The following is a 144,179-nucleotide window of genomic DNA, read 5'->3' as shown; positions in this document are numbered from 1 at the left end:
ATCCTCCAAGTGAGGTTCCCCCACCTTTAACACTGTTCAGTTTGCTTTGCCTAAGTCTGATCCTATTTCTGTCATGTGATACATCATTTTGATGGTATCAATGTTGTGTTCTCGGAAGACAGTTTTTCCCGTATCTTGTGTTGGTATTTAGTAAAGCTTGATCACACCCAGGCACCTTGTATTCTCTCTTTTTTTCTGTCTTTCAGGGATGGAGGGTGGCTTTTGCTGTTCTCTGTGGTTTCATCTCCTTCTTGCCCCTCTTCAGTTTTCCTGATGTAATTCTTGGTGTCTACTTCCTTTGTAGATAGAAAGTGATATCATAGAGAAGGGAACAGGGCCATCCAATTTTTCTCAGTTGCTGGGAGGAGCTGCCCTGGTGTGCTGAGGGGCCTCTACTCAGGAAGAGAAACAGGGGATCCTCCACAGTGAGTAAACCACACTTGCAAATGCACCCAGATTTCTGTTAAAACACCATGCAGGACAGGATAGCTCCATCTCAGTCTGCTTAGATTGGATGAGTTTGCCTTTAGATGACACCAGTTCAGCTCAGTTTTCCTCCTATCTACCTCACTGTTTTGTCCTTCTTTCTCACCATCCTGTCTTCCATAGTTCCTTCAAATAGTCTTGATTAATGTTGTGCCCATATCCGCTGAGAGGGCTCATTAGGATCCCAGCATCACCTGTCGTGTGGGGTGACCCTAAGCTCTGTAGAGTTCCCATGACCTCAGCCTGCCCTTCAGGAATTCCTAATCACCCACTGTCCTGCTTACACTTACCTTTTCCGTTCTTGTGCCTATTTTCTCTTCCCGTTCTCCATGAGATGGAGTCTACCTTTACATGTAGTTTCCTTATTGCCCTTTCCTCCAATATTTTTGTACTTTACTCTTCTCCCTGTATGGCTGTCCCTAAACTTTCCCCCATACCTTTCCCATTTTCAGTTTGACTCTCCAGTGCCATCCCCTGTGAGGACTATTCCTTTCCATGACATACCTGTTGCCTTTGCTTAGCTAACACCCTTTAAAAGGCCGCTAGCTGTTGTCATGGTGATGATCAAGAGTTGGGCAATGGGAAAATTGCCTGAGAACTATGAACAGCAGACCGAGGAGAGGACTGGATGTGAAGAGGGACTACCTGTTCTCCACTCATAAATAGGCCCTTGTGTGATCAGTCTTTGCTAGTGGAATAATGGAAATTTGATCATTGATGGTAGAAGACATCATGGACCTATTCTAAACAGATTAGGAGGACTATTAGTATGACCCTATTTTTCTTGAAATTGGGATCTTTCTATTAAATAATGAGAAATGAGAACTTTAGTACCACTGAGAAGTGCAGGGCCATAGCTTATGCATGAAGCTCTACTATAAAATCTTTATATGGTTGCCATCTACCTTTGGAGAGGAGGGTGCTGTAAACTTATACATTTCCAAATGTGGTCCCAGGGGTTGTTGAGGGTGAGCAGCATTTCTTCTGCTGCATCACAGCCTCCCCCACATGGACCCAAAACCCTGAATAAATAGATGAACTTGCTTCACACACTGATGCTGATGTCTGCAAAGTAATCAGTGGTCTCATGGTGCTCTGGCTCCTTGTTTAAGACGGACATCTCCCCAAAGATTGAGTATGGCAGAAGAGGAGGGAAAGAAAATGGGACTGAGTTCATAAGGCTATAAGGGTTTGATGAAAGAAGGGAGAGGCTCACTTGACATTAATTGGGAATGGCAAGGGCAAGGAAACCGAGCTGAACCAGCAAAGCACATGGCGAGGAGGGGCTTGGACACCTCTGTTTTTCTCAATGTTAGTTTTTATCTTTTCCTTCTAAACATCCCACCAAGGTTTGTCAAACTGAATCTCACATTGTTGTTTCTGACTTGTTTTTGTCTGTTGCTACTGTATTTGGGCTGTGTGTTCCATGGCTCTAGGAATAAACACGTTATCAGCCCGAAGATGTGTCTTTAATCATGCACAGCTGATATTAAGGGACAGTAGCAGTTTTGTTCAAATAAAAAACATTGCATGTATTGATTGACTTGTTTTTCATGGTTTGCACATCTTCTATGACATGTATGCCTTTGTGACTTGTTTTTTTGAAAGAATTCCCCAACCCCGAATCTTGCAGAAGTTGTTTTCATAGTGCTGATCAGGGGTGGGGGTATGTCATTCTCCCTTTGGTCTCCTGAGCAGTTGCAGTGAGAACTTATTTTGGCCTGAAATTCCCTTCCTCTTTAGAACTTAAGGAAGAGAACCTGTGGTTCCTGTAAAGCTTCCATTCTGCATGCTTCCACGCAATAATCTGGAGTCTCATGTCTTACGCTCATTTTTATTTTTTTAGGCACTAGAAAAACACCCCAACTCCCCAATGACAGCAAAGCAGATTCTGGAGGTCATTCAGAAAGAAGGCTTAAAAGAGACAAGGTCAGTATCCATCCTTAAGTCATTTTCTCTTTCGCTGACTAATGGTTGCCACTAGTGAAGCAAGAAGGACATCTCTAGTAAACACTGTAGTTGATGGTGAATTAAATAAGTGCCCACAAATTCTCTCGTGATTGCAATCAAACACTGTGGTGACCCAAGCTTTCCCCAGAGCTGCCCGTTAACTTAATACATCACCCTTGGTGGATTGATACAGAGCAGTCGTTGGTAACAAAGAAAGGCATTGTGGTTTAGCCCCACATCAGAGTTACTCCTCTTTCCCTCAAGAGGAGATAGTGTTTCTGAAATTAAGCAGTACAGCAGAAACACTTTTATAGGCTTAATAGAACCTGGGATATAAAGATGAGCAGACTGATAAAATTCAAGGGCCAATAAAATATGGCTGAAAATGTATTCCTCTTATGTAGAAGGCCTCAACTCCGAGTGACTTTTATCAGATGGTGAGACTTTCTATTTATTTTTTAATAGTGGCCTTTATTAAGATAGGATTCACCTATAATAAAGTTTGCCCTTTGGTGCCTTGTCTCTGCAGCCATCCTTACTTCTGTAGTCACCTTAAAATGAAATCCTATACTTACTCTTCTCCAGTTGGCACCCCTCAGTAGCCACTAATCTTTGTTGTCTTTATGGATTTTCTATTCTGACATGATCTGTAAATGGAATTCATGTAAATATAGCCTTCTGGCTCCCCCTCCAGTGTTATGATTTCAATAATGATTGTTGTTGTAAAATACACCAAAAGTTCATTACTTTTTGTTGTCAAATAATTTTCTGTTGTATAAATATACCACATTCTGTTTACTCATGACGGTCATTTACATTTATATATTAATCTTACAGCTTTAGCTTTGACCACACAGATGATACCACCTAAGGGAAAAAACACATTTTTTTACATAGCACAATAATCATGTTGATATATATCTTTGTTATTAGCTGTGTTATATCAATTAGAATTTGTGTGAATTTTCTATCTGAAAGCTGTAGAAATAGCAACATTAGAGTCACAATGGTTATAATTTGATAGACATTAAACTTACTGAGATACCTTTTATTACTTTGATATTGAGATAGACAGATAGTGAGGAATGAATATCCCTGAGCCCAGCTTTTCTTAGACTTGAATTTCACCTGTGATTTCTGTTGAATTTGAAGTGTAAGTACCATTAGTCTGCAACTGTCTAAATGACATCTTTTGCGAGTTAGATCCATAGACACCACAATCAGTGGGGTATAGGTGCTCATATTTTCATTTCCATTTGGGGAACTTTTTCCTGGTTCCCATGAAGAAACACAGTGAGATAATATAAGTGCACTATTTTATCATCTGCTGCCACGGTGGTGGCGACTGTAGGAGACCATTTGCTCATAGTGCCCAAAAGCCCCACAGTAGGAGATCCTGGTTTATGCTGGATGTCAGCATGAGAAATTAGGGAATATGATGGGGAAAATTGACAATTTTTCTCTTTGCTAACCTGTCAATAAGGCTAAAAATATTTATTTTATTGAGAAAACATTGAAAATGTTCATGCCACAACCCAAAAAGAAGAGGGAGTCACGATCTAAACATGTCAAAGGCTCAAGCCTTGTCCCAGGGCAAACTGCTAACACATTTCTGAATTATATGCCTAGAAGTAGGTGACTGAAACTCATTCATTAAGCTATCTGTCTCAGGACTGGGGCAATGGCTCGGTGGGGAAAGTGCTTATGGCACAAGCATAAATAACTGAGTTTGTTCCCCACAAAATGCACAAAAGCCTGGGGATGGTGGTATGTGCCTATAATCTTAGGGCTAGGGAAATTGAAACAGGAGGCTCCCCAAAGTTTACTGGCCAAATAGCCTAGCATAGTCCATGAGCTGTAAGTTCAAACAGAGACTCCGTCTCAAATCATAAAGTAGAGAGTGATAAAAGAAACCCAAATTTGGACTCTGGATCCCACATGCATATGCACTTACATACACACACACACACACACACACACACACACACACACACACACACATTTATAAGCATGTACATTTATGCACACCACATACACACATATATTCTTATGCAAAAGAGTGACTACCGCTGTTGTTTTAGCTTGCAATATATGGTTCTTGAAAAGTGGTTCTCAACAGTATTTGAATTGCCATTATGATCATAGCGCCACATCTTGCTTTCAAAATGTTCTCTTTTGCCGAGTTGTGCTTTAAAGTATCTTATAGTTATGCTGTTAGCAAAGCCAGTCAAAACTCCAAAACAAAATGTCTTCACAGAGTAATTAAGAACACTGGAAAGGAATATTCAACTCTGTATGCCCCTAAATTCATCCTCTCTCAGTTCCTCATTAACACATCCTTTTGTGTGGAAAATCATTGTGTTACAAGTGCCGATAGACTGGTACTGTTATTTAAAGGACCCCGGCAGGCATTTCCCATGTGCGTGAATGAAGGGAAAGGCAGAGAGAGAGAGAAAGACATTGCCGTTCCTTATTGCACGGTCATCTGTAAAGCCAGTTCTGTTTCTGAATGGCCTCAGACATGCATTTCACGTTTTCATTTATTTTCTCTGTATCTTTCACTTTCTGCTCTCCGGTCAGCTGTGATCTGTTATTTACTGCCTGTGTGTTTCTGTTCACTCCTCCCTTGGTTTCTAGTCTTAGCTTGCCTGTTAGAATTATCTCTAACGCAAACCTCCACAGACTCTGTGTGAGCTTGGAACCGTCTTATTCTTTCTGTGTGTTGTTTCAGAGAACAGGTGCTGACATTTCTTTTACCTGCCTAATATACTGTTTTGCTGCTTTTGAAGTTCTTAGATGTTTCCAAATATTTAAAGTAGCTGAATAAATGAAGTGTAACTGTATCTATTTTTCTTAGGTAACGTTTACAAATTCCATCATCAGAAGGTCAACCCTGGATGATTAATTGTTGTTATTTATTAATGTTGTGTTTTCCATGAAATACAAGCAGCTTAGATATGCTTGATCAAGTACAGGGTGGTGATCCTGGGGTGACTGATGTGTCTGTAGCACTCTGGGGGTGACAGTCCTCCATTGTCCCCAACATTTCTAAATGTCAGCAGAGTCTCTCAGTATTCCAGGTACTTAACTAAGAGCATTCCTATAAAGCTGTATGAGGTCTTTCCTTCCTTTCCTGTGACCATGGTCACCTCTGCAGCTCGTCTAGCTGCACTCCAGTGTTGCACAGTGTTCTGAGCAGGTGCCATGAGCTCGTTAAGGGCAGAGAGAGCATCTAACTCTCCTGGCACTCAGAAGATACTCAATAAATAGTTGTTGAGAAAATAGTCTTCTTTCTTACCATGTTAATTTTCTGGCTCCCATTTGATGACTTTGGCCTACAGTCATGTAGGCCAAACCAACATAATGTGGTTTATATCCTATTCAATAACTTGTTTTAAGATCAAAAAGGGACTAACTAGTTTGCAGCAGCCCTATTAAATACTTGTGCATACATCTACAGAAGATTACCCATGAACAAGGGAAACAGGGTTCTGTGGCTTAATTCTAGATTCTCTAAAACCGATGGTTTAAATTTATAATTCCAGAAGTTCACAATGTCCATCATTTGACACAGCTAATGTGGATATTAGAATAGATTTAACAGATGAAATAGTGTTACTTTGACACTCATGACATTTTATACTGACTTTTCTTCTTTGTAAGTAACACTTTAAGTTATATATTTTTATGTAGACATGATAAAAAGAACACAGATTTTATGTGTCATTTCCATGTTATTTATGAAATATCTAAACCATGATTAGAATTTATCTGAAAAAGCCAGAATGAGTTTTTAAAGATATCTGAATATAATAAATTGTCAGAATGTGGTTAGAAAGTTGATTAATGCAATCCTAGTACCGTTTCTGTAGACCAGGTTCTGTTTTTTATATCTATGGTAAACTTTCCTCCCTCTTCATATACTTGAATAAAGGAATTTATCAGTATAGTTTTGTGATATAAAATATCTGGTCCATCTGTGTTTATGCTTTACTGATTCTGATGATACTTAGACTCAGGTCTTTCAGGGCTATTAGTTGTCACAACTAATCAGTCACAATTGTTTGGAAGACTGTTCAGATGGTCAGAATCTTGCAATCAAATAGTCATGCTGATTGGATAGAGGGGACGGTGGGCACATTCCGCCATGCTATGTTATAGATGAATGTTTGATACACTGTGAGCTCCTCAGCTGGATATTTCCAGGTTGTCAGAATGCACTCTGGCCTGCATTCAGAAATGACAGCTGTACCCAATTCACTAGTTTTGGAAGGTTGCAGGCTGTCTCACTGTTGAATTTCTGTATTTGACTTCTTATTTAGGACTTGCCTCTCTAGGAGGAACACTGTGGTGGTTTTGGTACCACGGGGGTATTTCTTGCTGTCCTGTGTCATGTAATTTTTAAGGTGATGCTCTATAAGTAAATAAACGTTCTGTTAGCAGGGCATAGCTAGACACTTCAAAGTGATTTAGACTTGTATCATTCACCCAACAAGAGCAAAAAACAAGCAACCAGTCACAAATGAGTACCAACCACTTATGCACTATCAGAAAATGACAGTAATTAATGAAACATGAGTCTTCTTGTAGTTTTGATACTATTTGAGAATAGGTAAATAGTTTATAATAGAGCTAATAGGGTCATTAGGAAATACACACACACACACACACACACACACACACACACGCGCTTCCAAACAGAGAAAGTATCAACTCAATCTCTCTTTTTTTTTTTTTTTTTTTTTTTTTTTGGTTTTTTTCAAGACAAGGTTTCTCTGTGGTTTTTGGAGCCTGTCCTGGAACTAGCTCTTGTAGACCAGGCTGGTCTCAAACTCACAGAGATCCTCCTGCCTCTGCCTCCTGAGTGCTGGGATTAAAGGCGTGCGCCACCACCGCCCGGCTCAACTCAATCTCTTAAGGGTCAGAGACAGGGCAGTATTTCTGAATATGTTTTAACAATGCTATAGATGCCTTACTATTTAAAAATATGTTAACGTTTTCATCAAAATTTTACAGAGTAGCAGCCTGTAATTATACATCCTGGTAGGGACACTTGAACAGTTTTCTAAATAATCTCTATTTGTTTTAGTGTTACTCAGAAGGCAGGCACACTTTAAAAATTGCAATGTAAAATATTCCTCTGAGAAACCAAGGTTTTGTGATTATTCTAACATGTATGAAAATCTTTTTATCGTCACTGATTATTTTCTGAATAAATTTGCCTTTACCTTGTGCTTTAATGCATTTTATGTTTTTCTTTCTGTAAGTCTTAGTGATGATATGTGGAAATTGGGATCCCCACTTTAAATTGAGGTTTATTAAAGATTTTGCATTTTAAAGGATAAACTGTCAGAAATTCAATTACCACATATAGTGACAAACAATAAAGTCTTTTGACATTGCTCTTGGTGAGATTTACATTGCTAATTAGCACTATAGGAGGTGATTCTTCCTGGGTGCTGAGATGTTTTGTCTAGAGATAAGAGACACAAATGATTTCTATTACAAAATCAATCCTTATCGCCAGTGTCCATGTTAGCAGCCTTCCCTTCATGCTGAAATGGTGGAAGAGTTTGTTTGTGTTGGAGCGTTCTTAGAATTACAGTGTTAGTGCACGGTGTCAGCCCTGCTATTTGTTAACATCTAATTCTCTCATTGTAGAAATGTTGTGCACAGCCAGCTACTGAGAGAGGGATGTGTGAGACAATGGCATGATTAGACAGAGACCCAGGAAAATTTGCATATGGTTATGTGTGTGGCACGTGTGTATAGGGAAACACTTAGAATATAATCTGGTTCCTGGTTGGTATGTAATTTTACTTACTCATTGCTCAAACTGGAAATTTGCATAAGAGTCATTCTTAGCTCTTCTCCCATCCCCTTATGCAAGGTTTCAAGAGGCATATCAGCTTCATGTCTTGATTACATCTCTTTGTCTGTATTCTACTGCCCCCCATATTCAGATACTTACTTTTGATATAGGTTATTGTACCATTTTCTTATCTGATCCCAGAAAAAAACCTCTTTCAAATCCATTTTCCCTCTACTATCTTCTGTTGTAACATCTCTTAGCTGATACTACAAGATATTCCAGGGACAGTGTGATAGTCTGTGAATTAATGAATAAAAAAGTTCTAAGTTTATTCTGTGAAAATTACATGAAACTAGGGACAGTAGTTTATTATTAATAATATGGGTTTTTTTGGATAAATCCAAAGCATTCTGATAATACATAGCTTATAAATGAAAGAAGAAAGCATGTTTTATACTTTATAAGTAGGTAAAATTTTGGATTTTGGATGATTATCTATGTGTCTTACCCCCAAAAATAATCATTTAAAATGTTTTGTTGGCATTTTGTTTTCTGTTTGTAATTAGTTTTTATTAAATGATATAATATGGATTATGTACTCAGCTTAAATGAGTATCACTGTTTGAAAATGACTATAGTCTGTCAAATTAAACTTAAAAATTCGCATAGTTAGCAGAATTGAAATGATTCTTTAAATTTTTATCACATTTATTTGCATATTTATTAATTTAGAGCACGCAAGAGAGGATGTGTGCTTGCACATGAAACAGTGGAGTCCACCAGGAGGGACCCAGGAACCAAACTTAGGTCTTGGGATTGGCAGCAAGTGCTTTGCCCCACTGAGCATCTCACTTGCCCTTGAAATGACCCCTGGGAAAGATACCTTTACATCTTAATGGTAAAGCGGTTCTCAAGTTAACACATGATTATGTGCAATGTTTTCCTGGAAGCTCAGAGCTTCTTTGAACACTCCTAGCCAAGCTGGGCTTGGGCACTAGTAAGCCCTCAAAGCAGGCATCTGATGGTACTACCATAGTTGGTTGGCTAACTTTCATTATGCAATTTCCCCCAGTGTTCCTTAGAAGGTAGGGTTATGTGCCAGGACTAATCTAGACTACACAGTGGGAAACTTCCTCTAATTAATTAATTAACTAATGGTGAAAGATAGAGTCCAAAAAGCATTCATAAAGTTCTGTGTGACCATGTGCGTGTGTATGTTCATCTGTGTATGAGTATAACATAGCATTCAAGAATATCTATGTGTCATGTGTCTGAATGTGTGTGTGATACATGTGTGCATATGTATATATGTTTATATACATATGTATAAATATGTGTTCAGTGTTCATGAGTATATGTATGCACTATGTGTGTACGCTGTGTGCATGTGTGTATATATGTGTGTTTGAGAGAGAGCAAGCGAATTTATGTGTGTGTAATGCACTCTCACATGTTCTACTGGAGTTTTTCACGTCATTGCTGTGTAGTTGGACTGTAGTACTGGAAAAAGGCAGTTCCCCACACTGATGCAGTAAGTTTCCAAGGTAATACCTTCCTGTTCCAAAATTAGATTCAGATTTAGAGTAACTGTCTCTGCCATTGCTGCTGAGTCCCAAATTGAGGTCTGGCGGTGTCTTTTCTGGAGCCCTCTCCATCTTATATCTCTCCCCTTTTACTAGTCTTTACCCAGCCTTTCTTTGATAGCCACATGGGTAGCCATAGACTCTTCAGTCACTTCCTACAAGGGTATCAGCCAACCCTCAGATCAGAACACCACCCTTTGGCCTCAGTCATCTTATAGAGGTGCCATCACACTGATTTCAACAGGTTCATCCTGTGGATAACTGGGAGACAGCAACACTCAATCAGTGACAATGATTCAGAATTTGGAATATTCCCAAAGTCTCTGAGATAACAGCAAGACTGTTTGTTTTCTAGGACCAGACTGTCTAGCTTTTGTTAGAAGGTATCTATAACAATATGCCCACTCATTGCTGTCTCTCCATTAAGTGCACTGAGAATGTGTGTTTTCCTGTGTTATTCCTAACACAGCATAAGAAGGTTCATGTTCAAACATAATATGTATATTTAAATAATATGAATGGATTTGGATTTTATTTGAAGCCTTTGGTAAAAATAGCTGTGGCGAGTGCCTACCACCCTGAGGGCATCAATATCCACTAAGCTGTGCAATTACAGCTATGAAATGGCCATTGCTTAATACATCTTTTTATTCTGTCAAGCTTTTCTTTCTCCATTCTTCCAAGTAATTGAACAAAAAAGGTAATTTAAGTGATTTCAGCTTTACCAAGATCTAGGTATAATTTACCCCAGAAACACTGAATACCCTATAAATATTTCAGTGCAGAAATAGAGCCAGAAATGGCTGTGAAATTACTCTGTGCAAGAGCCTTTCCAAGTACTCTGTGCAGGTAGAAGTCTGTCCGGGGAACGGCGCTTACCTGGTGATCTTACTAATTCTCTCTCAGCGTGCTTTTGTCTTCCCCTCATTTCATTGCTCTGCATTCTTAACTGTCACATGCCAACAGGAACTGCAGTTCTGCTTCAGTGTTTTGAACTTGATGGCATAATTCAAATGCAAAACACTCGGTATGCTGACATAGGAACTTCTTTTTAGCATTGATTTGTTTTTACAGGCAATAAAAAGGAAGAGATTTTTGTGGAGCAACGATTTCTAAAAGCTATAGTAAATGATTCCTAATCAGTCTCAGTCCTTTAGTTAGAAATGATTATCATATACTTTCTCCTACATACTAAAGCAAAATCAAATTGATAATTGTTGTCTACAGTTCTGTCTCAAATTTAGGAGATCAACACGCATGTGTATAATATAGATATTTATACACACATGCCTGCTCTACATGTGATGGGGAACAAAGTTTCATATTTTGCTTTTCGAGCTCTTCAAGCTGCCAGTAACCAAATTCTCAAGTGGTTTCAGTCTGCATTGCGAGTGGAAACAGTGCTTAGCATTGCGATTCAAAGAATATTAGAGAAATGAGAAAAGAGAGGAATATCAGAGGGATCAGGGAAATGAATTCTCCAAGACAAAGATCATCACATAAGGAGACTCAATTGAGAGCCTTATCAGTGGTTACTTTAAATGCCTGGAGAATTCGGAGGGCATTTAAAGACAAAGGTTAGTTCTTCCCACATTTCCTAGGATATTGCTGTGTTCTTGAGACTTAACAGTTGGTTGTTGTGGTGAACAGTGAGCAAAAGTATGCTCTATTCTTTGGGAGTTAGTCATGTGAGTTTTCTTTGTAAAGAAAACCTCTTGTAAACACGCCCGAAACCCAGTGCATACTGTCTCTTCTAAGTTTTTGTGTTTGGGAACATTTTTGATTTTTCAAAGTCTTCGTAAATCTATGAATATGAATATGCTAGTTAGTATTTGTCTAAGTACTGCATTTATTAGTTTATTAAGGAAAGGGACTCCCATGCTTGTACCCACTTTTTTTCTTTATATTTTGACATAGGACTGAAATAACTCTATTTCATGTAGTTATGTCAATAAAACTAATGGGAGGGTTTTGATCATAAAATGAATATTAACATTTGTTGTTTTTTTCCCCTGTTATGCCTAATGCTAAGGGCAATTTACATCAGTTACTAATAGCTTTTAAAGTAAGCTTTGATTGGGATAGATATACTGCCCCTTTCCATTTTGGCAACCAAGACATGGAAGCAGATGAAGCAACTTGATAATGTACATTCAGTAGCAAGGGATAAACATGGATTTTGAGGTTCCAGGGTTAGATAGCACAGCCACATAACTTTAATCCTTTTTAGTCACTTGGAGCCTGAAAAAAAAAAAAACACAAAACACAACATTGACTTCGTGAGTTTAGTGCTGGTATGCAAGAGTGAAGACAGCGGCAAGCCTGGCAGGGACTGCAGCCCACCTGGAATCCCAGAACATGGGAGCTGGAGATGGGCTCCCATAGGCAAACTGGCTAGGTAGACTAGCCATATAAGTGAGCTCCAGGTTCATCAAGACCCTGCCTCAGGCAATAAAGTGAAGAATAATTGGGGAGGCCACCTGTATTCAACCTCTGGCCAACACCCATACACACGTTTGCAAGTACACCCACCACTACATGTGTTCACACATGTAAATAACACATACATATGTTCAAAAATTATCAATGATTTGATCCTATCACATATACACATGACTGCATGCACACACACACACACACGCACATCTTTGGTAGCTGTTTTGATGCAAGATTGGTGTCTTCGATGTATTAGATTATATATAATACTGATGTGTATTACTGATTTTCAAGACTGTCTTGAGATAAGCATGTTCAGATAGTTTTACAAGTTATGGCTGCATTGTAACTCCAATAGATGGGTGGGGAAGGATATGTCATAGGTCACATAGATTTCATGGATTCTCAAACCTTGAGCACATGTTAAATGCCATGCTTGATGCATGCAGAGGTCACAGTGACTTACAGTGGGGACCTGAGCTACTAACATCAGAATACACACTTCAGATACAACTTCTGTTTGTTTGAGAAAGTAGTGTGCTACAAAGGCATAGAATGTGCTTTGGGGAAAGAGATCTAGGACTTTGTAAAATTACCACTTTTTTACTGTTACCTTAGAATTGTTTCTAGGGAATGAACTAATTATGGTCAAAGCATGGTTGCTAACAAAATGTATGTATAATGGAAAAACTGATTTTAGATGCCTGTAGTCTGGATAGTTGTGGGGAAAATGAATGAAAATGGAAGGTGTTTATTTGAACCACATGTAAGTGGAAGTGTGAGGGCTGGGATCTTGGGTTTTTTTTTTCTTTGAAGAGATGTGGATAGGAAAACTAAAGGGGCCCCAGTGAATACCTGAATATAATCTTAGAAGTGGCACTACTGCCTTCTTAAGACATCTCCATATTCAGAGAATCATCATGTAATGTTCTCTTTATTTATAGTCTCTATTAGGACCACTTGGCAACGACCCTCCTGTGACCCGTTTACTTTTCTCCAAGGAGGTACAGAACTACAAGATTTTCTTCTTTCTGATACATGCAGAATCTTCAGGCCGTGGTTATCTAGGTTTCATACTTGAGTCATTTGTGTAATGGATTTTGTTTAGTTTTTTAGATCACGTGTGTTCAGTGAAGGGGACTTGTTGGTTACTAGAAACAGAATAGCAGCATTCACTAAGAGTCACTGGATCACCTTGGCATTAATGAGTAGTTAAGAGAATGGCTCAGATCTGATTTTGTTCTGTACTGGAGGTGGCATTGAAGCTTCCTTTGGAATCCTCAGCACCATCTTCTAAGAAGAAAAATGATGAGTCGGGAACAAAGAAGTTCTGTAAGGAGTTTCTAAATGCAGTTATTACTGCTCATTTTTTATTTTGGTTTTCTGCTTTTGCTTTTTGTTGTTGTTGTTTGTTTGTATTGAGACAGGATCTCGTGGGCCCAAGCTGGCATCAAAGTTGTTCATTAGACAAGACCAAGGTCACCTTGCACCCCTGTTCCTTCTGCATCTCCCTCCTAACAGGTGTGTGCCACCACTTACAGCTTACCGTTCCCAATTAAAAGTCTAGCTTTAGTATTAGAGACGATAACTTGATTGAAATCAATATATATTTATTGTCTTTATACATCCTTTTTTCCATATTACAAAAAAGCTGTAACTCCATTTTCAGTATTTTATAAATTTCTTTGTATGCTAGGTTAGTTGTGCTATTTCTGTATGGAAGGGATGAAGAATTTTTGAAGAAATCTCAGAGACATTTCTGAACAACTAGAAACAGATAAGTGCCCAAAATTTAAAAGCCGCTCTTTCCTTTCCCTTTGTCCACCTACCCAAGCAGTTTTGAGCCTTTATGTAGAGACCTTTTATTTGCTTGAAGAACATAGGGGAGGCTAATTCTAAATAACAGACAGCGTTCTGTCCTTTCTAAAATGACAGGGTCAAGACTGAGTTCTACAGAAGCCCTCCTACTGAGGTCAGTACTTTTCTGACTTGAAAAATGGCTTGGAAACTTAGTGTGGGGGCAAACTCCCCTTTAGTCAGATCTTTCAAAGCTCTTTCTGCTTCAGGATAAGCTAAGCTATGAGTGGATTTTACTTGGCATTATAGTGACTTATTTCTAGTCTTGGCAGATTGTGTAGCTGTAGGCTCTTGTGTCTAAAGACAAGTAAACTTGGGCTTGTAAAAAGGACCTGCTCTGTCTCCACCAGCAAATCTGGCAAATATCTGGCTTTTCTCTCAACCAGTTTTGTCCAGTGTTCATTGTGTTGGACTCCAGTAGTACTTGCATGTGAACTGGTTGGTACAAGTTAAAGTCAATGAAATGTCACATTGTAGATGTATACATGTAACTAAAATTCTGACTCTAAGTTTTGTGGACTCTTCTTTGCCTTCAAGATGTTGCCCAAGGGGGGCCAGAATAGATGATACTGATTCCTTCATGGACTGATTCAGAGAGTCAGTTGAACCCAGCCAGGCTTCGTGAGCCTATCATATTGAAAGAGCATTTTTCTGACCATCCTTAGCCCAGTTCCTTTTTCAAGGACATAGAGGTTTATATGCATGAGGCATGGGCCAATACTTTGACATGGAGACAGACTGAATTAGAAACACCCTACTGCACCCACATTTTCTTTTTTTTCTCAGATTTTCCCACTGAAGCTGTATGTCATTTTTATGTATTCATGTTTTTCATATTATGGTATTATTTTATTTGTACTTATATCTTTCTTGTTGCTATATAAATAAAATGAAGACCAATTATTTATTTAGATATAATAATATTAAAATAGTAAAAAAATATTTGCTTTTTTATGACATGAAGAGCTCAACAGGTAAATGGAAACGTGTTACCTAGTGAAAATTGAGGCAAAATCATTTTTCAGGTTTTCCTGGTAGTAACAATAATTTGAGTCTTTTTATGAGTGAATTTTTAGTTATCAGCATGGTATAGGACATATGTGTGTATGTGTGCGTGTGTGTGTATATGTGAGTATGTGTATATATGTGTTAGTATATATGTGTGTGCATACATATATATCTCATACCACACATAAGAAAGTTTTTCATGGGTTTTAAAAACTAAGATGAAATAAAAAGGTTTCTGATTGTTCTTCAAGCCACAACTTACAACGTTAAGCTAATGTGTTTGCTATGCTATTGTGGGCTACTAGAACAAATGGGTTAGTCACACTTCCATTCACTTCTCAGCTTAGCATCTGTAGAGGGAATCCAAGGGACAGTGAGGTAAATAGCTCTGTTCTTTCAGCATACTCCTACAGCCATGTCCTCACATCGTGTTCCTGCGTCATCTCTCTTCATCTGTTTTAATCCTAACAGACAAGAGAACCTATAGCTGAAAAGAGAAGTGCATGATATCCCTTTAAGGACTGTTCTGGAAGTATGTTTCAGTTGTACCTGTGCCCCATTAGCCAGATGCACCTTTGTAGTGACCTGAAAGGGAAGCTGGGGGCTATATTTTGTCACTCTCCTGAGGGAGATCCGTGTGTTCCGAGAGAGAAATGGGAGAGACAAGGAATCTTAAAGAGGGGCTCTAATGTGGAAATAGTGCCAGCCTCCATCACATCTTATTTTTCATTCAGTTTATTTCTTGTGCTTGATTTGTATTAGACATGTATCAGCAGTTTTACATTTAAAAAACGCTATGCATATTGCATGTACTTTTTACGTATTTCAGGTCTATCAGACTCTGCTCAGCTTGTGAGAACCCAAACCTTTCCATCTCTCCTTCAAGCCCCAAGCCAAACAGGATGTTTTCCTCCTCTAGCCTCCATTCATCATTTTATCCTTGCTAATGCATGGTAATTAGATGTGTGTGTTCCTTTGCTGTGGTGTCTAATAAGCTCTTAAATTTACCGTGTTGTAATAGGACTGCCATTCCATTGATGGTGGAATTTATGTCTCATTGATTTTTCTTTCTCCTGTGGTTCCCTTCATATAATAAGCTGATGAAATTTTCTGATTGACTGAATGGAAATGCAAGTTCTAGCTCTTCCTCTGCTTTAAACATAATGTCTTAGCCTAGATAACTCACTCAGTCTTTTTCTCTTGTCTTTCCAGTAAGACAGGGAAAATCCAACTTTATTTGCATCATAAGGTTATTACAAAGATAAAGTGATTTGGAAACCCTTGGAAAATATGCTGCCAAGTTTAAGATATTTGGTATAGAAAATTTTACTGTTGGCAGCTTTGTTTGTAACTTGGAAACAGTTAATCATGATGGAATGGCGTCCAACTTGTATTCTGAAATAATATACAGTAGCATTTTGGCACACTGGTTTCAAATGCTTGAAATTTCAAAAGGAAATATATGATAGCTTCTTCTTATTTTCTATAAAACTTTATCAGAATTTAAAAGGGGGATTATAGTTAGTCTGTATTCTTAATTAAGATTCAATAACAAGATTTAAAACAATTGTTTCTTCATGGAACAGAAGCCAAGTGTTTTGGATTCTAGGAGAAGGGGTTTTCCTGATATGTGTAGCACAGTGGCAAGTACATCCTCCTTCATTTAACCAGATTCTTGGAGCCATCCAAGTTTAGCTCAAAATTTGAACACTAAGCTTTACACACAGAAAATGAAATTTTGGGGAAAGGATTTCAAGAGAGAACAAGAACACCATCTTAGGAAGTCTATATATGTGTAGGGTACAATTACTTGGTAAATCTATGCAGTCATTTGTGTCCTGTCATTAAGTATCACATTTTAATATACTGAATGCTCATAATGTGTTGTGTTTTCCTTTATACCGAAATAGATTTACTGCCTATTTAAGAGCATTTAGCATAGAATATATTTTACCTAGGAGTAGTGATTTTTTCAAGTTCTGCTAAAGTGCATAGATCCTAATGCTTTGGCTGGTCGTTATGACCACTGTCACTATAATTCCCGTTTGTCATTTAAGATCCAGGTTGTCACCTTCCCTGGGGAAACTTTTCCATAGTACCTTGGCAGAAACTAATTTCCTTTCTTTCTGTCCCATGGGAAACTTTAAAGTGTTGTCGTTGTTACATTTACATGTCTTTCTAAAGCCAGCTAAACTCTTAGAAAGCTGTTGACACACATTTTTCATATTTGTGTTTTCTACGCAGTTCCTAGATCATGGTACACATCACAGCAGACATTTATTTGATCAAATATCTATTCTCTTAGCCACGTATAGCTTGTATATGCCTACAGAGTTGTTTTTAAAAGATTTATTCCTTGAGTGTTTCTGTGGTCAGACCTTGGATTGTGCGGCCAGGGATCAGTCATATGTCAGATATAACAACTTACAGCGTGCGTGGCGTAATGCAAAGTTCCAACTTGACTGTAAATTTAAATATGCCAATTATATTTTTGCTTTTATATTTTTATGAACTTCAACATATTATTTCCTGGATTTTTTTCCATCTAGAGAAGTCAGTATTTCTTCTCATGAGTCTTAGTGAAAGACATGTCACTTTCTATGAGAGATGAAGTTTGGGAAGAGCACGCTTACAAATGTAACGAGTACTATATTTGGTAGAAATCTCAGGTCCAGAACTGTCTAAAAGATCTCTGGATATTTGACATCTACAGAATAATTGTGTTGTGAGAGAAAGTATCTATGAGGTAGGCAGCAGAGGCAACAGCAGATGGTCATTTTAAAGCTCTTTCATTTTAATGTAAACTGAATGTTACTGACAGGAATGAGACGAGCCTGGCCAGTAGAGGAAGTAAAGAGATGGGGAGGCAGGATTCCATTAGCTTTAAAGGAAATTGAATATTACAGAGTTTGTGCATCACAGTTCACTTCATATAAAAAAAAAAAACAATAATTTAGGGTAAGTACATAGACAATGAAGCTATGGTGATCCAAGTCACTTAATTTTATTCTGAATATAACCTTGGAACAGAAAAATTATGTGAAATTTGTGGTGGGACTGAAAGTTATATTTAGTTGTCACCATTTAGTGATTTTAGAGTATGGGACATGCTGAAAAGGAGCCAGTCTCAGTCTTTTGACAAAGGGCCCAAGAAAATACAATATTGACCTCTCTGGCTAATTCTTGAGAACTCCTTGCAGCGTCTTTCATATTGTTTTTGAGAAACCTATCCAGTTAGGAGAAAAAAAATGATTTTGTTTTAGTTTTAATTCTTTTTCCTTTTTAAGACTCGTGGGGTGGCTCTCAATTATTTACACTTCTGAAGTTGTTGTGCAGTCTAAGATTATGAGCCCTGTGCCCATGATAAGTCTAGAACTCTTCATAGTGGGCAGTCTAGGAGTGTAGTGGAAGCTATGGTGGCTATGATTATGAAAGAGTTGTCCACACAGTGAGATTGGGGCAAGTCAAGAGATGCTTAGTAAAAGCAAATGGAGTTTCAAGAGTTAATGTGCCACTGCTATTTCCTGAGACAGCTAAGACTCCTTAGAAATATATAAGCATAGTTTGATCCTGTTTAACAAGTTTAGAAGATCAGGCTTGGAAACCTACATTGTGTTTTCTCTCTTCCCTTCAGGACAAAGTATGTTCCATTTGGGATCGCCTCAACCGCCTTATCGGGCAGCACCAGGTCTTCCTGGCTTTACTGCGTCCCTTCTACTGGAAAGGACCTTTCCCTGAGTGTTCTTATCTCCACCCTGAAAAGGCGATATATATAGAGATGGATTCAGTGGCTGTAAATAAATATGACATAGTAGAAGAGTGGTTTGTGGGAGTTTTACTATATATACACATATATAATATTTTCCAGTCTGGTTTCAGACCCCGGCATGGCTTGGAGACAGCGTTGGTGTGTATGAAGGCTCTTCCTCGAATGAAGGATTTGGGACACCTTTCCATGATGATTGTATTAGAGCCTCAGCTGCTTTCGTGGTGGTCATGAGGTGATGCTGAACCGAATGCTTGAACTAGCAGGAGTGGCTGGGATTGCAGTGGAGTGGTTCCGTTCATTCCTTCCGGGTAGGTACCAGCTAGTGTTGTGGGTGAAATGGACATTGGGGGTCTTCCTGTATGGAAGCCCGTAGCAGTCACTTATTTCTCTATTCATATTTAGTGGACATGAGAGAGTTACAGGATGCCTGAAGGCCAGGCAGTGTGAGCTGAATGACTGGGTCAAAGGTGATGAGAGAGATTCCCCAATTGAAGTCACTCACATCTGTCATTTCGGCTGCTCTTGCGTGACAATGCAGACTAGAATGGAAACTCAGAAAGTGGGATGTGTTGGGAAGTGAAAATATGAAAGGCTATAGAGTGCTTTTTAATTTTTCTGTTTGAATTATGGTCTTTGTCAACGGTGGCCATATGATATAAACAAATTATCTATAATCATAAAATTCCTCTGATAATATTGGATAGCAATATTTATTTTACCCCCTGGAATATCTCTGAGGCTTCTTCCCTGTGAATACTGACTACATCTCCATGGTCTTGGTGGAAGGTGTAGTCTTGTATTCCCATTTATCTAGGACTCTTGGACTAAAGTAGTAGCCAGACTACCTTTGAGGCTAAGGGTAAATGGGTTGTTTTGTCTTCCCTGTAAAGCACCTCATTATTCTGACTTTGTACTGAGAACTACATTGGGTTCTACCTCTCAGGAACACAGGAGCATGCGTACTCCCTCTAATTTTTCGTGTGCTGCTTAAGCACTGTAAGATATTACAAAGAATTTGCTAGAGTTTCTTCCATTTTGGATATGTTCCTTAGGAATTTGGTGCTTCTTGGTTTCTGATTAATCATAGGATATTATTTCAGTTATTTTCATTAGGGAATGAAGTGTGTTGAGTGCTGAACATACAGGAAGTTCAGGTAGAGACCTGAAAGGAAACACAGATGTGTGTGTCTGTAAATATCATTAGAGCCGCTGGTTGAATGTCATCCTGGCAAAAGGGCAGGAAGCTCACATTTGTGCAGTAAGTGATCAGTGTCAGGCATCGGGCCAAACACTTTCTAGTTTTTAGTTCATTAAATCCTCACAGAAGCATTGAGAAAGAGGGTGCTGTTTCTTCATTTTATAGATGAGGAAATTGAAGCTGAGCGAAGTAGGGTATGTTGCCTCACTTCCCACAATCCAATGGGAAAGATATGGTATGTGAGCCTTGGCTTGTTTTTCCATTACAATAGGCTACAAGAAAATGCTGGATTTGAAGTGGGGGTCCCCAGAGAGAAGGGGGGGGGGAAGAAGAAGAAAAACATGCCTATTAGGAGGCAAGAATAAACCAAGGAGGAAATGGGAGACACAGGAATGTACTAGCTTAATGTTTATTCTGAAAACTTGCAGGGTTTGCTTAAAACTCCCCTTTGACAAGCCCAGTGACAAAAGGAAGGATTTCAGGGTCAGCAAATGTTTACCCTTTTAGAATTTGGATTTTATGTCTTTGCTCTGACATTTGTTCACTGTGTGTGTATTGAAAATGAAGTAATGATAGCTTATGTTGTATCCAAGGGAACTGCTTTAAAAATCAATGTGTGAAGTCGATCAGGCAGTCATTATTCAAGCAAATGCAGTGCTAGAAGGCAAGCACCAAGTATTTACAGTTTATAATCGTGTGTGCTTTTGTTTCTTAAAAACATATCTGCACTTTTTTCCCCATGTGGAGCTGTGTGGAAGAACGTGTAGAGAATTTTAGCTGTTCTGCTCGCAGATGTCATAAAGGTTCTTTCCATTCTCTTGGAGTTTGGAGCTCTCTTTGTCGTTTCTCTTTGATGTGGTTGGGTAACTATCAGCATCAGATGAATTTCCCCCCCAACTAAACCAGAGCTGATATATGCTTATAAGCCATCTTTGTCAAAAGGGAGGTGCATGTAGGCTCTTTAAACTGTGATGATCAGCCTCTCCCAGTACGCTGATGTTGCTTGTGCAACTGGCACCTAAAGGCACACAGCCTTCACCCCAAAACACTTGAACTAGCACCTAAAGGCACACAGCCTTCACCCCAAAACACTTGAACTGGAGCTGTGTTCAGCATCCACACTATCTTCGCAGTTCATGAAGCAGTGTTAGTTAGAGAGGAACGAGCACCTAAAGATATCCTGCCTTAGCTGAAATATTGATTCCATGGAAGTGGGTGGCAGGCATCTCAAGGAGCTATTTCCTGAAAACTAAAGTAAGTGACTGTATGGAGCCTCCAGAATATTAATACACGTTTAATGAGTGGACTGGAGCTTTCCTTACCTAATTTCTAACAAATACCCAGAAGCTGTGATGTTCCCATTGTTAAGAATATTACACGATGGCTAGGTCTCTGCTTTTATATAAATGGAGAGTATTCACAGCAATTGAGTCAGGTGCCATTTGGTCAGTGATGTGGAAGCATAGGTTTATAATGGCTTTTCTTCTTAACTTGCCATTCTCCTGCTCTCTGTCTTGATCATAGTTTTATGTTCTAGTCTCCCCTTAATCCCGGCTGGAGTTAGTTGTTCTCTGGGTGGATTCTTTGTGGACCTGGTTGGAACGTTGGCATTGCTGTCAAATTCAGTGTTCAAAAGTCTGTTTTATCCAGAACTACATTTCTCTTCATGGGAGTGTCAAAATACATGTTTTCCTAAGGAATATTTTGATATAATAAAGAACTTTATATATACACAATACACACACACAATTTACTATATACACTCTTTTAACATTTGCACTGATTTTTCTCCATCCCCTCCTTTGTTGTACTAGGTACCTCACCCCTGAATTAAGAATGTCTATTGATGTTCATTTGTACCACGCCTAAGCACTTCTGAAAACCCTGCAGACTTCTGTCTTTTCTGCATCACTTTCCATGAGGATAAAACTAAAACAAGAATAATGTGAACTGCATCTATGTAGACCTGCTGCTGATACTTAATCGTTATTTCTATGTGTCACATACTAAGTTTGGGGACGAGAAAGAACACATGAATGCACAAGTCTTTGTATTAATGCTTCCTTTTCAAAATCTAATTTCCAGAAGAAGCCTTATCGAAATTAGGTCTTCCATAAAATGGTTTGGTTTTTAACTATACATTTCTAACCATATTTCACAGATGTATTTTATACCAGCATAATACTATATTTGAATTTCAACAAGCATTTTATTAGTGTTTATTAAATATGTTTATATGTCCAATCAAAGATGATATCAGTAGAAGTATCTTGAAAATATAAGTGGTGAAAAATAAAAAAAGCTAAATTAAATCATTGTTATGAACACCAATCTTAAACAGCAATGACTGTTCTAATTATTTTTAGATGTTTCCTTTATCAAACATTTAAAGGTAAAAATTTTCTCATAGCTAGCAAAATTCTGAGCTGAGTTTTCCTGACATTCTGCTGATGAAGGAATTTTAGATGAATACAGCCAGAGACAGAATGAGAGGGGAAACAGAAGTGAAGCAGTGACCAGGGGAGCGCCTTTCTTCCTTTCTGAACTATAGGGAGCTATGGCAAATTTTAAGTTTTTATTGAACTAGTGTGCCAGTGTGTTTGATGTGTAGAGTGATATAGATATGGCAGAAAATTCAGATACCAGCCTCATACCATTGGGGAAGATAGATAAGAATGATAAGATCCCTCCTAGATAAAGAATGGATGACTTTTAGCAGCTGGGAAGAACAAAGGGGAGGATAAACTTCCCGGGGCTTCTCATGCATTTGCCCATGAGGAATAACAGCAAATGACAGTGAACTCACAAGGAAAATATTTTAGTGAGTATGTTAAATGCCATAGAAGACATTATTCAAATACTAAGAAAAACCATAATGGCCTTGGAGCTTCATGATCGAGGCACATACACAGAGGTGTGCTAGTGGCTAAAACAAAGGAATAAACAGGCGTGTGAGTCAGCATTTGGTCAGACTAACAGAAATACAAATAAGATAAACCTGTCCTTGGTGACTTCTCTGTTTCCGTGTTTGTCTAATTAATTCATCAACCCGTGCATTTGATTTATCTCCACGTGATATTTCTACCCAGTCATTTGATACTCTTGAAAGTGTGAACCAAAGCAACTCTTTCCAAATCCCCTTGCTATTTTTTACAGAGGTCTTCATTAACCCATGTCCTATGAGTTAATTATTCTATCTCTACAAACATACACTAAGATCGTATGATTAGTTATAATCAAAAATAAAGATTGAGAGATTCCTATCATCACTTATTTCAATTGTGCATAAATTTAGATGTCCACAGGTGGCATCAGTGGGGCACTTGACTGCCAGCAAGGTCACTTAGAAAGGTAATAAAAAACGTCAATGCTTGGACCTCCATGACATTTTGTTCTTGTGATTGTTTAGTAGGTATAGAGCCCTGAAATTGGCATTTATAAAATTATCCTAAAATTCTAATGTACAGAAGGGTTAAGACCCCTGAATAAAGCAAGGAGCTAGGGTATTTAAACAATCAACATTTTAATATTTTATTTATGGTGATTTTATGACATCATCAGAAAGAGTGTGTTGTAAACATGAAATATTCTTGCATGGTGCTTAGGTGAATTTTAACTTTAAAAGAGGAGAAAGCAAAGTAGGCTAGAAGAAAGTTTATAAAATGCAAAGTTGGAAATATTGGAGAAGTTGTGATCCGGAGTGCTTTTTCTCTTTCATTCACTGGCAAATATTTACTTATGTTCTTATATTATTTTTCAAAGGGAAAATTATATTAAGATCTTTCTGGCAAGATCTTCTAGGTTACTTCCTATTCATAGGTTATTTGTACTGGCAAATTGAGAGTTATTCCGGCTTCTAAAGTGATCATGTGCTTAGATTAGGGTGTATCTAATAATATAATGGAATCTTTATAATATTTTCCTATTTCTTTGATGCCAGGAATATTTTTAAGATGTTGTTTTTGAAGTTGGGAATAAATAGAATTAACTCAAGCAAATAATTTTCTCTGTTTTTCCTCTGTCTGACATGGCTTAGGTGTCTTCACCCTAAAAATGTCTTCAGGATGTTGATGGTCCTCAGTGTTCTCCTATCCCAGCATCAACTCTGATGTGATATATGAGTTTTGTGTAGCTTCAAAGTTCAGAAGTGAATTTCCTATTGCATCCAACCCTTTCTTTTCTGTGTTGTCCAACTTAATTAATTAAGCTGCAGTTTTTCTGTTCTCCCTGAAGCAATCATAAATCCCACCCCCAACATTGATCTGACATCCCTAGTCAGTGCCGTTTTCACTTACTTTTTGTAGGAGATAAAACCCAGGGCCTCCCCCTTGCTAGGTAAGCACTATACCGTGGAGTTAAAGGCTCTCTCTGAGTCTTGAGTTGTCCTTTGTCCTTCACATCCCTGCCCTAACACAGCTCTACTCTGGCTGTGCTGGTGAAGTACTTACCATCTCTGCTGCATGCCTGTAGTATGGGATCCCCATTGGTCTATGTTCTTTTAGGTTTACCTGAATTGAAATCTCTCCTTATGCTAACAGATGTTGAAAATCCTTGCAGGCAAACTGTAATCACCTGCAGGAAGAATAGTCCATTTGCTGTGATTTTAAAAGAGCATACCATGTTAACTGGATGGCGTGGCACACACCTGTAATCCCAGCACTTGGGAGGCAGAGGCAAGTGAATCTCTGCGTTCAAGACCACCCTGATCTATAAAACAAGTCCAAAACAGCCAGGACTACACAGACAAACCATGTCTCGAAAAAAAACAAAAGTAAATGATTATGCCATGTCTTTGCTAGCCCTTGATAGTTGTCTAGGTTTTCTGTTCTGTTATGATTTTCTTCATGTTGAATGAGTCTTACGTTCAACTAGAGAGCTTATAGTTACCACCAAAGTATGTGTACCAGAGAAACTCTCAGAATGCAGAGATGCAGAGCTTAGGCCCCAAGTTACAACTACAAAATAACTACTGGACTGAGGCTTGGGGAATATTGCAGAAGAGGGGTGGAAACATTGTAAGAGCCAGAGAAACAGGGAGTTAACTGTGAGGTTGTGTCTCTTGGAAATGTAGAAGCTATACCACCCATAAAGTCTCAGCAATGCGACAGTCTAAACAGGAACTGAGAAAGGACAGCAACAGACATGCTTTTGTGGGTGGAGGGAAAGCCAAGGACCTCAACCTACAAGCTTAAGAGGGCGCTAAGAGTGGGAGAAATAGTTATCCCTAGGGAAGAACACACTGACGGATTGTCCAATACCAAACGGTTAGCCTTGAAAACATACACATAAGTAACATACAGATGGAGTAGTTTGTATTTGTGTGTGTGTGTGTGTGTGTGTATTGTGTGTATGTGTGTGTTTCTCCTTTATTGTTTTCCCTCGATTTGGAGCAACTCCCAGCCTTTATTAGGTTAGCACAGGATTAAAGATTCATACTATCCATCACTGAATAGGTACTTTTGTTAGCAAATACCTTTCAACATTTTTAAGGGACCCTTCAAAATAAAATCTCAACTTTTGAAATTTGTGTCTGAAAGATGATAATAATAAGAATAATCAGTATATACAAGTCTCTATGACTTCACTGTATGAGTGTCTAGAATGGTATACAAACTAAATGTTCTTTATTACTTCACTGTTTAAATGTTCTATAGTAAACAATTAAATTGTTACACAGTGTGTCTACATGAAAATAATTTCTTAAAACCATATAAGATTCTTTCACTTAATAAAACCAAAAAGAAAAGAAAAACATTTTCTTCTGAAAAATGTCTCAGTCACAGAAAAAAAAAAAGCCAATGTTATGTAGTAACTAAAACATTTGCCTAGTCCTTGGTGCTGAATGTATGGATTCAATATTCAGATAAGGCCATTGTTCCTCTTAATGAGGTCTGTGAGATTGGGGGAGGGGAGAAGTTTGGAGGACTTTTTAAACCATTTATAATAAAGTATCTTTACACTTCCCTTGGTAATAAATGCTTATTGACTTGTATAAATTATCATTAAAAATAAAATCCAGAGAGAAAATGTGACAGAATTGTAAATAACAGTAGTAACAGGAAGTCTTTTTTCAAGTTCGATAAAAATGAAAATAAGTAGAATTCTTATATACTAAAGAATAATCTGACTTGTAATTAACCCGGAGACATGCTGTCATATTTATCTCTGATTTATTTTAAAGAAATTCCAATAGAAAAATGTTGAGATCTCTTTGAACTCCTCTTTTTTTTCAGAAGCAACCAATATTAAAGGTCAATTTAATATTATTGTAGTTTAGATCCCATATTTTGCTGTGATTACCTACACAAATATTTATCTGTATTCATGGCTTAGTAAATATGTTGATCATTTATAATTTTTCCACAGCTAGTATCTCTCAGTAAAAATATGATTTTATACCAAAACCTAGATTTGTTGCTCTACAGAACATGCCGTTTCTTTTCACTAGCTATTCAAATGGTTTTCCTGATTGGATTATATTGGCTTAGATTCTCAGAAGAATATTTCATAATCCCTATGTCTGGATAAGCTCACCCAATTCTTGGGATTGCCAGGCTTCCAGTTATATTTTTCTCTGTAAATTATGAACTGTTAGCTTATTAACAATGCCTGAATGCTTCCTGAAACTCAAGGCAGCAGGGCCTGGGTGGGGGGGCATAGAGAATGGTTAAGAGAGTCAGAATGCCAGCGACACTGTGGTGTCAGACTAGCTAGAAGCTAACACTGTCAGTCAGGGTGAGCTGCAATGCTTGCATGCAGTGGGTGGGGCAGACCATGATGGACAGGTAAAGCCATTAGAGCTTATCACTAACAGTGAGCATTGATATGAGAGAAACATGCAGACAGGTGCCCAATTGGGATACACGTTGAAAAGCCAGTAGTGTAATGATTACAAATTAACTTAAAACCTTAGCTATAAATGTGTTAGGGGAGCTGTAAAACACACGCCTATGTTGGGCTATTGAGATGGCTCAGTGGGTAAAGGTACTTGCAACCAAACCTGATTACCTGAGTTCAGTTCCCATGACTCATGTGGTAGAGAAAACCCACTATTACCAGTTAACCTGTAAGTTCCACATGCTTAATGACACACATTCACACACATATACATACACAAAAATGAATAAGTAAGTAAATATAATAATTTTTAAAAAAAAAAATCCTAAGCTCACTATGTGACCAATGAGGAGGAGGTCATAGCTTGGATGAATTTAGTAATTCTGTCACAGGATTTGGGTCAGTCACCTAAGAAGGTCAGCAGGGAATTTTTGCTTTATTAAACTGAAACATCCCATGGTTTATCTTTAATACTTGACAAGGTGTTGCAGGGATTTTGCTTTCTTCCCTCTTCTCCATGATTGGCTCCACTTTACTCTGGTTAGCTTTATTCTCAGCCAGTTCTGTCCTTGTGGAGATGAGGTGTATATACGAGCTACTTATTTTTATGTTTTTACAGCTAATATTCCAACTGAAAATTACATGCATTGCCTCTGTATTTGTGTATGCATGTTCCAAAAAGTATGCAAAACTTGCGGGCACTATGACGACAGAGATATTTTCAGCTAGCTATCATTCCTGGTGGGCAACCAGAAATAATTCATTGATTGTTTTATTGGAGTAACATTAACAAGGAGACGGTTTCAGCAGTCCTTATATTGGAATCGCATCATTAATAAGGAGGAGAAAGCCCAAAAGGAAGGGCTGCAAGCATCTCATGTCCACCCTAGACTGCTTGGTGAGTAGAAAGCTGGCCAACTTAATGGTAGTTATTTAAAAAAGGAATGTTGGTGAAATCCATTCAGGGTTTCTGTGCCTTTCTGTGATTGCAACAACAATAGAGTAATAAACACCTTCAGAGCACGTTGAGGTTTCTGATCAGACAGTATAAAGATAAATTGGCATGTTTTTTTCCTATGGAGTTTTCAGACTAGCTGGAAGTGGTCAGGGTGGGAAGGTAAGCTGTGTCAACTGCTTTTGAAGCGAAGCCGTAGGAAGAGATGAAGGGTGGAGACATCCCAGCGGAGGGGTCTCCTGGAAGCCCCAGTTGTCTCCATGTGCGTAGTTGTCAAAATCTCTTTTAGAACTTGTATTTTGAATGCAAAAATGGAGCATTGTTGGTGAGAGTGGCAATTCCAGCCCTGTGGCTTCCCGTGGGCCAAGGCAGAGCACGGAGAGTGCTTCCTGAGCATAGTCTGAGAGTTGGAGCATGTGAAGCTGAGATAGGTGCCAAGTGGATTCTATGAGACTCGATTGCCCATGCACTGTGTTTGGTAGCGAAGGGAAAAGTCATTAGTTAACAAAAGCAGTCCCTGATTGTGTAGCTGGAGGAGACTCTGTACGTTCATTTTAAAGAAGCAAAATTTCTTGGCCAAGTATGGAGAGCAAATTGAAACAGGAGGTACTGATGTCAGGGAGGACAGTTAGAGACAATGGAATGTTCCTCTTGTGAGTAAGGGATAGAGTGAATTAGAATGCTTGAAGGTAGAAAATGTGAATCTAGGATGAGCTTTCGTGGGGTTTTTCCAGGAAAAGAAACGGAATAATCTAAGGTACTTTAGTTAGAAGTGGTGAGGAGGAGCCACCAGTGAACAGGGGAAAGGTATTTTCTTTGTCCAGTGTGTTCCCTGCTAATGCAGTTTTGAAAACATACAATTCTCAATTTTACATAGGAACTTCTTTGTCACTGCTACCTAAAGTTCTTGGCTTTGTATTTTGATTTTTAAAATCTGTATAAGGGAGAAACCATTACATTATATAATGTTTATGTGACAAAACAGATGTTTAAGGAATGGGGAGACTGCTCAGTGGTTAAGAACACTTGGTGCCCTTACAGAGGACCCAAGTTTGGTTCCCAGAACTCTCCTAAACACTAGTTCTAATAGAACTGGCATCCTTCTCTGGTCTCCATAGGCACCAGAAACATGTGCATATACATACTTGCAGGCAAAACACACATACACAAAAACTAAAAGAAAAGAAGAAGAAGAATAAAAAGATTTTTAAGGTAGATGTCTTATATATTTAAAAAAATAATTTTATGCCGGGCGGTGGTGGCGCACGCCTTTAATCCCAGCACTCGGGAGGCAGAGGCAGGCAGATCTCTGTGAGTTCGAGACCAGCCTGGTCTACAAGAGCTAGTTCCAGGACAGGCTCCAAAACCACAGAGAAACCCTGTCTCGAAAAACCAAAAAAAAAAAATAATAATAATAATAATTTTATCATTTGGGCAACAAATTAAATGTCTTTGGGCATGATTATGTCTTAGAGCTTTTCCTAGTGATTCCAACCATGTAAATATAGATGGGAGTGTTCAGTGGAAACTTCTGGCATAACACAATAGGACACAGCTCTCAGAGATGTGTTTTGAGATATTCTTTTAGAATATGTAAATGAAACAAAGTTAAAATGTATTTTTTAATGTTAATATGTATTGTTGTTATATTTGGTGAATGTGGAGGAAGGAACATGAAGAGTCTTGTGTTCTCTAAAGTCATTTTATGGTATCTTTGAAGAAACAGCATCTTTTTGTATAACATCACATAAGTAAACGTGGTACTGCTGCTGTTGTAACCATCTCTTACACGGAGGATGGGCCACCTCTGGGTGGAGGCAACATGTGCTTACAGTTTAGTACGGCACTAATCTACCATGCTGCTTTTAATGTCTGCTCATTGGTATATGAAATTCAATATTTTACTTTTGGAGGACCAATTTTTGGAAATATGTATTTGGAAATATGTCCTTTGACCTTTCCTGGGTGGGGAATGATAAAGTGTCGTGGCTTAGCTGTTGCTGCATGTAATTGATGGCATTCATCCCCTTGGACTATACTAAAGACAGTATTTAAATTCCAAATGATTTTCCTCTGCTTTGAAACATGCCTCAAGGCCGCCTTTCTCTTCAGTCCCTTGTCTTTCATACGCACTCAGGAAATTCATCTCAGCTCAGCATACATTTCTATTATGTGCAAAGGACTGGCAGAGTGCAAATTTATTTGAGGATTATCTTGACTTATATAGGGTTTGCGTAAATGTTTGTTCAATGAATAGAATTTTTTTCCTGTAATGATCTAGTTCTACAGAGGCATCTCAATTATGGGCCTGAATTCTCTGCTCTGTTTTCTGGGAGTTCTTTCTCTCTTAATTTTCATGATTAGCACTACCGGAAGAAAAGCAACCATTACCTTCTACAGTCCAGGTCTTTATTACATCTGAAATTCACCCTCAGGAAGTGGTTATCATCCGCAGTGTTAGGTGAATATGGGCTCAGCTACCTTCACGTCTACAGCATCTGGCTTTTGCTTGTGTCTTTCTTCCCTCTGTCTAGTATTCAGGGGAAGGGGCAGTTTTGTGTCTTGAGTGTCACATGGTGCAGAGAGCATGGGCTTGGGAATGAAGTTAGATTTTGGCCTAGTATTTGGTTGTTATGGTTTTTTTTTTTTTTATCTCTGGGCCTCATATACAGCTATAGACTTGAGAATGATGCTGATACTTTACGGTGGCTGTAAGGAATATGGAGACTGCAAAAGCCTAGACATGCTATAGATGCTCTGCATAAAAGATGGCCAGAATAATAGAGAGCCACTGCTTTCTTTCTCCTCACTTATTTTCTGAATCACATAAAATAGGCTATTCTCCACGTGTTCCCATGTGCATGTGTTCTCTTAATTTTTACTATGAGATGAAAATAAAATTAGAAGTTAAATAAAATTGCACCCTGCCAAGTTTTCCAATGAACTTTGAAATGCCAATTTCTTCCCAGCTGACAGTATTTGGACACCGAGCTCTTGCTTACTTTGAGTAGTAATGATAGGACTTGTATTCATAGCTTAGACAGTCCTTGAACCCCTGCAATGTGCCAAACATAGTCTTCAATTCTCTCTGTGCTTTAGCTCAATCTCAACATAGTCCTATATGACATAGTAATTTCTGCTCATCAAGTTTTGTATTTGAAGAATCAAGATCAGGATGGACCAATTAAATGTGATACATGTAATAAAAAAGTCCGGTCTCAGTTCTGCTTAGACTGTCTATCTCATAAGTCCAGAGCCTTCCATGCATCCTACTGCCTTCCTTACTAGTCCAAATGCCACCACAGTGCATGGCATGCATAGTTGTATGGAACAGTTGCCAGAATCAATTGGCACATGTGGCATAGAGCCTTCAGGGTATCTGTAACGGACAGGGACAATCTTCTGTTTGACAGTCTTTGAAAATTTATATAATATAGATTTTATCTTTTTTATACTTCGAATAGATTTAGAAGATTATGTGCTGTCCACATAGATACTAAGTTAAAACAATAAGTAAACTCTTGTCCTTCCATAAAACTTTTACTTTCCAAGATGAACTATCAATATAGTAAGTGTCTACATGGATTTCTGCAGTCCATCGGGCAGTGACTTGGTAGTCTTTATAAAATAATGTTCTAGTCTCAAATATCTAAGGATACCAAATATTCTAAGAATATCCATGTAAGTCTGGGCAGACAGAGCTATGTGTTAAAGTTTTTAAATCTGAAATCTTTTCTTGAAATTTACGCATGAAGTTGAAATAACAATCATGTTTCTTGCAAACTGTCCCTTGCCCTGGTGGCTCTACTTGGTAACAGAGCATTCAGATTACATTTCTAACTTTCCCTTAGAGATAGACTGAATCCTAAAAGGCATGGTAGGGCTGGGGATGTAACTCAGTGGTGGAATACTTGCCTAACATACAGATCTCTGGGCTTGATATCTAGCACTGAAAAGTACAATGTAGATATGTTCACATAAAAATTTATAAAATGTCTTTCTTTGAGCCATCTCTTATTGAGGCAGTTGGTTCCTATTTATTTTATATTTTTCTGAATTCCAATCTTGTTATTCCCCACCTCTCAGATTTTATTGAACTCTCTAGAGAGTTTCTTCCACAAATCATGATGATGTTCTCAAAAATAAAATGTCAGAGTTATTGCAGTTCTGTGAAATGTGCAGTCTGTGCTGGGATTATTTGTCTGTCATTTCCCAGCTATTTTACATGCATAGATTATTCACATAATGTATTCACAGGTATCCAGTTTTGAAAAGATTTCAGTTCCTACTGCCAGTAAACTTTCACAGCAGCAAGTTAGTGTGTTCTTGATTTTCTAGGATGTTTTCAATCATGTAAGTTATGGATTTACCAGTCAACATGGACTCTGTTACTCAGTATGCCTAGCAGGCACCACATTCACCAGTAATGTGGCTAATTCTTCTCCATTGGCAGGGCTATGCCTAGAAAATATACAAATAGCCAAGTAACCAAAGATACATTATTTGTTCTTTAATATTTCAAGAACATAATTTGTAAAATGCAACATAGAGTTAAGTGTACACTTTCTGAGTATAAAGAGTTCAGTTTTTATAAAGTTAGCAGAAGAATCCTCTGTCTGCATTTAAACTCTTACTTCTAGCAACAGATCTAGCATAAATTATTCTTTAAAATGTTCTTTATAAAATGAGTATATTTTTCAAAGCTTACAGTGGAAATATTTGCAAGAAGCTATTATTAATTCCTTTCCAAAAGGAGAGTGAGCATATAATTATTTATATTAATAACATTTAGCATACTTTCTAATAAGGGCTTCTCAGAATTGCTTATTGAATGTGTGGAGTTTTAGACTTAGGTCGCATAGCATTAATTTTTCATATTCATATATTTGAAAATGAGATTTTAAAAACATTTACCAGAAACAGGCTCTAACAGTTTATCAAAAACCACATTGATGAAATTAAAGTAGTTTAAGATCTATACAACTTGAATATTCTTCTGAAAGACTATTTTTAAATGTGAAGGAATGGACACCTGTGATTGAGATAGTCTTTGTCAGGTCGGCGAATGTTCTTTCAATCACATTTCCCAGCATCTTTCCTAGTTTTCACATTACTTAAGAAGACAAGCTGTCCATTCTTTGCACTCAGCCTTCCCTGTTAGTAAATTTTATGTGTTCCAACAGCAATTTGATGATAGAAAGAAATGATTTTTCTGTATTTCATGTAGCACCGGGGCTCTGCAAAGTGTCTCGAGGGGTCCTTTGATGTCTAGACAGTTTAAATTATGCCTGCTCCCTGACTCCAAATTCCACCCCTGTTCTTCCTCAGGAGTTGTGGGAAATGAAACAAACCAGAAGGGTTCCACAGTCCTAGCGTTCAGGGGAAGTAGCCACATAGAACAGGTCTACTCTGGCAGGTGTATAGCAAATGCCACAGAAACAGGCCTGTAAAGAAAAGGAACGGGGCAATACCCTGCACATTTATTTATTCTTGTATTTTCCATATGGAAATGCATACACATTGTCAACAAATGGCCACATCTAGAGTTAAAGGAGTCACAATCACCCTATAGCCTAATGTCCCCCTTTCCTTCCCAACCTCCCACAGGCAGTCAAGTCCAAGATTTTAGTCCCATTCTTAAACATTGCTTTGTTTGTTGACATGGTGAAATAATTTGTTCTTCACATGAGAAAACTAACTTTGTTTTCTTCTTTGTCCTTTGTTTCCCTTTTGTGAATGGATGTCACCGTTCCTTCAACCCATCCTGTTAGAAAGTAAGTAGCTCTTGAAATTACTGAGATGTTTTGTTAAGACATTGATGTTTTATGGTTCTACCCACAATGCATGCTCCCATTCAGAGCTTGGGCGTCCAGTTATGATGGACAGGACTAACCTTTGTATCAACTTTACATGTCTGAGGATGCAGATGTGGAAAGTGCATTTGCATCACCCTCCTTCATAGCCACAGATGTGTGCACAATGACTTGTATTTTATAAATATAACATAATAAAATTGCACAAAGAAGGCTTTCATTTATACTTTTTGTAGAGCAGTTAAGTGAGATCCCACATTTGATTTTCAAGAAAAGAAGGTTACATTATCTAGACTATGGAATCGAGATAATAGCTCCAAGTAAAGATGATGGTTAGACTATTTTTAAGGTATATTTTCATATTGTGTATATTACATTGGATTGATCGGCTCCTTTTAAGAAGTATTGGTATCTTTAGAGGAAAACATTTTATTGATTTTTAAATGAGATAGACCAAAATAATATTTTTTTGTATAGAAATGCAACTAATGCCTTAAATATTGATGGCTAATCAGAGTGATTTGAGCTGCAAGAATATTTTATATTTTCTTTCAAAAATATGAATATAATGTTATTTTTAATCAAAACAATTTTATATGCTTTTTGGGAAATATTTGGAGAAATTAAATTAGTTGTTTAGACTTTTAGAGCTATATTATCTTACAGTTGTAAATTATATATTTTAAGATTTTGTTCCATGGTAAATCTTGAGCTTATTAAGTTAGTAAACAGTATAACTTAATAATGTACTTGTGTTCATTAGAGCTTATCACTTGTAGGAGATGAAGTCCTTAATGTCTATGCTGACATTAGCCATAGCATCAAACTGCAACAGCCATCTAGTATCATGTGGACCTTAGAAAATGTAAACTAGAGTGGTGTTATATTTATTTATTCTGTATTCTTTGTTCCCTTTAAATCTACATTCTTCTTAAACCATTCTAAATCTACTACTTGGAAACATATACTTTAGGGATGTAGTATGAAGGACAGGAACAGTATTGTAAGATTTCATGTAAGGGGGACAGTTTAGTAAGTTATGGTTTTAAAGATCCACATTGTGTAATTTTTATGGGTTTGATTCTATGTGACTTGTCACATTAACATCTTGTCAGATCCCTGCAGAAATTCTGCATTTCTGACAGTTTTACTAATTTAAAACTCCCCAAATCTGGCACAGTCATTCCCAGCTTCAAATTTTCTGTGCTTTTGTCTGGAGAGTAGACTATAAAAATTACATATTTTTCCAGTGTTCAGTATAACATGTGTTGCATTATTTATCTGGAATTCATTTGTAGAGAGATAGTTCTGGGGAGATGAATCTATTTTTCTTTATAGCTATGGCTGGGCCCACTTACATATGAGCAAACATTTTTCACGAGGCAAAATAATGAAATGAGGCCAGTGAGCTGCTTGTAGGATCTCCATGAGGAAAGATGTTGCATCAGGCCATAGCATTGTTCCCACGTGAGTCACAATGTTACAGCTACATTGTTCTCTGACCAAATTTATATTAGGACTCTTGTTTCCTGTCAAACCCAATGGAATTGTACTTATATATTGGCACAGACACGCTGCTTCCTCAAATAATAAAGAATACTCACATTATTACGATGCTCCCAAACCTTCAGGACCACAATGCATATCCGTGCTCACTTGTGATGGTATATTTCTGCAGTTCAGCAATTTTGTCTTTTTCATTTCACAAGAAAGCTTTCATAGTAAATAAGAGATTTGATAGCCTTGGCTTTTAGAAAAATTAGTACCATAAACTTGTAGTTTTACCTAAAATTCAAAATTTGAAAGTTTCATATCTTAAAGGCTCTTTATTTAAAAATATTTGGGATTACACTCTTATAACTCTTCAGGGGTTGGTGGAGTAGGGCGGGGCTTCTAATAAACACTGATTTGACCAAATACTGATATTTTTTTTGGAATAGTAGAAAATAAAATGTACATGGAAACAAAATTAACGCAAGCAATATTTATATGTCTAAGTTCTAGCTTGCATAACTGTTAATCTGCTAGCAAACTGCAATATACATACAGTGTACATTTTATTATCAACTTTGTAAGTTGATATATAATCCACAAATGTTTGTACATGTGTGCTCTTATATTTCCCCTTTAATTAAATGCAGTTTGCTTTTTTAAAAACACTGCTTTAACACTTTACGTCATTACATCTTTACTACAGATCTTATTGTTATCTGGGAAGAATGCTCCAACACACATTTTCTTTTCCCATATCCAAGGAAAGGCTGACCATGTAGAAGCCATAGCAGAGATATGAACATAGATGGAAGTCCTTGATCTGCTGTGTGAGCAATTCAACACCAGCAGCAGCCTAAATACTTATAATTTCAAATCAGTTCTCCCTTGGTTTCTTATTATTCTTTTGTTGTTTTCAACCTATGAGATAGAGCAGGCCTTGAACTTTTTTTTTTTTTGATCATTCAAGTGCAACCACCAAGTTGTCTGTAATATTTTAAAACCGAGGCTTCATCGTGTTATCTTACAAAATAACACCACATAAAAGTTTGAGCTTTGGTTTTCTTAAAGTACAGTGTTGGTCGCTTTGTGAATAAAAGCATAATTTGAGTTTGGGAGACTTTTCGCCTGAAGCCTGTAAAACAGATGAATCTGATTAACTTCAGGGAGGCTGACCCGGCCCTTTATTGTAATGTAGATATTTTCAAGGGTGGCGGTTTATTTTAAAAGGCATGGAAGGAGGTGGGTTTTGTTTTTTGTTTTCTTCTCAGCCTCACAGAATGGTTTGGCTTAATCCGTTGTGTCTCAGCTGGGCTCATTTTTTGCACACTTTTCTCTTTCTAGTGGAACCTCTCCCTTAGCCTGTCTGAATGCCATGCTTCACAGTAACACTCGAATAGGGGATGGAACCTTCTTCAAAATCCCTGGAAAGTCAGGCCTCTATGCTCTCAAAGTAAGTTGGATGGTTTTGCATACTGTGTGTATTCATACTGTGGGTCACACATAGTTTTAAATACATAACGTTAAACACAGAGTTTTGTGAACGACTTCTGTGCACACGAAGGTTTTAATTTCCCACACAGATGGTTTTGTGTGGAGAATAAACAGTGATGGATTTCTTTAAGTAAAACCCATGGTTTTACTTCATAACACGGGGTAATGAAAACTAGCTGTGGCTTCCTTGGAACTTCTTGATTCTTTGAGATTTATAGGGAGGCGTGGCACAGAGCTTCAGCGAGGAGCTTTAGGTGAGCACAGTTGCCGTCCACTTTGGGACTCTACTATAGTTGGTTAGGTACACTTTGCACCTGTGTGGTTTCTATAAAAAGAAGAAAATCTTGCCTTCTGCATGAAATTACACTGGTTTAAATCAGATATTCAATGGGGTAGCAAAATGCTCAAGAAATTGTTATTTTTAAAGCAATAATAAATATGTTTTATAGCTATATAAGCAAAATATATCTATGGAAAATAAAAATTTGTTCAGCAGTGGTAGTGCACTCCTTTAATCCCAGTAGTCAGGAGACAGAAGTCGGTGGATCTCTGTGAGTTCAAGATGAACCTGACCTACAGAATGAGTTCTGGGACAGCCACGGCTATACAAAGAAACCCTGTCTTAAAAAAGAAAAAGAAGGTAAAAGAAAAATTAAAAATATGAGCTATATAGATAAAATATTAGAGGAAGTTTTGGATGAAAGAATCTTAATTACTGGGTGGATTCCTCATTGCTCTTGAGAATGGGAAGTGGCATCTAAAATGGAAAGTTCATCAGGACAAGAGCTTTTGCTAAAGCAACTGAGAATGTGCTCTACCAGAATAATTACAACTGACTAGAATCATTGAAGTCAGTATGTTTTAGTAGATTGCCCAAGATAAAAAGAAATTATTGTAAGTGATGGATTGTTTTTAAAGTTTATCAACTGCCTTTGATAAGTTTTTTTTTTTAATGCCAGGAGTCATACCTGACAAAGAAATTTTTTCATAAGTAGGAATTTCTTCTATTCTTATTATATTGTGTGTTGTAGAAAATAGCAAAAGTTCATTAAAATTACTTGTATTTTTTCATTTGTTTTTGATAGTCCTAGGTGTTTCATTTATTGGTCAAAAATCTGAGTTGTCATCTTTAGATTGGAAGGAACATAGAATTGAAAAAAATAATGCAATCTGTATATGTCAAAAGGAAATAATTATGTCTAGGTTATTTTATTTATTTATTTATTTATTTATTTCTGAGACAGGGTTTCTCTGTAGCTTTGGAACCCGTCCTGAAACTAGCTCTTGTAGAAAAGGCCTTGAACTTATAGAGATCTGCCTGTCTCTTCCTCTCAAGTGTTGGGATTAAAGGCATGCACCACGACCACCTGGTTTATGAATAGTTTTATTAAAAATTTATTTATGTATTTTAGATATGTGGGAGTTTTGTCTTCAGGTATGTCCACCAGAAGAGGTCGTTTGATCTCAGAGTCAGTTGTAGACGGTTGTGAGGCACCATGTGTTTGCTGGGAATTGAATTCATGACCTCTGGGAGAGGAGCCAGTGCTCTTAACCACTGGGGCATCCAGCCCTCCAGCCCTGTGTATAGACTTTAGAAACTGTCCACAGATATCAACCACAGTGGTGGTCTTTTCTCAATGCTTTAATTTCTTTTCCTTCTTCCATCCAAAAGAGTAACTTCTATATTAAAAGTCAGTCTGTATTACAATTCTGAATCATATAACTCTGATAATACATCAGGATTCTAAAAATATTATTCAGTTGCTAATACATCTCTGTAAATCTTTTGTTGTTGTTGTTTGTTTTCAAAATAATACAGAAAGAAGAGTCATCATGCCCAGTGGATGGAGCATTGGATCTAGTCTGTGACGCAGACCTGGATGGCACAGAGATGGCAGAAACCGGTGCCCATGGAGAGGAGAGCAGGGGTGAGTGACGTGAGCAAACACACCTTTGCTCTCTTCAAAGTTATTCCTTTCAAGTGTTCACTATTTGCTTTCCTCACCATTAGAGGTATGATTTTTTCTGCTACATTATTGTTGCTTAAGTTTTATTATCTATCATTTTTGATTTAAAAATCTTAGCACTGAAGAATACTTTTCTTTTTTTATTCAATGGGATATTTCCCTGAATAACTTTCTTGGATGTTATCAGGATCTTTATATTCCTCCCACAGAGTGAGAGAGCATTCCTGGTTGGTGTTTCTACTTTATTTCTATGGCTAGATTAAGATCGACAGTGTCTTATGACTGATGGGTCTAATTTTGGTTTCTAGTAAGTTAGGGCTAGTGTCTCTATTTCTTGCCGAATCAAGGTGTTAAAATATGTTAAATGATCAACAAAATTCAAGGGCAAGATTGGGTGGAGAATGGACACCTGGAGGTTTTCCATTGACTGGATTCATTTGTAGACATGGACTTGGTTGAGGTCACTAAAGGCAAATCACAAAGAAAAGATCAAAGACTGATCTTGTGGACACCTGAATTTCAAGAGATTAGAGAAACTTGAGAAAACAGGTGAATGAGATTGCAGATAAAGAGATATGGTTCATGCTTTCTGTATGGGAAGCTGGAACAATATGTTTCTTAGAAGGCAGAGATTCAAAAATGACCATGCTTCCTCCCATATAAGCACTAACCACTAACCCTGCTTAGCTTTGGACTGAGACAAGATCAGGTACACTGTCGTTCTTAGCTACACAAGATGCTTGATGCCACTCTGGGCTGGAAACCTTGTGTTGAGATGGGCAGAGATGGGGAGGAAGAACGTGAGAGAGGGGTGAGAACCATGGAGAAGAAGGGGAAGAATCCAATTCTCTTGGATTTATGTTTCATTGATGCACATGGCGAGGATGGAAGCAGATCTGGGGACTTTGATCATAGCCTGCGTGTGACTGGGCCATGAGACTGTTGATCACAGCCTGCATGTGTCAGCGTCACAAGAGTGTTGATCACAGCCTCCATGTGATGGGCCATGAGCGTGTTGATCAGAACATACATGTGATGGGGCCACGAGAGTGAGAAAGAAATCAGAAAGTAGTACAGACAATGCCAAGGTTTCAAGGATTTTTGAGGTGGAGAAAAAGAAAGTGGGAAAATACTTAAAAGAGGGATATAATGGATACTTTTTTTGGCTTAATGGAGAAAAATATAATAGAATCATTGTTTACTGGTAGGAAAATTCTAGTGAAGGAGAAATGGATCTAGTGGGAGAAATGTTACACTGCCATGTGCTTAATAACACTAGAGAATGTTGATGAAGATGAACATCTGTGCAGTTAAAAGGCTGATTTTAGCTAAGGGCACAGACAGAATGGAAAACAGTCAGTAGAGACCTGAAGCTGTCTGGATAGAAGCAAGGTGGGTGAGTACAGAGATATGGAAGGGGCCTGAAGAAGTTGGCCCTTCCTGCTGCCACTTTTTCTAAGTAAGGGACATCAGTTCAGCAGTCAACGTTTGGGTGGCGGAAGTACTCTCGGAGACCTAAGGAGAAGAATACCTAGGTCTGCCGAGTTCTGCCGATGCATCTGAAAGCGTTAAGGCCACATTTGTAAGCTTATCAATGCTGAGTGTACTAGACAGCAGTTCTGTTGCAATTTCTCACAGTTGTGTTCTGGACCACTGAACAAATGCACAGATAGATTTGTCTGCCGTTGAGGTCTTGACACATGTGGTACAACATAGGAATGAAGGAATGGAGAAGAGATGTACAGTTTCCATAGTGTTTAAGCCAGATGGATGGATAGGTCTACTTAGAGGAAAGATAACCTTTTTAAAATTAAAACAGAGATATAAAACTGATAAAGACCCCGGTTATAGGGTTTAAGAGTAACCTTGACTAATAATTAAGAGAAATAGTATGGATAAGGCATACTGAGTAAGAGCTAAAATTGCCCAGAAGTGGAGGGTAACTCAAGAGTTAATCAGAACATATAGATAAGAGTAGTAGGAGTTGGTGATCCTAGCATACCTATTTTACCTGAACTGTCCACGGGCAGGGCTACATTGAAGTAGAACAGCTGTGATAACCCACAGCAGTGTCCACGCTATCCTAACTCTAACCCTAACCCTGACTCTAATCCTATTAAGCCAGTAAGAACAGAGAGGAAGGCTGGTGGTATCCCTTTTCTCTTTAAGAGTCTGGCAGTCAGAGGGGAGAGAGGGAGGAATGGAAGAAAGGGGAACTATGGTTAGTACATAAAATGAATAGAAAAATAAAATATGTATTTTTAAAAAAACATATTAAGCTCTAAAAAAAGAACAAAAAGAGAGCTGAGTGGCTGGCAATGCAGGGCTTACCCTGTGCTCTAACTACCTTTGAGTCATCCACGTCCTTGTAGTTAGTTCCAGTAAACTTGGGGTTCATCAGGTTGGACTTGAACAGATCCATGAATAAATGAACCTTTACATGCACCCGGAGTGAGTCACACAAGATACACAAGATATCTGTGCTTTGATGACACAGAATACAGTGCTGGGGGCAAGAAAGGAACTGAAAGGAAGAATGGTCCAGCAGAACAGTGAGGGTTGCATGGGTCACTTACCCGATTTCCAGGCCCAACGGTACAAGACATGTGACAAAGACAAAAGTCTGCCATGTGGCAAAATCTTGGGGTGGGGTGTACATGGGAGAGAGCCAAGGTTTGTCAGTCAAGAAGCAGAGTAATGGTTTGGAGAAAATGTTGGTATTGCAAAAGTTTTGCTAATGACTGACCCTGAATTCTGGGGGAGACAAGGATTTTAGTGATTGGGCAGGGACAGAAATAGGGGAGGAGACCTCAACCAGCAATTAAGTCAAAGCAGGGATAAGCAGACTCCCCTAATTTGACATGTGATTAGGTACTTCACAGAATAACTCAGACCCACACATATCCAGCTAATGTGACCCAAATTAGATTTCCTGGCCTCTCCTTTGAAGTTGCATTAGGGAAATTGCTTTGGGGAAATCACTGAAAGAATAGTAAATAGCTTATTTCCTTGAGTACTCCTTGGCTCACCCACCTTTGTATCTTATTGCAAGCCATAATTGCTTCTTGCAGAACAAGCATATTTCCTATCCACAAAAGTGCCCCGCGTAGCATGGAAAACCTAGAGAGTGAAAATCTACTGAGGTCTGATGGTGCCAGCCTTTGCAAACAGCCTGCATTGCACATACTTTGATATTCACAGCATTCCTCGGATGCAGATGGGATTTATCAGTTTTGTTGCTTGATCTGATCACAAAGAATAGTCTTCAGGACCTCTCAGATAGTATCCAAACCCAGATGTGTATCTGACACCAAAATCCAGGTTCTAACTATTCTAATACACTGCCTGGAACAATAGGGAGCAGTTTTTGCCTAGCAGTAGAGGTAATTTGCCCTTCCAGTGTGAGCCGTCAGTGTTCTTATTATCCTCCCGAGAAAGTTTTCCACATGCGTGCATGTGGACCTGAGGGAGCCCCCACTATTGCTTCTTTGGTGTAGAGCCTGGGAAGGAACTAGTTGAATAATATCCAGTGAGATACCTTTGGCACAATTGAAAGAATCACTCTGGCATAACCAAGTTATTTAAAATTAATAAAGATTAATTGTTACACCATCAAAGAGGGGAACAAAGATATATAGAAAAAAGAAGTGCTTTACCTTGGCTGACAGCAAACTGGGGCTGGAGAGAGGGCTCACTGCTTAGGAGTGCCTACTGATCTTGTAGAGTTCACTTCTCAGCATTGGTGACTCCAGCTTCAGGGGCTGTGACACCCTCTTCTTGCCTATACTAACGTGAACAGGTGCATACACACATACCTTAAAAATAAATCTTAGGGATAAAATTCTACTAAGCATCAGTATATAGTATCTGAATGTCAGTCCCTGTGATAGAGTTCCTATCAATGAAGTCCTGCCTTAGCCCTTCTCTTGGACTCAGCTGACCACAAGAACAGAGTCTTAGAAAATGGCCGTTGCTCTGCCAAGATACTTTTATTAAAGTTCACTTGAAACAATCCACTGTGGGGAAAGTGGTATATTTTGGACAGTGACATTTATGAGACAGAGAACTATGACTGTGTCCATGCCTCTTTGACTTCAGAGCAGTCTCCCACGTGAACAAATATTGAACACACAGACTTGAGAAAGTAAACGGCTCAAATTTTATAAACTAAGCTCTGGAGATCAAAGAGTGATTTACGTGAATCGGTTGATACATCTGTGTTGACAAGCCATGACAAGTTATACCTATATAAGTATAGATCTGTGTCACACAAAGAAAATATTATGAATTTTATGGCCTATTTTAGGCAGAGATTTATGCCTGTGTTTGTATCTGAGTTGTTTTTTTGTGCATAATACAGAGGTATATTATGGCTTTCCTCACGTGTTAAGTTGGTTTACAATGTATTACTCTCTTACATAACCCACAATTTTTATATTAAATAATATCACTAGCAAACAATCTTTACCCTCTTCATCATCTACTTAATAGTTGTTATTAATAAGAATAAAGTGTCTCTTTTGTATCTGTAATATACTTAATGCTTAAGATAAACAGAAAACCACCTCCTCCCTTCTAATGAGGAAACTGGAGAATGTATAATTTTCATCTACAGAGATCAAAAAAAGTTCTGCTTGCTATTAGCCCTAATGGCTTCAGGGAGGAAGCCACACTAAGGCCAGGGAATTAGTATTTTTAAAGTCTACTTTTACAGAGAGGGAGAGCGGAAGGCAGGAGAGGACAGAGAGGGGAGAGGGAGAAAAGAGCAATGAGAGGGAGGGAGGGAGAAGCAATGAAAGGGAGGGAGAAACAGGAACACATGTCCAATGTTGTTTAGACCTGAAATCCCAGTATGTATAATGATTTCAACATTTCAAGAATTTTATTTGACCCCTTTTCATTCTTCTTTGTAGCCAGTTTTATAAGTGGGTTTCTGATTGTGTGATTCTTGGCAGAGTTGTGTTAACTTAATGAAACATTATTCAGCTCACTCTTATTTTCCTTGGCTCAGAGGTTACAGTTAGAGGGGGTATTTTTTTATATATCAAAAGTGAAAGTTGCTTTAAGATGGCTCAAGTGTATGGGTACGATCTCTGCTGATGCATCAATTACGCAGAGACCAGGAATTTCATGGAGAAAGTGGGGAGTTTCCAAGGAAGGCTCAGGACCCCTGGCAGAGTGTTCACAGTGTGTACTATAGCCTACTCACACTGGGAAGGGGAGGACAGAGGGTGGCATGGTACCCAGGAGAATGGCTTAAGTGGACTCTACCCACTGCATTAGTTCCCTTTTCCTCTTGGAGTGACAAAATACCTGAAAAAGGCAGCTTAGGAAAGAAAGGGTCAGTCCTGCTCCCAGGTTGAACAGGAAGACAAAGATAAGTGCTGGTGCTCTTCCCTCCCTCCCTCCCTCCCTCCCTCCCTCCCTCCCTCCCTCCCTCCCTCCCTCCCTCTTTCTTTCTTTCTTTCTTTCTTTCTTTCTTTCTTTCTTTCTTTCTTTCTTTCTTTCTTTCTTTCTTTCTTTCTTTCCTTCCTTCCTTCCTTCTTTCTTTTTCTCTCCAGATCTCAGTCCATGGGCTGTGCAGCCCACATTTAAGGCAGATACTCCTCCTTAGTTAAATCCCTATGGAGACACCCTTACAAACACACCCACATGTGTGAGTCCAAGTGAATCCAAATGAATCAGGCTAACAATACAGATTAACCACCCCTCGGGGTCTTGTTTTTCTACTTGACTGTGATGCCCCACTGAGATGCTTTGCAAGATGCTATGTGTCCACACACATGTGGGGTTTTTTATGGAGGGGGGGCGTGCAGGGTGTTGATTACAGGCTCCCAGTTGTTCACTAAAGAAGACATAGCATTGCCCCTGTCTACTTGGCACCCTTCCTGAAACTTTTGTGAGCATGAGAAAGAAATTCCTTCAGACTTTGTACCAGGCCACCTGGTTTCCTTGGGTTAAACAAACTTGTCCCTTAGCCCACATCTCTGCATTTTAGCTAACAACTTGTTAACCGGTAGATGCACCTGCTCTACTCTGGTGGGCTGGAGAAACTGAAGTCTGTGAGGACAGTGTTGTTTCAGGTACAGATGGAAGAAAGTACAGAGGGAAGTGAACACTCCTCAGAGAAATGGCCACTGGTGGGGTGTCAGACTTCCTCTGCCCACTCCTTCCCATTCCTCACGCTTTCATCCCTGCCCACGGTTTCACAGTTTATGAGAAATAAAAGAGATTCGAAAGATTATTCTGCTCACTTTCCTTGTACCCAATCCATTTAAGAAGATATTTTCCTAGCAACATGTCCAGGGAGGGTAGGAATCTTCAAATCCAGCCCTCTTACTTTTTTCCCTCTGTGTTTTTGATAACCTTTATAGCAAAGAAGGATTTCCTTATGTTGAGTTTGTGCTTTTAATTAAAACAATTTTCTCTTTTCTTCTGTGGCCCCATGATGGAGAACAGCTGGTTACCATCGCCTGACCACCCCCTTCGCCTTCTCCAAATGACTCACTCCCACTCCTTCAAACATGACTTAGATATTACTTCCATTTCTTTTATCCATCAGGGGCCTCTTTTTCTTACATCTCCCTCCTTGAACTGTGAACTCGGCTCATGTATAAATGGGTTTTAGTCAGTTTTAACAGCTTGGAGCCATGGGGGAAGAGAAAGTTTGCTTTGCAGTGCAGATAAATCTCCCCCGCTACATATCATTGCCTAAGTTCTCTTGTGTTACAAGAGCAAAATTCCATAATAATGATAAAGACGAGAAGGAGTGTGATCTCATAAGAAAAACAAGCTCACTCTCAAATAAAAATATAATTAAAGGTATTCCCCCAATTATTCATCTTAACAAGCTAATTTTGATTTATATCGTCAGAGACATGTACATCGGAACAAGGCAGACATGCTCTTTAAAAACTGTATGTTCCTGCTGCTGCCAGATAATCCATTTTCTCTGTCTGCAAAGTGACTGTTTACAACTGTTTCTCAAACAGCTATCTGTGTACTTTGCCTGATATTTTACATCCTGACATATGAAGTGATTAGCAATAAGCCCATTAGTGAAGCTCTTACCCTTGACCCTCACTAGCCTTTTGCTCTTACGTTTTTTTTTTTTTTTTTTTCTGGACATTTCTGTGTTTCATTTTCTGGGTCTATTGCTCTATTTCTCTGTAACTATTTCAGGAAATGGAGAAGCATTGAAGATCAGGGGTGTTCTGCCAGTATAAGTGAAATAATTTGGGAGCTGGAGTGCCAACTCAGGTGGTGAAGTGCTTGCCTCACAAGCACGAGGATTACCCATTACCCACATGAAAATCTGGGTTGTGTGGCACACATTTGTAATCCCATCACTGGGAAGGTAGAGGCAGGCAGATCATTGTCATTCACTGGCCAGTCAGCCTAGCAGAATCAGTGACTCCCATGTCCTAGTGAGATACTTGTCTCAAGAAACAGGGAGGCAATCTCTGAAGAAAGACATGAGAAATTGACTTCTGCTCTCCACATGCATGTACATATACACATAAGTTCATGTGCACACGCAGCAACTTGTAATGTGTTGTTGTTATCATTGTTTTTATTTTATCTCCTCTTATACAATACATCTGGGCCGTAGTTTCCGCTCCCCTCACTCCTCCCAGCCATCCCCCAACTCTCCTCTCCCTCAGATCTACTTCTCCTCTGTTTCCCTTCAAAAAATAGCCGGCCTCCCAGGGATATCAACTCAACTCTGCAGGGCAAGTTACAATAAGACTAGGCACAAGCCATTGTATCAAGATTGGACAAAGCAACCCAGTAGGAGGGAAAGGGTTGTAAGAATAGGCAAAAGAGACAGACCCCCCCACACACACTGCTACTGTTAGGAGCTCCACAAGAATACCAAGCTACACAACAATAACATATATGCTGAAGGTCTACACCCATACAGACCCATGTATGGGTTAGACCCATTCAGGCTCCATGATGGCTGCATCACTCTCTGTGAGCTGCTATGAGCTCTGCTTGGTTGATTATGTGGGCCCTGTTCTCCTGGTGTCCTCAACCCAGATAGCTTCTACAATCCTTCCTTCCATCTTCCTTGGGGTTCCAGAGCTCCCCCTAGTGTTTGACAGTGGGTCTCTGCATCTGCTTCCAACAGTTGCTGGATGAAGCCTGATGACTAGACAGTAATGATTAGACACTAATCTAATCTAGAGCTATAGCAGAATATCATTAAAAATCATTTCACTCACTTTTTTCCAGTTGTGGTTGGTTCTATTCTAGGTCTCTGGGCTATCGAGCCTCTGGTGTCTCACCCTGCAGGCTGTGTTGGGCATGGGCTCCCTCTCATGACATGGGCCGCAAGTTGAACAAGTCATTAGTTGGCTACTCCCACAGTTCTGTGCCTCCATTACCTCAGCACACCTTTCAGGCGAGATACGTTGAAGGTGGAAGGCTTTGTGGCTGGTTTGGCATCCCAGGCCCATCACTAGAAATCTTTTCTAGTTACAGAAGATGGCTGGTTCAGGTTCCATATCCCTCATTACTAGGAGTCCTCCCTAGGGTCACCCTATAGGTTCCAAGTGGTTTCCACTGCACTAGATTTCCACATTGCCCACCCGTAACCCCCAAATACCTAGGGCGTAGTTTCCTTCATATAACAGAATCTGCTTTTCTTCATTTCCATTTTTCTGAGAACTCCTTACTGTGTCTATGATAGGATGGGGGTCAGGCAGCTAGAAAGTAGAACTCCTTAGGTATGCTTTCCTTGTCAAATATGTCATTTTAGTTTTGTGCTTTCTCCATGTCTAACTCGTGGTTAAAGGGAGTCTTTGAAGGGTATGCCCAGGTATTAGCAGAGTTAAATCAGAATGGCTGGTTAATCAAGACGTCTAAGGAGTACATCTTCCATGTGGGAAATGTTCTCAGTTACCTTTGCAGCTTCAGTGTTTCATCCGGTACAACCCAAAATGTTTATTAACCATTTGTTGACTTTCTAAATCAGTTATGTTATACCTAGTTCTGTGATAGGCAACTGAAATTTGCTAATCAATATCAGCCACAAAATCACTAAGGAGATTCATAACATTGTGCTTTATGACATATGTTCATGTACATACATAAACACAACATACTCATGTATACGCAAGCACATATGCATACATGTATGTTATAATTGGTTTTTATTGTCAATTTGACACACTTGGGAAGAAGGAACACCAATTGAACAATTAACCTCTTTTGGGTTGGCCTTTGAGCATGTCTGTGGGCCATTGTCTTGTTTGCTAATTGATATAGGGGAGCCCAGACCACTGTGGGTGCTGCCATCCCTAGGCAGGTGATCTTAGCCTGCATAGAAAGCTATCTGAGCCAGCCAGAGAACAAACTAATGAAGAAACTTTCCTTAGGGTTGTTGCTCCGGATTCCTGCCTTGACTTCCCTCAGTGATGGACCATGACCTGGAAGTGTGAGATGAAACCTTTATCTCCTCAGGTTACTTTTGGTCATGGTTTTTTATCATTGCAATAGAGAAGCAAACTACTAAAATATAACAGTAGCATCTTTGTTCACTATTACTTTACTTTTTCTTTTTCTTTTTTTCTGAAATAAGGCTACACAGAGCAAATGAAGCAGATTTTGGAAACATAGTAACAATTTCATTCTCTAAGCTATATTTAACTCATGCATATTATTATGTTAAATAATATCAAGAACCCAAGTGGTTAAAATGCCAAGATTCTGTTCTTTAACGGTTTCTTGGGAAAATTGCTATTTCCGTTATTTTATTGCTAACAGTTCTCTGTTGCTAGTTTGTTTTGGCATATCATACCCTTGGAGGTTTTTTTTTAATGCAACAAGAGAGCTGACTGTACCCACCTTGACCCAGGAATCATTTTAGAGAAGATATCTCTCCATAGGCTGGATCCAAAAAGGACTAAGGAATTACCTTTCTCTGATAGAATTGGAGTCCAGGAGAATTTTAATTGGGGTCAAATGGGTTTCCTGTTCTTTTTTATGTCAGTTTTTATACTTCTTGGCATGCATTTAGTTGCTGCATTGATCCAGAAGATCTGCTTACACAATTTCAAATGTAAGTACTATACACAAAACACATTGTAATCCAAGCTGAAACCTTTGGACAATTTCCCATGTGGGCTTTACTCTGGAATCACTTGCTTATTGATCTTTCAAAACAAAGTAGAGTTATCACTATTATGTTTCCATTGGCATAGTTTTTTTTTCTGGAATTAATTGTTACATCATTGTGCTTTGATAAAAAGGGATAATTTTAAACCTTATAGTTTTATAATGTGTACATATACGTGTGATCAGCTTTAAGTATGAATTACATCTAAAAATCCAGGAAGAAGAAGATCAAGAGAGGGCAATATTAAGTGATAAGGAAGGGTGGAGTGGGTCAGGTTGTGTCAGACATGAAGGAGGAAATGTATATATCTCTGGGGAGCGAAGAGTGGGAGATGGGTACAGGGAGGGAAGGATACAGAAAGGAAACACAAAAGCATACTTAATCAAAACTGTCATGATGGCATCTAACACATAATATGGTGAGTTGAACAAAGATAAGTCATGACCCCACAACTGAATCATGGGCATTTTTGTATGTTTTTTTTTAGCTCTTTGTTCTTCATTAAGAATGGTCTACAGTTCTAATTTCAGATTATTATATCAAACAACTTAATTCTATTCAGATAAAACAAATGTCATATGTGTTCTCTCAATTTTCAATCCTATTATACATACATACATTCATACATACATATGTACATGTATGTAGCTATGTCATAAACACAGCAGCAAAGCTGTTTAGAGAACAGAGGGAACTAGACGGAAGGAAAAAAGGGAGGGGAGGGGATTGAAGGGGATCTGCTCAATGTATAGTGCATATAACAATGTAAAATTTATATGGCTGAACTAGTGATTAATAAATAAACAATAAATCCAGCCCACTTTTGGAGTATTAATGAGTCCTAATGGGTGTCCACAGTGTTGTCCCCAGTCCTCTGATATGATGTCCATTCATTGTGAAGTTTTTCAGCTGTTAGATAATAGTAGTGGCATTTCTATAGGAATCTGTTGGTGTTTGAGAGCATCATCTGTGATTGTTTTAGGGAACTAATAGGGAGAATTAGAAGAAAATTAATAGAAATGAAAGTGGTTGAAGTCCATACCTTTTCCCTCGGGAGGCCCTTGAAGTAGAGCTCTCTCAAATAGCTATTGCCTATGTGGGCGGCTTAGTGGGATACACAGCAGTGAACAGAATGAAAAGCCTTTATGGCAGTGCCTGAGTACGATCCACGCCCTGGCATGCACTGTGGTTTGTGCCTTCATGGTCCCTGCCGTTTTATGTAGCTTAATGACTTTTAGCTTTGACTTTGAAATTTTGTTTTTATTTCCTTATGCAAGAACCATAAAATTGTGGCTTTTCTCTTAAAGTAAGACAATGAGTAAGGTGACACAGAGAGATATATCTATGCTTATTCCCATCCATGTATCTCCCTGCCTGTTTTTGTTGGGGTGGGTGGTGTCCTTTAAGTTTGCTTTCCTGTTTATCTTAATTGACTTTAGGATAGATGTGTGTTTTAATTTTTCAAAAGTTTGCTTTTTTCCTAATTTTAAGAACTTCTATGTATGCTTTTCCATAATACAAACTACATCTGTTTTTCTCCTCTTTCTTCAGTTCTTGATAAAGGCAGTAATTAAAACTTAACTTCAATGATAGATACTTTAAATTAATTTAATGAAAGTCAGATTTAAAAATCCAATGTAATGAGCATAGAACAGCTTGTCTTTGCACGTAAGTACTGAGTTGCTTAGCCTAGGGCTGCTGGGGCAAGAGCGTATCTCATCATTGCAGGGACAATCAGTAGTTTATCCACTAACTTCCGAGGACGTAGGTTAGAAGGAAGCATGGCTTCTGCAGAGATATTTAGGGGAGCTTTTGGAGAAGCTGTTTGAGTTTGATCTTCTGAGGAAAGTTTACAAGATTGAGTGATGGTTATGGCTCGTTGAGAAGGATCCAGTGAGAGTCAGTACAACAAACAGCAGGGGTTTGTGCTCCAGTATTGTCAAATGGCTTCTTTGGCTACATCAGATGTGGTAGGAGTTGTAGAAGCCAGCACGATATGAGACTAGAAATATATCAGAAATAAACGCAGATCGATCGCGTCAACTTTTTGATTTTTCCCTCATTTGTATCTTGAGCTGAGGATCAAAGCTAGATTTGTGGGGCATTGGTTCTTCTGCCAGTGATCTACCAAGTGGATTAGGAGAGGATCTTCATGGTATCATTCCACTTTAACCACGCACAGATTGTATGGCACCAATGAGTACCATCCATGCTATATATGCCATACATGCCATACATCGATCTTCAAGGTCAATTGAATAAAACAGAGGCCAGAGGACAACTTGGAGATACCTAGAGAAAAAGACCACAGCTTGATGAGACATTGTCACCTTGTTTCTGGTCATTAAGAATCCTTCATGGCTGCCTATAACGTTTGCTCTCAGCCCTTTTGAGTGAGTGAGTAGCTTGTGTGTGAAGTGATAGCTGAGAGCCAAGTTTATAGTTAAATTAAACCATGCTTTCAGTTTGCCTTATTTGGGGAGACAAGCAAAATGTGGGATACAATGGTATAGCTATGCTTTTTAAGAAATACTGAACACCAAGTCAGCCAGCAAAAATTCACATTCTTGTTTGTTTCTTTATTTTCATTTTTTAAAAGAAAAAAACTACCTTTTTTCACTATATATACCAATCCAAGTTCCCACTCCCTCCACTCCTCTCATTCCCTCCACCTGCCCTGCATTGGGGAAGGCCCAAGGCCCTCCCTAATATATATAGGCTGAACAAGGTATCATCCAAAGAGACTAGGTTCCCAAAAAGCCAGTACAAATAGTAGGGATAAATCCTGGTGCAACTGCCCGTGGCTCTTCAGTCTGCTCCAGCCATGGAACTGTCAACCACATTCAGAAAGCCTAGTTTGGTCCTAAGCTGGTTTCTTTCCCAGTCTGGCTGGAGTTGGTGAGCTCCTATTAGCTAAGGTAGACTGTTTCAGTGGGTGAACCCATCATGTTCTTGACCTCTTTGCCCATATTCTTACTCCTCCTACTCTTCAGCTGGACTTTGAGAGCTCAATCCAGTGCTCCCATGTGGGTCTTTGCCTCTGTTTCCATCAGTTGCTGGATGAAGGTTCTATGTACATCCTTCATTTTGTTTTCTTATTTTCAGTGTGTTCATCTATTTCATCTATGAGAAGGACAGGCTATCTTTTTCAAACCTTTATGGGTTTTTAATATGCAAAGACCTGTCATTAATTCTGTGATCATACTGACATAGTTTAATAGTAAAGAAAAATCCCAGCTCTCATTCTGTCTTAAATGCCAAGAGGATGTCAGGTTCTGTGCTTCATGTCAAGGTTTGATGTTTCTTGGATAAATCATTTGTCCCCATTGTTGGATCTCCTGGCTCCTGTTGTAATTTCACTTTCAGGGAATTTCCTCTGACCTCTCCTCTAACATTAATTTATCGTGAGGTCCATTTCACAAATCAAACTCCACCTCTTAGATGAATACTCAGACCTCCAACTATTTATTTATCACATCTATTCTTAAGACAGCTGTAAAATAAGTGTAAAACGGTAAAAGCCTTGTGTTTTTTTTTTTCAGAATATGACTCTGTATAACCTGTTTCCTCGGCGGATGGGGTATTTTCCATTCTGCTAACCTCCTGTCACATGTTTGGCAAAAGAACAAAGAAATTAACTCAGATGCTCATAGTAAACATTAGGTTTACATCTGTCCGTGCTTTAAAATGATGCATGTTCATCATATGCCACTACTTGGGATCTAGGTTTATAGACTTTATTGTTGAATGCATTTCCTTTCCCCTTAATAGTGTATTTTTTATCTGAAGCAAATATTTAGATAAAACCATTTTGACCCAGGGAATCATGTTAAGATCAATGGGGGATGTGAGGGGGCGTAGCTGAAATAGGGTTATTGGTGGTGCTGCATTGCATTTTGAAGGAAGGGGAAGGAGAAGGCTAGTAATGTGGGCTCAGAGAAGGCCCAGTTTGAGAATGCATGTCATGGTATTTATTGGGCCCGACCCTCCCAACACAACCTCTTTCATTTTGGGCTCTGCATTGAACATCCTCTTGTAAATGGCTGTGAATAACTGCAAATGAACACAGGACAACAGCAGAGCTGAGACATACTCGTTGACCCTAAAGTAGATTTCCTGGTATTGGGGGCATCCCAGGTCAGAGGGCAAGAAGGAGGATGGTAACAGCCACAGCTGCTCTCTTCCAGAAAGACACCCAGGTGCACTCTGCTCTCATAGCACTTAGATGATGAAAAAACATTTAGGGGCATTCAGTCAGAACTTGTCATTGTTTGATCCCACTGCATTGAAGTTTACATCTGGAAGACTGACAATTCTGGGCCAGAGAGATGGTTCACTAGTAAAGCCATGGATTAGTAAGTCTGAGGACCTGGGTTGAATCTCTAGAACCCACCTGGTAGGAGAGAATTGACTCTTGCCAGTTGTCCTGTGACCTCCACACAAAGACTGTAAGACACTTGCACACATATACATATAGACAAAGTAAAACAAGAGAGATTTTATAGTTTTTTTTTTTAAAAAGAATTACTAGCAAAAGTATTTCCTAAAGAAATTGATAGTAAATTTGAATTTATATGTTCATTGCACTGAAGCAATTTCATTTGTTCTGTGAGGTTCTCATTACCTGCATTTGGTTCTCCATTAATCCAGTCAGTAAATTTTCAGTTTCGTGAGTGGAGACGGCACCCAGCATGTAGGAGCCATAAAGCATATTTGCTAATGCCTATTTTACTTTTAGCTGGACGTTTTTATGTCCATGGCAGTTGGTTGGTCCAACTAGGATGACATATCCTGTCTGCCACCTCTCTGTCACCTCCTTCGTTGGCCACACGTTGTAGAGGCTTCAGAATATTAGGTATGGATCTATCTTTTAAGTGTGATCTGTTAGGTATCTATTGGTAAAGAAGTGTTGGTGAAGTGTCAGTAACCATACCAGTGCAGTAGTCATTTCAAGGAAAGCAGCCTGGTACCCGGTGTTTACTCAGGATGTGTTATAACGGAGTCTTTACTAGAACATCCAGTCTGTCTTCGTGAAAACTGTCTTACTGTATCAAGCAAAATAAAGCCGTCTGATCTGTAATTTAAAGACTTCAGTCTCTATATGTACATCCAAATCTTTTCAAAAGAAGATTCTCTCTCTCTCTCTCTCTCTCTCTCTCTCTCTCTCTCTCTCTCTCTCTCTCTCTCTCTCTCTCTCATGTGTGATTGTATGTGAGCACTTGCCTGAAGAGTTCAGAAAGGGCCATCAGACCCCATAGAATTGGAATTATCCACAGTTGCACTCCAACCCACACAGGTACTAGGAACCAAGCCTATGTGCTTTAGAAGAACTTTAAAAAGCCCTTTTAACACTGAGCCACCTTTCCAAAAGCATATACCAAAATGTGTTTGCTTTAGTGCTTCCCGGGTAAGGTACTCTCCCACTCAGTAGCCTAATCCTCTAAGCCCAATTAACTTTCCACTTAGTACATCCAACACCATGCAGCTAAATTATAATTCTCAAATTGTGGGATTTTCTGCATCAGATCTTTGCTTTGGGAGGCAGGACTTTTGGTATCAAGCAGTCAGCAATGGAACTGGGCTAGCCTGGGATCCCAGGTATGACCTCATGGGACTGATTTAGCCTGGGGTTTCAGGTATGAGCTCACTGTCTTTAACAGCGTATGCCTTTCTTTGCTTTTCTGAGCTCTAGTTTTCTCTTTGCCCTATATGCAAATGACACATTTTTCTTATAACAAACAAACTCTATGAACTAACTGAGCTCCCATATGAAAAGTTTCTTGAAATGTAATTAGCAGTAATTAACATATTTTGCTAAATATGTTCATTTTGACTTCCTAATTACTTTCTGTATTAAAACAAAACTCAATTAACTCTGGTTTCAGCAAAACTTTTCAATTAATTACATGTTCAATTCTAGGTAGGATATGCTAGTCTTTCAAAAGCAAATCTTATGTAAAGAGTGTATCCATTTTAGACTACAATAACGATTTTTCCTTTTACTGAGGATATGTGCTGTTTATTGATAACTATACAGTCTTTATTCTATAGTTTTCTTAAAAAGTCTGTTCCATACCTCCTCCCTCAAGTTGCCATCACTGGGAAAATAGTCTTGACTTTTCTTTTACCCAGTGCCCTTAAAAAGCCTTGTTTTGAGCTTTGACAATATGTTCTTGAGTTATTTTCTTCCCTGCAACTTCCTCTTGCCTCCTGCTTTTGACATATGCCTCCATTCTGCCACCTACCCTGCCACTTTCCAACTTTGCTTCTGCTAATCTCTCCCCTTCCTCTAGTTTATGGATAGCAAGGTCCTGCCCTGGGCTCCTGCCCAGCCCTTCCCACGTGGAGGATGGCTGAAGGAAGAGCTCCTAAGCAAATAGTTCACAGAGCAGTGGGCCCTGTATGTTCCACGATCACCCACTTCAGAAGGACACCACTTGTCAATAATAGTGTTAAGTGAGAAAATTCCCTATGTGGGATAGGCCAAGCGAAGGCCTGGACCGAACAAAGATGGGCAGAACTCATTGTTATCTGCAGAGGGTAAATTGAATTGATAGTAAGCATCATGGATCTTATCCCATAAAAAGAGAAGCACAGCCTGAACCTCCAGGGGGTAGCTATTGGGCAGAAGAATGAGAGTTTTAATCTGTAGACCTGAGTTTGCTTAAAACAATTTCTCTCACTGAGATGTTTCCAATGTAGGATCTGCATATGAAGATAGATTTAGGGCCCCTTGACCACCACATTGTAAGGCAGGTACGTGGCTGTGTGTATGTCATGACACAGACACAATTGCCAGTGGGAATCAAAGCTCGGCTGCCTAAGCACTTAAGTGGAACTGTGGCCACCGTTACTAAATGATCCCTTCTATTTGAATCCAGATACGTCTCCTCGTACTGTGCTATTTTGCTGTATTTTAAGTATCCATTTTCAAGCAGAGAAAGCTCGTGAGTTAATTACAGTGGGTGTAAAAAAAGGAATTCAAATTAGTAATATCATTATCTCTCTCTGCTTCTAGTGTGTACGAAGCAGGTAACGGATGAAGTATCTTCCACTCGAGACTGCAGCCTTACGAATACGGCGGTGCAGAGCAAGCTGGTGTCTTCCTTCCAGCAGCACACCAAAAAGGCTCTGAAACAGGTAAGAGGCCATCTTCTGTGCGTAGCACTTCAGTTCTGCCCACAGAACGTTATGGTTGTGGTGCATACGAAATAAGGTAACTAGGAACCTAAAATCAGGAAGTACCAGAAGTTCTCTGGATTTGGCTGTTTCTGTAATATTAAATCTAATAATCTTACTATATATTAAAAATTAAGTGAGGATTGGATTAAGAACTTAGATATAAAACAGATAAAACAGAATAGAAAATGTTCTTGGAGTCATGTAAGAATGTGTGTGTGTGTGTGTGTGTGTGTGTGTGTGTGTGTGTGTGTAATTTATAGTAAATCTAGTTGGGCTCATAATTGTGTTATATAATTTGGAAATTATATTTGTTTATGATCATCCTGTTTAGTTAGCCATTGCCACAGTAAGGGATATTATTTGATACTGGATAGAGTCTCATCTGTTTATCATGGAAACTCCCTGACCTTGGTGGCCTTGACCTGAATGGCCTATGCTTTGATGGTGGTAGAGGTAGTGGCTGTGATATGGTTTCTGGACACTCATACAGCCTGATTTAAATCACTTTTGTTCTCAGAATCTGGAAAACCCAGTTTCCTCTCTGAATCACTTATGTCCCATCAAAACTGGGAGCAGTGAGAGTACTTTTCCCATAGATTGAGCTGAGGAATAGTCAAGATGATGTGTAGGAAGCTGTGACAGAGCATGGTTGTCCCATGATCCCCACTGGGTGAGTGTCAGCTGCTGTCCCACACCATCAAATGCTTAACTGTGAGGAGAAAGAAAGTTACCATGGTTAGATAGGCTGTGCAGTAGTGGTTACACTGAGTGTGCGAGCCATGGTTAGATAGGCTGTGCAGTATTGGTTATGCTGAGTGTGTAAGCCAGGGTTAGATAGGCTGTGCAGTAGTGGTTATACTGAGTGTGTAAGCTATGGTTAAATAGGATGTGCAGTAGTGGTTACACCGAGTGTGTAAGCCATAGTTAGATAGGCTGTGCAGTAGTGGTTATACTGAGTGTGTAAGCCATGGTTAGATAGGCTGTGCAATAGTGGTTACACTGAGTGTGTAAGCCATGGTTAGGTAGGCTGTGCAGTAGTGGTTACACTGAGTGTGTAAGCCATGGTTAGGTAGACTGTGCAGTAGTGGTCACACTGAGTGTGTAAGCCATGGTTAGGTAGGCTGTGCAGTAGTGGTCACACTGAGTGTGTAAGCCAGGGTTAGATAGGCTGTGCAGTAGTGGTCACACTGAGTGTGTAAGCTCCATCCTGCTCTCCTGCCCACCTGTGTTTAATGCACTCCTTCCGCAGTTCCACCAAGTCAGGAACAGAGTTCCTGTTTCTGTAATGTGTGTATAACTAGGAAAAGAGAAACCGTGTTTTCCAAAACCAACAGACAGGTTTTTCCTTGATGCTCTTATAGCTTCTTCCTCCTTTTCCTCATCTTCCTGTCCTCCCCAGTGTGGTTGTTTTTGTTGTTGTTAAGATGAAAATGGAATTTGAAATGAAATGTATGCCCTGGCAATGCTGAAACATGTATGGGTAGCCTGTATATGACGGGTTCTGTTGAACTTGAACTTGTCCATATTGGGTTTCATGGTAAGTTAATGAGGAAAACTGATCAGGCCTCTTCCTCAAGATGGCTGTGAGCCACCATGTGGTTGCTGGGAATTGAACTCAGACCTTTGAAAGATCAGGCAGACCTCTTAACTGCTAAGCCAAAGATAGACTCTATTTACACTAGGCTAGTCTTCCGCACTCAGCAACCCCACTACTCCTGCTGATATTCCACATGGGGCTGACCATACCAGCTAATATTTACTTGTAGACTGGGGATGCTTCTACTACCTTTTCTGCCTCAAAGAAGGAAATACAAGAAGAAATAAAAACTGAGCATTTTAATATTGAGTTACGTTGCTTTTCTATTCTCTATTAATTATTGAAATTATGATCCTCCCATCCATATTTAAGGTTTTGACAGTATTTTTCCTTCAGACAGCTAAAATTCTTGGAGTAACTTTTCGTTCATATCATGAATTCTGTGAGGCATTTTTCAGATGCCGCAGAGCAAAACTGCGATCAGCATTGATATCCTTTTTTAATTTGTGAAATAAAGGATAGAGTTGGTAGGCAAGCCCAAGCAAATGCCCATTCAAGCAGCAAATAGGAAATAGCATGTAGGCAATAAAATACTAAACAGCACAAAACAAAGTGTGCAAAATTGGACACTTGTGGCTGTGGCATTTAAGAAACATAAATTGGATCATAAACGAAACGCGTGAATCCAAAGTGGTCTGGAGGATGTGCACACTGTGAGTCCTGCTGGGCGTGAGTGGGAAGAGAATGAATCGGATCTCTGTAGTGTTTGGTGTCATTTTCCCTCACTTCCATTGTTTCAGCTTCATGTCATTTGAATTTTTTACAGTTATTGATGTTGTACAACTTTGACTTAGTGGTGTTGTTGCTGGTTACTCTTTCCTCCTTTCTTTTTTCTTTCCCTTTTTTGTAGAAGATTATGTGTTCATGAGAAGCACAACTTGCTTATAGTTTAAACTTTGTCTTTAGAAGTATGTGTATGAGTTTTTCAATTATAGGAAAGAATTGTTTATTTCTATCTTAGAACGTCTATGTTATAATCAAGTAGCAAATTAGCAACGAAGTAGCTATGGCTCAATATAGGTCAGATATGCTAATGTTCCATTAATAACTAATTTGTATTATAAATAACATTAAAAAAAAAACCTCCCCGGGTAGAATTTTACTGAGATCCCTGTAATTGCTGAATGCCTTAACACGCCATTTAAAACTTGACCAAACTTACAGCACTTACATTGTAACCTCAGACAATATGTGCCTTTCATTTACTTTAGACAGTTGAAAGATAGAATTTTTATCGATGTCTACAGTGTGAACATGTACATATGTGTCTGAACACAATTCCATGTATGTGAATATATGTTCCATGTGTTTTTATACAATCATACAATCACAAATTTTAATCATAGCATGGAAGACAGCTAAATCACTTTAGTGATGATTGCCTCAACTGCTGTTTATGTTATTACTTACCCTTTGAAGTATGCAAACAGTTATGAGCCCATTTTGATTTTTCTTTGTTGCTGTTATTTGAGAGAGGGTCTCATGTAGCCCAAACTGGTCTTGAACTTAGCATGTACCTGAGGATGCCCTTGAACACTCCATTCTCCTACTTCCACATCCTACGTGTATCACCATCCCCAGCTATATACCTGCTTTTCAGGTAAACCGAGGTCCGGAGAAGTAACCTAAGTTGTTCAAGACCATCACATCTCTATAACTTTCAGAGACAATATTTGAATCTAAAAGTTCAGTTTCAAATTCTATCCTCATCATCAATATCTCCTATCAACATATGGTGTGCCATTGGGCAAATACTGTTTTTGAAACTATCTATGGAAATATCCATACTTCAGTTTATGTATTGCATCAGAAGAGCAACACAGTGGGGTCACTAGGAATAGCATTTCCTCAAACAGACTGAACTGTGTATGTTGAGTACCTGCACGTAGTGATGGCCCGCACTCGGCTACGTTAGACACTATAAATTTACGAAAAATACATTCTCATTCTTGCCCTCCCATGGTTAAACATCTTTGAATCTCCAGTTAGTTTTCTCCCCGAGCTTTATGAGAAACCCAGGTGCCATGGGACTTCCTCCATCAGCACACATATGCACCAATGAGCAGTCTGAATCCTCAGAGGACCCTGGCTTCATTATAATGTCATTTGCATTATGACTTAGGTCTTCTCGTAGGCTTTTTGAAAGGATAATGGGATAAAATGCCCTAAAATAGAGAATCTGATCTACCATAACTGGGGAGAGAAGATCACCTTATCCCCATGAATGTCAACCCACTTCATAAATATTTATACAAACTTAACAGAAGTCCCACACTACAGAACCCAATGTGATGCTAGTGCCCTTTTGGGTCAGCATGCCCAGTAGCTCTTTGGGTATATGAATGCACTTTGCTCAGCTTAATAAGCCTCTTCTTAAATTGTGTGTGTGCTCTGATTCAATAGATCTGTAATGCAAAGAAGTAGGTGAAAACAAATTCCTATGAGCCCAGGAGCCTTTGCATCACAAATGTGTAAATCAATAACTAAAACAAAACTCTTGCAATCAAAGCCATACACAGTGTCCCAGGTCTAAGCTCCTCACTGTTTGATACAGCATGCCATTTTAACAAGAAAGTTCTCTGACCTCAAACTGCTGATCACAATGTAATTGTAGGTTGGACCGTATAGAAGCTGGAGAGCCTTGGCTATTGCATAGCCTATTTTCATTGTTCCAAGATATCTAATTCCTTTAACTTTCAAATTATCATGAGGTTAGTGAATGTGGTGGACGTAATTGCATGGATACCGTTTTATTCCCCTACCGTTTTGTTGTTATTACTCTGTGTAAGCATTCTCAGAGTCCTCCACTATGACCTGGTTTCCTGTTTCCTCTCTGCTGTGGTATTTAGTTTGTAAGGTTCTTAGACACTGTGGAATGATTAGATTTCTCAAAGAAACTAAGCAAGATTATATTTTGGAATCTTAACCAGCAAAAGACAATGATAGGACGAATGAGAAGAGGGTGCACTGTGTTCTGGCAATGGTTTGGTAGTGACAGTCACCATGTGATGTCTCTGTTAATCTGACTTCCCTCGCTTTCTTAGGATATTAGAAGCTGCAGACCCTTCATCCATGTGCCATGGCAGAGCAGATACAGTGCTGGTATTTTGCTGTGTTATGGTGGTAGCAGTGGTTTACGATCACCAATCACAATGCTTGCTGTTGTGCCTAGCACAGACAGCTGTTCCCATGTGTGCATTTCTAGTTATTTTAGTGTTAGCATTCATTGCCTGTGATATTTTCAGATTTTCAATAAAGGGCTTACTGCATTCTGCACATTCTTAAGTTACATTGTTGGTCTTGTTTCTCCATTAAAATACAGTGAACATTCATTGTTTATAGTGCCAAGTCAACACAAAATCTTCTGTTATTCAGTTTTATTTGATTTACTCCCATTAGAGTAGACATGACAGTGTTTTTTTCTTTCTTTCTTTCTTTCTTTCTTTCTTTCTTTCTTTCTCCTTTTCTTTCATCTTTCTTTTTTCTGGAGCATTATTTAGAAATCTTTCTATCAAAAATGAAATGTTTATCTAAAATTTTTTTCTGTTGTTTTCTAAAAAAATCACTATATGTCTGTAAAGAAAGTATATTCAGCTGGCAGTTTCCCTTTCCTTTCACAGAAAGACACAACTAACTTGAAGTGAGTGCCGAGTTATTTCTCCTTTGTTCAGAGACATTTTTAATTAATTTTATATTTATATGCATGGCTGTTTTCCCTACATTGTATGTGCTCCAATTGTATGCCTGGCATCCCTAAAATCCAGCAGAAGGCATCAGATACCCTGTAATTGGAGTTACAAATGGCTGTGAGCCACCATGTGGATCCTGGGAATTGAACCTGGGTCTCCTGAAAAAGTAGCAAGTGGTCTTGACCAGTGATTCATTTCTTTGGCCTGAGAGCTCATATCCTGAACCAAAAGTGTGAAGCAAAGAAAGTCACCTAGACATACTGGGGGGTTTCCAGTGGCACAATTCTTCGAACACGGTTGCACCATTGAAGCCTCCCCAAATGGTGTCACCAGATGTTGGATGTGTTCAGATGTCCACTAGGGTCAGTTCTCATTCAAACCTCTGCACCTCCTATCATGGACACTGGAAAATGTACAGCTTTGTATGGGGGACCATTTCAGAATTTCTAGACTCCCCATCTGCTTATTAATTTAGATCTTAGCTTTGCTTCCTTCTGGGTTCAAAATGATTGGATGTAGAGTTGTTCAATCCAACAATCTATTTGCATTTCAGAATAGAGGTTAGCCTGACAATTAAAGGTACCTCAGTGGCATTGTACTCCTAAAATGAATATAGACTAATGTGGAAGACCAAGTAGCTAATGCTGAGGTCAGAGTCAGTATAGATGAATAACTAGGGCCACCACTGGCCTACAGGAGACTAAAACAGTGTCCCCAAGATGTCACAATGGAAAAACATTTTCGCTCTTTTAGGCGATACTTGTATGCACCCCCCATAGGCAAAGCAGGTTTTCCTTATCCCTTTTTTAAAAAATCTGTCACATAGATGTATTTTTAAGTTAAGGAAAATCCATTCTAAGGATAATATTCTATTATATCTTTATGCTAGGACTCTTCATACACACACACGTACATATAGCCACACATACACGTGTGTGTGTGTGTGTGTGTGTGTATGTTTATCAAAAACTCTAAGGGACAGGTACAATGAAAAAAGCACTCCTAGTTTGAAAGAGAACCCGTAAGAACTAAGAACCCAGAGGAGTCAATGGGAGGAGTCTGGATGTGTTTAACTTTCCTTGGTATACAGGCAAGTTCATGGTGGTACATAGTAGATAGCACATATTGTCGTCTGTAGTTGCCTTTTTTTTAAAAAAAAATACATTATTCATAAACATGAAAACAGACCTAAAAAATTAGATTTGATTCAGACATGGTTAGTGGGGTGGGGGAATTGAAGGTCTGAGGCCAGACTGGGAAATGTGGTCACACCTTGTATCAAAAAAAAAAAAAAAAAAAAGAAAAGAAAAAAGTACAAAAGACTGAAATGTGGCTTCCTTGAGTACTTGCATAGAGTGTGTAAGGCCATGGGCTTAATCCCATTACTAATAGAAATAAGCAAACAAGGATTAGATTTGCTGAACCAGCTGCTAGGTGTATGGGCATGTGCTAACCTCAGCTTCTTTCTCTGCTCTCTCTGTCCTCCCCACACCATCAGTGCTCAGCGTTTTCCCTGCTCTCTGTCCTCCCCATACCGCCAGTACTCAGTATCTCTTCTGTCCTCCCAACACCGCCAGTGCTGTCTCCCCTGCTCTCTTCTGTCCTCCCCACACCGCCAGTGCTCACTGTCTCCCCTGCTCTCCACTGTCCTCCTCACACCGCCAGTGCTCACTGTCTCCTGATCTCTCTCTGTCCTCCCCATACCACCAGTGCTCAGTGTCTCTCCTGCTCTTCTCTGTCCTCCCCACACTGCCAGTGCTCACTGTCTCCCCTGATCTCCTCTGTCCTCCCCACACCACCAGTGCTCAGTGTCTTCCTCCACCAAGGGCCCAGGTACCTGGTAGGCAGGAAGCATGTCTAAATTCCCTTACTAAGAGCTATCTGGGTATCTGATGGCTCCAATGGAAACAGCATTGTTTTGTCTTCTGTTAATGGTAGGGTGTGTGTGTAGGGTGCGCAGGGACCCTCATTATGTCGTATGTGTAGTGTGCCCTGGAAAGAGTTGAACAGGACAGTTGCTGTTGGAGTCTAAAGAGATGCATTGTAGTTTGTGACATCAGGACCCCCCTTTACAACCAGATGCCATAGAAAACAGACACAATCCCTTCAATCCCTTTTTTGTTGTCTACCCTCTAGGTGCTGTTTGAAATTTAAAATAATGTGTGTTGAATATTGTGTGTGTGTGTGTGTGTGTGTGTTTCCAGGGGCATGTGCCTATGTGCATGTATATTAAGGCCAGAGGAGGATGCTAGGTGTCTTTCTCTATTGCTGTCTGCTTTATTCTCTATCACACAGTAATGGTGTGTGGCTGTGTATGGCTTTTAAATGGGTGTTTGAGGATTCAAACTCAGGTCTTTACCATTGCATAATAAGTACTCCTAGTCACTGAGCCATCTCTCCAGCCCCAGTACTTGTTTTGCAAGGGCATAGCAAAGAACTATGTATGCTTCTCATGTACTTAAAATTATTTTGTTTTTTATGTTATGGATGTACTTACATTGTGTTTTCTAAAGTACTGAGTGGGGCATTTCATCATCTTTAAAAATATCGTTTTGGGAGGTATTGTTTAAGCTTACATGTTTATGAAATGTCATTTGAATAAACACTATGTTAGTTTTTCTTTATCCGACCTGACAGTAATTCACAGTAGCCATAGCTTTTATTCTCGTATTCCATCTGCCATGGTTTCTATCCAGTTAAATCTTTGGCTGTAGAATTCACTCAGCTCTAGAAACTAAAGGTGTAAATTTTTCTATGTTTTTATTATTACTGATCACAGATTATAAAAGAAGCATAGCATCTTTGACTTTCCATACAGAGATCTAGGCAATTAGTTAGTTGATTTTTTAATAGTTAATCAACATTTTCCATAATATAATCCCATAACGTCACATGCACACACAGAGAGGGTATTTTTAGAAAGTTAATATTTCTCTAAGAGTATTTGAAATTGATACCTGTACTCATAGAGATTCATTGCTATATTTACTGGCCGCCGTTATTCTCTTATGGAGATTACCACCATAGGTGAAAAAGACTTCGATTGTAATTGGAAGCACTGATTTTCTTAATTCTTTTGTATTGTTAGGTTAATGTCTATAGAGTGCTTGGCGTGCTTATATAAATGATGAGAAAGATTTATGCAAGTATGTTATACAATTTATGTCCAATTATATACACAGCTTGAAGAAAGAGTAAATCCTTAAATAGTTTATAGCACACGTGGCCTCATGAAATCTGTTATTGACAGCAGGCTGGGTGAAATGGATGGCTAATATGAATCTTTGTATCTCAGGTTCCTCAACAGTGCCTGGGATGTTACAAAAACTATAAATATAAGAATCCTAGGGGGTAATCTTTAGTAAATACATCATTTATAATAAATTCTCCAGCTCTTCCTTCTGTCATGTGGCTTTAAATCTTATCTGAATTTGCCTCTAAGTATTATTTAATTTTTCATTTCTTTAAGTATGTGATTGCTAAATCTTACGGTCAACAAGTCAAACATACAGCTCATATACTGTGTAAATAAGATTACATTATTTTTGACAGCCAAGGAATATATAGTCAAGGCAGTATTTCAGGAGACTATGACAACTGTTGCTCAAAGCACATTAATCATTTAACTGAGACATTGTAAAATTAGTAGAAATTGCACAGAAACCAGGAATAAAAAGATTTGAGACCAGTTCGTGGCCAGCCTTTTAACCTTTTGAGGAATTTCAACATTCCTACGGCTTCAGGTTTTAATGGCTTTTCCTGTTTCGTGTGCTTAAAACCCTTTTTATTACAGGTAATTTTCTGCATAAAGCAATCTGCTAGATAAAGCTGTATTTCAAAACTTTTAAATGCCTTTTATTATATTACCATCACCATGGTGGATTCATTTATGAATCACAAAGCTTTCCCATTTTGAAGAGACTTATTCTCCTATCTATTTTTTCTTGGATTTGCCCAAACCCCGTCATGTTCGTGTTCTGAAGGTTAATGCCAAAGTCAAGCAGACAGAAGCCAAGGGCTGCAAGCTTTCCAAGATTAGGACTGATTCCCTTCACAGAAATAAATGATTCCTGCCATGTTCGCTGATTTTGTGCAGCGCTCCCCACGGCTGAGTGAATGCATCAATACAGTAGTCCTTACATGCCGTACATACTGATGACACCCGGTGTTAACTGATTGACTGAGCAGCGCTGGAGACGAAGCACCTGCAAGAGAAGTGCAGACACATATATTTTTATCCTGGTTTCGAAACATTTATTTTACATTTATTTTACTTGGGAGCCCTAGTATCAAGTCCTATCGGCTTTCAAGCCACACTTCTAAGGTAGAGTAAACCATTCCGTGGTGCTTTGTTATCAGAATTAGACCGAAAATGGCCTCAGGCTTAAACCCCTTTGCCAAAGCTCAATTTTCTGCTTTGGAGGGAAAATGGACAGAGGTGATTACTAAGGATTCTAACAAGTCAGGGGCTCTGGGGGACTGAAGATAGTCATGAGCAAGTGGATCATGTAATTCAATAACCAGAAATCACTGTGGATACATTTTTATGTTATATTTTATTATCGTGTTTTATAGGCTTTGAGGCAGCAGCAGAAAAGAAGAAATGGAGTCTCAATGATGGTGAACAAGACTGTTCCTCGTGTTGTTTTGACACCATTAAAGGTGTCTGATGAGCAGTCGGATTCGCCTTCAGGTAAAGATGGCCGGTTCCTCCCGGGAGACTTCCTGACGGAGAGAGATGGCTTGATTTTTTTTTTCTTTTTCTTTTTCTTTTGAAATTGAAAAGATACTTTCATATAAGGGTCAGTTTTCTATATAATCTATAACATATATCTGTATTATAGATGTGTACATCTCATTGATTTAAAAATGTGGAACATTTCCCAGTTGTGGTGTCTAAAAGCCACCAACCTATTTGTCACCAAATGCCTTAATTTGCTAATGCCAGTAGGTATGAGCAAGTGCGTCCTGATGCTGGTGAGTTTGCTCTGCTGCCATTAGTTTCCTCTTGAATGTTGAGCTTGACTTCTGGACCACATGCTGGCGTGCAACACCATGGGAAGGAGTTTTTCTCAGAGTGTGAATTTGTTTTTTGTGCTTGCCGCAGAGCCCAGCAGCCCTCATGAGTTTCTGTGTTCTTGCAGCATCATTTTCACCCTCATGAAGCCCTGACCCGAGCTTCTCATTTGTCTCTGGCGCTTTATCAGCTGTGAACTCTCGCATTCATTATGGACTAACGTTCGCGTTTCTGTTCCTGCTTCAGCATAAAGCTGTTGATTAGGGTCTCGTTCTTCCTTTTCTTCCACTTCCTTCTTTCTTCATTCTCCTCTCTGTCTGATATCATCTCTAAATGGCATCGTAGTGTTGAAGCTTATTTGAGTATTTTTACAAACATCTGACTCTTATTTAAAAGCTATTTGATCAGTGAGTGCATATCAAACTCTGCTATTAGGCCATCTGCTCCTGCTTTTTGTCCAGCTTGATTGATTGATTGGCCTATTCTCTTTATATCCAATAGGGGAATCAGATTGTAGCTAAGGTAGTATATTAACTCAGGAAAAGAAAAAGGAGATTATATCTGTGGTTCTTAAAACAATTTTAGATGCTTCTTGTCAAGGACAGGGAGAGAAAGATAATGGCATAATAACTGTTTCCTTTTTTAGGATCGGAGTCTAAAAATGGGGAAGCAGACAGTTCAGATAAAGAAATGAAACATGGGCAAAAATCTCCCACTGGGAAACAAACAAGCCAGCACTTAAAACGCTTAAAGAAGTCTGGTTTAGGTGAGTACCAGTTCACATTTTAGAGATGTGTGTTTGTACAAAAAAATAAATAGAGCTTTTTTTAGTTGTTAAACAGGAAACTGAAAGTATCCTTCATTCATTTAAACAAAAAAATGTTAAATTGGGAAGCATTGTAGTTTCAGTTGAGTCTCAAGCTTGTAGCAAAATGTGATGTTATTGGATAAAGCAGAGAATAAAGATAGCAAAATTAATGTGAAATGTGTATTCAACTAATTACCTGTATAGTCTGGATTTTCTCTAGTGTACAGTGTTGTATTGTGGTCTCCCTTTATTAGGGTATTCTAGGCGGAGGAAAAGGAGGCTCTTCAGAAGCATGCATTGAATTGAAGAGTGTGTTGTCATGGGGTCTGCTACAGTAGGGTTGCCATGCCTTGGTTTTTGTTTGAGATGCTTGAAATATTCAGTAGTACCTTTCTACAAAATTGAAATGGTATACAATCTCTGAGAGGTATGGGGGCCACTGTCCAAGGGTCTTTCTCTTAACAATCGATTTTGTCCCAAATGCTTGCTTTTGCTTTAATAAAGACCTATAATGAGTGCACTGAAGTGTGACAATTAAGACAAATACGAATGTTCCCTGGGCTGATTATTCCAGCTCATACCATCCACACTCCTTGTGTAGCGACCTGGGCCCACTGATTTCACCTTTGAATAGACACAATGATGATGTAACCTAGATAGAACATTAGAATATTTGAGAGAATACTGTGATATTATAGTGCTCAAATATCTCAGTGGATAAGTGCCTTCCACCAAAGAGTAAGGATCTGAGTTCAGATCCCCAGAGGATGTAGGAGGTCTGGTTATGGTCTTGCATGTCTGTAACCCTAGCACTAATGTGGAGGGTAGGTGGAGGCAGGCACATCATAAATTTGCTAGTCATTCAGTCTAACTAGTCAATAAGCAGCAGTGTGTTCAATGAGAGACCTTATCCTTAAAAGTTATAGTGAAGAACAAGGAAGACATTGCATGTCTGCCTGTAGCTCCACATGCATGCATACCCATATGACGTGTGAGGGTATGCATGTGTGCATGTACCCACATGCTGTCCCAGTCACCCCTGTTGCTACCTGTACACACAGGGATATTTGATGAGATGATCAATAGAAACAGCAAACTTATCAACCTGAGCATTTTCTTACTTTACCTGCCACCTGCTTGGCAATGTAGGACTCATTTGATTTACAGAGTTTTTCTTTTTGGTAAATTACAGCCAGTTTTTAAATGGTTGATTGATTGGTTTGATAGCTTTATTTATTGCCTACTGTATGCTAGAAAATTTACTAATTCCTGGGATATGCTTTCACTAAAAGGCATTGGTATAGGACTGTTGAATCTTTACATAAAATATTGTGGGAAAGGAATAGGGATTTTTAATTTAACTCTTTAATATGGCCTGCTTAGATATTCTCTATCATTTCTAAGGTTTTTTTGTGGTTATTTCCTATAACCCAAAGTAAGTCTCTCTGTGTTGGGTAATCACCATGCATACGTACACACTGATAGTTTTTTCTGGTCTGAATAGTTTAAGTAACTCCTAAATTGGGAAATTCTGAATGACATGTACAGAATGACATCTGAGCCACATCTACACACATAATATGTATTAATGTATTGTCATGACCAACCCAGGAATGATTTAAAGATCAATGACTTTAATTAAAAAGAGTGTGCTATCCATGAACTGTAGCACACCTCTGTAATCCCAGCACTTGGGAGTTCAAGCCTGGAGCTTTGCCAGCATTTTAAGTGAAATGCTAAGGGAAAACCCAACCAGCCATGATTACATGGCAAGACAATCTTTCAAGGCAAAACAAAGCTGGGTGGGTGGTAAATGACTTTGATTCCAGTACTCAGGAAGTAGAGGCAATCAGATCTTTGTGAGTTCATGGCCATCCAGGGCTGCATAGTGCATATTATCACAAAATTAATTAATTGATTAATAATCTACTACAACTTCAGCAAAATGAATGTGATACAAGGACAGTATCTAGCGCTATCTTCCTTGGCATGCCTAAATTTGGTCATGCTGTGTTATCAGAAGCCCCAGCCTGGTCTTGGATGTTTTCCATCAGGAACTTGTGTGTTGTGGTCATCACCTTGTTGTCCACACTGAAGTAGAATCAGAATTGCTTCGGGGTTTGTTGCTTCATTGTTTCTCTTTTACTTTGAGGGTCAACTGAAATCTGGGGTGGCAGGTGGCTTCTCTAAGTAATCGTGCACATCACTGGCCATCTCTCATGTTTGAACTTGTGCTGGAGTAGTTTCCTAGATGATTTAGCTTCATGCAAGGACAAAATAGAAATAATGATGCTGTTTTCTCGGAAGGCTGCAGAGAGTCATAGTCCATGGTAAATGGATTGGTTGATCAGATGTGTCAACCTTTTAAGGCTGGGACAGGGCATTGTCCTCTACAAAGTTTACACTTAAGAACTGTGTTCATAATATTTTAATTAACTTTATTATTTTATGTTGAGCTCCTTTGAAAGCTATTCTGGACCTGTTGGTTAGACTCATCTGCTTAACTTTTGATGATTTGTCTCATTTAATTCTTTAGTTTTATGAAATAAAATGATTTCCATTTTCAGTAAAAAAGAAAAGAAAACAACCTCAGAATCAAACTGTTAAGAAAGCTAAGGCATGCGCATCTGCAATCTGAACAATTCATGTTTGACAGACAGACTTGGAATGGCAGGTGGACCCTGCATCCAGTGGCTGTAGTCATGACTGGGGAAGCACCCCCTTTTATATAACCTGAAGAGTCTGACGAAGTTAAAGTGCAGGCACTCCGGCTGCGTGTGGACAGAGAGATAGCTCTTCTAAGAGCTCTTGGCATACCCGGTTTCAACCAAAAGAAGAAACTGGTGGGATTGAAAATGCGTCTGCTCAAGTAGAAACCAGGCAAAATGCCAACAGTCTGTGATCACCAGGGAAGCAACGGTGACTGCCTAAGCTGGCGGGCCTCTGAATAGAGTGGCTCGCTTTGTGCAAATGAAGTTGATGGTGCTCACTAACCCCTATTATACACCAAAAATATAAATGAAAAGTGAGGAGATATAGAAGAAAGAACCCTCAGGCTGACCATCTTCTGAAAACCATCTCATCCAGTTTTAAAATTATTTTTAATTTTTTTTTATTATATTTATTTGCTGGATGGTGGTGGGTGGGTGCACACAAGCCGTGGCATGCATGTGGTCATGAGAGGACAACTTCCGGTAGTTGGTTCTCTCCTTCTACCATGCACTTCCTGAGGGTGGAGCGCAGGTCTTCAGGGATGGTGACAAGCACCCTGACCTGAAGAATCATTTTCCCAGCCCACAGAGTGATTTTTTAAATGTCCATTAGAATTAGAATGTTTGGTGTTCTCCTTATCATGGTACTGCACGCTCTGCGAGAATAGAGAGAGATTGCCCTGGCCTTCCTTGCCATCCCTGCACACCGTTTTATCCCTTCTGTTTGCTAGCTGCTGCGAGAATATTGGGCTGATGAATGAGTGAGTATGTCAACTGAATGTGGTCGTAAATCAGTCCAGATAAATAAAGAGCAAGTTTTCAATGACTTTCTTTTTTCTTTCTTTCTTTTTTTTTTTTTTGATTTTTATTGAGCTCTACATTTTTCTCTGCTCCCCTCCCTGCCTTTCCCCTCCCCCCTCCAACCCTCCCCCAAGGTCCCCATGCTCCCAATTTACTCAGGAGATCTTGTCTTTTTCTACTTTTTACTTCCCATGTAGATTATATCTATGTATGTCTCTCTTAGTGTCTTCATTGTTATCTAAATTCTCTAGGATTGTGATTTGTAGGCTGGTTTTCTTTGCTTTATGTTTAAAAACCACCTGTGCCTTCGGGGAAGAGCATCCTAAATAAACTCATGTGTAAGTGCAGAATCAGAGGAAGGAGTACCCCCTCCCAAGCCGTTGGCCAGTCAGCCTGGAACACCACTCTTACCCACTTCTCCTTCCTGACTCAGATGCACTACAGTCTCAAAACTGGCTTGAAGTATGTTACCTCCTTTCAGTATGGGTAGCAGTCCTCCTGTGCTGAAGCTATTCTAAATTAGAACTTATATCACAAGTTTCTTCTCATTTAAATTAGTGATGATAAAACAAGGTGCAGTCAAAATTGGGCTTCAAAGTAGAAGCTTAAATTTTAATTTTTACGGTAAGATTCCCCTAAAGGAATAAGAAGTCACTTCTAATTATCCCATTTGCACTTCATCTCCCTCCACCCACGTATGCTCAGCCTTCTTCAGAATTGACAGCAGTATTGTAGCAATCAGTGAACCTGGAGCAAGGGTGTCTGCCATCCAGATAGCTTGCTGGACATTTTTTTGGTACCACAATATGAAATTACCTTCATCTACCAATGATGGATTCTGTGCTATATATCAGTTGACTTAAATATCTTTTTTGTTGTTTCTTCCCCCTCCTCTCTTTTGTGTTTCCTAACTTCATATATCTCATTCCCCTGGATAAAATGTAAGTGACGTAAAGTCAGGGACACTGACCTAAACCAATTTTTAATTGTACCTTCTACCGAGTCACACAGTAGGAGCTTAAAAGTGTTTGCTAAATAATTCCAAGCTTTTAACGGATGTCTCTGAGGGAGTTTTAATAATGTCCTCATTGAACCCAACTTCTGGGATTCATTCCAAAATTAATTTTTGCTGTTTAATCTTTTTGTAATAAATAATCAAAACTCTGCTGGTTTTAAAGATATTCCTTATTTCCAAAAATAAATTTATGCAGAAAAATAAAAATGAAAATTGGATAACAATTCTATGTCTCATTCAGTTATCCTCAGTGTTTTCTGAATATTGTTTGGCATTCCTTAATGTTACATATTTTCTCAGAGATTATATATACCAAGGCTCTATTTTAATTAAATTATTAAATTTAATTAATTTTTGGATAAATGAAAAACTTCTTTTTCTTTTTTATTGAAAATAGATTTCTTTCATACATTATACCCTGATTATGATTTTCCCTTCCCCAACTTTTCCAAGATTTGTTCCACCTTCCATTCCATCAGACTCCACACCCTTTCTGTCTCTCCTTAGAAAACATACAGACATTTAAAGAATAACAAGAAAATAAAACAAATTGGAATAAGACAAAGGGAAGAAAAAGACCCAAAGAAGAAACACAAGATTCACATGTAGATGCAGAGACACATGTTTTTACACACAGGAATCCCCACAGCACATGGGAATGAATGCCGTTATATATACGCAAGGGACCTGTCGGGTTATATATATTGTTCTATCAAAACCTGATGAACAAAGAGCCTGCCAGTAAGTTTGTTTTGTGTTGGCCATCTACTGCTGGGCATGGGTCCTAAGAGTGTTTTGGATCCCCGTGATTATCACTCACATGTATCTTAAGAGAAAGAGATGAAGTCGGGAAAATGTAAAGCTGAAAACCTCAAAATGTTAAACACTGCCCTAAGTTCTGTCCGTAGCTCTCCAAAGTCAATAAAACTGTGACAGCCTTGGCCATGCCATCAAGATGGCTGAGCAGGTAAAGATGCCTGTTGCCAGCTTTGTTTTGGGTTTCTTTAGACATGGGGTACACTTATTTGTTTGGATTGGGCCTTTCCCCTTGTTTGCCTGGTGTGAAGTGTGTGTGTGTGTGTGTGTGTGTGTGTGTGTGTGTATGTTCCTTCTGGGTCTTTCCCTTAGAACATTTGACACCTACTTTTTGCATATGTTGCATCGGGAAGTATGAATCTAAACCAGCGCACTCCTCCTGATCCACAAATGCAGGTGCCCAAGTGGGATGTGACTGCAGAACTCTCTGAGTACATTACAGCAGGGGATTAAATATCAGGGCCTTGGTTGGACACATGCCCCTAATTTTTATCACAAAATGGACCCTCTCATGTAGCGCTGAGTCTTTCTGTGTCTTCCCCTGTCTTCTCTGCCTGCCTCTGCTGCCATAGCCCTCTAGGCAAAGTGTCTGGGAAGTAGACACTAAAGGGACTTCATACTTTTCCTTCTGTGGGCACTGTAGGGAGATGTGCAATGCCAGCTTTAATGAGGGAAGACAATCATATATAATTGGATTGTTCTTAAGTCAATTAAGAATACATGTGTGAGGATAGTTAAAAAGGAATTAATTGTTCTTATAAGAGCAAATTTGGTTAAGCTGTTCTGTCTTTTCCTCAGAATTATAAAACATAGCTTCGCTTAGGTGGACATTTTGAGCATACATCTTTAGTTGGTTTAGTCATAAATGACTCTGTGCCACTTGGGAGAGAGGGGTAGTGGTGATTCTCCTCTTCCTCCTCTTCCTCCTCCTTCCCCTTCCCATCATTTCTCTCCTCTCTCTTCTTCCCCATCCTCACTCTCTTCCTCCTCCTTCTCACCTTTCATTAGAAGAGTTTGGCATAAAAATAAAGTTACCTACATTACATTAAGTTAATTATTAAGCTATTTATATTTTTCTCACTATATGTATGCGAGAGAAATCCTACTGATAACTTTTTTAAAAATATTTATTTATTTTTTATTAATTAATTTATTTAACTATTAAAGATTTCTGCCTCTTCCCCGCCACCACCTCCCATTCCCCCCCTCCCCCAATCAAGTCTTCCTCCCTCCTCAGTCCAAAGAGCAAGCAGGTTTCTCTGCCCTGTGGGAGGTCCAAGGACCACCCACCTCCATCCAGGTCTATTAAGGTGAGCATCCAAACTACCTGGGCTCCCACAAAGCCATTACGTGCAATAGGATTAAGAACCCATTGCCATTGTTCTTCAGTTCTCAGTAGTCCTCATTGTCCGGTTTTGTCCCATGCTTTTTCAGACCCCGGCCAGCTGGCCTTGGTGAGTTCCCGATAGAACATCCCCATTGCCTCAGTGTGTGGGTGCACCCCTCGCGGTCCTGAGTTCCTTGCTCGTGCTCTCTCTCCTTCTGCTCCTCCTTTGGATCGTGAGACTTCAGTCCAGTGCTCCAATGTTGGTCTCTGTCTCTGTCTTCTTTCATCGCCTGATGAAGGTTAATATTCAGGAGGATGCTTATATGTTTTTCTTTGGGTTCACCTTCTTATTTAGCTTCTCTAGAATCACGAATTATAGTCTCAATGTCCTTTATTTATGGCTAGAAACCAAATATGAGTGAGTACATCCCATGTTCCTCTTTTTGGGTCCGGCTTAACTCACTCAGGATAGTGTTTTCTATTTCCGTCTATTTGTATGCAAAATTCAAGAAGTCATTGTTATTTATTATGTGTATAGCATTCCTTCCATGTGTGCCCGCAAGCCAGAAGGGGGCGCCAGGTCTCATTATAGATGGCTGTGAGCCACCATGTGGTTGCTGGGAATTGAACTCAGGACTTCTGGAAGAGCAGTCAGTGCTCTTAACCACTGAGCCATTTCTCCAGCCCCGATAACTTTTATGTTTAACTATTTTCTATCTTAAATTTAACTTGGGAAGTGTAAAACTTAAAATAGTTTAGGGCTTGGGGATGTGGTTGAGTGGAAAAAGTGTTTCCTGTACCAGCCTGAGGACTTGAGTTTGCCCTCTAACGCTCATGTAAAAAGCTGGCCATGAAGGCATCACTTAGAATCCCATTCCTTAAGGATCTATGGGGTTCACTGCCATGTAGCCTCGTCAATTCCTCATTCCCTACCATCAGTGAGAGACTCTCCCCAAAATATGAGGTGGAGAGCAATTGAGAAAGACATCCAGTGTCAATTCTTGTTTCCCCCCAAATGTACATACATATACATGTGTACCCACATACACGCCTACCCCCACATATATCAGTATGTGCATACAATAAAAATCAGTTAATCTTTATTCAGCAATATTGTCAAAAGTCCACAATACTGTATTGGTCATTAAAAAAATCTACTTTTAATTATGTCTGCCTATTAAATCGGTCCTGTGTCTAGAACTGTGTCCCTGTTTTTTATTACTATTTATGTTTATGCAGTTTCTTCTCAGGAATTTCTAACTTCATTAGCTTCATTTTAAAAAATTCAACCTTTTCATATTGATAGCCATTATTATTCCTTTCTACACATGGGTCTCTACTCTTATTTCTATGTGATTAACTCCTTTGTTGTGTTTTTATTCACTGATTATTTTATTAAATTCATGATTTGAGCTCTTTCATTTTGAAACTTCCCTTCACACTCTAAAATTTAATTTTAAAATCAATTAGCATAGAATTTTATAAATACTGGCATGGTTTTTCCTCTGTCTTCTATAGACCCTTTGGAATGTCCAGCCATGTACTAGATGTGGGGAGGCTTGAAGGGTAACTGGCCTTGGATTGTGAAGCTTAAAGCCAATCTTTTCCTTTGGACCGTGCGATGTGGTTTTAGGTTAATGCTTCAGTATTTATTGAGACTCACTAGGCAGCTGTGGTCTGTTTCCTTGCTATTCCTTGAGTGACGAATAGAGTGACACCTGCACCTAGTAGCTTAGTGCAGTTCGCTGTCTTCAGTTTTTTGCATGAGCATAGGAGTTGATTTATGAAAGCTTTCTGTTTTTAAAGTTGCTTTTTAAATTTGATATGTTAGTTTTCTTTTTTCCATGTCTGTTGAGACTTCTACCACATTTGTAATGACAGTTTGTTTTCTTATTTCTCTCCCCTTTATGCTGTCCTGTTTATTCAGAGACTCGGGTCGTTATTCCTTACACATGTCATGGCTGTTCAGTTTCATTCTCAGCAATGTTGTTTACATTAATTTTATCTTGACAAAATCAATATTGTTTCTTTTTTGCTGTTTTAAATTCATTATTAGTATTTTTCAGTTTATCTAGGTGAATTTTTAACTATCTCTTGAAAGCAATAGATATATGGAAGTTTTTACATTTTAAATCTAATAGGAAAATTTGGTTGTGTTGGATTTAATTTTAGTTTTTCTTTCCTCTTTTTCAATGCCTACTCTTTGACTTATTTTTTCCTTATGTTAATTAATTTGGAATTTTTGTTCTTTTTCTATTCTTCTGGGGCTTCTTGTAGATTTTTAATAAAACTTATTCTCAGTACCCATGTTTTATGGATATTCTCATTACACATGTACCTTATTTCTCTACACATAATTTTATTTCCACTCTGATTTAACTTCTGTTAGTCATTAGTGTTATTTCTTAAAGTTAGTATTTACATAGAAGCACTGTGATTATTTGACTTTTAATTCACCATTCCTGCTACAGTTGTGTATTCTGTTCTTTAGTAGAAATTATTGGTCAATAACATCTGTCAGCAAGATTTTCTTAGGAGCAGAATTTCTGTCTGGGATATTTAAATATTCTTGGATGCTGTCGTTCTGAAATGCACAGCTAATGATAAAGTTCTAAGTTGATCTTTATTTCCATTCTGTCTCATCTGTTAGAAAGTTTCTGTTCATCTCATCACTGATTCTGATGATTATTTCTTGTATAAAATGGCTGCAAAGAATTTTTATTTTTGATATTTGCACAGATTTCAACTTAGATGGAAATGGGAATGAGTCCACAGTCTTCATGAGATTTGATGTTCTGCTTTAGCTGCGAGCCCTTATATTAAAAATATCTCACTCAAAGATTTCAGACATCACTTTCTGCCATCTTCTACCTTCCTCATTCTGAAACAACTGCAGATAGGCATTCTGACTACGTATAGCAGTCCCTGTAGTTCTTTGTGTTTAATTTATTATTTGCAAATTTCAGTATGTGTATCATTGTTGGATCAAATCCATTCAAATCCCTTCCTCCAACTTGCCCCATATACCACCACCATCACTTTTCCTTCCCAAATTCATGGGCTCTTTTGTTGCCTATATGCACACAGATGTAGGACCATCCATGAACACATGGGAAGCCTGTCAGTGGTTACAACTATGAATAAAACAGAGCAAAACCAAACAAAACAACTTTCTCCCCAAGAGCCATTAATTGCCGGTAACTTATCAGCCCATTCCACAAGACAGAATTCACAGCTGATTAGTTAGTTGGTTCAGTCCCCCATGGCTGGGTAGTCATAGGCTCCAGGGGAGAGTGTACTACCATTCTTCTGCTAAATGAACATAATATTATACTGCCCCCTGAATGCTTGTCTTTATACCCACAGATTACTTCTGTTCTCAGCCCTGTTCAGAGAAGCTCTTTTTACAGTAGTGATTAACACGGAGGCTCACAACTGACCAATATGCCTTGTATTTTTGTCTTTAGTCTTTCTTTTGTGTTTAATCATCTAAAACAAAGATCAACACATTGTGCATTTGTTTTCTATAAAGGACTAGTGAATAAGTAATAGAGGTTTCACACTGGACTGGATTTCTGCTACAGCTCTTTCCCTATGAAGCATGTTGTGAAAATAAACCTAAACAGTCCAGAAACTTCCAGCAATGACTGTGTCCTAGAACAGAGTGTACTGACCTCTGATTCAATGCATACTCTATAATCACAGGTAGCTCAAGTACCCAACAATTGTCCTTCTCATGTTGTACAGACCAGCTGACAATACCTTATAATGGATTGTTGTTTCAGTTGTTGTGATTTCCAGTTATGCAGTCTACACACAGATGCCACAGGACACCAGAGAGCCTTGAATTGTGGATTAATCTGGAAAAGTATATTTGCCCTTCATATCTTGCATCTGAAATTTTCTGTTTGTTTTGTTTTGTTTTGTTTTGCCAAGACAGGGTTTTTCAGTAGCTACAGAACCAGTTCTGGAACTCCCTCTGTAAACCAGGCTGGCCTTGAACTCACAAAGATCTGCCTGCCTCTGCCTTCTCCTGAGTGCCAGGATTAAAGGTGTGCGCCACAACCACCAGGAACAGCTGGAATTTTTAATCAACACTGCTTCTTAAATTATTCTCAAAAACACCTTGAATAGAAATCTTGTAAAAATTATCTGCACTTACTGCTTGAAACATGGTGGGAACACGCAACAGCTATTTCTGTCACCTGATTATTAGAATTAGGAGTACTAATCGGGGATACTGCTCAGTGGGAGAGCATTTGCTGAGCATCTTCAAGGCTCCTGTGTTCACTGCCTAGTACTGCAAAATAAATAAATAAATTTAAATTAATGAGGTATTGCTGTCATTGGACTGAAGTTCTAGAGAAGATACATAATTTTTTGTTTATTCATGTAAATGTATTGAAAATTCTGTCAAGTTGCAATTTACAATCACTTGTACCCACGTACTCAGGAGGCTTAGATATGAGGAATGCCACAAGTTCAAGGCCAGCTTGAATTTTTTTATTAATTAATTTATTTCTTTATTAAAGATTTCTGCCTCCTCCCCGCCACCGCCTCCCATTTCCCTCCCCCTCCCCCGATCAAGTCCCCCTCCCTCGTCAGCCCAAAGAGCAATCAGGGTTCCCTGCCCTTTGGGAAGTCCAAGGACCCCCCATCTCCATCCAGGTCTAGTAAGGTGAGCATCCAAACTGCCTAGGCTTCCACAAAGCCAGTACGTGCAGTAGGATCAAAAACCCATTGCCATTGTTCTTGAGTTCTCAGTAGGGAAATCAGAGAAGCATCACCTTTCACGATAGCCACAAATAGCATAAAATATCTTGGGGTAACTCTGACCAAGGAAGTGAAAGATCTATTTGACAAGAGCTTTAAGTCTTTGAAGAAAGAAATTGAAGAGAACACCAGAAAATGGAAGGATCTCCCTTGCTCTTGGATTGGGAGGATCAACATAGTAAAAATGGCAATTCTACCAAAAGCAATCTATAGATTCAATGCAATCCCCATCAAAATTCTTCACAGATCTGGAGAAGACAATAATCAACTTTATATGGAAAAACAAAAAACCCAGGATAGCCAGAACAATCTTATACAATAAAGGATCGTCTGGAGGCATTACCATCCCTGACTTCAAACTCTATTACAGAGCTACAGTATTGAAAACAGCTTGGTATTGGCATAAAAACCAGCTTGAATTTGTAATGAGCTCCAGGCATAGCTGAATTGCATTGTAAAACCTTCCTTGCTTCAGAAAAACAAAACCAATAAAAAATAAGACATTCATAATTGCAAGTTTTTTTTTAATTGGACCTAATTTTAATTAGCTAAATATTGATTGAAATATCACTGGGTTGATATAAACTGTAATAATAAGGGTTGTGTTTTCTGATTTGGTCTCTGGAAATCATTTTAGAAGCAATGGAAATAAACATATTCCTGGATATATTTATGTTCAGTGAGTATGTATAGACATGTGTTGATGTACATGTGTTTCTTCACTCTGTAATAAAGTCATACCTCTTGCTTTACCCTTCACAGGACACTTGAAATGGACCAAAGCTGAGGACATTGACATAGAGACCCCTGGATCTATCCTTGTCAATACTAACCTGAGGGCATTAATAAACAAGCACACCTTTGCTTCCTTTCCCCAGCATTTTCAGCAGTATCTCCTGCTTCTGCTCCCAGAAGTGGACAGGCAGGTAAGTGGAGTTCTACACCAGTTTTGTTCTGGTTCCCATCATACAGTGCAATGGTTGTCTGTTGTCAAGGTGACTGGGTCTGATTGGATGGCTTTACGAAATGAAGTATATAATTTATTTATTGTGTTTAGTTACTGCTGCTGTTGGTTTAGTTCTTTAGTCCTCCAAAACAGAACTATTATTTTTAAAATTCTTAGTAATAAGCCTACTCAAAATTTTAATCACAGTACACTGTAGTGGAATGAAGCCTTGGCCTATCCACATTGGGAAAGGAAAAGAAAAAAAAATTAGGCATTTCACTATCAAATAAATCTTTGAAGTACCTGCTCCTTTGCTGAGAGAGAATAATGAAATTTAGTAATAAAAAAAAAACAGGGTTTCTGAGAAATTATGTTAATGTTTTTATTCTGACTCCTTCCAAGTGGCATTTAAAATTTGTATTTGCATTTTCTTCTGAGAGCCTATCATCAAGAATATGGTGCCTATAAATAATCACCTTTTATCTTTTTGCTATAACTAGAGATGTCCTAAATATATTTTTAGAAAGCTTCTAAAGTAAAGAAATACAAATATAGACATGTAAAAAGAGGCATCAATCAACTTCTAAGCTGTTCTGTTAGGGAAGAGAAGGGGAAAAAAATCTTCACATAGTTTTTATTAAATGTCACAAAAATTATTAAGTGCTATCTTGAAGACATTTTTCTGTGATCTTCTTGTGGCATAATATATTCATTGTTCTGTAATTCTTATTTCAGTAAATTCTGACAATATATTTTAAGTTCATACACTTAATAATATATGGATAATTATGAATTTATATGTTGAATAGATACATCCATCTCTGAGCTGAATTATGCACCTTTGGTTCCATACTTCCATTCCTTTCTGAGTAACTTCGATAGTTTCTGTATGTTTTAGTTTTGTACTAACTTGACTACCTCTTTTTATATAAATTTCATTTTGATAACTAATAGTTTGTTCAAAGTCCTACATATTTCTTTAATACATTCATCTTTTCAGAAAGATTAATTTGACTTCAGATACATTTTATTGGGGGTTGCCATTGTCGAACCAAAAAATTCATAATCTTTTATTGTGACTCTGATATATTTTAGACGCTTTAAGGTGGTAGGTAGACAGTAAATGCTTAATCAGTGCTCACGACATGAATGATTAAATGCACTCTACTTGGGTACATGTTCTTTTGATGAATTACCAAAGCATGAGGATAAATGGACAAGCCTAGACTAAAAGAAGCTCACAGAGCTTTTGTAAGCGCAGATGCAAGCTTAATAGTCTTTCTTTAGCCTGCAAATACAGACAGAATTGGAATAAAATGGGTAGGAAATTAGGGAGAACAAAAATCCAGAATTACAAAATCAAGAGTTAACTAACTTCTGGGAGTCTTATAAGAAGAACAGTAGAAATGACTATGTAAAGACACTAGAAATAGAGTCTGGAAAATTCCTTTAGTATCTGTCATCAGATACCTTGAAGTCTTTTGAGTAGAGTGTAATCTAATGATACCATTGCTTTTGAAGACTTTTCCATGTAATTGTCTTTGTTAGGTAACATTTCTCCCCTCATTATTAGTGTATTCTGATTGTACAAAATGATGATTTCCCTTATTTAATTTCCATATGCATGTATAATAGCATTTATCATATACATGCTCCTGTCATCTGTCAGATCCTTGACCCACCTCTTGCTGGCTGGCTTTCTGTTAGCAAAGAGTCTCCCTTCTATCTCATGTCGTTCTAAGAGCACTACTTTTTAAGAAAGTAATTTCTCAGTACTGCGAAGGAATGCCAAGCATGGAAAACATGAGAGCAGAAATAATCAGTACACTATTTTAGTTCCCAAAGTGGAAGAATGGAGAGTTTGAGGGGGATTGGCACTGAAATTAAAAATGAAGAAACTATAATCATTGTTATTCTTGTTTTTGTGCTCCTCCTCCTTTTCCTCCTCCTCCCCCTCCTCCTCTCCCTCCTCCTTTTCCTCCTCCTCCCCCTCCTCCTCTCCCTCCTCCTTTTTCTTGACCTCTTCCTCTACCTCCTCAAAAATATATAATTTCAGTTTTGATTCATAACCTTTGAAGGAAGTTTTAGGGAGGAACCATGGATAGTCATTTTATTTGTTTGTTTGAGAATAGGATTCAGGAGTCAAGACAAACGTTGGAAATGTATTTATTAGCATACACAGTTATTTTCTCCACCTGGTCATGGATGTGATTTATCTTGTTTACAGTAAGGTGTAGCATACACCACATCCACAGTAAGTACTGGTGAAATAAATAACAAATTGTCTTAGATTTAACCAAGGATGCACTAACCCAAGAGACCATGGTGTGAGCCTGATATTTTATTCAAGCTACAGCAGTTTCTCTTACTCCATTTGTTTCCTAGCTACTGTAAGAAAGAAATATAGATGAATTTGGCACAATACCCATTTGTGAATAACATTTAGCCCTTTGGGAGATTATTTATTCAGAAATATTTACAGAGCATGCATTGAGCGTTGCTTACTTGATGAATGAAGAAACTATATGTGATTTATTTGTGTGGGTTGGCGTAACAGCAGAAAACCACACATTGTAATGCAATGCCCTTTCTTTATAATTAAGGAAAAAGATTAATGGATGTATAGGTCTACACCAAATTTAGCAAGATGACTGGGGCACATAAGTGTCAAAACAGAAGCATAAAGTCCTCTAAAGTCGCTGAAAATGGAAACAGTTAACCCAAAAGCACTCTGTAGTAGGGACAAGCGCTGAGGTTAAGCCTAAAGCACTGGAAAGTGCTTTTAAAGTAACAAGCATCTTCCAGAAGGAGAATGTGGCATTTGCAAACTGCCCACCCAACTTTCCAGTAGATTCTGTCCTTCAGTGTGACTGACATTGTCCAGAGAGGAATCTAGGATACCATGAAGAAGGACACCTTTCCCTGCAAGCGTTAAGTCCTGGTTGCAGGCTAAATAGATTTTTGGAATTTTGTGTGAAACCGGTGGTAGCCATCAAGGATTGTTCAATATGGTACTGCTCTCTGAGTTTAGCTTTAAAGTTTCCAAATTGCTACAACCTGGACTAGACTGAGCTGGGAAAGCAGAGGAGTGCAGTCTGATTGTGTTAGTTTATTTGAGCCCATGAAGGGTCTATAATTATATGAAATCCCTTGGAGTTTTATTGGATAAAGACTCCTACCCAAAGCTTGAAATTCCTAACTCTCATGTTTTGCTTCCCTGAATATTCCAAATTTATGCCTCATAACCAATCTAAAACAACCCTGTAGGATCCCTAACCTTGGAGTTTATTACCTGATTGCATCCTTAAATACAAAGAGCTACATCTCGTCTTGCCACTGCCAGCTGCCATGAAGTCACCCGCTCCATCCCCATGCTCTTCTGCTTCTCCCCCACCCTGTTCATAGACCTGTTTGTGTCCAATCATAATTTAATCACTTCTAATTGTTTAATTACGTTGTTACATCTAGTTGACATTTGAATTTACTCTTCATATCGTATACTGCAAGTAACAGAAAATCCATCTAAACTGACTTAAGCTTTAAGAGAATTTATTGGTTCAGGTATGTAAGATAACAGGCGTTAGTGCATTGTGGCATGCTTTTGGTTATTGATCTTGGGATTCAGTTATTGTGAAGGAGTCATTGCACTATTTGGCTAAGTAAATTTTGTAAGATAGTTGATGTTTTAAATATGAGTCCCATTGTGATAGGATCACTATCTGTATAAAAAAAAATGAGTGTTTACTTCTTGTCACACTTGAATGGGGAGAATACATCTACCCCAGTATTTAGAACAAAACACCAAGATTCACATTCATGGTTGCTGCTGAGGTCACCTGATCTCTTATCCAATCATGAATGCAGTCAAGGGAATGAAAAACACAGAAAGGATTGAGCTAATGAGAGCTTGCTCTTTGAACAATGTTTTCACCACTACTGCCATGAAGTTGTACACTTGTTTTAGGGTCAGAGACACATTGAAGTTCTGTTTCTAAGTTGCATTAGAGGGTACACAGTAGGGATGAATAGATACTTGCTACATAGCTAACCATACCCTCAGAAGAGAGGGTAGATTGAGTTTATTTTTGTAATACATTGGATTGAGACACTTCCAATCCAATACACTTTTGTAATACATTGGATAGAGTCTTCAGCTTGAGACTCTAGGTGTTGGATTGGGTTAAGTTGACAGAATTATTTATGTAAGCTCTGAGATGTGATGACAGTGGGAGTTATCTTAGTCTCTACAGGGGAAACTACACGTTGAAGGGTGTTTATAGAAAGAATAAGGGAAGGCATGGGGCACAGAGAACCTCTTCAATGTAGAGGTTATAGTTAGATGGAGGGAAGGAGGGTAAAAGGTAGGAACTAGAGACTATTAGCATTTTGAAGTACAGGTAGAGGAGGCTTCCCACTGTTACACACAGAAACCTGAAGAATTCACCCTAGACTTTTACAGACCTTGACTTCGAGCAAATTAGGATTTGTGAATTGAATTCTGCAAAGATGTCAGAAGAACTGTTTTATGAAGAATAGTTGGGGATTGTATCAAAGATACCAGAATATAGGCTGCAGCAGGAAGATGAGGAGGAAAATCTGTGATCAGAATAAAGCAGGACTTGAAGGAGATTTTCTGCCCTTTGTTTTACTTGTCATACATAGGAATATATAGGATTGTGATGAATTCCTGGATATTTGATAGCATAAAAATGGATCCTGGAAAGTGGTATATCTTTACTGTAAACAAAATTAAGTTTGAGACTCTTAGGCCACCTCTGTGGAGGAATGGGGCCCCACCCAAGATCATATAACTTCAAAGACTTAAGGCTGGGGGGGTCATTGCTAATTTAAAATAATATCTATATATGATGGAAATCTTAACTCTGTATGGCAAGCCTTTGCAACAGGCTTTAATTGTGCTAGAGTTCTTGTTTGAGCTGGGGAGAGGCTTCTATTCGATTCTGGGTTAAGGGGGTTCCCCCCACTTCTTATATGCAGTTTACAGCCATACCACCCCGAATGAGTCCAGTCTTGGTCCTTCTCATACCCCTGGAATTTTTATGACTTTCTATCCTCTCTCAGAATCAAGAAGGGGGATCCTTGGTTTTTCTTTCATATCTATGCCTTCACCCTCATTTTCTCGATTTTCCTCAAAAGTAAACCTTAGAACAAAGACTGCAGTCCTCCCAGGGTTGTTACATTCCCTTCCTCCCTTTCCTCCTTGCCCTCTTCTCTATCTTCTTCTTTATACCCCTCTGCATCTTCCTCTTTTCTTCATTCTCTTCCTTCCTTTCTTCCTTCTCCTCTTTCTCCTTCCATTCCTCCTTCTCTAGTCTCTAAACTAGCCATAAACCCTTAGAAGTTACATTTCAGAGTGTTTCTGGGCTGATGATTTACTCTCCCTCCCACACAATCTGTGAGGATATTGGAGTTAGTGGAGTCTATGTGACAGCAAGGCAGAAAGGACTGTTTAGGCAGAGGAAGATGAGTAGGGAGAGGTGAGGAAGAGAAGAGATGAGACCAGTGGGGGCTGGACCAAAATACAGTGGCATATATGTATGATAAAAATACAGAAATGTGTTCTTCCATACCATAGACCTAGTGTAGGCAGTGGAGATCAGAGGAATAGAAGCAATGATTTCTTTGTGATTGGAATTCCAGTCAAATTTAGCCAGGACTCACAGTGAGATCTCTTTGATCTACAAGATCACGTACAGACTCATAACTATATTGAGTGTGGCTGCTGCTCTCCTCTGTCTGCACTTGACATTAGTCTTCCCGTGATACCTTTGAAGACTTTAAGCCAGTCTGGGCTGGTATAGTATTTCCTTGTGATCAGATTCAGATTACAGACTTTGGAAACAGGCAATAAATGAATCTGGGTTCTTGCATACTGCTGCCCAGTTTCCCTAATGAAAAACTTACTGCTTCCCTCTTTGAAATTAAATAGTATTTTTGAGGGAGTTAATTTTAGCCATGTAAATATCCTGCTGCTCTTCAAGCAACATCCCACTTACTAATTCGTACTTGTACAACTTTGTGGCTTTCTGTTTTTAATAGGTTATTATGCTTAAATTATCTCATGTCCGGGGATTAGAAGACCATTAAAAGGGATTCTGGGCTCTTAGACCTGTCCCTGTTATTATCTGATCTCTTCCTTACTATGAAGCATACCAAGGTCAAGGTGGTTCAGTTTCATTTTGTACATTCTTGGTACCCATCCAGGATGAACCCTACCACCAGGAGACCAGGCTTTCCTTTAGTGCAAGCTGGAATCCAGAAATCCAGATTTCATCACTGGTGTGCTCTACAGATGGGGCATTGCTTCTCCCAGATCTGGGAGAGATTTGGGAAATACAACTAGACACGAAATACATATGTACTTACACATGTGTGGGAAAATCTCTTTACCTCTGCATTGACTTCAGGAGCATCATGTAGAGAAGTATGAATCTGGTACGTGACCAGTACAAAATCCACATCTACGTCTCTCTCCGGGTGTAGCTTTCTATCTTGCAAAGCATGGATTCAGACTGATCTAATTTAAACTGGTACATTCTAGTGTTACTCTTTCAAGCTGTCTCTCTTCTCTGATAGTGAGGAAATGGCTTCTATTATATGTAATATATATAAATACTTGATGTCATCTTCATATAGGCAGTAATTGTTCTGCACTAACCAGGTAACCTTCCCATGTGGATCAGTCCTTGTCACAGCAAGGCCCTGACTTGAGGACAGGCCTTACGACCTATTCACCCACCTCATCTGGCCCCTTCTCTGTCCTAACCGACTACACGTCAGGCAGGACACTCCCCCATGCAGGTACTTCCTCACCAACCCCAAATTTGAAACTTCGGTCCAAGTGCATCCTTTACTGACCTGCCTCCACCCCACTGCATTATGTTCTGTTCTGTTGCCACACTGGCCCCTCACCTTACTATACACACACACACACACACACACACAATCACGCACTCACTCACACATATACACATAGACACATAGAGGGGGGCTATATTAATCTAAACTTCAGGCCAGAATTATTCAGAAAGTAAGAGGCCTATGCTTCCTGGTTGTTTGGGAGCCACAGTGGTGAAGTAAATAAAGAAAGAAGAGTGAATTTAATCCCTATACCTTCCCTATGTGACCAATACAGGTGGTATTCTTTATCCATCCCTGAAGGTAGGTCCTCACCACAGACCCTTCTCTGTGCAGAGTTCTGGAAGCATCTCCTCTAACCACATCAAGCCACCATGGCATACTATTAGTCCTGGCTTACTGCACTGTCTTCTGTGAGTTTGCTGCCTTTTGTCTCTAACTCTGCAAACCTTGGATTCAGTATTCTCTCATCTATGGTTCAAACTTGAAGGAAATGAACTATCTGTGCTTGCTGGTACTCTTGATGGATAGACCTCTTAGGTGTATGGGTTGCTGGCTACTGAGCCCAGGGCCTCACACATGTCAGGCAGATGTGCTGCACTGAGCTGTACTTTCAGGTACTTGACAGGCTTTTTTGGTGTGAAGTTGAATTATTTGGCCATAAGCCCATCCTAGCTTTTGGAGTAGGAATAGATTATATATAATTCAAATAATTATTCAACCAATGTTAATTGTTATTTATTTATGTATGAGGCTCTGCTAAGCACTGATGACTTAATGTTTAAAAGCCATAGCTCCTGTCCTGAGAGAGATGGAAAAGTCTGTTATCATGAACTTAGGCTACATTGGTGTTGTATGCATCTTGCAATGGGGACCTAAAGGAACTAATTATTGTCTGTGGGTAGAGGGGCCTATAAAGAGATATGTACGTATCAAGCAAAGAATCATAGAGAAAGTCCCAAATGGAGGCAAAAATATATGTCAGCAATAGTACTGAATGCTCAGCTTTCCATATATGCAATCATTAGCCCTTACAATAAAGCTTTACATAGTGTCATTTATCCCCAGCTCCAAGACTTGAAACTCAAGGGTCAAAGACAAGAACCAGAACAATTTAACTTCTTCTAAGTACAATTATGGGAGTCAGATTCTGGAGACCAGATAATCCAACCCTAAATTCATGGTATTTCCCCTCAGGGTCTTCCTTGTCCCCAGTAACTAAAGCAGAGGAGGTAATGAGGTCTAGCTTACCTGGGAAGATGGGGAGATCAGGTGAGGACCTTGAGCTATGAAGTTGGAAGAATGTCTTCAGGAAGATATAGGGGTCCCTAAACAGCTTAAATTAAACCAGGATTTTTTCATGAGGCATGGCATGAATAGGTTTACATTTAGAGCTTTGAAAGAGAAGCAAGGGAATAGAAGATTGAGGTTCCCCACCCACTATTGTATTAGGCCATCTTCCTTTTGTTGCTCAGGCAGTAAGCCTGTGCTCTCTCTTATGCCTTTGCTGTCATCTTTGATCAGGTAAGCTCACTCTCATCCATCACAACCCAACATTACTGCATTACAAAGGACTCTGTTTCCTAACTAAATTTGTTCTTTAACAATTCCACAATCTATATCATACAATCTGGTCCCTCTTATCACCCCACACTTTTCTTATCTCTTTCAGATCTGTTTCCCTGACTTCCCTACAGGTTCTTTCCCCATGTTCATGAATTTTGCCTTGTTTGGTGACTCAACCCACTAAGTTTCCCTAGAGCCATCTGAGTGACCATAAGTATGGAACTAGTCTCAGTGGGTGCACATCTAGGGATTATGACTCCCCTCCCCAAGAATCCATCAGTAGCTAAGAATTTAGCAGGTAGAGGTTTAGACCTATAAGCCCTCCCTTTATCCACAGCTGGCTATTAACTTTGAGCGGTTTAGCCTTGAGCAGAACTGGTATAAGCAACCACAGCTGCTGTGACTTCATGATTGCAATGGTTATATTATAGTTAATAAGATAAATTTTTGCATGTACAGGACTTTCTTGATTCATCTGCCCTTTAAGGTGCCCTCTTTAGTTATTCTCTGTTATGTGTTTCTGTTTATTTTTTTCAAAATATGCATTGTATGGCTTCATTTGCATAAAGATTCCAAAATAATGTCTTTATATGTTCAATGTGTATGGCGCTTAGGAAGAGGATCAGTAAATAAGGATGGATGGATGGATAAATGAACTAAAGGAAGAATAGATTGATGAATGCATGGGTAAATTAATGAATGAATAAATTGGATGAATTAATATAGAAACAATTAGATGTGTGAATGAGTGGATTAATGAATAATTAGATGAAGGGATGAAATAAATAACTTTGACCAAAGATATTACAGGATTAAAAAAAAAAACTAGATTCAGAAGGTATAGAATTAGATTAGTTGATCTGCTGTAACATACTACAACAGACCAAGAGTCTCAAAGAATCAAAAGAAAATCTTTTCTTATGGTTCTGGAGGCTGGAAGAGCTGGTATATGATTCTCCAATACTTCTTACTGTCCTTGGTGTACAGATCAGCCTTCATGGTGAGAGTGCTCTCCAGCATTCCTTCTGCTTCTGTAGGTGCAGTAATACTAGACTAGAAAAATCTTCCTGGTGCCCTCTACAACACTGAGAGACCGGTCCCAAATAAAAATCACATTGTGGGGCTGGAGAGATGACTCAGTGGTTCTGAGTACTTGCTGTACCACCAGAGGACTTGAGTTCAGAATCCAACACTCACACTGGGTAGCAATTCCAGTTCCAGGGCATCCAGTGCCTTCTTTCTTCTCCTCTGCAAGCAGCTGCACACACAAGACAGGCACAGATATACAAATGCATAAATGCAAATAAAAATCTTTAAACAATAGTCACATTGTGATTACAACCTCGGCAATTTTAGAAATAAAATTTTGAACATTTACTAATTGGATTGAGTGAAGAAGAGTTTAAGGATATCAGATATGACTTCTTATATAATGGAGAAAGTAGGCTTCAACATGTTTTGCCTAAATAGTGAGATTACTGATGAGGGAAATTAAAAATAGAAGAGATTTTTCTATTTATTGATCAAAGTTTTAGAATTCAAGGAGGCTGGATTATAAAAGAAAGGAAAATAAATCCTATATATATTTATGTGTAAACCTAGATCTCACCAGGTATTAGAAAAGTCCTGTTCTATAATTCCACATGTCCTCTCTCCAGGTTTCCTTTATTTATTAATCTTTAGACAGTCTGGATTTGGTAGTTCAGACTGGTTTTGAATTTGTGATCCTTCTGCTTCTGCCTCCCAGTGATAGCTGAGATTATAGCTTGTAACACAAGGGCAGCTAAAGAGAAGGCTGTTAAGAAAGTATGTTTGTATGTGTGTGAGTGTGTGTATGTTTGCATGAACATGCATAATGCATGCATGTGCTGATTCCTGAGATCCAAGAGGATCAGGAAGACAGTGATGACATAATTAATATAAATAAGTGCAGTGCAAAGTGATTCTGTCTTCTCGGAGCGTGAAGATGTGTGGTAAGGCAGCATGGTGGGCCAGCATAAGGATTTAGTGTCCCAAAGGTATTGACAACTGAGTAACGTTGATGATGAGGCCAAGTGGTGGTTGACACAGCTCTTCTCCTTGCCTGTTTTCACCCCAACAATGCTAAATAATTTCTTTGCAGTTACCTTGGCAACAGATGTATCAGAACTTGAGTTTCTCCAGACTAATACAATTTTCTACATCTCAATGACTTTGTGGTGGGAGAGGGGCAGTTTGTGAGATTCCTGACTGACTATGGGGCTCAGGCTAGCAAGGGTGAGAGGGCGGAACTGCACCAAATGAAAGTGTGGGAAGAAGAAATTGTAGGTTTCCAGGAAGAAAAGTTTATTAACTGTGAAGTGTCGAAGTGCAGAACAACACAATTTGAACATGATCAGCTAGATAAACATAAATCACAATTCTTCTCTTCAGTCACATTAACTTTGATTCTGACATCAAGGGAGAAAAACCCAGACGACCAGGAAAATGAAGAAGTAGAAGTCAGCCACCCTTCATCCAGTCCCCACAAGGAAAAAAAGTCTCCATAATCTCAGAGCTTGACTCTTTGGCCAACTATGACTGTGCATTTCTCTCTCTCTCTCTCTCTCTCTCTCTCTCTCTCTCTCTCTCTCTCTCTCTCTCTCCCTCCCTCCCTCTGTCCCTCCCTCCCTCCCTCTTCTTCCCTCCCTCCCTCTCTCTCTCTGCAGATGTGTGGGAGACTTTTTAGAGACTCCCTGATGATGCATGGCAAATCTTCCTTTAAGAATGTGCACTTTATCAATGTGTCTACATAGAACAATTTTGTGACCTTTTAAAAATATATGACAGCTGGTGGAATAAATGTCACCTAAAGTGGAGTCATATTTAGCCTTTTATTACACTTTCAAATTGAAGCTTACTGATGAATAGGTTGTTGTCATTCCTGTCACCTGACTCATTTTTAAGTGATGATCTTCACCATCTCCATTTGATGGCATCGGGGCACAAAGGGCTGTCTGCAAATCTTTATTAGACCATCCCCCAACAGCATCCCAATAAATGATAGCTTTTATTTTTGACCAAATGGTAATTGCAGCATTTCAGTCTGCTCTGCTGTTGCTGTTGTTTGTTCTGGGTCTGTATCAGAGTGTCTATGGTGTGCTAAATGGTTAGCTTCTGAAAGATGTGTACAGTATAGGCACTTTAAAATCCTATCTGCACTCACTAACAGTAATGCACATAATTTTAACCATGGAGAATGTCATTAAACTAAAATGGAACATTTACACAGTCCTCTTACAGAGAATTTTGGACCAGGAAAATGAATGTGTATGTCAAGTATTTACTGCAGCCGAGAATGTGATTTATTGATTTCTGATGGCTATGTTGGCATCAGCGTATATATTTAAAGAAGCCTTTATAAATGCAAATGGGAAAGGGCTTTTCGTTCTTTTTCCTCCATGGAAATAGCTCATACATTTTCAATAAGCCAGGCTCCTATTAGAGATTGCTCCACATACTGTATATATTGATTTAAAAATTATACTGTTATTTTATTCTACAAATAGCATATATAAGGAAATGTCAATTTACCTAAAAGATTATAAAATTCAAATGTATTAAAGATATGAAAAGTGCTAGTATCTTAAGCCTTTAGGTAAAAGTAACCGTATACTTGTAATGTAATTATTTTAATGGAATGGACACATTGGCTTTTCCCCTGCTTCTGAAAGCATATCTCAGGGTACTTAGAAAATCCATTATTCCTTCTTGCCTAAGTCACTTACTGGTGGTGATACTAAATCATATGTAGCCAATGATAGCCTTGCAATCGGAGACTTGCTATTCCCATTCTTGCAATTCCCATTCTTGCAGTTCAGACTGTAAGGGAAGCATGTAGATATACATAGCTTATTTAATAATATGGAAATGACTTATGGAAACAACTGATCTTTATCTACATTATTCACTTCTTAGCTCACTTGAGGTTAGCATCCAATTCTATTAAGCAGTATCTAGCTTCAGCTTATGTCAGATGATGTACAGATTAGACTGAGTTATAAATAATGGACAAGTCAAAAAAAAACGGAGCTCCTTTTGTTCCCGTGCACAGTGCGGTTAACAGGGGAACGCAAGCATATTCAGCCTGGAAAACACCATTGCATATGACAAAACCTGTTCTGCATCATACATACAGACATGGTGTGGTAATTGCACAGCATTCAAGGGTATCTTCAACTGTGTCTAATCCACCACCACCACTACTATATTTTATTATGGATACATTATGCTGCCAAGTGATATTTGTATAGTTACCCTTTGCTTTTTAACTCACTTAATAAAATATTTATAGCAAAACTTTCAGCTTTTTTTCAGCCAGGGAAAATGAGAGTCTTGTAGAAAGAACAAATTTCCACTACCTTTGCTACAGATGTGGAAAGGAACAGCATGGGCGTGAGATGGTGAGAGTTAATTCAGATGGCAGGGCACCTGTTGTTTTAATGGTAAGGAACATTTTCATATCAAGGCAACCATGGACTATTATGAATATATATCATGTAGAAACTCCTAAATTAAGGATGACAGAAGAAAAAAACTCAATTAAATTTATGAAATCATCTTTAAGCCTCTAGTGATTATTCAGTCCTACTTAAAAAATAAATAATTATATAAAAATGCCCCAGTTCAATACATTGAAGATGACATGAAAAAATAAAGACTCAAAAATAAGCAAGGGATAATGAGGAATGGTGTTTGGACCTCTACATCAGTGCACACATTTAATTCTTTTCATATTTCTAATATCTGAAGGCAGTTACAGGAGTAACCTAAGGTAATTTGCTCTAATGAAAGGTTGTGTCTCCAACAGAAAATTGTCAGTGGATTGTCTGTTTGTCCTGTATAAAATTAGCTTTGAGTGATGGGGGCCAGCATTAAACACTTAAATACAACTTCTGCTTTCTGAAATGTTCCTCAGGATGTAGTATCTATAATAGGAGCCCATTGCAGAAAATGTTCCTGGGAAGTGTTTATTCTGCGGTTTCCTTGTGGTCTAAAGAGACTATTTTGTGCGTTGAAGGAAACCCATGCCCATTGATGTGTCACTACATATATGATTAAGATGTCTCTTGTTAACAAAATAGTCCCTACTATTCACAAGTGCCAGGCTCCTTCTAGGTCAAGCATGGACTTGGTAAACATGTACTTCTTTCTGAATTGACCAGAATGACTCTTGTGAGGTCCAGCAGATTTCCTGACAAAAGCCACTTCCATGGCAATGTCTGATTCAGCATCTACTGAAAATGTTCTCAGTGGTACCCATTCACAAACTGAATATCATCCGGAGAATTCATTTATTTTACAAATCAGTTCTACCATAGTGGGCTGAACAATGTGCTAGACATGGGGATATTCTGTTTTATGAGCTGGTCATGACTTCACAACTTAGCAGAGAATATACACTAGGATTTGCAGAAGTGCACTGAGTTCCTTTGAAATATAAATTAGAGTAAGGAGGGGAAGAAGAAGAGAGAGATTGAGAGAGAACAAAAGTGAGAATGATATATTTATCTGGAAGCAGCTTTGATATTTTGGAAGCTTAAGATCCCAAAAGCAAACATAATAGCACTTAATCCGCAGTAAATTATACTTAACCACAAGGACACATGCTTTTCCAGTCTGAATGGTGGGAACAGGCATCGTTCAAAATTCTACATGAGCAAAGGTCACTGCTGACTATCCATTTCAGGCAATTCTTGCCCAGTCTTTCTCTGTAAATTCTACATATCATTTTATCTGGAAATCTCAATAACATGCAATAAGGAGCGAAGAAAGATTATTTCAAATCTAAGAACACTAGCTTTCTCATAAATAAAACTCTGCAAACATATTGTGCGGGGGGTGGGGGGGAATCCTTCAGCATTTTGCAGAAGAACTCATGAATTTTCCATCCAGAGCTATCTCCTCCTCCTGTGAATGTTAGTTACCCAGCACTCACCTTCATGCTTCATTTGTCGCAGTGAATGGATGCTGCTGCTCTCTGAGCTAGGTAAAGCTGAGAGAAGAATGTGAGCTGTGTTTGGAGTGTATGTGTCCATCCAAATCCATGCTTAAACCTGAACCCCCCTGTGATGACAGTATTAAGGGTAAAAGCTTTCAAGGAAGTGATTAAATCCCGTGGATCCTGCCCTTGTCAGTGGGATTAGTGTCCTTGTAACTGAAGCCACAAATCTTCTCCACCCTTGGACTTACTCTACCAAGTGACAACCAAGCAACACAGTGTCTTCCTAGAAAGAGATCAGCCTTCATCAGACTCCGTTTTCACTGGTGCCGGGAGCTCCATATCTAGATTCCATAACTATGAATACATTTATATTCTTTATCTGTTACCTTGTCTCCGGTAGTTTGTTGCAGCAACACAAATGGATAAAGACAGAAGGTTTTTAAATTTCAACATATATATAACTTACATTTTAAAAATCACTTGTATTTTAATAAACAAAGCTTGTCTGAGGAACAGAAAAGTAAAACAGCCATACTGGCCAGCCTTATAAGCCAGGCCACAATGACACACATCTTTAATCTCAATAGCCACACCAGCTTGACATAGAAACACACCCTTAATCCCAGAACTAGAGAGGATTATAAAATGGGAGGAGACAGCTCTCACACGGTCTCATTCTAAGATTCCAGGAGGCAGAATCACTAATTTTGGACTGAGGTTGAGGTAAGAGCCAGTAGCTGACTGCTTTGCTTTTCTGACCTTCAGGTTGAACCCCAATTTCCGTCTCTGAATTTATATTAATCATGCTTCACATGTTAGCTGTAGCGGTTTGGATGTTGAACTACCATTACGGGTAGAATTTAAAATAATTGGTGCCACTTATACATGTGCATCAGTTAATACCATAGATCCAGCCTGGGGCTGTAATTCAGTGGTAGGACATTTGCCTCGCCTGTGTGAAGTTTTGAGTTCAGTCCCCAGAACTAAACAGAAACATTTGGATATAAATGGCATGGGTTATAAAGTAAGAAGATGAGGTGACTAAAACCTGAGCCTTCTACATCTTAATGACTGCGTAAAGGTAAATGACTTTTCAAAGATGACTGAACAGCAGCATCCAGGTAAAGTGAAGTAGAGGAAAACCAAAGAGGCATTGCTGAAGCCAGGAGAAGTGATGTGGCTCCAGAGGGGCATGCCCTCTTTAATATGCAAACTGTGGATTGAGCAAGGCAAGGGCCAAGAACTAGCACTCACCTCTCAACAAAGCTGGCTTGTGATCTGAACTAGCAAGAATGATTTAGAGCTATTATGAAAGAAAACAGAAAGAGTACTTGGAATAGAACTCATTAATCTGAAAAAGCATGGGGGATAAAATAATAGTTTCTGGGTTTCTTATTAGGTACATTGACGGTGTTGTTTTAATAATTGCTATTATAAAGGGGTCTCCTCTTCCACAGTATGTTAGTTATATTTGAAGTTATAAAAATGTCCTCTTTTACACATTTTACTATGCCACTGATAATTCTTCCCTGCTTTTTATTTTACATGTCTAAGCTTTCCAGATAAATAAATAGCACATAACTTACTAAGAATTATGGCTTTTATCTATTTCTTTCTAATTTGTGTACTTTTTGAAAACCACTTAATTTATTTGATAGGAGAGAATTCACATGAGCATTCAATAAGATAAAGACACTAATCCGTTCTTAAGGGTGGATCCTCATGACTAATCACCTTTTCAGAATACCATTTCTCAGGTGTTAGAGTTGGCTGTTCTTCCAGAGGCTCACGGTTCTATTCCCAGCACCCACATGGTAACTCACACCTGTCCATAACTCCAGTTCCAGGCAGTGCCATCTTCTGGCCTCCATGGGGCGCTGTACATACGGGTGCACAGATATGCATGCTCTCAAAGCATCCCAACACATAAAATTTTAAATTTAAAAAGACACCACTTCTTAGTATCACTGCAACAACTAACTTTCAGCCTTAGGATTTATTGTTTTATTTTTGTTTGGGAAATGGTCAAACTATAGCAGATGTATAGTACCCGTTGATCTGCCGTCAGTGTTATTGTTTCTTCTATTTGACTGTTCTGATTTAGTGTCCAGCTCCTCTAGACATTTTGCTTATCTTACTTTCCAATCTAGAATTTCTATCTGCTTGTCCATTGTAGCCACTACCTCAGTATCGCCGCTTCATATACTTCATGGGATACCATTATTATGACTGACTTAGTTAATCATGTCTTGTTTTAGTTATTTAAAATCTTTTTATATGTATGATGTTTCACCTACATGTATGTGCACCACATTTATACCTGGTGTGTGCAGAAGCTAGAAGAGGAATCCGTGACCCTGGAAATGAAGTTTCAGATGGTTGTGAGCCACCATGTGGGTGCTGGAACTAGAACCCAGGTCCTCAACCCTCATCCCCCCACTTCCTTATCTTTCTGTCTCCATCTTTGTTTTTAAAACAAAGCATTTAACATTACGCCATGTAGCCCACCTATATATTGATGCCTGACCCCATACCCAGGACTGTGGTCATTGCTGTTTTCTTATTAATTTCATTTTAGTTTAATTTTGTTTATGTGTCTGTATGAAAGTTTGACACCTGTGTGCAGATGCTGACAGAAGACAGCAGTGGGTGTTATAGGAAGCCCTAATCTACCCTGTATGGGTTTGGGGGATGGACCGCTGGCACTCTCCAGGAGCAGCAAGTGCCCTTAGCCACCGAGCAACCTCTCCAACCCTTTTCTTATTATTTTCTGGAGATTTTCTTGGACTATTTTAGTACCGTGGGTTTCGTTGGTGTGTGCAGGCTGGGCCTTTGCTTCTTCTTTTTCTTCTTCTGCTTTGGAGCATGTCCTGGACCTCACTCTGTAGACCAGGCTGGCCTTGAACTCACAGAGATCCACCTGTCTCTGCCTCTTGAGTGCTGAAATTAAAGGTATGCGCCACCACCACCCAACTCGCCTTTGCTTCTTAGCAAGTGCATAGCTGTGGCCTTTAGCATGGTCTCCCTAGCGCTTTCTTTGTCCTTGTATCTGATGCTCGGTTAAATAATAATAAACAACTATGGTAGACATAGTGACTACCTAAAACCTTCTATCCTCACAAAAGGAAAATGTTCCTTTTGCTTTTAACTTTCTTTTATCCTTATTTAAAAAGACTTTTTAGGAGTTTGATTATATCTGTGTGGAGAGGTATAACAGTTAGTTTGTATGAGGTTGTCAATAGCCCCACTGTTGTTTCATCTGCCATTCACACACATTGTAATGCTGTCAATCATTCTCTTTCCTTGGCAACCAGTGGGTTGATAGGACTGTGCTCAAGACTTTACAATCCTCGTTGATATTATATACAGTTCTTAGGGTCCATTAATTGCTGCCCAATTACTTTATTGTCTTCAACAGTGCTGGGGTTCACGTTCTATTTAAGTAAGTTAGGACTCTTTTGCTTGATGATTCTGGGATCCACCTTGTGGTGGCTCAGATGCCAAAAGGCCTCTTCTCGGTCATCTTTAAAAGAAAGTCACTGGCCTGTAGTTTAGATTGCTGCTCTCAGGGTGTTATCGGTCTCCTGCTGAATGTTCCTCACTACAGTGTCATTGGATAGTGCGTGAGCTCAGCCTCTGCTGTATAGGGCAGAGGCTCAGCCTCCCCTGCACACAGTGCAAGCCCAGCCTCTACTGTAGAGCGCAAGCTCAGCCTCCACTGTAGAGCACACGCTCAGCCTCCACTGTAGAGTGCAAGTTCAACCTCCACTGTAGAGCACATGATCAGCCTCCACCCTCCTGCATGCCAAGAACTAGCTTTTCAGGGGACTTTAGGAACTGTAATTAAGGAGATTTTCTTTCTGCACAGGTCACTGCTGTAGAGCTAGGCAAGGAGTGACACCGAAACTTAGAGCAGGGATTTCCCTGGGGGAGACAGTCTTTAGTTTGCTCAGTGTGACTTCCTGTATTGTTAGTCTCCACTACGTGAACAGTGGTATCTAGGACCCCAGAACTAAAGGAACTCCATGCCACTTGACTGAAATAGCCAACATGTTAGCTCCCATGCCCATGTACTGGAGTTAGGATGAGAAGGGTGGTTGGAAGGCTTCTCTCATTCCCTTGCCCTCTCTCTGCATTGCAACTGACCCGAGTCTTCTGAGCCAAGTCAAGCCTGGCCCATGGGAACCTGCATGGCAGAGGGTGTGGACGACCGCTTGTGGATGCAGATTACAATGGTTACCAAGACATAGCAGGTTCTTTGACTGTCTCTCCTTCTTCATGTGCTGTGTGTAGCCTCTAAGTGACTGTTTCTTAAAATAGTTGTCACCCCAGCCTAGTGTTCCTCATGCCACCAATCTGCAAGTCAAATCCACTCCCTTTGGATTTTTCACGTCATATTTTATTTTCAGTATCAAATCTTGGTTTATTTTTTTCTAATAGTATGCCAGAGCCATTTGTTAAATAAACCACCCTTTTCTCAAAAGCAACTTAATAATGCATGCTTATTTTCTATATGTGCAGTAATGTAGTTGGTGTTCAATATTAATTTTTTTGAAAGAGACTCAGAATAGCATCTTATTTCTAAATAAATCCATCCCAAACTGCTTTATATTCTCTCTACATCATATTAGTTTATAGTTTGCATTCAGATGTCACAAAGGAACATTCCAGTATTGCTGGTATATTTTATATCATAGAAACTTCTAATATGGGTTATTAAAGAATATATAATCTAAAAACAAACTCAGAAGTGTGACTTCCCACGGTAAGTACATGCATGAATACTGTGCTGTTTTGCTCTGAGAAGAACATTTTTTCCAGTTGTATATTTATTGTATCATCAGTGGCACTGATTTTGAGGGCAATTTTCTATTTTTTTCTTTCTGACAACATGATATTCCTATTACATTTTCAGTAGGCACACCATAATTGTACTTTGCTAATGTTAATTCTTGAGCCTATTAGTTTTGTGTTTTCTTTGCTCTCAATGAGGAAAGAATTAATAAACAGAGCAGTGCCTGAACACATCGGGAAGGAGAGTCAGAAATTGGCATGGTAGCTTATGAGAGGGAAGCTTGCTGCCATTGGCGATGAACCACGTCAGAAAGCTTAGTGGTACAGGGAGGTTTTTCTTACATAGAGCAAGCTTGCATCTGGGCTTGACAGATTCACCTCTTTACTTGTGTATTCATGCTGAAACCTGTGTGTTGTTATTAGAGGAATTAAATAAAGGCTAAGTGAATGTAAGGAAGGGCGCCTTGATGGAAGACCGAAGAGAGGCTTCCAGCACTGAGATTTCCCACTTCTACAAATCTCTTCTTGGGAGCTTTTCCAGAATGGCGCTTTCTGTACCCTGTGTTCTCATTTAAATTCTACCTCTAATGCTCTCTCCATTTAGAAATTCTTTTGAAAGAAAAGCAAATTTAAAAAAAAAAAAGAAAGGAAAGGAAACAAAACAAAAATCTATTAAAGCAGGATAAAATGAACTAATCTATTATGATGCTGAGTTTACTTGGTGAGGTTTGTGGCTTTTACTAGATCTATAAAAATAACTTATTTTTATGTATAAGTACATGTGATTCTTAAAGATACACACTTTTTGATTTCTGGATATTTTAGATACCTGTGAAACTTTTCTGTCACCGAAAATGAAGTAAGCTAATAACAACGGTATTAGCTTTATTGATTCAGATGTCTGTTTTAGATATATTTCTTTAAGAAAAAAGGATTCTAGGATATCATATACCAACTTTAGACAGGCTTGTGTTCCAATTTAGAGAATATGTTACAATAGTTTTTATTTAATTGAAAATACGTTTGTGCTGAGCATGGTGGTACACACATTTAATTTAGAACCCAGGAGGTAGACAGACAGATTTTTGTGAGTGTGAGGCCACCCTGATGTACATAGTGAGTTCCAGGAGACAGCCAAGGATACATAGTGAGATTCTGTCTCAACACAAACAAATAACAACCACCAAAAGAAAATATTTTCTATGTACCTAACATGTATGATAATTTCGTTGAATTTAAATCATGATCAAGTTCTATAAACTTTTAATTTATACAAATGAGCTATTTTACACCAAAACAGTTTTAAACTCTAGATGTTTAGCTTGCTACCAAAGAACAGATAAATGTATACATATTAGAAGAAAATTAAGATTTATTTTTGTTTATCCATGTAAATACGAGTATGTCTGCTTGGGTGTGTGCCCCCTTGGTGAGGGCATCTGTAAAGGCCATCAGATCCACTGATATTAGAATTACAGGGGCTTTGAAAGCCATCTGACCTGGGTGCTGGGAACCAAACTCAGGAAGAGAAACAAGAGCTCTTAACCACAGAGTTTTCTCTCCAGCTACAGAAATGTGTTATTATTTAATGTACGTTCTGTAAAGCTAAAACCTTCTACTCCTCCTAGAATTATGGTCCATTTCCAACACCAGAACATTCTGTCACTCCTGTCACAACATAAACACAACTGCCTCCATTTGTAGACAACATTTATACTGCTACCAAGGCAGTCCGGTCCTTCTTGTGAGCTTGTCACATAGAGGCAGCTCATCTGCTCTGTTCATTTTCCTTGATTGTGGTCCTTAGAGTTTTCATAGACACTTTGGAAGAAGCTTAGAATTTTCCATGCAAGCTTATTTCTATTAGAGAAGCCATATACCATAGACCAAGCTAGGGGAGAATTTAAACTTAACCACAGTGCATCTAAGAAGCCATGGATTGAACATTTAGATTTTCCATCATTTCTCTCAATGATATTCCATAGTTCTCTTGGGGTAGGCCTTGAACTATTTTAAAATCTGTCCCTATGGATTTGTTGAGTCCTTGTTAGTCTAAGTTGTTCCTGGGTTTTGTTACTATAGGCATTAGCTTTGAACATTTATTATTTTCTAGGGCATTTTTAATTCATCTACTGTATTGCTTTCATTGGTTGAACAAATAAACTACCTTGGCTTTTGATAGGGCAGAAATTAGATAGGCAGAGTAGACAGAACTGAATTCTGGGAGGAAAAAAGCGGGGTCAGGGATTGCCGCCATGGAGCCAGCCACCAGGTCAGACATGCTGAATCTTTCCCTGTAAGCCACTACCTCGTGGTGAACACAGATTATTAGAAATAGGTTAAATCAAGATGTGAGAGTTAGCCAATAAGAGGCTAGAAATAATGGGCCAGGCAGTGTTTTAATTAATACAATTTCTGTGTAATTATTTCGGGTATAAGCTAGCCAGGTGGGACAGAACAAGGGGCCTGCTCCTCCCTACTACAGATTGTAGTGGTGCAGGAAAATTGTCTGTATTCTGTCAATGCTGATTGGCTAGGCAGGAAGTATAGGTGGGTCAACCAGACAGGACATAGTGGTTGGGTGGGGTGATGAGAACAGGAGAATTCTGGGAAGTAGGAAGCTCCCTTTTTTATAGTCCTGCCCAGACCACCAAAGAAGCAGGATGTGACCTGCCCCGCTGAAAAAGGTACTGAGCCATGTGGCTAACATAGATAAGAATAATGGGTTAATATGAGCTACAAGAGCTAATAAGAAGCCTGAGCGAATGGACCAATCAGTTCATATCTAATGGAGACTCTCTGTGTGATTTTCTTTGGGACTTGCTGGCTATGGGAACTAGGCAGGACAGAAACTCTAACAAGCAGGCCCTCATGTTACAATCTATTCTAATAGTACACATGTTGGTTGGAGATTCTTTCAAGAGATCATTGTCACTATGATAATTGGACTTTTATTCATTATTTTAAGTTCTTGTACTTTATTTCACTATATTCAATATAGGGTTAAATAGAAGTATTGATACCTAAATTCCCCCACATATTTAAAAATCTTATTGTTGTTGTTGTTTGTTTGTACATGTGTGTATGTGTGATTGCATGTGCAGGTATGATACTGCATCCATGTGGACATCAGTGGGCAGCTAGTGAGGTTTTTTTTCCACCTTATGGATCCTGGGGATTGAACTCACACTGCCAGGCTTGGCTGCCAGTGACCTTACCTGCTGAGCCTTCCACTGGCCCCTACCACACCCTCCAGTCTCTGGAATAAGGAGTCTTATTTATTATCTTAACATGAATTCTGTTAATACTTTATATTATGAAATTTTTATTCCATTCCTAGTCCTTTTTCCACATTTAACCATAAATATTTTATGCATCTATTTGGATAGTTTTTTATCCTTTGTTATAAAACAGTAAGAAGGTCTGATTGTTTCTTAGATATTGAAGAACCTTCTAGTTCCCAGAATAAAGTGAGTTTTTCATGTCCTTCATGGGTTCTGGTAGTGAAAATGCTGACCTCTTTCCCTTTTCTATTAGTTTCTAGGTATTGAGGATTAACAAAAAATGCCAGGCAGGTTTTGTACCACTGAGCTACAAACTTTACTCTTTGTACTTTTTAGTTTGAAACAGAATTTCCCTAATTTATGCAGTTGTCTTAGAACACCCCTGAATTTTCTGCCTTCCTGCTTCAGCCTACCAAGTGCTGGGATTACAGGCCTAGACCAACAAGCATGTATAAAAAATTATATTTGATGCTGAGGTTTGTAGAATATTTATATTATATCATTCAGAATTTTAGAAGAAAAGTCACTTGAAGCATCACCAAGGCGCAGAGATTTTCAGAAAACTTGGAGATTCAGTTCCATCAGCATTTGTAAAACTTGGATATCTTTTGTTAAATTTAGTCTATTTGAAAATAATTTTGAAGAATTAAAAAAATAGCTTCATTGATAAATAGCTGAAATAAAATAAACCAAACATTTGAAAATGTATGAGTTGGTTAATGTTGACCCAGAACTCCACTCATGGAACCATTATCACAGTCAAAATAATGAGTTTATCTGTCTCACAGATGTCTTGACATCTCTGATGTCTATACTGAATTCTAGGCCAGAATCATCAGAGAGCCTACATCCCCATCTGCTTATGTCTACATTTTATAGTTCTATGGTCACTAGAGGATTCTCAGCCTCAACACTAACATTTTGTTCTAGATACTCCTTTGATGTGGGATTCAGCTTACTTTTCTGTGTGTAGTAGGATACATACTAGCACAGTTGATTGCTACCGACCAGATGACACCAGCATCCCCTTCCTCCACCCCTAACAGTCAAACATGTGCCCTAAACATTGCCACATGGGCTCTGGGGACAAATTCCCAAAGCTGAGAGGTTCTGAACTGCTCATGGGTACTTATATCTTATATTTTTCCATTTAAATTTATTCATTCAAAGTATTTTGTACTATTATATGTAATATCTTCCTAAAATTTCATTTCCCTTGAATGTTGTTGACATTTCTCAAATGAAATCACAATGTAAAGGCCCATTGCCTACTCAGGGAGATGGATGTTATGAAAACACAAAACCATTGTGGGGATGGCAGTAAGAGAAACAGAACTCTCTTTGTAGTCAGAGTAATGGTGTGTTTTGAAAATGGTTTGACAGCATTTATTACAGTTGAGGCTACGTTTGTGCCCTCATGGCCACACAAATCATATGTATCAAAAGACTCAAGCCACATTGCAGCAGATATACCACTGTCATAGCCAAAGCTTGAGGATCCACAAATGCCCATGAGCATCATATTAGATAAAACACCTTCTACACAGTATTCCTGTACTTACATGAACCACAGAAGCAATGAGCAGGCTCATCTTTGTAGCAATATGCAGGCATCTCATAAACACAATGGTGGCATAAGTGTTGGTTCGAAAAACCCATGCACCACATAATTTTATTTTGCTGAGGGTTTAAAGGAAACAAAACATATATGTGTGTTTAAATATAAAAAAAAATGCTACCTGCTCAATCTGTTTAATGTTAGTTGTATTTATGTGATTTCAGAACAAACCATTTAGTATTGGATAACAGATTCAGTACTCATCTCTGGGGAAGACTGTTCTCCCTCTATGGGGATTCCTTAGTTGACTCTAGTTCTTTGGCTACGGATGGGGGCCCCTGATATTCCCCGCTTCCATTTTAGCATGTCTGTTGATGCTGTGCTTCTTCGGGTCCTGTCTCAACAGCCATATTGTCAAAATAACTTCTTAAAAAAAATCTCAAGCTTTATTTCATTTAGATCTTCCATTTTTGTTTATTTTTACCTGACAGAGCAATTGTGTCAATGTAGAATGAATGCAGATATCATGGTTTCCCTCGAATTGACTTCTAATTAAGCTAAATTATATTTTATTTTGTTAACAGATGTTTATATTTGTTTTATTGATATGACTTCTCTACTACTTTTGAGGACATAAATTAGTTTTTATTTCTAATGTCCATAACAGGCGTTCATTGTTGCTATCTTTTTTATTCTTTATATGCAGATTTGATGAATATCTTTTCATTATATTTTTTATTTGATGATGTGCCATATGCCTAAAACCAAATATGCACAATCTTCTAAAATTGGATTGGCTTCCCAGTTATGCATACTGTTTATATTAATTGCATTATATTCATATTATAATGTGAGTACCATACCATGGATAATTCAAATTCCCAAATGATGAATTCTCCGCTTGTCAGAATATGGTTATTATTTAATTAAATGGAAGCAGATTTCAGTTATTGTGATAATGAATTGTGGCCTGGTAACTGATTTTTAAACAGCTTGAATTCTCACATCTCTTCCTCCCCTTTATTGTTTGAACAAAATTAGATGTTGCCTCGATTCCTCGCATGGTCAGATTGCTGCATGTGTCCTGTGGGTGAGAGCACATGGTGTCATTAGACAGCTGGATCTCAGTCAGGAAGCAGCATGGGTATCCAGGGTGAACCACACTGCATTGCTTCATATCCCTGCCCCAGGAGGTCCTCTGAGGGCTCATACTAACACATTTGCAGTACAAAACTTCTGTCAGAAAGCTTAAAATTCTACACATCCCTGCAGTTGCTGAAAAAATGGCAGTGGATCTATACAGCACATGACAGCCCACCATCCCTGTATTTTAATTCTGTGTGAAGTGAAGGAGCTCTGCCTGCGTCTCAGATTTCTAGTTTATGTGACAGATGATCCTTTAGGTATCATTTTTTGCTTATTAAAGTGAGATACTGAATTAAAATAAAATGCAAAATATTTTGGCTAGAACATGAGACTCATTTGTAAGCCTACAGTTGCTGTTGTCTTCCTAGAATTTTTATGTTCCTTAGACATATTTTTCATGGTATTTAGTCATAAAGAATGATTGTGTCTCTTTGTTTTACAGATCATCCATTTATTGTAAAAAAAATGTTGGCTTTAGAAATCTACCTTTTAATTAATGACAGAAATAGAATTTGAATAATAGTGTTTAATGATTTCTTTCCATTTAAAGGCAAATAGCATTGTAGTTTTAGAGTCTAAATGATTATTGCCCCTGGTATTTACAGTGACACACTTAAATAAGTTTTGACATTCATTAAGATTGCTTGCTTGCAGGCCTGAGAACGGAGATGAGATATGGAAGAATTTAGGTCACTGGGGGAAAAGCCAATCACTGAATCATGTTTTGTACTGCACAGTACTCTTCCATTCCACCTGTGTGCTCCAGTCCTAGCTGGCAAAATGAGGTTCCTTGTGACTGCTCCAAGACAAAAGCCTCCCTGGTGTCTCTTTAGCTAGTTCTCCCAAACATCCCGACTGCTTCCGATTATTATGAAATGTTTATCTCTGAGTATTAAGAAATGATTCAGAGCTTCAAGAAACTCTAGCCAGTCTTGTAACGGGGTGGGGGGAGTGGATAGGAGGTGTGCATGCGTACTTGTACATTTGCTTATTGGTTTGTTTCTTTGGTGCCTTTAGTTAAGATTCAGGTTACATTGCTGTAACAAAGAGTTCGCTCAAATGTTGTCTAAGACGTGGTGACAATTTTCCTCTAATACTAGCCCACAAGTAGACAGTGTGACCATGGTGGTTTTTTTTTTCCCCTGTCAGAACATGAGCTTCTTCTGAGTCTTCTCTCCTCTTGGTCATCACTGGCTATACTGTTGTCCTCACTTCTATAAGAAATGCCACAGTTGAGGCTAGGGAGATGGTTTAGTGGGGAAAGTGCCTGCTCCAAATACAGGATGCCTGATTTTGGACCCCCTATACCAATGTAAAAGCTGGGTGTGGTAACAAAGATGTATAATTGCTGTACTGGGGAGGGAGAGGCAGCCAAGTCCTTGGGGTTTGTTGTCCAGATAGTTATCTGAACATGAAGACCAAGAATTGGTAAGAGACCCTATCTCAAAAATTAAGGTGGAGAAAGATAGATGGAGACATTCAGTGTTGACCTCTGGCCTCCACATGTGCGTACATAGATTAGTATACTTGGACACATGTATGCATATGAGTTGATATAACACACGCAGTGGTGTTTATTGCAGTATCATTATTACCAATGAAGTTTTGCAAAAGTTTCTGAACATATGGCAAAGTACAGTTTTTTTTTAAAAAAATACAGATTACATTCATTCTCCTAACATTAAAATTCAGTATATATCAAACCATGCAGAACTCTAGTTTCTATTCTGGTTTCTGACCACAGCAGGCACTTTCCTTGCATGCATATCCCCTGAGTCATTTGGAAGGCATATGGTGCATGAGGCAGTTCCCCCTGGTGTGTGACTGTATACTCAAAACAGGTCTTTGCTCTCCCTTCTCTTTGCCCACCTTCACTGTTCTGAAACTAATCCCACGAATATTTCCAAGTGGCATTTTTTATTGTTCTAAAGTTTTTCTCTTGAAAATCATTGCCTTTTGGGTTTTCCGTAGGAACTCACTCTGGAGCCTCACGTTGTAGCATCCTTTGCATGTTTTATTACAACACCCAGCTCAGATGACCGCCCTTGTCAGCAGGTCACAGAATCACCCCAGTTATGCACTTGGCATTGAGCCTGTGTACACCTAGTTTCTTCACCATTTCCAATAAATGGTGCCTCTTTGAACCCAGTGACTCTTGCTGTCCTTTCTTCAGTTTTACTTCCATTTTAGAACTTTGGATCTGGAGGAAACATTAGAAACCTTGTATTTTAATTGCTTCCATATGGTCAAAACAACATGCCTGAGGACATGTGGTTGGTGCTAGCCCCCAGACAGTCCGAATGTCTCTCTTATTACCCCAATATTTCCCTGGAAAAGCAGACAGATATTTTTACTGTGTCCAAGTTCCTTCCCAGTCAGCTGTAGACCCTTGCCTTTTCTTCTGAGTCACAAGTCTTCTCTGGAAGCATGACAGACATGTCCCTGGCCCCTCTTCACTCTTCTATTACCTCCTTTTTACTGGCCTTTCTATCCATATGGCGCACAGTGGACTCAGAGGACCTACACCTGTTTATTTGCGTTGTCTTGTTAATGTTGCCTTGAGTCAGTTTTATTCTGAGAAAGTTGAAACCTTTTCGAGTCTCTGGTCCATGTTTTGAGAACATGTTTACATCAAAAGTTGTGACTATCAAACTTAGAAGCAGGTTGAGTGAAGCCAATAAAATAAAGGAGGGCAGTTATCACTCATAAATTCCTTTACAGTTCTTACCGCAGCTCTTGAGTAAATGACCCACGTGAGAGCGAGGGTCATGTGATGTCACTGATCAGTCAAGTCTGACTTCACATCAGCTGAGCATGAACACATGAGTAGCTTGCACATCCCCCATGTCTGAATGTGTTTTTATTGGTCCTGGGTCTGTATGCGTCTACAGAGATTTCTTTCTTTTTTTTTTTTTTTTTGGATTTTTTGAGACAGGGTCTCTCGGTAGCTTTTGGTTCCTGTCCTGGAACTAGCTCTTGTAGACCAGGCTGGCCTCGAACTCACAGAGATCCGCCTGCCTCTGCCTCCCGAGTGCTGGGATTAAAGGCGTGCGCCACCACCGCCCGGCTTACAGAGATTTCTTAAGCTCTTGCTGTAATAATAATAATAATAATAATAATAATAATAATAATAATAATAATAATAATAAATATTATTATTATTAAAAACGAATTCTTTGGAAAGGGTCTCAGGTAACCCAAGTTGTTCTGAAACTTGCTCTGAAGTCCAGGATGGCCTTAAGGTATTGATTCTTTGAGTCTCACTCTGTATCTCTGGCTGGGCTGGAACTCACTGCTAGCTGTGCCAAGTTAGCTTTGAATTCACAGCAATTCAATTTCCTCTGCCTCCTGAGTTACAAAAAGGCACAAGCTACTATACCTGCCCAAGTATACGGTCAGCCTGAGCCTCCTGCCTCCCTCTGTCCTGCAGTACTGGGAATACAGGTATACACTTCCTCCCCTCCTCCCATTCCCCACTGGCTCCCACACTCATCTTCCTCCCTCCCCCTCCCTCCTTAAGAGAGGGCATGGAACCCTGCCCTATGGGAAGTCCAAGGCCCTCCCCTCTTCATCCAGGCCTAGAAAGCTGTGCATCCAAATAGACGAGGATTCCAAAAAGCCAGTACATGCAGTAGAAACAAATCCCAGTGCCTTTATTAATGACTTCTCAGTCAGCCCCCATTGTCAGCCACATTCACAGAGTCTGGTTTGATCGCATGCTCATTCAGTCCTGGTCCAGTTGGGTTTGGTGAGCTCCCATTAGAACAGGCACACTGCTTCAGTGGGTGGACCAGCCCCTTGTGGTCCTGACTTCCTTGCTCGTCTTCTCCCTCCTTCTGTTCTTCAACTGGACCTTGGGAGCTCAGTCCGTTGTTCTGATGAGGGTCTCTGTCTCTATCTCCATCCGTCGCTGGACAAAGATTCTATGGTGATATTCGAGATATAAACTCTTTTTTCTTAAAGGAATTTTGTTCTTTCTCCTGGTTTTGAAGCCTCAAGCTTTCCAAAGGTTCTTCCTAATCTTCAGACACCTGGGCTTGCACAGTTCTCCCCCCGCTGGGGAGCTTGCCATGCTGCTCCCTGCCCACCCTTTCCTTGTCATGTTACCGTATGTAAATGGCATTTATAGATTTCTCACATTGTATGCAGCCTTCAGTTAGACTTGAAGCCACAGAAGCTGGATGGAAGGGTGATTTGTTAGAGGAGGTAGGCCCAGGCTGACTTGTCATTAACTGAAAAACTCAATCAGACTTTGACATTGCTCATTTTTGTATGACAAAAAGAAGTTGCTATTGTTATGTTTAGTTTCAATAATTTTAATTAACTATTTGAAGACAACCTAGGGTGTTATAATTTAATTGTTTTACCAATAATTTACTTATATTTAAATTTTTATATATTTTATTCATATATATATATTTAACTATAGAACTTTAAGAAATTGGTAAAGAGAGCACTGTCAGGTCATAAAGAGGAGGGGCCAGGAGGAGCCTCTGTGCCAGGGATGCTTTGGATGAACCCCGCTGCATGTGATCGCACACTTCCTGGACCCTGCATGTGATGCCACATTTCCTGCAGAGGTTCCAAGAACAAGTGAAAATGACAAACAAAGTGGCATATGCACAGAGACCTCGTGTTTTCTTAAAATGAATCATTAGTTTGCACATCAGGATGCAAACACTTGAATAATGCTTGAATAGTGGTAATTCTGTAAATATTCAAGGACTATCCATAAGGACTGATTTTAATTTCACCATTATCAATAGTAGGATGCTCATTAAATTATAGTTTATAAAGATGCGTGCATTTAGTGCTTGACTGATAACATCTGTTCTAGGTCTGCAATTCTCTGGGGCTCCAACCAGCTATAGTTTGGAAAATTTAAGGTAACATTTCCTACAGTGAGCCTCTCATTCCTGAAGCTTATTCAAGGGAAAACCTCTTCAAGAACACCTTGGAGTTTGAGAAATGCTGTGCTTATTTGGCTAGGGAAAGCCACTGATCTCTCTCTCTCTCTCTCTCTCTCTCTCTCTCTCTCTCTCTCTCTCTCTGTGTGTGTGTGTGTGTGTATGTGTGTGTGTGTGTTCCCATGTGCACTTGAGGAAGTGCACACATTGACTTCATATATTTTCCTCGATTGTTCTGCTCCTGATTTTTGAATCAGGGTCTCTCAGTGTGCCTGGAGCTCACCCATTTGCCTGGGCTGTCTAGCCAGAAAGCCTCATGTACCTTCTTGTCTCTGGCTCCAGGACTGGGATTACACACAGGTTATTTACATGGATGCTAAGACATCTGCTTGGCCTCAGCTTTGAAACTTGTTGTCTCATGGAAGCCCCTTCTCCCCTCCGAGCATCTCATAAGTATGCTGTTCTAGGAGCAGTTTGGAGGAATGGGGAACTGGAGAAACAATGGTCTGACATGCTATCATTGAGTTAATTGCGGCATACTATCAAATGAGGTGATGTTCTCTATTACAGATGGAAGTAACCATTTGGATGCTTGTCATCGCCCCCAGTTAGCGTTTCATTCTGGCAATTTAAAGGTGTGTTTTGGTACTTAGAGAATGTTTACCTCTGTAAGATTCTTAAACTTGAACCCTTAGTTTGCTGTTAGTTTGCATTCTGACTTTCTTCATGGTTTTGAGTTTTCTTTGCGAATGGAATTTCTTACTCCAGCGAACATCACACTATCTTTGAAGTGGTAAGCGTGTGATAGATCATTTTGTGTACCACTTTCTGGTTGTGTTACTGTGGCCTGGGCCAGTTGTAAGAAATTGAGATTTTTCTGGGAAGGAGGGAATCCTATCTGATTGGTAGTAGAGTTTTAGAAATGCACCAGCCTCTACTCTACAGCCGTGTAGTGCCAGGACATCACTGTTTCTCCCCTGACTCCTCTTCTGGTATTTAGACCCTGTCTGTTTCTCCTGCACATGAAGAGGTAAGTGCCTGGTCATCTTATGTTATAGAATTCCTCTCTGGAATAACTAGTGGCCTGAGCACTGACCTCAGACCCAGCCGTTGTGGTCTGGGTGGTATTCTCAAGGTTAAGGAGCAGAAATTCAAAAGATAGCAATAGAGATCATGTGACCAGGGAGCAGTAGGTCTATTAGAGATTATGGAGGTGTTCAGCCCTCAGCCACAGCAGGTTACAAAGTAAATTCACTTAACAGTGTTTTTTTTTTAAAAAAAAAAAAAAAGAATTTTTTTTTGTTACTCAGTTGCACAGTTCCCACATGTGAACTTTGTGCATGAGAATATAGTATGTCAATGTCAACATTAGAAACACCTGATAGGCACTCTGACTGTGTTAGCTACATCCACACCTTATAGTTCCTTCAGGAATAGTTTATTTAGATTGCTTCTCATCTCCATTAAGATTCAGAGACATAGTTGAGAGCCCTGATATTGAAAAAATCACAAACCAGATTGGTGTGGTCGTACACACTTGTGATCTTGGCACACTAGAGGCTGACACTAGATAGCTGTTGGGAGATTGTGGCTAGTCCAAGCTACAAGGTGAATTCAAAACTATCTTAGGTTACATGCAAACCGTGATGCTGTTTTTGTTGTTCTTTAAGAAAAGGAAGACCTTTTATTTCCTCTTTCCTCTAAATTGTTCTAGGTTTATTAGAAGGAGGGTTGCCTTCCAGTTTCAAGATTACCTATAGCTGGTTGACTTCATTGGAAAACACAGATGATCCACGGTGGAGTGTTATATGCAGCAACAGCAGCGAGTGTTGGTGACATAGGCAGACACTGGAACTCATTTCTTTCTGTTTTCTCCTTCTTACTCCACAGAAAGGACAGCAGTAATAGTAACTTCTGGTACCTGTATGTTTTTTATAGGATCATTTAACTAAGGTACTCGGTAGACAGAATTATCCAAACACTGGGTTGTGTTTCATGATGTATCAAATAATGGCACATTTTAGATACACAGAAAGTAAGTTTATTGAATGTTTTTTTAAAGCTCCTAGCCTCCTAGAGGTTAAAACCTGCTGTTTATAACACCCGTCTTTGGTACGTTTGCCACAGGCCTTGAATAGCTATATTCTCTCCCAGTATTCTTTAAATGTGAAGCACACATACCCCCAAACAGCCCGGCATTCAGCAAATAGTGCCTGAGGCCTGAAAAAGGAGAAGTACTCAAGTAAGTTTTACTTGTCTGCCTGGAGTCGCCTCCAGCACAGCATGCCCCCAGCTCTGCAGCTTACGTGTGTGCAGACATCAGGACTCAGACATAGGCTGCTTCTCATGTTCTCATGACTCGGGGAAACGGACACCTCCAAACACTGTCTGTAAGGCCAGCTTCTTGCCCTTTCAGTTGGTTCCATTCTGGCCTTGATTTTTGTCTGCTTTGTCCCCTCTTTCAGTCTTCCCATTGCAAGTGTTTACCCTGTTTCCTTCCTCTCCCAAGATCTCACTCTGGCTTTTCATGATCCCCTTTCTAGTCTCATCACACACACACACACACACACACACACACACACACACACACACACTTAAATCTAGGTTCCTTATATGTTACCAGGTGAAGTGTTTGTTTTTCTGAGTCTTTGAAGCCTGCAGCTCTTAAAGGGCTACCCCTCTTCTTAGGAAAATAATAGTGTGCATATTCTTTTCTCAAATGACTCCCTTTCCTCTCTTCCCTCCTCTTCCTCCTCCCCATCCTCCCCTTCCCTTCCTTCTTCTTCTCCTCCTTCCACTTGTCCTCCTCCCCACCCCACCCCCATAAGTGTTCCTTCTCTTTCTTCTCTTTGACACCTTATTACCTTTCACATACTGTACTGTACTCCACCTCTGAACTGCACAGTCAGCCCAATGTTTACTTCTTACTTTGAGATGAAGTCTTTTCAGGGTCTCTTAAGCTGGTTGTCAACTCAGTCTGTATCGCAAATGCAAGACCACTTGAATTAGGTCATCCGGCCTCAGCATCCAGAACATCTGGGATGATGGGACTTTCCATCAGCCTGGGATGACTTTCACGTCGTGTAACCATCGCCACCCCCACTTCGTGTCAGTTAGAAACAAATTCTAGTTTCTTCATGCACAAAAGCTGAAGGGAATTACACAAGCTTTTGACCCATTAGATAAGTGGTTCTCAATCTGTGGGTTGTGACCTCTTTGGGGTTTAACGACCCTTTCACAAAGCTTACCTAGACAATTGTAATACATACTATGATTCATAATAATAGCAAATTACCGTTATGAAGTAGCAGCAAAAATAATTTTATGGTGGGAGGTTACCACAACAAGAACTTATTAAAGAGCTGCAGCATTAGGAAGGTTGAGGACCACTAGAGGCACGTAACAGTAGTACGGAGTGGCTGCCACACCCTCTAAACAAATTGTTTTATTTTTTATATAATTTTTTTGGAGGACAAGATCTCACTATGTAGCTGGTTTTCTCAAACTCACATTTTTCTGTCACAACTCCAAACTAAATAATTATTATTATCCTGAATTGTTAGATCAGGATGCACAGAGTTCACATGGACATAAAAGAAAGCAGACAAGCATCTCCAGAGGTAGACTTCCCTTTAATCAGAGCAGTGAAGGGCACCAGGTTCTTCTCAGGAGTAGTGACTGTGCCCTTTGGGCTCAGGGGACTTGGAGTTTATGGTGCAGAAGAGTTGGGACTGAAGAGTCCTTCAGTTAGTGAAGCACGATTAATAAAAGTGCAGGGTCAGAAATTGGGGTTCAACCTGAAGATACGAAAAGCAAAACAGCGAGCCACTGACTCTTATGTCGATCTCAGTCTGAAATGGCGATCCTGCCTCCAGGAATCCCAGAATGAGACTGTGTGTTGAGAGCTGTCTCCTCCTGTTTTATAATCCTCTGTAGGGCTGGGATTAAAGACATGTACCACTATGATTAAAGGCATGCAATGCCCAGATTTTATGGCAACTAGTGTAGCTACTGGGATTCACGGTGCGTGCCATTATGGCTAGTGGGATTAAAGGTGTGTGTTACCATAACCTGGTCTGTAAGGCTGACCAGTAGCATCATTTTACTCTCGGATATTCAGGCAATCTTTATTTATTAAAATAAAATTGAAATGCCACTACAAGTTAGCTCCTCTACAGTTATGAAGTGGTAGATACGATGGAGGGATACCTGCTGCATCCCAACAGTTCTCAGGTGTACACTGGAGAGATGCCTGCTGCATCCCAACAGTCCACAGATGTTATCAGTGAAGTCAACTTTTCTGTCAAAAACATTTCAGTCCACCTGAGGCTTTCATGTCATTAGCCCCTCATTATCTTCCTGAGACTGTTGTCCAGACCAGGGCCATTTGGGTGCATTTTGTGTGTATTTTTTCACTAAAACTCTGAAATAAATTGCTAGTTATTCCAAGTTAACTGGTGATGGAATTGAACTGCAGTGAGATGAATTTTGTGGGCTACAATTTTCCAGCCAAACATTATTAAAGCCACAGTAGCAAGTAAGGATGTCCTTGCTGCCATGCCTTCCCTCCTCTACCACACAGAGTCCTCACTGCCCTGAATTTTCCTAAGAAATCAGCCTTGGCCAAAAGGAAGAGCTAGAACAACTTTATGTTAAAGGAAAACACTTTAGTATCTTATGAAAGGAAGGCTTGTAGGGGCTAGATTCTGCCTTGATACTTGGTCTGAATGTTGGTGTCCCTTCTGCACAATTATGTTATATAGTATATATTATATTATACATTATACAGAATAATATAATATTTTATGTATCAATTTTATACATAATATTGCATGTGTTGAAATCCCAGCAGCTATGATGATGGCATTAGTTGTGACCTTTGAGAGCATGATAGAATGATAGATTTAGCTTGTTTGAAGTTAGACAGCAAAATGACACAGTAGGTTAACCAAGATGTGAGCCTTTCTAGACCCCAAATCTACAGATACTGTGATATTAGACCCTCTAGTCTCCAAAATCAAGAAATCAATTTTGACTGTTTATAAGCTTCCTGTTTGTGGAATTTTGTTATAGCCTTGAATACAAAATGAGACCAAGGTTGTTGCAAGCACTAAATTAATGGCAGTTGTTATTATTATTGATTCTAGGTTTTATTGTGCAGTAAAGGGAAGGGGCCGTTACTAAAATGGGGATGGGGGAAGCATGTGAAGTAAGGAGAAAGTATTTAATAAGCCACAAAGAAGGAAATAAAACCAAACCAGTGCCAGAGTCGAGGGTTTCTCCTAATGTCCGTTCTGCTCTGAGGATTTCTCTTGCTTTGCCAACACTGTATCTTTCTTTCCTTTCCTACTGTCAGGCCCAGGCTCTTGTGGAAACAGAAGCCGTCTGTCCATTTCATGGTTCCTGGCACGTAGTTGATGCTTATGAAGTGTTTGTTAAAGAAATGGGTGACTAATAGCTAGTCATTTAAACACAGCTGTTCAGAGTATTACAAATAGAAACAGTGACTCACTGGTTCGCACTACATTATACCATAACCTTATTTTATCTCTGAGAATATGAGCTTGAGTTTCACCAACTAGAACATTCATGTTCTCTTTAATGACTGCGTACATTGAAAGTCTGCTTTTCCAAACCCTTCCCCTCCCACAGAGGGAACACTGGAAAAAATTAGAAGAGACGTTGCCCTTTAATACATATGCACAGGCTGAGGGTGGACGTGCAGACCTGTAATCCTAGAACTCTGGAGAGAGAGGTCACAGTATCAGGGGACCAAGTATCAGGGGATCAAGTTCGTCCTTGGTTACTCATGGGATTCAAGGCCAGCCTGGATTACATTAGAGACCCAATCTCAGAAAACAAACAGAAGTTATATGTACACATTTTCATATTTGCTAAGATTGTTCAGATCTTATCGTCTGCTTTTGCTTCAGTTTGAAAGCACCGCTTCTCATAAATGTCTCTCAGATGGCCTCGAGGTGTGGCCAGCAGTGTCTACTGATACGTCCTGAAATAGATGCTCCATGAATAGCAAAGCAAACTATTCTAACGTTAGACTCACCTTTCAGAGGGCTTGTGTTTATCTTTGGATGTCTTTATTTGTTCTTACTGATTCTGCCACAGGCTGCCTTCCTTCTGAAGTGGCTGATGGAACAGTACTGACATTAGCCCATGGCGTGTGGCCAGTGAGGGCAGACTACTTATTTAAAGGGGGCTCAGAATATTACAAGAGAAGAGCAATGTCACTGGACAGTAATTATTGTTTCTGATAAAGCAGCTGGGGAGAGTCCCTAAAAACCCGTGCACGTTTCCTAGTGGAAACCTGGTAACTGAGCCCATGCACAGCGCAAATTTGAGCTTCTCCTTTGACATTTGTTTTCTAGGGCCTTCTAGAAGAGTCTTTCAGACTCTTGTCTCCATTGTTTGTACTAAAATTCAAAGCTAAAGTTATGAAAAGAATTTTGAATATTCCTGCTAAGAAAAAAAAATCATTTTCTCGGTCACGGAGGCCTACAGAATTCCTTTCCTATGTGTTTTGTCCCAAGGAATGGCCTTCCCAACATCTGGCTGACCATCTTAACAGAGTTGAATGCTTGGGCTGGGAGCTGTCATTTTAGCTAGGTGCTTAAGTTTACAATGTGAATTTTCACAGGGAAAACAAGTATGTGTGTCTGTGGATAATATATATTTATAAATGCTTGCATAAAGAGAATAAATACCCATAGGAATTTATACATATGGACATGTAGCACACATGCACACACACACACAATATTTTTTTTTATTTTGTGAGGAGAGAGAATAATTTCCCACAAGTCTATTTCCTGTTATGCCACCTGAGAACTGACAATCCTTTTTGCTTTTTGGAGCTCTTTTCAGATCTCAATAAACAGATGTTCTATACTGCTGGCCATGCCTCTGCCAGAATCCTTCTAGTTCAAAATGACAGCTAACCTCCTCCTGAGCACAGCAGATCTAGCTCCAACCTTCTCTGCTGAACTTTGTACCTCCTGAGTTCGTCCTGGTGTTGAGTGCCTATCACAAAGGCAGCAGGCAGTGGGAAGACAGGCAATCATCTCAGCAAAGAACAGGGGAGGCTTTTATTATGAAAATCAGCTCTGAAACTCTGTCATAACAATTATGACACAAAAGCTTTCCACTTTTCCATCTAAATGTTGATTTTCTTCATAATATTTTCTCTCCAAAGTTTCTCTTTTGTTCATTTTACTTTGATTTTGTGCATGTTTTAAATTGGGTGAAAGAATGAAAATGACATAACTTTAAAAAATTCTTGTATATCTTTATGTCTGTATAATGAAAATCTCATTTTAAAAAAGTTGCTTGCACATGTAAAGATTAAAAAATAATAGAAAATAATGAGACTGCCTTCCTTGAATTTAAATAATATTTTATTTGTTGAGAATTTCATCCATATGTGCAATATTTTTTTTCATATCTACCTCCTATTCCCACTTCCAACTCACCCATGGTCCCCTCTCCAATGTACCTCCCTCCCAACTGCAGGTCCTCTTTTTGTATAACCTGCTGACTCCAATTACTGCTGTCAATGTGTGCGTGAGTACGGGACTACCCAGTATAGCAGGGACAGCCTACCAGGGCTCATATCACTGAAGAAATCTGACTCTCCATTCCCAACACCCATCAGCTGTCAATAACTCCTTAGATAGGGGCTTCTTCATGACCTCTTCCCCCACCCATGCTAGAATGCTGACCGGATTTATCTTGTGCAAGTCTTATGCAGGGAAGCACAGCTACCAAGAGTGTATAAGTGTGACAGACCTGAAATATCCAGGAAACACTATTTCTCATCAGTCCCCAAACTTCTGTTTCTTCCAGTCTTTCTATATTTTCTTCCATGCTGTCCCCTGAGCTTTGGGAAGGTGGGCACAGGAGGAAGATGAACACTTGGTGTCAGTTACTCCTGGTGCTCTGGGCAGCTGTGGCTGTGTCAGCTGCTGTCTGTAGCCAGGTTTCACCTTGATGTCCTACAAGAAGAAAGAGTTATGATACCATTTTTTCAAAGTTTTTCTTCAATTCCATATGATTACATTTAATGTTTCATTCTGCCATTCTGGAAATATGTTAAAAAATTATTCCAAGTCCAGATCTTAAGATGTTTTCATTTATTGATTAAACAGGGATTTCATAAGAAGCACAAACATGGTCGTTTGACTTAAACGGTTTGTCTGCTCCTGACCTCACACATTGCTGTATGTAATTTTCCTGACTGTAGTCTCAGAAAGCAATTGTCCCGCAAGATACTGGTAATTGCTCTGTGAAAGGATTACAAGCTGATATGTTTTGTAGACAGTGTGTAACACATTTTTATGCATAAGAACTCATAAAAAATTCCAGGATACTAGAGAATGCTTATGCTAGGAAAATAAATAAATAACTACATTTAATAGTAGACACGAACAGTACCTGTTGAAAGAAAATTTTCTCTTAGATGCATTTACCTAAAGTTATCAACTATATTAGCTGTTTTGGAAAGCACAGTTTGGGGAATATTGGCTTTCTCTATATTTGAAAGTAATTATCAAACATCACTTGAAAAACATTCTTTAGCACATTCTTATCCTATTTCTGTATCCTATTTCTTTTAGTGATGCTTTTTCTCTCTCTTACTGGTGTCTTTTATGCTTCTTCGTGTATTTCTGAAGAAAGAAATTCCTTCCTGCAAGTAAAACCTGAACATATATAGTCAGTCTCCTGAGCTGTCTACATCCCACTGAGTGATCGGGTATAAAAATGAGAACTCACTCTTTAGGGGAAGAGTGTTCTCACTTTAATTCACACCAAAGTTCTTGACCAATACAATAGGGTGTAAGTGACTCAATGACAAGAGCGCAGAGCTCATTGCTCTCCAGCATGACACTGTTAGAATCCTGCGAGTGTCCCCTTGTCTAAGTTGCCTTTCCTCTAAAGATCATATTGATTGTTTTTAATGGAAACAACAGCTTGCACAGTGCTCTGTATACTATTTTGACCTAAATAATGCTAAATGGTTTGATGGGTGTTCGCACATGCATGATATACATCATCCCTCCCCTCACACCTGTGCTAGCACATCTTTAACACTCCCTCCCCTCACACCTGTGCTAGCTCATCATCCCCCCACACTCCCTCCCCCTACACCTGTGCTAGCGCATCATCTCCCCACACTCCCTCCCCTCACACCTGTGCTAGCTCATCATCTCCCCACACTCCCTCCCCTCACACCTGTGCTAGCTCATCATCCCCCCCACACTCCCTCCCCTTATACCTGTGCTAGTGCATCATCTCCACCACTCCCTCCCCCTACACCTGTGCTAGCGCATCATCTCCCGCACACACTCTTCCCCTTACACCTATGATGCTGCTTCCTCTATTTTCCTACCTGCTTCTGTGGTTTTGTTTCATTCTCTTAGAAGTGTCTCCTTCTCCCACATGCTTTCTATCATAAGCACTCTTCAGCATCCCACCTGATGCCCTCTTATGATCCGGTCATATTCCTTGGGTAGTCTCATATACACATTGCACACATGTTTATGATTAACCCTACTCTGCAAATAATTCCTGATTGTTCTCATTGCTCTCTTACTACTGAGATCTCTACCTTTGTTCATGGTGGGGTGGGGGTGCTTCCTTTTTCCTGGGAACAAACTCACTGACTGAACCTGGGGTCACTTAGGTTGGGAATAAGCCCTAATGATCCTTTTGTCTGCAAGGAGGGAGGGTTACAGATGAGGACCACTATACTATTCATCACCGCCTGTCCCAGCTCCTCTCATGTTTCTAATGAATTACAGCAATCGCAACATATTAATGATTCTGGGTAGTATGAAGCTATACTTCTCAATATGGTAGCCAGTTGCCAGCCATATAACTGCTCATGACTGGAGATATGGCTGCTTTGTGTTAAGATACCACGAACAGAATTACAACTGAATAACAAATAATTTTCAAAGAGAATATAAAATATCCCACAAACAATATTTAAAATGATTACATGTTAAAATAAAAATTTAAGTAGGTCAAATTAAATAAAATGCATTCTTAAAAATAGTTTCGTATTTCCTTTTTCTTTTGCATTGTAGAGACAAAAAATTAAATTCACACATGAAAGTTGTTGTATTGCTGCCAGATAGCTCTGTTTTACAGTATGTCCACACATAGAAGTCTGAACTGTCCCTTTCAAATACCAGATTTTATCATGACTGGCTTAAGGTCCCAAGGTTTCTGACTCCATTGGGCTGGGGCCTGAATGCTGTATGGAGTCCAGGGCTCAGGAGCTCCTGTTGCTGGCCATTCTGCCCATGGTATTGACTACCTCGCTCCCTTTCTTTCCTGCACCCACAACTCAGTACTCTGTTTTTATTTCTCGCCTTGCTCTTTCCACTTCTTCCAGGTGTGGTGACAGTCCCCTATTAACAGTGAGTATGAGGAGGGCCGCCCTGCACTGTTTCAGCCAGCTCTCTACTTAGCTGCGTACACTAACTTGCTTCTTTTCGTCAGGTTTTTGCTTTACGAATGAAATCTAAGTTGCGTGTGTTTCTAGGTGTGAGTTGTTGTTTGCCAGTTTTCTTCGTTCCGCACACTTCTCACTGCTCCTCTAGTGAGTGCTCTCACTGTGTTGGGAAATCACCTGGGAGGGAAACAGAATAAGACAAAGAAAAGTGGTGTTAAAGATTATCTCTAGCTTGGTGGTCTTTTATGTAAGTGCTTGGGAGATGCTGGAGGAAGAAGGGGAGTTTTAATTTCATCATCATTGACAAAGGCCATCCTGGGCTATATGAACCCTGCCCACCCCACATCTTCTCTCTCACGCAGACATAATTTAAAAGATTACTTTATTAAATGTGAGTTCAGATATTAGATATTATTGCATAGTGTTTAAATAACAATGTTTGTTTAATTCTTTGAATTCTATTTGACATCCATCTATTTCTAAATGTTTTTGTCTTTGTTTTGTTGGTTTATTTAAAGGCGGAATTAATAGAATCTCAGTTTGGAGACCAGGATGAGCTGAAATTTGCTATGTACCCAGGCTGTCATCAAAAACTCAGAACAAACCTCCTGCCTAAACATCCAAAGGATATGATTACAGACATGTGTTAATACAACAAGATAAAATGTTTTAATAAGCAATGTCAAAGGCAGATGATAAACTCATCAAGAAAGATTAAATCTTTATATTGTGCCAGGATCTGTATATGAACATATTTCTCTCTACTCTTATTACTTACCCTAGAAAAATCATATTGGTCAATTTTTCCCTTGTTAATTTAAAAGGAAGAATAGCTGATCAATAGTTTAGCTAGACACTTCATCATGAGAGAAGTTTTTTTTTCCCAGAATGAGTGTTTCTATCATGCTTAATAAAAAAACAGAATTTATAGTTCATCAATAAATAACTAACCTTTCAGAAATGTTTATTGTTCTAGTTCATTAAAGTGTTATTTCTTCCAGACAGTATTTTAAAGACCATAAAATTAATAGTGCATTTTAAAAGTTTTATTGGCACGTATTTCCGAAGTCTATTTCGGCTGTGGTGGTTAATTGTGCTGTCTTACATAGGCCAGGAACCTTACTTTTCATGTACTTTCTATTGGAAAAGAAAATGATTTTCCTCCAGGGCTAGCTTCCATGTTCTAGAATGTGTTTATATCACACTTGCTTTTTCCTGTGCTCAGATCTTGAGAATCTGTCAGAGCTAATCTGGTCTTTGTGTCTATAAATTAGTAGCCAAGCCCCGAGCCTGGAAGAATATGTGAAACAAAAATTCTGTATGTGAGATAAATTCCAGATCTTTCACTAACCAAAATAAGGGTAGCAAGGAAACCATGATGGAGAACACTAGAGATTCTGAACATCACATAGGTGGTTGAAGATGCATCAGCTCCATATATATCCCCAAATGTAGAACAAATCAGACCTGTCCTTCTGTGTCTCATGCACATGCACTCCTCAGTGCACAGGTTCCTTTGCTCTGTGTGGCACTTGCCCCGCACCTGCTAATCTTATTTTTAATCCACCTTTGAAACAAGGATCTGAATCCATTTTCATGTTTCTCGGTGGATTAGCTTTTCTCCTTCATTGCCAAGGTCCACTTGCAGCCTCTGTCCATGTTTTAGGCTTAGAAGCATATCTCTTAACATACTTGGTAACATTCCTGGAAGATCTTCTTGTCTTCAAGTGTAGTCATTAACTTACTCCTGCCAGAGTGAAACCTGTTGTTTCTGAACTTCCTCTAAAATGCTCTTGGTGTGTTTGCCTCCTTAATCCTGAAGACCTTCATGCATCCAAGGTCATCTGTCCCCTAAATTTTCCAGTGGCATTTTAGTGATATCTCCATATCTGCTGCCCCTTTTTTTCTCATCTTCCCACATTCCTAGAGCCATCTTTGTAGGCATAGATCTTTTAGGCATTTTTTTGAGTCTTCAACATTTTGGAGTTTTCTGTTACCTAGTGTACAGTGCACAGGTTTCATGGATTGTGACTCAAACTGAAAAGGGTCATGAAATATAGAAGTAAATTGAAGGCAAAACTTAGACCTAGAAACCTTTTACTTAGAACTTCACATCTACTTGAGAAACACTCAGTAGGTCGGTTCCAGGTGGAATTTAAAGCCTTGGATTATCTTATTTCAAATGATTCCTGTTTCCCAGGGAGCTGAGTTGTTCCAAGGTTGTTCCTACAGATTGTCTCAAAATCTCTAATCTTGAGCAGAAGTTCACAATAATGCAGACATGGCTGGGACTAGATCATGCAATTATTATCCTAGCTAGTATGTATTTCATAGGTTTCTTGACACAGATGGAGTTTCACCATTGCTCGCTCATTCTAACACTTGTAGCACCTTTAGTGTGTCAGATGAAGACTACTCAGTCACATATCATGGAGGGGGATAAAGGAATGGAAGGAAGTAGGGAAAGGGGAAAGAAAGAACAAGGATGATAACAGATGGGTTAGCTGCAGTCTGCAGTAGTCTTAAACTGGACTTAATCTGTATTTGACATCTCTTCTATCTCCCCTTAAAACCCATTTATGACTATTTTTAGGCCAGCTCTTCTGCTGGTAGACCTGGTAGCAGGACCTAGACATCACCCCTGAGGAGTCTGAGCCCATGGCCATCTTGGCACTAATCATTGCTGTAATTCTACTTTGCATGCACCAAGATATGCCAGTGAACGCTCAGCGTTTCCAGCATCCTCCTCCCCATCCCTCTCTGGAATAGCAGCACTCTGCCTCTGGATGATTCCATCTGTGTAGTAGATCTTCTTTGCCTTGTGCTCCCACCACATGAGAGATGCAAGGTATCCAGGCAAATCTTAGCTACCATAGTGTTCTTAACTCATCAGTTTGTTCTTAACTCTTATCACTTAGACTATTACTAATGTAGAGATGGTTGTGCCTCCATATTAAATTTAGAAGTATTTGGAGATATTCTCAGATACTGCATCTTAGGAAGGGGTTGCTGCTTATAACTCATGGATCAGACATGCTATTAGTTTTCCAACAATGCACAGAGCATTCATGACCCCATATAAGAGTAGTACCAAAGTAAGCAACACCTCCCAGTAGAAGTGATTCACCTAGAACGGGGGCTTATAATCTCATTCAATCTAAAATTTAGATAACAAGATGCATGGAACAGGCTCTAGCTCATCCGACTTATTCTTAATTCTCAAATCCGTGCATACCAGCCATTGGCAACTAATCACCAAGTGGCACCTAATTTTTCAGTGGTTAGAATAAATTCCAAAAATGCTATTCCAAAATTATCCAGTCAAAAGATAGAATGACTGGGATGTTTTCACAAAAGGTAGGACCTTGTCATGCTGACCATGAAGATATGCCACAGCTACTATATTGCTTATTTCACAAGTCCCTATAATCAAGTACCCTATAGGAAGCAACTTAGGGAAGAGGCTTCATCTTAGCATCATAGCTTGAGCATACAGTTCATCATGATAGAGATATCATGATGGTGGCAGCAAGAGGCATCTGATTATAAAGCCTCTGAGCTAAGAGCAAGACAGAGATGAATTTTGGCTCATAGCTTGTTTTCTTCTCTGCATTCTGGCTCCCAACCTATAGAGCGGTGTCAGACACAATTAGAGTGGGTCTTCTTTATTAATTAGTCCAATCTAGAAACTCCTTCACAGAATTTCCCAGAGGTTTGTATCCTGGATGATTCTGGATTTTTTGACAGTATTAATCATTCCAACCACACAGAACCCAAATAAATGGAAAGGTTATAGAAGAACAATCATTTGCTCTATGAAAACTGTATTAAAAACTTAAGGAGAGGAGCTTTTCTTCATTGCTAACACCCATACAAGGACCAGGTATGTAAACTTATACTGGTGACCTAAAAATTATCTGTTAAATAATGGTAAAAATGGAGAGTAGACAAGGAATGGATGAAATACTGCATTTGTGAACATTTTAGTGACTGCCAGTTCCTTCTTAGATGGAGATGGCCTTGTTAGTCAGCAACACGGTTGTGTTCCTCATGCTGCCTTCTCTCGGTTTAATTTTCAGTGATCCAAACTTGGACAGACAGTATGTGTTTTGAGAATCCACATTCCTCTTTTCTCCTAAATAATACGTTATCTGTTATATTCATGCAGTCATTGTATTAAATATTTAAGATTGTTATCATATCAATAAATGAAGATAGAGTATAGAAAAAATAATATATATATATGATATGCAATTGTGGGCTGGCAAGATGGCCCATACTTGCTGCCATGCCTGATGCCCTGGGTTTGATCACCAGGAGCCACAAGGTGGAAGGAGAGAAACAACTCAGCAAGGCATCCACTGACCTCTATATCCATACCACAGTATGCACACAGTATACACATGTGTACACATATATGCATTCTCTCACACATATGTGCATACACATACATGCACTCAAATTATTTAACAGATCTTTGTTGTATCAGATATATGAATTTACATGCTTGTTCTTCATATGGGTGCTAACAAAATGGAAAATTACCCTGTCTTTATGTTCTTTATTCCACACCATGTCCACTTTTTGCAAAGGATTCGTCTGTCACTGCTCATGCCCTCCTGTGTATTCCCTTAGCCTTTGTCTTTTAATCTCCTTCATTCCCCATCACTTAAGGCTTAGCTGCTTGCCTCTGCTTCATCTTTTTATCTTCTATAGGCAATTCCCAGTTACAGTCAGGGGCAGAACTAATTGTCTCTGTGCTGGAAGTCAGCAAGCAGAGTGCATGTGATTGATGCCCTGGAGTCATCTTTTCTTGAGTTTCTTTTCCTTTCCTTCCTTTCTCCTACATCAGTCATTAATACAAACACACACACCACACACACACACATCCTCTTAATATTATTCAGTTTTTGTTTCTCTTTTGCATGCTTTCACTTTGGATTATTTCTGATGGACTATTGTTTTGTCCACTTATCTCCTAGATGGGAAGTGATGGAATTTTACGCCTCAGTACTTCAGCTCTAAATAATGAATTCTTTGCATACGCAGCACAAGGGTGGAAACAGCGACTGGCAGAAGGTAAATTTTAGTATCTTATTATTATGCAACATGCTATAGCAGTTGTACTGTGTTAGGATACAGGTACTATGTTACAGCACACGCGTGGATGCAAGGGCACATGTTCTGTGTTAGAGTGTGGGTGCTGTGTTAGAGCACACATGCTCTGCTAGGACACATGTACTGTGTTAGAGTGTAGGTGCTGTGTTCGAGTGCGCACGCTCTGCTAAGCACATGCACTGTGTTAGAGTGCACACATTGCGAGAGCACCTGTACCCTGCTACAGTGGACATGTTCTACTAGAATACAAATATTATGCTGAGTGCTCATGCTCTGTTAGAGCACATGTACTATGTTAGAGTACACTCCTGTGCTGCTGTGCGTGTACTGTGTCTGAATACACATGCACACACAAATACATTGCTAGAGCTCATGGACTATGTTGGAGTACATGTACTAGGGTAGAATGTAATATATGTTCCCTACTGGAGCACACATACTATGCTAAAGTACACATGCACTGTGAGAACACACATGCTAGTAGTGCACTGTTAGAATACACACACACGCTAGAGTACACATGCTTGTTACAGTAGAGTACACGCTGTGCTAGAGTACACACACTATGGTAAAATTCACATGCTATAAGAGTTTACACACTCTGAAAAGCAAAATACTCTAGAGTACACTGTGTAAAGTACACATACTATGTGAAATATACAAACTGTAGAGTACACATACTCATTAGAACACACATACTGTAGAGTGTACACACTCTGTAGAGCACACTCTGTAGAGTACACACAGTATGTAGAATATACAGACTATAGAGTACATATGCTCAGTAGAGTACACACACTGTAGAATACATACACTGTAGAGTGCACACACTCTCTAGAGCTCACACTGTACAGTGCTCTATATAGCATACACTCACTGTAGACTACACACACTGTAGAGTACACACACTCTCCAGAGCTCACTCTATACAGTAGTCTGTATAGCATACACTCACTGTAGAGTACACACACTCTGTAAAGTACACACTGTAGAGTGAACCTTCACATGCTGTACTGAGCTTTGTGTCTTCCTTTGACTTCCATGTTTCCCCTACTCCTCCCTGAAATGCAAACATTTTCACTTAGTGCAGTTTCACCTTTTTCTAAAGGAGTCCACTAATTCTTTGATGATACTGGCCATTTTTATTATCAGACATTTTTTAATAATGTGTAATATATCATAGACATTTCATATTAATTTTGATACATAATATCTTTGAAATTATGACATAGTTTAATCCATTGTATTTTCTAAATCTCCTGGATTCTAAGGAAACTCTGACATTCCTTTTCCTGAAGGTTCTGTCATCATTTCCTTCCTTGAGGTCAACCCAAGGTTTTAGAAAGACTAAAACCATCAAATGCAGCACTTTACGCCCCTCACTCCCAGTTCCTGGCCCTCTTGGATACCCACACTAGTCCTAGCAAATTCTGATTGCAGTGGTTCACACCCTCCTCTCAGTCCTCGTGTGTCACCTCATTTCCTCAAACTGCATCTTAGTCTCCTTAATTTACACTGTTACCCTATTTCATATCAAACAACATACCTTATGCTTTCATAGCATATTTCAAATTGTTCCCTGGGCCTGTATCTTCCCGGCCCTTTCACACTTTCCATCTGGATCTCCTTTTCCCTAAGAAATGATGACCTCTAAACTAAGGTTTTTTTTGAGCAGTACCTTTCCTCTAAGCAGCCCTGTTCACCACCTAGGTTTATGCTACTGTCTATAAGCTTCCAGTTCTTATGGGTCCCTGCCGCTCACCCCTATCTATTTCCAGTGTTTGCAGATCTTACTTGCTCATTTCTCACACTCTTAGGTCCCAGCCCAAATGCTCTGTACTGAACCTAGAATTTTCCCCTTACTTTTCGTTTTTCCTTCTGCTCTCTCCGAACTGCCACACCCACCCTCACACTTGGGTACTCTAATAGTATCTGCAAGTCTACTTTTAATCTGATACCTATTGGTATCCTGACTGTTGCTGGCCCACTTCCGCATGCATCTATCCCTCCATGCTGTTCAGGCAGGAGTCCTACGATTTCCCCACCATCCTATCGCCTATCTTTCCACCCTGTTTACCTGGCTGTGCTCTTCCATCATGGGATGGCATCAGGAGCTCCTATCTCCTGAGGTAAATGCTGATCCTCCTTTAGAATGTGCATTGGGTAATTGACTCTTGTCTTCCTTTTTTATTTAATATAATCCAATATTCTGCTCAGAATTGGCCACTTGAAAGGACATAAATATGCATATTCATGTCTCCATGCCTTGTGATCTAATCACTTGCATAAGCCTGATCATCTTTTACAAGTGAACTCAAAAATCAACTTCTAAGTGTAATCCTCTTTAATTGTCTTAGGAAAAATTAAGTGCTGCCCTATCTCTGCTTCCAATGCATATATTATTCTTATGGCCTGTACAGGGCTTTTTGACAATATTTCATAGTCCATTATGTCTCTTCCGCTTCCATCCAAGATGATTTCCTTCAGGACAGTGTACATACAGTTCCATTTTCAGCCCATAGCATATCATATTTAGGAGTTGGTCTAATGTGAAATGACCATTTGAGCGATGTTCATGAAAGGGGCAGTATTAGACACGTGGTCATTGCACTTCTTACCTGTGATATTCCGTGAAGTTTACCCAAATGAATGATACGAGGTCTTTTTGAATTGGCAGAAGACATGATCATTTGAATTCAATTTATTGCCAATTTCTTACCAGGAGAGTTTACCCCAGAAATGCAATTACGAATAAGACAAGAAATTGAGAAGGAAAAGAAAACAGAACCTTGGAAAGAAAAATTCTTTGAGAGGTTTTATGGAGAAAGGTAAGTACTAGAGCTTTTCTCTCATTTCTTTTAGAAGAAATGAAAATGTAATTCTCTGCTTCACATGGCACCCTCATACGCTGTAAAACTTAATAAACCTGTGATAAAAGGCAATGGTCCCCCAGTGTACGAAATTGCAGGTAAAATTATAGTGGCATATCAGCACTTAAATTTTAAAAATGGGTTTTCAAGGTTTATAGCATGTTCATGAAAATTCATCTTATACCAAAAATTACACGTGGAATCCTAAAGAAGTCAATTGTGATTTTCTTAAGTGGGTTTTGATCAAATTCTCTTAGTTTTATCGACATATTTTCACTAATGAGTATTGCAAAGACAAGTAATTTTAGACACATTTACCTCTCAGACTTGTCCCTTCTAAATATTGACTTTATATGTCCACTGTGGTATGTGAGTGCTGGAGAGAACCCGAGGGATTATGTTTCACTTTATCTGTGTAGCCTGGTTTTATTTCATATTTTGGATATGCTTGTGAGTTGATTTAATTTTTTAAACTTTGTGTGTATTTGTGTATGGTGTGTGTATGCATGCAGTAATCTCATGCATAGCACCTGTGTAGAGTACAGAGAACCACTGGCAGGAGTCAGCTTTTACTTTCCAGTTGGTTGACCCAGGGTCTCTGCCACTGTATTGTGTCAGTACTCCAGGCTAGTCTGCCTAGAGCCTTCAGTACTGTCTCCTATCTGTCTCCCATCTCACTGTAGGAGTTCGGGGATTACATGTGCACCCCATTCTACCCAGCTTTTTGCATGGGTTCTGAAGATCAATCTTTGGTCATTATGGTTGTATGGCTAGGACGTTTATCTGTTGAGCCATCTTCCTGGCCACGCTTCTTTATAAAAATGCACAATAGTAACCACCTGTATATATGGTAGCAACTGAACTAACCTACAAGCAGTTTCCCCTATGCATCCTGCTTAGCAGAGAGACATTCTTTGGGAAGAATCTCTGTCTCAGACAATCATGTTTCGAGGAAAGGAGATCCACAAGCTATTGGTGGTAGCTCCAGGTCTTTGTAGAAGAACTTGTGTTGATTAATGCTTGTATAAAAGGCAAGAGATGGTCACAGTTAATGTCTTCTGTGCCATTTCATTTCATAAATTTCTCTAGTCAGTGAATAAAATAGCCTAGGAATCTCACTTGAGCTTTTCTGCATAAGAAATCCCTTTAAAGGGGCTGATTCTGTGCAAAGCGGGTAGCCTGATCATAAAGCGCTTCCTGGGTAAGCATGAGGGGCTCAACCAAGCTCTGGAACCAATATGAAAGGTGTGTATGATGGCACATTTACAACCGCAGCACTTGGAAGGTGGTGTTGTTTGTCAGCTGACCTTGCCTGTTTCATCAGCTCAAAGGTCAGTGATAGAACCTGTATCAAAAACCAAGTAGCATGCATATGCGTACACATACACACACACACACACGAATGGCGGGAGGCAGCTAGATGACTCAGCATTTAAGGGCATTTGCTGTAAAATCATGAGGCTCCTAATACCCACATGACAATCTTGGCATCCTGGAAATACCTATAGCTCCAGCTCCAAGAGATCAGATGCTGTTGTATGGCTTCTACGCATATGCCTGTATACATACATACTCGCATGTAGACACATATAATTAAATAAATAGATAAAAACTAAATATGATAAAGCCAATGTGAATAATATCTAAGGAATAACACTGGTGGTTGACCTGTAATCTCTGAAAACACACACACACACACACCAATGTGCTCATGCACACACATGCAACTGCACCTACATGAAACATAGCATACACATATACATGTTCATATACACACAAATGGCTTCTTATTTAGCATGAGCCAGCTTTGGTGAATTGTCCTCAGTAGTTATATTCTTAAGGAAGACTCTTTCTTTGATTGCTCTAGAAGGATTCCTAGATTCACATACAAACAAGCAAAACTAAATAGAGATAATTAATATATTTTCTCAGAACTCAAAAAATGAGGCAGGCTAATACTATGTCTTCATATGTTGTCACCAACAGAATTACTTAAGCCAGCTACATTAGAATCTGCAATGAAAAATTTTAACATACACACAGATTACAAGACTCTCTTGAGATAGATTGATGTAGCAGCATCTCTAGGAGTTGAACCCAGAAATTCACAGTATTAGAAACTAGGTCATACCAAAGAATGTCCGCATTAAAAAAAGTGAAGGAAAAGACCGAAGTCCACCATAGATGCATCTACTTTGTTGTTATTATAAAAGGTTAGATAGATAGCAGGGAAAGTAAAGCTAAGTAGGATTATAGTTTATATAATGAAGTTCAATAAGTAGAATTCCATAAATAATTCTCATACAAATTCACAAACATGCGCATTTCTCCCCAAGAAGTTTGACTACTTCCCAGATTCCCAAGAACATTAGATGAAAAGGCAGAAGTCAACAACTATCATACCATGAGTAACAACTTCCCACTGCCTTTATCATGCTCTGAAATACAAGGTCTTTTTCTAGACTAGTGGTTCTCAACCTGTGGGTCATGACCCTTTCACAGGTTCCCTATCAAAAGTGTGCATTTTAGATATCTGCATTACTATGCATAACCGTAGCAAAATTACAGTTATGGAGTAGTAGTGAAAATAACTTTATGTTTGAGGTCACCACAACATGAAGAACTGTGTGAAAGGGTTGTAGCACTGGGAAGGCTGAGAACCACTGCTGTAGAGCAACAATTGGTTGACCTCGCCCCGCATGACTTCACTTGGCTTCTTCTTTGCTCTTCACTATCTTAATTTCATCTTGGATAACTGACACATGTCATGAGCTTCCTCTTTTATTTCATTATCCCTACACTACTTAGGCTCCTTGCTGTAAAAGAGATCTGCCATAGCACCAGACCCTTTTTGGTTGACTAACACCGTTTGGCTTTTCATTGGCCTAAGTTTGTCTGAGAATATTGCTATCCAAACCTTTTCATTGCCTGTACCCCAATTTGGTTTTATTTATAATGCCTTTCTCTAACATCTGCTGCTGATGCTGCAATTTAAAGTGAAGAAAACAGTGACTCATTGCAAACTTCACTAGAATTCCACTTAGCTTTGGCTTGGGAACAAGTGTTAGGATTGGTTATCTTGGGATTTTTCTCTGATATCCTGTATGAAATAGCTCATAGCACGGCATTCACACACACTTGATTGACATAAGTATCATTGGGTAAAATAATTGTAATAACTCTATGTTTTATTATTCTTCATATTTAATTATATGATTAGATTCTAAGATAAAGATTGGGTAACATTTTTTACTTTTTTTGTAACCTGACTACTGTTTCTCCTCCTTCCACTCTTCCATCCCCTCTCCCTACAGCCTCCCTCTGTCACCCACATCCACTCCCCCTCCATTTCTATTCAGAGGAGAGGAAACCTCCCATGGATAGAAATGAAACATGTAACATTTCTTAGATTTTTTGCTTTATTTTTATTTTATTTAAAAAAGAAAAACAAACCATCTTTTTTCATTTTACATACCAATCCCAGTTCCCACTCCCTCCCCTTCTCCCATCCCCTTCACTTCTCCCTCCATCCCATGCCCCATCCACTCCTCAGAGAGGGTAAGGCACATTGCTTTGGGGAAAGTCCAAGGTCCTCTCTACTATATCTAGGCTGAGAAAGGTATCCATCCAAAGAAATTGGGTTCCAAAAAATCGAGTACAAGCAGTAGGGATAAATCCTGGTGCCACTGCCAGTGGCCCCACAGTCTGCCCCAGCCATACAACTGCCACGTACATTCAGAGGGTCCATACTGGTTCCTTCCCTGTACAACTGGTGTTGGTGAGCTCCCATTAGCTCAGGTAGACTGTTTCAGTGGGTGAACCCATCATGGTCTTGACCTCTCCTCATATTCTCACTCCTCCCACTTTTCAACTGGACTTTGGGAGCTCAGCCCAGTGCCTCTGTTTCCATCGGTTGCTGGATAAAGGTTCTATGGTGACATTTAAGATATTCATCAATCTGACTACGTACAAGGTCAATATGAGCACCCTCTTCTCTATTGCTTAGAGTCTTAGCTAGGGTCATCCTTGTAGATTCTTGGAAATTTATCTGGTGTCAGGTTTCTTGTTTGCCCCCATAATGGCTCCCTCAATCAAAATATCTCTTTCCTTGCTCTCATCTCTGTCCTTCCTCCATCTCGACTATCCCATTCTCTCAAGTTCTCCTCTCCCCTCCTCCTCTCTCTTCCTCTTCCCCTGTAGATTTTTTAAGATATCTAAACTTTAAAGGTAATTTTGATTTGAAAATTTGATGTATTTCAATAAACTCCCATTCATATTAACTATTTCTATTACATCCATTAAAGTCTCTATAATTTTTATATTATAAAGACATCTTTTTACTTTCTGACTTCAAAACACTTAGGTTTTTATTTATTCTTTGAGTATCTTCCCATATTTTCTGATTCATTTTTATTTGTAACATTGTAATTCCCTTTACTAATACTTGGTAAGATTTATAACTCTTTGCTTATAAAACAGAAATTACAGAAGCTTCTTTTAGTTATAAAGGCAGTACTGAGGCTATGTCAGGAACGTTTTTACCATACGTTAATCATATGACTAGGTGGTTTTATGATTAAGTCGATACATTTACCTCTATTGAATACTGAACTTGTAAGAGTGACAGTCTGAGCCATTTGCTTTGTGGCTGTATAATGATATCTCTCATTTCTGCTCAGATTGGGTATGTCCAGAGAAGAATCCATAAAGCTCACTTCTGGAACAAACCATGATGGAGCTGAAGGATGCTCCTCACATGGGAACTCTGGCATTCCGGTTGCTTCTGCACAGACTACGTTAGAAGAGCAACCACCCCAAATCGTGAGAGGTTCAGCTTCCTCGGAGCCTGACTTCTGCGCTACCATTTGTCCTCTGCTAGAGGTTCCAGTGAAGGACATAATCACAGAAGCAGAAGACATCTTTATCCCCGAGGAATCTGTGATTCAGGAGGAAGTGGCAGAAGAGGTAGAGACAAGTATCTGTGAATGCCAAGATGAAAATCCTAAGAACATGCCAGAGTTTTCTGAGGAGTCTGAAAGTCCAGCCACCTCTTGTGAGGAGCCCCAGTTGGCAGCCCCTGAAGATAACTTGGAGTCCTGTGTTGTAATGAATGATATTTTAGAAGCTTTACCTCATATTGAAGTGAAGATAGATGAGAAATTGGAATGTCCCCAGGAAGAAATGTCAGTTGTTATTGACCAACTAGAAATCTGTGACTCTCTTGTTCCTTGCACTTCATCTGTCCCTCACATCCTTGATGCAGAGCAGAAGGAACAAGAAATTGCCATAGAGACCAGCACTGTAACCCTGAGAGCAGGGCCATCTTCTCTGGAAAGCCAGTTTCCAAATGAGGGAATTGCTGTAGACATGGAACTCCAGAGTGACCCTGAAGAACAGCTCTCGGAAAATGCTTGTGTCTCTGAGACTTCCTTCTCCTCTGAGAGTCCGGAGGGAGCATGTGTCAGCCTTCCATCCCCAGGTGGGGAAACACAGTCCACGTCTGAAGAGTCATGCACCCCAGCCTCTCTGGAAACAACGTTCTGTTCTGAGGTGTCCAGCACTGAGAATACAGAGAAGTACAACCAGAGAAACCCTCCTGATGAAAGCCTTCACGTGTCTTTGATGTCAGAAGCATCTCCACTAGCCACCTCACCCGAAATCTCAGAAGCATCTCTCATGTCCAACTTGCCTCTGACATCCGAGGCATCCCCAGTGTCCAACTTACCTCTGACATCAGAAGCATCTCCAATGTCTGATTTGCCACTGACATCAGAAACGTCCTCAGTGTCTTCCATGCTTCTTCCCTCTGAGACGCCTTTTGTATCTGGTTTGCCTGTTCCTGCAGAGACTTCTCCAATTTCTAACTCTTCCATGAACGAAAGAGCAGTGCATCAACAGAGAAAGTCACCGTTAGGATCTGAAGAAGCTCCCTCTCCACAGAAGGATGAACCTTCTGTCCCCAGCAAGCCCATGGGAGAGAACCTTATCTCCCACCCTAAGCCTTTGTCCAGCATTCTGGAACCCATCAGCATGAGTGCTTCCATTGTGCCTGAAGCTCTTCCACCTGAAGAGGTACACAGCCAGTCTCTGAGTCAGCTGCCTTGCCAGTCTCATATTGAAATGGAGAAGCTCTACCCTCCTTCCATCCCAGAACTTCCTTCTCCAGAAATGATGAAAATTAAAAACCACAGTGTCCTACAAAGAACTGAAAGGAAAGGGGTTTCCTCACCATTAGAAGTCCCTGTCTTTCCTGAGGAGACAGAGACTAAAGGAAATGAGATTCCACCAGCTAAATTCCAGGAGAAGCAGTATGTCCCATCAGTAGATAAGGCTCCATTTTTAGAAGGCTCAAGAAACAAAGCACATAAGCAGGCCAGTACACACAATTCCAAAACATCAGAGCCCTCCAAGTCACCTGATGGGATAAGAACTGAAAGTAGAGAGTCAGAGATATCAAAAAGGAAGACGATGGAGCATAGCTTTGGAATCTGTAAAGAGAAAAGAGCCAGGATAGAAGAGGACCAGTCATCCCGAAGCCTAGTATCCAGCAGTTCACCTGAGAAAGAGCAGCCTCCACGAGAGGAGCCTAGGGTTCCCCCTCTCAAGGTATGGTATTTTAAAACAGACTGTTCTGGAAATGTGGTCCCCTATTTAGAAACCTAATTTTCAGAAATTAATTAGATATTTCCCTTTTTAGGCTTAACATAGAAAACTAAACTAATCTATTCATACTCACTCCAACATTAACTTATCTTTTAAAAACTGTATAGAGGAGCCTTCAGAGATGGAGTGGTAGCTAAGAACACTTACAACTCTTACAGAGGACCCACGTTCACTTCCAGAATCACCATCCCCTCTAGCTCCAGTTCCAGAGGATCCAATTCCTTCTGCCCTTCATGGTACTTGCAAGCACAATGTGCACACACACACATACACACATTTTTTAAACCATAAAAAACTGCATTAAGCCTATGCAAGACGATCTCAACCATCCATATGATTTTGCAACAGGATTTAAGAACACTGTGGAGAACAGCAGGACATGGGGGATTCTACACAACATGGAGAGGTCTGGACTTTTGAGGATTTCAAGATACACATGGAAAAGCATGAAAGATATGTTAAAGTTCCACAGGTTTGGGGAAGGGGTCAGAAGTCAGGCCAGGGCTGAGATGAAGGTCCAACAAACACTCAGCACCCAACTGCCAAGGATAAGGAACATGTCCTATGGGACGTTTTTGATACTACCTACAAGAATAAACAAAATTTCTTTATTAACTGAGAGAGAATGCAGTAGATGTGCCAAGAAATCCAAGATTTAGTTTCTGAGATATTAAAGAGGTGCCAGGCATCAACAAGTCATAGAGCTTTTTGGACAGATAACCCTCTTTGGATACATTTGTTTTATCCTGGATCAGCTAATCTTCTAAGAAAATACATACGTTAAATAAGTTGTAGGTGTGTAAGGGAACTGAAAATTGAGGATGATTCAAAAGAAATCTCTTGTTCCAAATTTAGTTCTGCTTTGTTATATTTATTTGTGACCTTTTTCTCTATCAGTTTATGTTTATACAGTGGAAATTTCTTCATCACATGTAGCTATAGAATTAAGAACATCTTAAGCTTTTAAAAAGTACCAGCCTCTTATGTTGCTGTTACACCTTATTTTATAGGTGATTCAGGATCTTTACAAGCCTGTGTTTTAAGAGTATAGTTGTAGTTATTCTACCTACTAGAACTGTGTCTATTAAATAAGATTCTAAACATTAAAAAGGCTACTGTAAATGCCACTTAATAAATCAGTCTGCCGTTTAATTTCTAAAACTTAGAGAAGAAAACATAGATATACTTTTTGGAGGAACTATATTTTAGATATACCCATACTATTTTTCTTTTTTTTAATTAATTAATTAATTTATTTAATTATTAAAGATTTCTGCCTCTTCCCCGCCACCACCTCCCATTCCCCCCCTCCCCCAATCAAGTCTTCCTCCCTCCTCAGCTCAAAGAGCAATCAGGTTTCCCTGCCCTGTGGGAGGTCCAAGGACCACCCACCTCCATCCAGGTTCTAATAAAAAAGTAAATGCTATGTGCTTTATATAAATACATATATTGATGAATTAGGTAGGTATATGAGTGATACATGATAGATGTCCAAAAAGACAGAAACTAAAGATACACTTAGTATTTGACTGTGATCTCTTGATGAAGCAAATTTAGGTAGAATTTTAATATATTTAATTATTTAGACTAAGGGAAATATTAAAAATGGAAAATGTAATCACTCTAGCAAATAGGTGATTCTTGGCTATGGATTGGAGAAATTGTTCAGAGAAAAGAGATGTTTTACTAGAAGTCCAGAAATGCATCCCAGGTAGGAAGATCCTGTACTTGTATATGATATATATAAATATAGACGTATCAAGGCAACATTATACAGAGCTCAACAGGGTTCAAATTAATTCAAAAGCAAAGAAAGTTACCATGTCAATATGCTTCTGTTTGGGAGAAAGATGAAAGTTTCCTAGGAAAATCTTGCTGGAATGGGGAAGGGAAAGACGTAGAGCAGATACCTGTGAACCACAGAATTGGGAGTCCACAGACTCCCTGTCACTGTCAGACTGTCAAATCCCTGGGCAGATAACATCTGAATTTGAAAAGAGGGTATCAACCAGAGCCCTTCTAGCCCCCGTACAGTGACTCTGACAATTTTCTTAATGATTGATTAGGTCGTCGCAGCCTTACCATGGGATCCTGCATGCTAGCGCTTGTGTCTCCCAAATGAGTTCATGGCTGTTTAGCCTATTAAATAGCAAAACTAGGTAAGCAATATAGAGTGGGACAGGCACAGTGTACCTTTAGATGATCAGTGTTAAATCGCCCAACTCATATTTTCTTGGAAATACAAAAGTGGTTTGTCTTCCACCCCTGCTTTTCTGAAACAGCCACGACAACACAGAGCTCAAGTCCAACATCCTCTGTCTACATACAAATAATGTGTGAAATAACTGATTTATAAAAACTTCCATAGCATGCTTATTACATACATGTTAGCCAGCATGCCAGCTGTTATAAAAGTCCATCAAAACCATACCACCCTCCATCCCAGAACCACTGAGGTACTCAGTGACCCTCCAAGAGACAGTCACCTTTAAACAAAGCCAGATGAGCTCTATAGTCTTCAGGCTTCTCACACAGAGCTGTTTTCTTTTGAACTAAATGAAGGGAGAGTAAAATATCTCAGATGGTTTGTTTTTCTCTAGCAGGGAAGATAATTTTAAAGGTAAGTATCTCTAAGTCTTTTTGCTCTCTCTCTCTCTTTCTCATATCTATCTCATTCATATCTATCTGTCTGCCTGTCTATCTATCTATCTATCTATCTATCTATCTATCTATCTATCTATCTATCTATCTATAGATATCTATCTATCATCTATTTTTTGAAGCAGCGTCGTCCTACCTTGCCCAGGTCTCACTATGTAGCATAGGCTAGCCTCAGACTCTCACAGTCCTCCTGCTTACAAGTGTGCTTCCCCATGTATAAGCTAATCTTATGCTAAGAAGCATGATATTTGCTCTATTGACATATGACTTTAGGAAGATTCCTTAAGTCCTGCTAAATGAAATCACTCATTGATATCTTCATAGATGAAAACTTTATTGTCACAGACTGCATTTACTATTTCTTTATAACCCAAATGTACATTTAGATATCTTAGATAATGAGGTATCTTTCAAATTATGAATGAATGCGGCTTACCCCCATCCACTAACTATCCTTTTTTTAGAAGGCAGATGTTCTCATAGAGGCTAGGCCTGCTTTAAACTCAATACATAGCCTAGGATGAGATCGGATCTCACTGTGTTGCCTGAAACTAGTTGCCTAGACCATGCTGGCTCCAAGGCCACAGAGAATCACCTGCTTCTGTTTCTTGAATGCTAGGACTACAGAGACATAACACAGGACTTCATGCATGCTAGACAAGAACTCTACCAAGTGAGCTGCCTCCATAGTCCTCATCCTCCCACTGAGTTACCGTACCCTACATTCCTCCTCACTTTTTACTAATACTAAGTATTGTTTCATTCTTCTTTCAGATACAGCTTTCTAAAATTGGGCCACCTTTTATCATCAAGAGCCAGCCAGTCTCCAAAGCAGAGTCCCGAGCATCCTCTAGCACAGCAGTCAGCAGTGGTAGGAACACAGGAGCCAGGACCCTTGCAGACATCAAGGCCCGTGCCCAACAAGCTCGTGCCCAACGAGAGGCTGCTGCAGCTGCTGCAGTTGCGGCTGCAGCCAGCATTGTCTCAGGAGCCATGGGAAGCCCAGGAGAGGGTGGGAAGGCAAGAACGCTGGCCCACATCAAAGAGCAGACCAAAGCTAAGCTCTTTGCAAAGCATCAGGCCCGAGTCCACCTCTTCCAGACCTCCAAGGAGACCCGGTTGCCTCCTCTCAACTCCAAGGAAGAAGCTCTCACTATGGAAGCCTCTTCTACCCCTGAAACAAAAATGGAAGGTTCCACTGGTGTCATCATCATCAATCCCAACTGCAGATCTCCTAGCAACAAGGCCGCACACCTCCGGGAGACCCCCACTGTATTACAGCAGCCTCTGAACCCACCTCAGATTCCAGACACTGCCACTGACTTGTCTGTGCATAGTTCTGATGACAGCATACCTGTGTCACATTTAACTGAGAAAATTGTCTCATCTACCTCTTCTGAAAATAGCAGTGTACCCATGCTTCTTAATAAAAATCCCATCAACCCCATCCCCATGTCTGTCTGCAGCACTGCTGTGTCGGGAGCAATTAAAGAGCATCCGTTTGTGAGTCCTGTTGACAAATCTTCTGTCCTCATGTCTGTTGACAGTGCAAACAGTACGATTTCTGCTTGTAATATAAGCATGTTGAAATCCATCCAGGGATCTGACACTCCGTGCATAGCCCTTGTACCAAAATGTATCGACAGGACTCCTATACCAGCTGCTCCAGAAGGTACTGGAAGGTCTAACACCATGGATGGTAAGACCCTGCTTGTGCCCAGCAGCAAGGCTGCTAACTTAGTGTCCGCTCAGTACACCTCTGTGCCAGCTCCCACTGTTACAAGTAATCTGCCAAACCATCTCTGCACTAGCTCTGTCTTGATTCCCCCCACGGGGATTAGTAACAGATTTGCTTCTGAGAAGATAAACATGTCTGGGAGTGAAGAACAGACCACTGTGTCCATTAGTGCCACCATGCGAGCAGCCCTCAGCTGTGGCGATTCAGTGGCGGTCTCCGATCCACTGATTTCACGCCCACCCATCGCAATGTTTTCAGGAAACATGCTCACTCTAAACTCTTACGACAGTGCTCCCAAACCAAGTGGGGAAATCTTGGACAAAAATTCAGGGCCTCGAAATAGGATGGACAATTCTGGAAAACTTCAGCAGCCACCAGGGGGCTTTGCCCCAGCAACAACAAACAGATCAATTCCCTGTAAAGTCATTGTGGACCACAGCACAACACTGACCTCCAATTTGTCTCTGACTGTCTCCATTGGAAATGCAGAAGCAAGCATGGATCCCCAGAGTAGGCCAGTGAGGACAGACATAGCCATCCAGCCTGTGGCATGTCCTCAGGTGTCTGTCATTAGTAGACCTGAGCAGGTCACAGGTGAAGGTGCTGACCATGGTTCCGTTTTCATTGCTACTCCTACAGCCAAACAGGACAGTAAGACACTGCAGGCCACTTGCACCAGTCTTAGGGAACTGCCCCTCGTTCTTCCTGATAAACTAAATGAAGTGACTGCCCCTAGTCATAGCTTTGCTGAGCAGGCACGAAACTCAAATACGTTCAAGAGTGAAGCAGACACGACCTGTAGCAATCAGTACAATCCAGGAAACCGGATTTGCTGGAGTGAAGACCCAGTGAGAAACACGGGCCAGCCAGTGGTTAGTCACTCAGGTTCAAGTAAACAGAAAGACTATTCAGAGCAGGGTGGGCTGAAGGCTGTCAAATCCGAGCATGCCAACTATGCCCACGTGTCAGAGCTCCACCCTAGGACACTCATTACGAATGCCAGTCTTCCTGTGAAGCCCGAACCTCATGAAGTAGACAAGAGTTTTAGAATGGAAACCGAGGATTTCCCTGGCCCAGAGCGTCCTCCTCCTGCTACAGACGTGACAAACAGTGCTAGTGGGCCACAGACACAGGCCATGAAGCCTTCGGCCACGAGCCCCGCGGAAGAGGCGGCTATTTCTTTGGCTACAGACACCCTGAAAAGACTTCCTAGTACAGGCAGCTCAAGCTGCCGCCTGTCTTCCGTGGAAGCTAATAACCCACTGGTGACACAGTTGCTGCAGGGCAACCTGCCTCTGGAAAAGGTGTTACCACAGCCAAGACTGGGAGCCAAACTCGAAATCAACAGGCTCCCTTTGCCCCTTCAAACTACCTCAGTGGGTAAGACAGGGCTGGAGAGAAGCATGGTGGAAATGCCGTCCAGCTCTCCAAATCCGGATGGTAAAGGCTATTTGGCAGGAACTCTAGCACCACTCCACATGAGAAAACGAGAAAACCATCCCAAAAAGAGAGCAGCCAGGACCGTGGGAGAACACACTCAAGTTAAATGTGAGCCAGGGAAGATGGCGATGGAGCCAGATGTCAAAGCGGTACCCTGCGTCATCAGTCCAGGCATGAGTCAGCTAGGTCACAGCCAACCATTTAAGCAAGAACGGCTTACCAAGTCCTCCATGGCCAACAGGATCATGCCCAGCCCCGAGGTCAAACAACAGAAACGCCTGTTGCCTGCATGTAGCTTCCAACCAAGCCTGTTCCATGTGAGCAAAAATGATGGCTTCCATGCTGACACTAGTACCTCACACAGACAGCAGTTCTACCAAATGCCCATGGCTGCCAGGGGACCCCTTCCCACTGCTGCTCTGTTACAGACCTCTCCCAAGACCCCAGTGGGCTGCAATACATTTGCCTTCAATAGGCACCTTGAACAAAAGGCATTGGGAGACGTTAATCTTACTTCAGCACCTCACCAGCTAAGACTAGCCAATATGCTGTCCCCCAGCATGCCCATAAAGGAAGGCGAGGACGGGGGAGGCACCACACACACGATGCCAAGCAAGGCAGTGGTCCATCCCCCACTGCCACTCCCACCACCCCCTCCTCCACCACCCCCTCCACCCTTGGCCTTGCCCCCACCACCCCCTCCACCACCTCCGCTACCTCCACCTCACCCTACTGTAGAAGTCCCATCCGATCAAAAGCAACCACCAGTTACCATGGAAGCCACTAAGCGACTTAGTTGGCCCCAGTCCACCGGCATCTGTAGCAATATCAAATCAGAACCTCCTTCTTTTGAGGAAGGCTTAAGCAGCAGCTGTGAACTGGGCATGAAGCAGGTTCCGTATGACCAGAATGAAGTCAAAGAGCAGCTGAAGGCATTTGCATTAAAGAATGCAGATTTCTCTTCCTATTTGCTCTCTGAGCCTCAGAAGCCTTTCACCCAATTAGCTGCTCAAAAAATACCAGTACCCCAGCAGCAACCGCTCTGTGGAAGTTACCCGACCATACACTTTGGGAGCACAAGTTTCAAAAGGGCAGCGTCTGCCATTGAGAAGTCCATTGGGATTCTGGGAAGTGGCTCGAGCCCAGCCACCACCACGGGCCTGGCTGGTCAGAACACTCAGATGCCAGTTCAGAACTTTGCAGACAATAGCAACACGGATGAGTTAGAGCTGAAATGCTCTTGCCGGCTCAAAGCCATGATTGTGTGCAAAGGCTGCGGGGCCTTCTGCCACGACGACTGCATAGGTCCTTCCAAACTTTGTGTAGCTTGCCTGGTTGTCCGATAAAGAGCTGAGTGAAAGATACAGCGCCCCACCCCCCATTTTTAACATGAAAAAAAAAAAAAAGCCTGATTAGCCAGGAGTCAAATAAGGCATTGGCTTCTGTGCTGGCGTATTTCATTGAGGAGCAAGTCATCTGTTTCTTCTAGGTGATTATTTTCTCACATGTCTCATACAGGGGAAGATGCAGCACATGCGAATGGCCTTTGCCTGTCCAGTCACCGCTCACAGCTTTGATGTGTTTCTGTCTGCGTATTCCGGTCACTGCCTCAGTCTTCTTCTTTTTTCTTTTCTTTTCTTTTTTTTCTTTCTTTTTTCTATTTCAGTCCAGGCCTAGACAGAAAGGGCATCCTGAGTTGTCTAATCACCCCATATGCAGATGTTGAAAAACTATGACAAGCACGACCTAAGTTGGCCAGGTGTCTTTCCATAGATTGGATGTCACAGCAAGCATTTCTTCCGTGATACTGTGGGACCTACCTGTACCCAGTGGCTCGAGCCATAGTAGGAACAGGAGCCTAAAGATATGATTCTTTCTGTTTACCCTGACGACAGAAGGGACAGGAAGGATGTGTCGCTGGAGTCCACTGTCCCAGCTCTTTCCTCCTTTCTTACTCTTTCTCAGAAACTGGTAGAAAGCCTGAATTGGCTTTGGATCTTTTTTGCAAATTGTTGCTGAATATGCACTGCATCTGAATTGACAAAGGAGCTTCATGCTGTAGACGGTCTGATTCTAGTTCTTGGATAGCCAATAATATAAGATCCATTGGCTGATAATCATGGACCCAGAGTATTGTGGCTTTCCACATGTGGTTTTTAAGAGCAAATGTGAAAACCCATGCCCTAATATTAAAAATAAACAATAAAGTGCTCTACATGCATGTATAATGAACTGATGACATAAACTCTTAGCCGTTCTAAACACTAATCCAATCACCACATGGGAGTTGGGACTGGGGAAAGCAACTATGGCCCTTAGTCACACCAGTGCACTCTGACCTTTGCAGAGATGGGCCTCTCATTTTGCAAGCGTCATTGATGATAGGGACTATAGAAGGCTGAAGAAAGGGTAACTTTTTTTCCAGAGCCATTTCTTCCCTCTTGATTCCCATTCTATACAGTTATCTTTGACTCAGAAATAACACTGTTTTTTTAAAAAAAAAAATTGTTCCCTCCTGCATGTGTTGCTGTTGCTTTCCTCATACCTAGGAGAGTAGAAGTGGAGAAGGGTTACTGCAGCTCACAGTAATCTTCAGTGTTTATCCAATGAAAACTGAGGATTTGAGCTGCGTCCATATTCTGACTACTCTCAGACTGGAGACAGCTGTGCTTGACAAGGCTCCATTCCCAAAGCAAGCGCAAAAGCACGGGAGACGAAGGAAAGGAAAAGTACACCCACTGACCTTCAGATTCAGAGCACAGCATGCAGGGTGCCCTTAGACCATTGATTGTGCCTGTAGAGTTAAAAGTGAAAGGATTTGGAGGGATATCACCTGTGTCTGGGTAAAAGAGAAAGGTGTTTCACATGGGATCGTCTTGTCAATGGAAACATTTGTGACATTCCTTAAAAATGTATCTTAAAAAGTGAACTGGAATGAATAGAAAATACATTCCCGAAAGAAAACAAACCCACTATGTTTGAAAAAACATAACCAAGTGGGTGGGGTACTTTCCTCTAAATTTACTAGTGTGATGTTGCCAAATTTCTGTAGGTGACAGAGACATTGTTCTATCAAATTACTGAAGGTGCAAGTTCCTTCATCTTAAGAAAGAAAAGCAAAGAAAGGCCTGCCTGTGGCAGTGACTCCGTGCTTCATGTTCTGTCACTGCCTTTCATATTAAAACTAACAATTGACGATGGAAAAGTCAGTGATGCACTTAGCTCTATCCCAAGGACCGCAACCCTAGGGCTGGATTGTGAGCTGCCTGCCTGCCCAGGTGTATCTGCACGCTGTGCTTCTCAGTGATGCCCTTATGGTCTGCTTGGGTATAATATCATCTTAATTTTGAAGATTGTGCTCTTAGCCTCACAGCGGGGCACCCCAATACACAGTGACACTTGCATGCCTACCCCTTCCTATTTAATCGCTGCTATTCCAGCGTCAGATACTGTCCACACCAGCAGATTCTGAACTACAGCATCAGTACCTGACACCTGTTAAAGAAACCCAAGTCTCCGAAGCCTTTGCACTCTGTACAAGAGGGACAGTTGAGGCTGAGAGGATGCTGGGCTCATTGTCAGTTGCACCTTTGTCGAATACTGCCTGCCAATTGCTTCCTGGGAATAAAGAAAAGTGTCCTTCTGTATGTTTGGATTTTTC

The 144,179-nt window shown here is 39.6% G+C and overlaps 1 protein-coding gene across 1 annotated transcript; it reads left to right on the top strand.

Moving 5' to 3' along the window:
- Nucleotides 1-36,555: 36,555 nt before the first annotated feature.
- Nucleotides 36,556-142,635, top strand: Asxl3 (ASXL transcriptional regulator 3). Its single transcript, XM_057788755.1, has 10 exons — nt 36,556-36,648; nt 38,509-38,617; nt 55,798-55,919; nt 65,823-65,940; nt 66,911-67,030; nt 79,278-79,441; nt 125,011-125,107; nt 127,869-127,974; nt 132,696-134,622; nt 138,115-142,635. The coding sequence occupies exons 1-10, from the start codon at nt 36,571-36,573 to the stop codon at nt 141,862-141,864; spliced, it is 6,591 nt and encodes a 2,196-aa protein (XP_057644738.1). The 5' UTR covers nt 36,556-36,570; the 3' UTR covers nt 141,865-142,635.
- The last annotated feature ends 1,544 nt before the right edge of the window (nt 142,636-144,179 follow it).

The sequence above is a fragment of the Chionomys nivalis genome, chromosome 14 (genome assembly GCF_950005125.1).
Source record: "Chionomys nivalis chromosome 14, mChiNiv1.1, whole genome shotgun sequence".
In the NCBI taxonomy this organism is placed as follows: domain Eukaryota; kingdom Metazoa; phylum Chordata; class Mammalia; order Rodentia; family Cricetidae; genus Chionomys; species Chionomys nivalis.
Note: the sequence above shows the minus strand (reverse complement) of the source record. Positions and strands in the feature narration are given on the sequence as shown.

Bases quoted from the DNA above. Each gene is read 5' to 3' on its own strand.
- Asxl3 (XM_057788755.1), top strand. From the start codon at position 36,571: ATGCTTCACAGTAACACTCGAATAGGGGATGGAACCTTCTTCAAAATC. The intron at 125,108-127,868 runs GTAAATTTTAGT...ATTTCTTACCAG, and splicing joins GAAACAGCGACTGGCAGAAG to GAGAGTTTACCCCAGAAATG. The intron at 127,975-132,695 runs GTAAGTACTAGA...ATTTCTGCTCAG, and splicing joins GAGAGGTTTTATGGAGAAAG to ATTGGGTATGTCCAGAGAAG.